At 36.4% G+C, this 135,223-nt stretch overlaps 1 protein-coding gene across 1 annotated transcript; it reads left to right on the top strand.

The window, feature by feature from the left end:
• Nucleotides 1-23,664: 23,664 nt before the first annotated feature.
• Nucleotides 23,665-98,630, top strand: si:ch211-216b21.2 (heparan sulfate glucosamine 3-O-sulfotransferase 3A1). The gene is made up of 2 exons (XM_056470134.1): nt 23,665-24,576; nt 96,453-98,630. The coding sequence occupies exons 1-2, from the start codon at nt 23,999-24,001 to the stop codon at nt 97,072-97,074; spliced, it is 1,200 nt and encodes a 399-aa protein (XP_056326109.1). The 5' UTR covers nt 23,665-23,998; the 3' UTR covers nt 97,075-98,630.
• The last annotated feature ends 36,593 nt before the right edge of the window (nt 98,631-135,223 follow it).

The raw sequence follows: 135,223 nt of genomic DNA, 5'->3' as shown, positions 1-135,223 counted from the left end.
GAGCGCATCACGCTATTGGAAATAACAAACTTGAGCAAGCTAAAAGGGCGCCGTTATTTGCTATCTCCAGCAGTTGATCTTGCACAGACATGGTTTTTCTGACAAATGGGTTGCGGATCTATTCCTTGGCAGTTCGTGGGTCCTTAACTGGGCTTTAACCCCTTTGCAAAGAAACTTTCCAAGATGTCATTTTGCTGCTTGTGGGTTTAAATTTGGGCGCTCAAGTGATCGAGATGTAACTGAAAGAATACACTCATTATTCAATATAAAAGATTTTTCTAAATAAAAGATCGTTCACACTCAGACAACAAATAAACGAAAATATAAATGATTCTTGTGCAGCCCGGTACCAATTGATCCACAGACCGGTACTACACGGACTGGTGGTTAAGGACCACTGCCTTAAAGGTACATAGTAGAACCTTAAAAGTGAAAATTTTTTACCTTTTGTTTCTCTCTTTATTTCTGAAAGTACAAAACTACAAGACGCCGTGTCTTTGGCAGACCAGAACTTCACCTATATAGTATGTGCAATGCATGACTGATAGAAATACTCAAACGGGTCATTTAAGGCCATTTAGATGAACTCTTCCCTTTGCAGTCTGTTTTAACAATTGTAAGAAACCCTTACAATAACCACATATGTCTTTAATATGTATGGCAATCGTAACTTTTCCAAAACCCGCAGAACAAAGTGTCCCTGTCACTATTTGTGCTTTAGTTGGCATTGTTAGGTATGGGTTCTCTAACTTTCCCTTCATACTATGATTTATGCTCTGTTAAATTCACAATTCATCATGGTTTGTGCTTTTCATTATTTCAAATGCCACGTTTGGAACATTGCCAAACATTTCTGTAAAAACCCAAAGCAAGTGCTACACTGCAGTTCAGGCGAGAAACGCGCCACTGGAGGCTTCTGCTAACCAGCAAGGTTTGGCGGGTGGAACAAACAAGCTTTATTAGAAAACTAAAAAAAACAACACAATTACTGCCTTGTCACAGGGAATGACATATCAAACTGTTTATACTGCTTGTATGGTTTGCACAAGGTCAATACAACCGGCGACAAGTAGAGTGTCAAGAAAATTGCAACCCAAACAAAGCATGAATGAGCCGTTCCAACATAAACTCAAAACCCCATAAAAAAAACCAGCATATGATATAGGCAGGCCTTAAAGGCAGTCTTGCATCCACTCCAGCCAACCCAAAATCTAATCATCACTTACTTTATGGACAAGTCAAGCACACTGCAGGTGATGGGCCGTAAGCCACCCTCGCCCCGGCCAGACCCCCCAATATAACACCTCTTCTGTTCCACAATTCCGAGCCAGGCATTATGGCTGCCCTTATTCCTCCAGACAAGGCATTAAATAAAGCTCAGGGCCTGTGACAGCTGGGATGTGGGTGTGTAGAGAGGCTTAGCTGGGCCAGAACATTGTTGAATATGACTGGACTGGTCATTGGAAAGTTTTATCGCATATCTTGAAACGGGTTGTCTGATATGGGCACTATAAAAGTTGAATGCATGCTTGCTGTTTATTTCTCTTTTCAATCTGTATGTCACACAATACAAGACAGAAGTAAAGAAAACAAAAAAACAATGAGAGAATTTTGCAAGACTACTAAATTAGAACCAACACAATACAACTTTAAATAATTGATTTCAAGTTGTATAGGACCTTGTGCATTTCAAATGGAAATAAAAACAACATTAGTCTCATCCATACAGGACAAAGCTTTGTTACAGCACCAAACATTTTTAAGGTGTCCAAATCATCCATGTACTCATTGTAATTAAAATCAGTCAAAACCCTTGCCTGTACCATACTTGAAAAAAACAACCACTTCGTTGTGTAATTAAAATTCTGTGGGGACATATATGCAACACAGACTCATTCTGAACATGTAGCCCTATATACATTTCTAGAGATTGCGAATTATATAGCCAGAAGTACGTATAGCTGCATTAAGTTTTTAAAACTTTTTTTTTTTTCGCTTACAGCTGACCAGGGGCTAAAGCTCACTGAGGCACAGCTCCCCCTCCAAAAAAAGTGATGCTAAGATAATTTAAGAAATCTTTTGCATAAATATTAATTTTATTACAATGAATATTATATAGACAACTCTATAAAATACAAAAAAAAAAAAAGAAGTTTATAGGATTATCAGTTGTGTGTTGTCTTAGACCCAACTCATGGCCGAGAGTTTATTAAGTCTTACCTCCCTGACTAATCATCTCTCCTTTTTGCTTCATACAAAAAAAAAAAAAATCACCATCATATTATTTAAACTTTGTTTTGTCGACTTGCAAACCTCACTGTGTGCCAACACCTTCGTATAAAACACCGGGAGCAGAGCAGCGCGTCAAGCAGGAGCGGAGAATGAGGCGCGCGGGTGTGTTTTTTTTTTTTTTTTCTACGCACATGCTCAGTTCGCTTTTTGATTAAGCTACATTGCTTTAATCAGCGCTGGTTGAGTTGCACATAGAGATAACGTCTTTAATCTGGTATTACCACTTTTAATAAATACACTTGATTTAAAGTAAATCGTGTCTCAAAGCATTTACTGGGGCACTGCCGATTTGGGGTCTAGCGACGCCCCTGCACTTATCAGTACATTTGGGATAAGGTCTTTCAATGTATATCAGAATTTTGTGATGCATTTATTTTTAAATACCATAATATTTGTTACTGAATGATGATTATGATCTTAACTTAAACATTACCAAAGTAGGATATTTCATACTGCACTAACTGCAGCCAAGAAGGTTATAATAAAAAATTTGGCATGAACCCACATTCCCAGCGAACAAAATGTGGCTTATAGAACTAAAAAAATATTGCACTGTTAGAACATTCTACAGCAAGAATTAACAGAGCTAAACCCCAAACAATCAAAGTATGGTCTGAATTTATTGAGAACATTTTTTTATATAATAGCTTGGTAAACTAAAGTGTACGGAAAAAATAAATAGTACATTATTAGAGGTGTATAATGGTCACTTCTCACACTAGAGTTTTTTCTTTTTCTGTTTATTGTTATTTATTTAATTTCTTATGTATTTTCCTTTAATGCATAGACTGGCTTGTATATAGTTGTTGCTAGCTATGTATGCTGGCTTTGTTCTGTAATGAATAAACAATCACAAAAAAAAACCAAACACCACATTATGTAGTGATAGAAAGAAAAAAAAAGGTTTCAACATTGTAATATCTTAATCTGGAATTTTCTATCTGGACTGTTGGTGTATAAACAAGAAAAGTTGGCAAACTTTTATTTAATAGTCTATACTGTATGTGTGCTTTATACTATTATCAAACCCAAAAAGTCACAGATTTATTGTAGTAACCTTATCAGTTTTAACTTCACTGCAATACACTTGTCGTATAAACTGCTTTCAAAATCACTCTTGCATAACCCCAAACTTCTGGATGCTTTAATACGTCATTGGGTTCATACTGCGGACATACATTAGGTTTGCTAGCCTTACCACATTTAACCCTACAGTTTCACAAATGTCTGGTATTTCTGGAATGCTCTCTGTCGAGACTGCACTGTCTGTAAACTGGAATTTTAACTTGCATTCAGGGTGTTAAACCCAACCAGACACAAACACACAGTCTTATCATAAGCCAACAACTCCAGGCTGGGCCATCACTAACGTATGGATGAAGCCTATTGATCAAACAGTCCTAAACAAATCCATTATGCAGAGACAATATACCTCAGTCTGTAGACAAGAAGATCAACTCAATATTCCTAGTGATAATGACTGGAGCCACTCCATCTTATCGTCTTGTCCATCTACTTAACTCTGATTATAAACTCTTTACAGTTTGCTGGATGAAATTTACAGCCTGTTTAAAGAGATAATATTACAGATGAGTCTCTAAGCTAATGATGCTAGTTGGATTCATTCCTGTTGTATGGGAGCTTGACGTTAACCAGTGTAGATCTATCCCAGTTTAGATCAATAGCCAACATACTATGGCGCTTAGAGAGAGAATACTCCACTGGAAGCTGGCAGAGCAGGGTGTGTGGTGGAAAGTTCGCTTGTATGAAGTGAATGTTTTTTTAGCCCAACTGGAGCCTTTACAGCCCAGTCTGACTGCCTCCACATGGCAGGGGGTCTCTGACCCTGTAATGGCAACAATTACAGCTGATTCACACAATCCCGTCCAATGTGCTACAGCTGGCTGAAGTAGCTGTCAAATCCAAGGATGTAAAAGCTGCTATGCTTGGTGACTATATTAGGGCTGGGTACTAAAACCTGGTGCCAACATGACACTGGTATATAAACGGTATGTACTTGGGACCACAATTCTGTGCCTCATTTTGGTGCCACTTAGAACTTTCGAATGAAATCAGGACAAAGGAAACATGTTTCTTTGTATTTGAGAAAATCAAGAGACAATATCTACAACTCCAAATCAGAAAAAGTTTGGGCAGTATGGAAAATGCTAATAAAAGAAAAGTTGATTTCCAAATTTACTTTGATTTGTATTTTATTGCAGACAATATCATCACAAAATATTTCATGTTTTATCTGGTCAACTTAATTTGTAAATATACATTCTTTTCTGTCATTACAAAAAGTTGGGACAGGAGCAATGTAGGGCTAGTAATCAAGTAAACTGGTGAAATAATTATGTGATTTTAAACAAGTGATGCCAATAGGCCATTGTACTTATGATTTGGTACAAAAGCAGCACCCAAGACAGGTCTAGTCCTTTAGGAGCAAAGATAGGCTGAGGATCGCCATGTGAGTTTGCCAACAAACACATGAGAAAATCATTAAAATGTTTAAAAACAATGTTCCTCAAAGAAAATAGGAAGACATTTGGACATTTCACCTTCAATACCCACAATACATAATTACATCCACAAATGAAATAAAATTGTACGGTGCTAAAGGAAGCCCTATGTTAACAGTGTCCAAAAGCACTGTCAACTTCTCTGGGCTCGGATGCATCTGGGTTAGACCATCTACAGAGTGGAAACGTGTACTGTGGTCAGACGAATCAGTATTTCAGTTTTTTTTTTTTGCATAGAAATTTTGGAGCACAATATGCTGCCTTCTTTTCTATGGATGCCTATGCATATTTCAACAAGGCAATGCAAAGCCATATTTTGCCAACATTACAAAGTCCTGGCTGTGGAGGAAGAGGATACAGGTACTTGACTGGCCTGCATGCAGTCCCGACTGTCTCCAATAGAGAATGTCTCCGTATTGTTGACCAACTTAAAAGTTGTTTGCAGGAAGAATGGGGCAAAATTACACCTGAAACACTTCATACTTGGTTTCTTTCAGTCCCTAAATGTCTTCTAAGTGTTGTGAAAAGGAACAACACTACAAAGTGGTTTGTATTATGTTTAATTTAAACAATATAAAATTATCTTCCATTAAAATAAAGCAGTTTTTAAAGTCTATTTTTAAGTGTTGGTTCAGGCCCAGGTGCTTTGTTATAATTATCATTGGCATCTTTATCGTAAAAAATACAAACAATAATCAATATTAAAGCAGATTACAAATGGCTTTTGTCTTAAATTGATAACATTCGTCAATGAAATGCATGTTTAATGCAGTCTGAAGATCAGCAGAGCAGTACTTATCAGCCAGCAGGCAGCATACCAACCAGTACATGTAACCCAGAGTTCAAAAGGCAGGGACATTTATCAGCCTCAACAAATAGGTCATCTCCTGCTACGCCAAGGGCTTTCAGTTAGCACACCTCCATACATCCCATCTAAACACACTGTGACATGAGCACAGAAGATTTCCAGGTGTTCGACACCCATGACATCACCGTTCTCGAAACAAAGGAGAGTAAACAAAAAAAGATAGCAATGAGTAAGTAATGGAAAGTAAAAGCAAGTGGAGGACATAAACATTCCTGGTGATAATGTTTGTTGGAACAATTTTCTGTATAAATATAATAAAATATAAACATATATGAGTCTGAATGATTTCTGAAGGATCGTTCACTCTAATGCAGGGTTCCACACAATTCCTTCATGTAGTTCCAACACAAATTGATTACATTAACCTAATTGGTTAATTGGAAGCTGCTCTGTTGCTGAGCGTAAGGCACTGCAGCGGGTGGTGAAAACTGCCCAACGCATCACAGGGACTACACTGCCAGCCATTGAGGACATCCAGAAGAAACACTGTCTGCGCCGAGCATGCAGTATTCTTAAGGACACCTCTCACCCTGCTCACAGACTGTTTTCTCTCCTGCCTTCCGGCAGGTGCTTCAGGCTCCCCCGGACAAAAACCAGCAGACTGAGGTACAGCCTTTTCCCCAGAGCTGTCTCCCTTTTGAACTCTACCCCTCACTGACTCTTTTGCCCCCTCAATGCACCCCCACTCTCCTCTAACTTAGCACTGTTTAACATTTGCACATTTAAAAATTGCACAGATTAATTGCACTACCTTGCACGGATTCACTTATTTGAACTGTGCATACCCACTGCACATGGACATTTGTAATTATGTACACAGCCACTGTACATATACATTTGTAATTATGTTTATCTATCTGCCCACTTCTGATTATTAATAGCATCTACACACTGGCATGTGCTGCAGCATATGCGCACGTCTGAGCTCCAGCAGTCAGCGGGTGCTTTGAGCACAAAACCCCAGAGTGCAGTGCACGTCGGACAGTTTATTAAGGATGTACCGCTGGATTGTGACTTACTATAGTTGTCAAATGTGATATTTAATTAATCTTGTCTCGATCTAATGACTCTTCGCTCTTTTAAATCTATCAGGTACCGTGTCACAGCGTCAGTACACTGCTTCAATATTTCGCTTTCATGCTTGTACTTTGTAATTTTAGCGAAAACCTCAGATAATGTTGGTTGGTTGCTGTTGGTTGTGCAGCTTTACTACTAAGCAAGTTTGTTGAGCCATTATAACAACACAGATCACTCTGCCTATTCATGCCAGAGTCCAGCGGAAAAAGTGATTGACAGGTGGTAATTTGTGTGTAACTTATCTTTATTTATTTATGATTTAATTATGGGTAAAACAAAAACCATGCAGGTCAGGTAGTTTACTGTAAATAATGTAGTCAGGTAGTTTACTGTATATAATTAATTTGTTATGAATAAATTACTCATACATTACTAATTCGTCGCCTACGACGACAATGCCATTGTCCATCGCGATGTTTAACATTAGACATCGTACAATGCCAAATTGGTTGACATCACCCAAACCTAAACACAAAAATTACAGAATGATAATGTGATGCTGAAAGCAGTTCTTTTACACAATATTACACTTTGTACTGTATTTTTGATCAAATAAATGTATACTTTGTGAGCAAAAGAAACCTAATTTCAAAAAACAAAATCTTACTGATCCATACTTTCAATCACCATATGTGTTTTAATATAGCTGATATTTTAATAATTGCAAGCAAATGCTATTTTAATAAACTAAAATTACTGTATATTCTATTCTATTTGAAGTAAAACTTAAATTCATTAGCATGTAGGAGGAATTAGAGACAAAGCACAATAATGAAACAAATTGCAATGCAAAAAACAATACAATTTCTCCCCAAAGCCACCCTGTGCATACACCTCAACTTTTCCCAACAGCAGCGCTCGATCTGTCAGCCGAAAGCTTATTAAAATGTCATTGACCCTTAAACTGCATATTTATGCCGTGTTAACTGAGCTGATGCCAGCGAACTGCACACAGACTCATTGTCACCGAGCCGGGTTGAGTCAGACAGACTGTGGCAGTCAGAGATAAGCTTTATTGCACAATGTGTGCACAGGGTCCATTTGATTGATGCTTCTCCATTATTATAACGCCAGTGCGAGGTAATACATTCTGGGGTGTCATAAAAGCCTGGGTCTAAATTAGTTGTGTCAAATTGTGGTGGCGGCGGCCCCGTCTCCCCCTATCGCACCATCGAAATGAGGTGGCACTGACACAGCGACGACGGGGGCGAACGAGGCCAGCGTCAAAACAGCAGATTTTTTTCTCATTAAATAATATATACAGCATTTTTCCTCTCTTTCTTTCTGTCTAAGTAGAATGTTTGCTGACAAAAAAAAGTCAGTGAAAGCAATTTGTGGGGGAAACCTAACGATTTCTAATCTCTAAAGACAACAAGGTATCTCAAACTAGTGCCCAAGCTATCCTCCCTTCAAATTCCCAAGCAAACAAATGTGTAAATCATCCTGGATAATTAGTGTGTTCAAAGGGAAGGAGTCCACTCTGCGTCTCCCTTTTTTGTGCTCATTAGAAGAGACGAGCTGGTTGGACAGAGGCCTATTTTATCACCTGCGTTTCAGCACAGTACACTTATATAGAGACGAGGGAGGCTTTTTCAGCGGAAGCAAAGGGAGGAAGGAATGCTCGCTGTTTGGATGTTTAGGGAGGACAGGAGGGAAATAGAGGTGCGTGTATATATGTTTGCGTGTCAGAGTGAAAGAGAGATATGCTAATGTGTGGGAGATGTTTGGCTTTATGCCATATATTCTGATGTTTATGTGTATGTCTGCTTTGTGGGGAGTTTTAGATATAGCGGGGGAGTGAGAAAAGAGATCGCTTAACTGTAGATCCAGATGTGTAGCTTATTTAGTCCTCTGATTCTCAGATTTGGACACTGGGCTGCTCATATACTCATGACCCAGGGAAGACTGTCAGATAGAAGAAGAAGAAATGGTCTATATGTAGTACTTGTCAAATGTTTGGAAACATTGAATTTTTTATATGCTTCTTATAATCACTAAGGCTGCAAATTTAAGTCCATAATAAATTAAATAGAAATGCATGCTTAGTTCTTTCCATGAACCGTTGCCTAAATATATGCATTCATTCATTTATTTTCTTTCGGCTAAGTCGCTTTATTCATCTAGGATAACCACACTGGAGTAAACTGCCAACTTATCCTGCATATGTTTTACACAGCGGATGCCCTTTCAGCTGAAACCCAGTACTGAGAAACACCCATACACTCTCATTCACACACACATACTGTGGCCAATTTTGCTTACCCAATTCACCTATTACGCATGTCTTTGGACTGTGGGGGAAACCGAAGAACCTGGAGGAAACCCACGCCAACATGGGGAGAACATGGAAACTCCACACAGAAATGCCAACTGACCTAGTCAGGGCTCAAAACAGCGACCTTCTCGCTGTGAGACAACAGTGCTAAACACTGAGAAACTGTGTTGCCCTAATATATGAATCAGCAGCACAATTTTTTTAATATGTCCATTATTTTTTTTTCTAATAATAAAAGTGTCCATTCATTGACTAATCTATGATACTGCACTTACAGACGTGACTTCCCTGGTTGGGAAATAGTTTCAATAAGGTGTTGACTTCCTCAGGCAAAAGTCGAGCTCCCTGCCTTCCTTGGTTCTTGCTCTTTACCTTTTCGACACGTCTAAAAAATAAAAAAATTGTGATGCTTGTGATGCAGTTTTTGTGTTATTTTAATATGCATCAGATCACAATTTTTATTTTATTTTAATGTGCAAATATATGTTTTCATTAAATTTATTCTGTGTACTATGAATGTCTGTTTTCAACCATTTGAGATGAGGGAAAAATGCAATTAGAAAACTAAATGTGAGATGAAAATGTGTAATTCTGAGAATGAAAGTTTGAATTGTGGTTTCATTCATTTGGCTTAGTCCCTTTATTCATCAGAGGTCCCAACAGTGGACTGAACTGCCAACTATTCCAGCATATGTTTTCCTCAGCGGAAGCCTTTCCAGCCTCAACCCACTACTGGGAAACACCCATGCACTCTTACATTCACACACACATTCACACAATAAGGCCAATTTAGTTAATCCAATTTACCTATAGTGTATGGCTTTGGACTGTGGGGGAAACCGGAGCACCCGGAGGAAACCTACACGAACACGGGGTGAACATGCAAACTTCACACAGAAACACCAACTGGCCCAGGACTCAAACCAGCAACCTTCTTGCAGTGAGGGCCAGTGCTAACCACTGAGCCATCGTGCCACCCTTTGGATTTTGTTCTTTCTATGAACTGTTCCATTAATATTTGGCTCAGCATCTTGATTTTTATCAAAACATTAAAAATATGGGGAAAAAATGTCTTAAAGCAAACCATGCGCAGATATCTGTTTCTATTCAGATTAATCTGACCTATGAATGCCTGTTTTCAACCATGTGAAATGGGGAAAACGCAATTTGACAAGTACACTGAAAAAATTATTCAAAGATGATTCCATGGATTTAATTTTTTTTTTTAAAGTTAAGTGGTTGCAAACAATTTATTTGTGCTGTATTTAAACAAACAAATTAAGCTAAACATCACTAAATTTGGTTTGTTTTTTTAAATTCAACACATAAATTGTTTACAACAATTTTGCAGACATCATTTTTTCAATGTAAATGTGAGATGTGTGTTATTTTAAGAATAAACATTTGAATTGTGAGATTTGTATTCTCAAAGTTACAAATGTAATGCAGTACAAGGAAGTACAATGATCGACACACTTTCTTCAGATTCTTAAAATGTTCTTCACACTAAGACTTAAAAGAAAGAACTTTACACTAATACTTAAGTGAACTTTAAAAACCACTACTGAAACTTTATTTTAACAGTAAAACAAAAAAAAAGTTCTTAAGGTAACATTAATGGTTGCACAAGAAACCTTTAACAACCTTACCACTTACCAGAAGAAAGTTTATTAAATGTTGTCAAGGGCAGCACGGTGGCTCAGTGGTTAGCACTGTCGCCTCACAGCAAGAAGGTTGCTGGTTCGAGTCTCGGCTGGGCCAGTTGGCATTTCTGTGTGGAGTTTGCATGTTCTCCCACCTAGGTTTCTTTCGGGTGCTCCAGTTTCCCCCACAATACAAAGACATGTGCTATAGGTGAACTTAATAAACAAACTGGCTGTAGTGTGTGTGTGTGTGTGTGTGTGTGTGTGTGTGTGTGTGTGTGTGTGTGTGTGTGTGTGTGTGTGTGTTTCTTAGTACTAGGTTGCGGCTGGAAGGACATCTGCTGTGAAAACATATGCTGGAATAGTTGGCGGTTCATATCTGCTGTGGTGACCCCTGATAAATAAGGGACTGAGCTGAAGGAAAAGGGAAAATGAATGAATGAAAAAATGTTGTCAACACTGAGAGATGTTATTTTCAGAACATTTAAAAAAAAAAAGGTTATTTAGGGATCCAAAAAAGTGTTTTTTTTTTTCAATTATTGTTAAAAAATGAAAGTAAATAAAACAAACATAAATAAATATATATTACATTTATTTTAGTACAGGGTATATGCAGGAATCCTAAAGGTAATTTCCAAACCTTTCTTTAGTATGCAAACTTACATTTTCCTATTTTGCCTTCTGTTTCGCTCTATGGTTTCACCACATGTGGAGATCCCACATCACCTTCCCACGTTTGTTACAAATTACGTGATGTCACCAAGACTGAACCAATCGCGTGGATCGAGCACGCCGTTGTTAACATTAAGAGGACAATGAATAAATATACTTTTTTTTTTTGTTATTTTGGAGTCAAACACCTTGGACAACGCTTGAACAAAAATTAAGGACTAAAAACACGATTAAGACTTTAAATTCTTTCAAGGGCGATAATTTTCTCATAATTGATTTATCAACTTTTAACACTTTTAAGACCCCACGGACACCCTGTAATATATTTTTTTCTTTTCTTTTAGGCTAGCGTTAGGAAAAAACAAATAATTACTTCCACATACCTAAAGTCTAACTGTCATATAAAAAGCTTCACTATGCCATGCTTTTCTTCCTTTCTTTCTTTTCTTTTTTAAGAGCTGTTTGGCTAGGCTGAATAATCACTTAAGCATGCTGACCTAAAAGAAGCAACATAAAAGATTTCTGCTTTAATGATGTTAAGTACACAATGGACGAGTAACAAAATATTTGTCTCCCATTACTAATTTTAAACACTGATATCTTATCAGTCAGACCACGCTCATTCAAACACACAACCATCTCCTTTCTTGTGCAACACGTACACCTTCAAAAGCTTTATCAACCACCTTGGACCCCACCCAGAGTCACTAAGTAGAGTCTGTCGCCTTTAAGTCTTCACCAGACTGTAATTTCTTGCTTAAAAACAATGCTCCAATGCTCCAACAGGTCAGCACAATTTTGCACAGTATCAATTACACTGCTGCACTAAAGCAAACAAAACAGTCTCCATCAGCGCCTCCTTTAACATACCACTTTAGAGACTAGTCGAGCTGTTCAGGCACTTGCAAAAACCCAGAGGCGTCTGATGTCGCACTCAAGAGTGTTTTTAAGTGGAGCCATTCCTTCTGCACTTGGGAACTTTTCTCCAATTATCCTTTTTTACTTGAGGGGTGCTAATTATGTTGACTTGACGGTCGTTTTAGTGCTGGATGATTGGAATGAGCTAAATTTAAAAACAGACGCAAGGTAAAGTAGACAGCCGTGGAAATACGAAATATTCTAAAACAATAAATACTACAGACAACCATAACCAAACACTTTATTTCAGTCTGGTGGCTCTGTTGAGGTTTCTGTTCGAAAGGGAAGCAAAAGAGCAGAAACAAGCGCCATGTTGCCAACCTGCTCAACCTTTTCCCCAGATGCAAATTTGTCATCACTCTTGGATTACGCAGCACAGCTAACAAGGTATCTTTCACGCTCTGCCAAATATTAACAAGTCATGGATGGCAGAAATTTAATTATACAGTTTGGGTCTCGTAAAAAAAAAAGCTAACTGTATAAATGAGAGCTCTGCCTATGTCCTGGTTAATGGCATTAGGCTAGAAGCTGACATTAACAAATAGTGTTCATTACAGTTTCCGTTAGACCGGGTCAGATCTTCCTATATGTAAATATCAGTGGGGGAGGACGTTCACGTTTAAGGATGAAAAAGTACAGTATCTGATTAAATTAAATCTGAAATGATTGTCTATCAGAAATAGTTATAAAACATCAGTGTTAAGCAAGTTCCTTTAAAAGAGTAATTAGTTATAGTTACTAGTTACTTTTCATAAATAGTAACTGAGTTAGTAATAGTGATGTCAAGATTTTTACGCTGTTTCAGACTCGATCGGAGTCAGATGTTACCTTCCTTATATATAGCTAATTATGTAAATAACTGTTATGTTTAGAAATGTGTTGAAAAAAATTCTTGAAATTGGGGAAAAAATAAACATGGCGGCTAATAATTATTATTTATGTATATATATATATATATATATATATATATATATATATATATATATATTTATGTATATATATATATATTTATATATACACACATATACATACATACATACATATACATATATATATATATATATATACATATATATATATATATATATATATATATATATATATATATATATATATGTATATGTATGTATATATATATATATATATATATATATATATATATATATATATATATATATGTATACATATATATACTGTATGCACACACAGTATATATGTATGTATATATATATATATATATATATATATATATATATATTTACACACACACATGTATATATGTAATGTTTACTTAATTACTTACTTATTGATGAAGTATAACGATTTAAAAATGACAGTTAATCAGTATTTTGGGGCAGCACTTTGTTTTTAAACTATAGTCTATAATGTTACCAAATGTTTTTTTGTTGTTGTTCAAATATGCCTGACATGATCTATTTGCTACATAAACTACTGTTACGTGATATTTTAGACAGTGTCTTCTATAAATCATTAATTTTCCTTAAAGCCTATTCATCAGGGGTCGTCACAGCAGAATGAACCATATGAACTTATCCAGCATAGGTTTTACACAGCGCATCCCCTTCCGGCTGCAACCCAGTACTGGGAAACACCCATACACACGCAAACACTACGGCCAATTTAGTTAAGTAAATTCCACCTATATCGCATGTCTTTGGGCTGTGGAGGAAACAAGAGCACCCGGAAGAAACCCACGTGAACACAGGGAGAACATGCAAACTCCTCACAGAAATGCCAGCTGACCCAGCTGACCTTCTTGCTGTGAGGCAACATCACTAGCCATTGAGCCATCGTATCGCCTCTATAAATCATAAAAAGTAATATTTTTTTTAATTTATAAACATTATTAATAGGACACATCCTAATGTACTGCAAAATGAAAGCACTACAACACATTTTATAGTTTTAATGTTTGATATCTCTTTTAGTATTTGCCCCATTTTCATTTGTTTGCTGTGAATCAATCTTGATTGAAGAGCAATCGAGGCTCCTCTTGCTGTTTTTCTCTTTAAGAGTTTTCCCACACTCGTCTTTCCCTCTTTTTGACATTTATCACACCTATTTGGGATACTGTTACAAATAATATTCTCGCAAATACAACAAATAGCACATCTCTTTTTTTAGTCCACTCCAAGTATGTCAAACAGCAGATCAACGAGTCAAAACTATTGCCAAAAAGCAGTTATTTCTACGTCTAGCTGTCTCAACTGTCAAAGGCTCATGCTAAAAAGTTGCTAAACTCAAAGACAGGGTTTCCACACTCGATCAAATTAAGGAAGATAAACTGTTTTTGGAATGGCTGCAGGTTATGTGTACTCAGGTGGCCCAATCAGACGCCAACATTCCCTAAAACAGTTTAAGCGCAAACCCAGAGGTTTTAATGTGATGGGATAAACTGGGTGCAAAACCAAAACTAATTTTATCATGCATCCCTTGAGTGACTCACATGAAACCTTGGACGGACATACTGTAGAGCTAAAAATGAATAAATACCAATGTTACGTAGTGCTCCCCACCTCATCAATAAGCTTTCAGTCGCCTCTTCGTCCAGCTCTTGTTGACAAGTCAAGGATGAGGAGATCTCTTCTGCTTTACCTTGTGAGCAATGCAAACCCTTTGAGAGAAATCAGAGAACATGTCAGTCAAAAGACATTATGGAGTGCTCCTTCATTTGTGGTATTTTCTTTTATATTTAACACATTACCAGAGCAGAAAGACATCTGGTTCAGCTAGAAATAATTATGAGGGAATGTGGTTAATACTAGCTCTGGGGTGGCTGAAACTATGCTTTATAGCTCAAGCATTCTATATTGGCAAATGTAAAACCAAAGCGTAAATTCTATTTACAGTTTTTCTCAGTGTCTTTGGTGCATTTTTCACAACACTATATTACATTTGCACAACAGTTAATGCATTTCTCAAAACAATTATTCATTTGTGCACATCATAGTAGCATTTTCTCATTCCTTCCAACAAATTGCAAATGCTTTTGGACATGCATCAATTGCTTTTATACAACTCTCTGCTGTTTTATAACATTATCATTTGCTTATGTCATGTCAGTCAAAATTAACTAAACTTGTGAATGCTGAATACTCATTCCATATAAAACTAATAGTCTGCATCTCATTACTTGAGACATCACATACAAAAATGTTGAACTAGTTGTCAAAATCTGCATGTCAAGCTAATTTTATAAACAATTTTAAATATTTTTTCCTGAAAATAAAGTAAATAAGGGTTTATTTATTTTTTCACAATACTGTGAATAAATTATAATTGCAAAAGCATTTGCAGTAAATATGTGAAGCGTGCATATTCAGTGTCTTGTACTCAGATACCTCACTAAATGCAGTGATATCTAACTTTACTGTAGTTTTCAAATGGTTGTGCAAATAATATATGGTGCTGTCTTGAGCATTTTCAGGAAGTGTCACCAAAATGAGCTATACATTTTGAGCAAGTGACATGCTTTTGCAGGTTATCAACTAGGTTTTGCAGTTTGTAGTAATTGTTTTGAGAAATGCATTAACTGTTGTGCAAATGTTAATAGTGTTCTGAGAAATGCACCAAAGCTGACTGAGAAAAACTAATAAAAAAGGCAAATTATTAGATAGCTGGATGGATGGATATATGGGCGAATAATTGAATGGATGGATAGATTGATAGAAGGATGAATGGATGGGTGGGTGAATGAATGAATCGATAGAATGATAGTATGATGGATGGATGGATGGATGGATGGGTGGATGGATGGAATGACAGAAGGATGGATGGATGGATGGATGGATGGATGGATAGATAGATAGATCTTGACCTAACCCAGCATTTTCAGAGTGTATTAATAATGTCAACTAAATATTTATACAAAATTATCTATAAATTAAAACGCAAAAATAAAAATATATTTCTTTACATTATTATTATATTTTATATGATACCATTATGACTTTTTAGCTATTACTGGTAGGATAGTATTAGTAATAAAAGTAGTAGACGTAATAGACACCTAATGTATTCTTGTTTAAATGTAAAATAAACAAAATCTATGTTTTTTTTCCATAATATTTTTTATTTTTATTTTCATTTTGTACACTTTGAAGTTCAACACTTTACATACTTTTTTTTACAACAATAACCTGGGAGGTGTCGGCGGTCAGCGGAGGATGATGGGGGCGGTGGGGTGGATGTGGGATTGGGAGACGACCACGAACTGAAGAGCGGGGGCACTTTTTATCCAAGAGAAAAATGGGCATGTGCACTGCACAGGTTGAGCCCTATCTGTGCACGTACCTGCACGAAGCACTTGAACACTATGGCGAATCAGCGGTGTTTAAGAATGTACTCAACAGCGCTTAAATGTTAGCGGAAATAGACATTTTTAAAATCTCAGTACTGATTAGAAGTGACATCGCCAGCAATTTCGGCCTATGCACAAATATTTGAAGAAGGCCTCTCGTAAGTTAAAAGTAAAGAGGCCAGGGGGCGGTGAGAGGTGGGCTTGGGATGTTAGCGATCACGTAAAGGTAGAGTCGCTGGGCCCCTATGCACTCTGCCACCTTTTTGCCTCCATTTTACTATGTCCCTGCCGATTGGTACCAAAATTCAGTATCGTGACAACCACACTAATCTATTTAAAAGTTACAATTACAATCATCCAAGGCACAACAAATGTGTATTGAAGAGTGTATCAATACAGAACCGTGAGACTGGAACTGCATTGTACACACAAAGTATTCATCAACTTCTTCCTCTGTTAATTGTGACCCAGGCTCATTCTGGAAACGTCCCAGGGGCAAGTTTTTTTTTTTGCAGTTTTTGTTTTTGCGAATCCACAAGAGGCTGCTGTGTATGCTTTTTCAGATCTCAAATTTCTCTCGCGAGTGACATTTGCGCCTGCTGTTCTCTTGTAAATGAAGTTATTCACTTGTTTATTTTATTTTTTGGCTTCCGTTTTTGTCCTACTTGTTTCCTGGAACCATTCTTTACCGGACTCGAACCCCGTCATCATGGTCATCTCCTTTCTGCATGTCAAGTCCACCGATGTACATGGTGAGCTAACTGGACAAACTGGTAGCAGCCAGAAAACCGTTCATACGGTGGCAAGCGATCAGCTGGTAAGCACGAAAAGGAACGGCATCATACCGCCCCGTAGCGTTCGTTTAAAAAATTAAATGCCATAAGTACTTCTGGCTACATAATTCACGATCTCCAGAAACATATATAGGGCTACGTTTTCAGAATGAGTCTATGTTTGATCAAAATAAATACAGTATTTAAAATTATAAATTCATTTGATGAGACATTTAACGAAAAATTGTGATTGTATTGCTTTTTAATGAACTTTTGCTCTCTGCCCGGCCTTTAATGAGCTAGCAGAGCTTGTTTAGGTCTATTCACTTCTGATATCACATTCACTTCTGATCCCACAGCGGAGTAACAGGGAGGTCGGGAACATGGCTGACATTTGTTTATGTAAGAAAGCAATCCATCTAATGACTGAGTCATCTTCTCAAAGGGCCTCTGGTGGAGGAGAGTACAGATGAGAGTCACACAGGGAGGTTGCGAGACTCATCTCTAAAGCCAGGCCCATTAGTGTGATCAATGTGTGTGTGTGTGTGTGTGTGTGTGTGTGTGTGTGTGTGAGAGAGAGAGAGAGAGAGAATACAAGAGAGAGAGAGAGACTGGAGCATTGTATTAGTGTGATATACACAGGAAATTTAACAAGCTTCAATATAACATCCATCGGCTGAAATCTATATTTTGCGGACAGGATTTGTTGTAGCCAAGTATTATGTTTCCATGACTCCATTTGAAGCCTTCAAGACACTTCTCATATTTTGTAAATTATATGACTTGTGTTTTACATGTGCTAGTTGTTCTCTTTGGATGACTTTCATCTCTTCTCTCTCACCCAAATCTGTCCATTAAAACTTAAAGGGTTGAGGTTGGTCTGGGTTGAGTCTTGCTGCCTCTTACAGGCTGGAATGTGTCACACATGTATCACAGAAACATGTAGCATGCACACACGCACGCACACACACCACACAACTAATCACATTTGCACTTAATTAGCAATGTAAAATTTGATTCATAAACACTGTCATGCTTTTTCTTGAAATCTATTTTATATTAAGGGCCTATTGTTAGCACTCATAATGCTTTAAAATGTGATGTAAATACGCCTCGGGCAGTTCTTTGCAATCAATCTTGATCTAAACATTTAAGCAGCATTTCAAATCGAGCTCCTAATTTGACTAAGAGCATGATTTATTTGCATTTCCATGACTCTAAATGAAAACCCTTCCTCTACAGTACCGGAAAAACACTTGGCTTGCACGTCTGAAACACAGATGTGTTGATGTATCTAAATACATTTACTAACCATTTGCTTAGAACTTGGGTGTATAAATCACCTCAGTTAATTCTATTACAGGAAAAAACTGTGAGCTGTATTCAAATATATTGTTGAAGGCACTGTGTCTGTACTCTTAAACTCTTATTAAATAAATAAATAAATAAATGTTTAACTCTTAATATAAATGTAAATATATATATATATATATATATATATATATATATATATATATATATATATATATATATATATCTGTCTGTCTATCAATCAATCAATCATTATATCTATCTATCTATCTATCTATCTATCTATCTATCTATCTATCTATCTATCTATCTATCTATCTATCTATCTATCATTATATACATACATACATATATAGATAGATAGATAGATAGATAGATAGATAGATAGATAGATAGATAGATAGATAGTCAGTCTGCCTGTCTGTCTATCTATCTATCATTTCATATCTGTCTATCTATCATTATATCTATCTATCTATCTATCTATCTATCTATCTATCTATCTATCTATCTATCTATCTATCTATCTATCTATCTATCTATCTATCTATCTATCTATCTATCTATCTATCTATCTATCTATCTATCGGTCTGTCATAATATATATATACATACACAGTTGAAGTCAGAATTATTAGCCCCCCTTTGATTTTTTTCTATTTTAAATATTTCCCAAATGATGTTTAACAGCAAGGATATTTTCATTTCATTTTCAAACGTCTGATAATATTTTTTCTTCTGGAGTAAGCCTGATTTGTTTTATTTTGGCTAAAATAAAAGCAGTTTAGGATTTTTTTAAACCATTTTAAGGTCAAAATTAGTAGCCCCTATAAGCTATATATATTTTTTGATATTGTATGACAATGGTTCGTTCTGTAGACTAACATGCCTAATTACCCTAACCTCCCTAGTTAAACTAATTAACCTAGTTATGCCTTTAGATGTCACTTTAAGCTGTATAGAAGTGTCTTGAAAAATATCTAGTAAAATAATATATACTGTCATCTTGGCAAAGATAAAATAAATCAGTTATTAGAGATGAGTTATTAAAACTATTGTTTTTAGAAATGTGTAGAAAAAATATTCTTTGTTAAACAGAAATTGGAGGAAAAATCAACAGGGGGGCTAATAATTCATTGGGGGGTAAATATTCTGACTTCAACTGTATATCCATCCATCCATCCATCCATCCATCCATCCATCCATCCATCCATCTATTTATCTATCTATCTATCTATCTATCTATCTATCTATCTATCTATCTATCTATCTATCTATCTATCTATCTATCTATCTATCTATCTATCTATCTATCTATCTATCTATCTATCTATCTATCTATCTATCTATCTATCTATCTATCTATCTATCTATCTATCTCGACTTGCCTCATGTATAAGCAATCAGAGTTTTACAGTTACCTCTCATGCCCTTCTGAATCTTCAGCAGTTCTATGACTGCATGAGCTACATTACCTGCCCTGTATTTTTCCACCAGCACTGGCCGTAAAGATGTCTCTCTCCTGCTGAGATGTCCCAAATCCACACATAAAGCTGTCCAGAGAAAACTACAGCAAACTCTTCACCGCAGCATGCCGTGGGGGCCCAGGATTCACATTTCTGATGCACAAGTCATCTTGTGTACTTGAGATTGTGCTTGGTGTCCATAAAAACACTGAGATCCTATTAACAAAAACAACGCAAAGACTGATTACAGCTGGTTATCTAATAAAAACTTTACTGCGGTTTCAAGATGCATGTCTGAACTCTCTAAACAACCGACAGCAGATCCTCAAGTCTGTTTTACAATTCAATTCAGTTCAGTTCATTAATCACAATTGAGTTAAACGATTTAATTAATCGAGATTTTGATTTTAGGCCAAATCATCCAGCCCTATTTATGACAGCAGATATTAAAATAGTTATATATTGTATATAGGCTCTTGCATTTTTCATTTAAATCACTGTGTAATTATGTTCTGAGATTTCCTCTTCTGTATAACTCAAGAGAATGATGAAAAAGCGCATGCTTGTACAATTTGCAGTCACAAAATTGCAACTGAGAGAAAGAGAGAAACCAAAAATCCATAAACATTGGCACAATATTGTGCAATGAAAGCCTATTTTTTTTTTTCTTCCAGTGTAATGACCTCTACACTCAGCAAAAGCGTCTCTGCACATTCCTTTATCGTGCAACCGATAATGGTGGTGCAAAAACATTTGACCCAAAGGGCATCACAGTGGGCTGGCCTGGCTATGGTTGTTGCCTCTTCTTTCTCCCGGGATGGCCAGAAAGGGCGAGGGTGTGATTTGTTAAATGCGAGTCAGCCCCTGCATTGTGTCCTCATCACGGGGACATCTGGCACGAACAAGCCGGTGTTTTGACTGAGGTCTCCATCTCCATTCTGAAGCAGTGGGCTGTACTGCATTGAAACACTCCTTTGGCTTTCTCATGGTAATGCTGCAAACTACAGGAGCAGATGTGAAACATTTGGTTCTGTTCTTGTTCACTTGTAAAGAAATAATGCGCTGCTTTTACTTTCATTTCACCATGCTGTGTTTCCCTCCATATTAAAAAAGAAAGACAATACGGCGAAAAGAGGGAAAAAAATGTTAGTCATCCTTGGTGGCCTGAAGTGCGCTGATGAGGTCCGGATGTAATCGGAGTTAGAAGAATGACAGATTAAGGCAAACGCTAATGAGGAGCCAAATGTTTCCGAAATCTGTCAGTGATGTATCTGTAAAGATAAACAGGGGTGAAAACTGTAATGGAGCGAACACTGACATTAGGCTTGGGCGGTAATATGGTTATATGGCAATATGGTAATAGCAACGGTCTCAGTTTTAATACCATTATTAATAATAATGCACTTATATAGGAGACAAGTGTAAAATATTAAATACAATTAATTTAATGCCTAAAACTGCGTATGCGCGATTGTCCTTACGAGACAGTGTGGAGGAGAGAGAGAGGTGAGGTAAGATGGCCAGTCTCGAAAAAGAACACAACCTCTGCAGTTTGGCAGTATATAGGGTTTTGACTAAACGAGAAGGGAGACGTGGTAAATATGAACTAGAGGTCTGCATTCCCGCTGCTGTACCATGGGAGCCGGGGGACTCAACCAGTTTTCTTGCGGAGCGGGAATGAATTTCCAGATAAAACTGGTGTAATTTGAACGGGAGCGGGCGGTCTAACAATATCACTCCTGAACAAGTGAGTACACACGCATCCGTGTGGATGCTGTTTATGTGTATGTGTGTGTGTGTGTGTGTGTGTGTGTGCGCGTGTGCGTGCGTGTGTGTGTGTGTGTTTGTGTAAATGAGAGAGAGCGTGATGCTGTGTGTCGCTTCTTTGGTGCTGTCTATGTGTGTGTGTGTGTGTGTGTGTGAATGAGAGAGAGCGTGATGCTGTGTGTCGCCTGTTTGGTGCTGTTTATGTGTGTATGTATGTGTGTGAATGAGAGAGAGTGTGTGCTGATGTGCGTCACTGTCTTGGTGCTGTCTATGTGTGTATGTATGTGTGTGAATGAGAGAGAGTGTGCTGATGTGTGTCTGTGTGTTTGTGTTTATAGTTTATACAGACAGCATGTTATAGGCTGTCTGGACTCTGTATCATCTAGCTGGGTGGTTTTTGGTTTTACTCTTCTGTTCACGAACAATTTTTTCAAACTGCCAAATTAAGGAAAGTTGAATATGCTGGCCAGTTTGTTTTGGACTACAGTTTTAAATTAAAAAATTTAACAAATTCCTATTTTTTCTAATGATATATGATTTAATAAATATGTATTTTACAAATAAGTATTATTTCACAGTTCTTTATTATAAATCTTTAGGAAAAATTTTTGGTATTTCAAAAAGTGTGGTTATGATGATCATCCGGAAAGCTAATTTAGCTAAAAATAGTGTTTAAAATCTCACTAAAATGCAGTATTTAAATCTCGTAATTGAATAGAAAATGAGGCATATAACTGCAAAAAGGTTCACAAAAAAAGAAACACCCCTTTTAGCTATGGGCCTGTATTTACTGCAAAATATGAGACTACCTATACAGTACTAAAATATATGCACATATACAGTTGAAGTCAGAATTATTAGCCCCCTTGTTTATTTTTTCCCCAATTTCTGTTTAACGGAGAGAAGATTTTTTTCAACACATTTCTGAACATAATAGTTTTAATAACTAATAACTGATTTATTTTATCTTTGCCATGATGACAGTAAATAATATTTTACTAGATATTTTTCAACACACTTCTATACAGCTTAAAGTGACATTTAAAGGCTTAACTGGGTTAATTAGGTTAACTAGGCAGGTTAGGGTAATTAGGCAAGTTATTGTATAAGGATGGTTTATTCTGTAGACAAGCGAAAACAAATATTGCTTAAGGGGACTAATATTTTTTACCTTAAAGTTTTTTTTTTTTAAATTAAAAACTTATTTTATTCTAACCGAAATAAAAAAAAAGAAAAAAAATTATCCAACGTACTGTGGAAATATATATATATATATATATATATATATATATATATATATATATATATATATATATATATAAAGAAAAAAAATTAAAGGGGGGCTAATAGTTTTGACTTCAACTGTACATTATTTTTAGACATTAGACGGTTAAATGTATTAATTCTGTGAACATGCTGATTTTACTCAAGCAATCTCTACAACCACCTTGCATAACCTACAAACCTGCATTTGTTTGCCTGTGGCAGCAAGGGCTGAAAAGTGACATTTGCTTAGAACACGAGCGTGAACGTTGCTCAACTAAACTGACAGGTGGGCGGAGTCTGCCCTGCTTATCTTGCATCTCACTGGTCAATTTCATGCAAATAACATCCACTTGTGAAACCTGATTGGCCCGCGACGTGTCATTCACTTCAAGTGACGTCATTCTGAAGTTAGATACAAGGCACACACGTGTGAGCTCCTAGTGTAATGAAAGTTTATCAGAATTTTGCAAATCACCTAAAGCAATGGATGGATTTTAATGATGCTTTCTTATTTTTCTTTTGGATTTATTAATTATTTTTTTGTATAGCCAAGATGAATTCAGTTTAAAACGAACTTATAAAAAGATATTCAGCAGTGTGACTTAAAACTCGCATTTGTCTAACTTAATTGTTAGTATAATAACAGTTATTTTACTACAGCTATCATCACATGCATGCGCAAGAGTGTTTGGGAGAGCTGCGCGCGCGAACTCTAATCCACCTTTGATGCTCCCGAGCTCCAAACTCTGTCTTATTTTTGATGGCAAGACTGAATAATGCCAGTCTAGCATGGCTGTCTCTCCAACTTATGCCACCCGTGGACCGACATGGCATGTAGCCGCGTCTTTTCGGACCCTCCGTCCAAGAGCATCTTTAAGACCTTCGCGGTCATGTTGCTGTCTATCCTCGCGTCCTTATACTTTCTCCACTGCCTCACGGAGCGATGCGGGACCTGCATGCCCACGGAGAGAAGAGACGCGGGTCCTGCAGAGGGATTTTACGCCTCGAAGCTTACAGACTTTGGGTCTGTGAGGAGAAAAAGACTTCTGCAGAAATGGACTTCCACGAAACCTCTGAATATGAGGCACCACAGCTTGCCCCAAAGTGTCAGCGCGGAGGATTTACCTGAAATTAAGGCAGATAAACGCTTGTTTCTGTCACGCGTAAAGCTGTCGAACTCTTTGGATGTGGATTTAGAGACTGGAGGCTCGTATTTTGATACAGGTAAACTGAGCTCGTTAGGTGAGGGCAGTAAGAAGCTTCCTCAGGCGATCATCATCGGCGTGAAAAAAGGCGGGACGCGCGCGCTGCTGGAGTTTCTGCGCGTGCATCCAGATATACGGGCGGTCGGAGCGGAGCCGCACTTCTTCGACCGGAATTATGATAACGGACTGGACTGGTACAGGTGAGTTAGGTTACCTATCACATGATGATATGCCCAGTCTACACAATACACGCTATATGATCACTATCTATCTATATATGATATCTATCTATCTATCTATCTATCTATCTATCTATCTATCTATCTATCTATCTATCTATCTATCTATCTATCTATCTATCTATCTATACGCGCGCGGACACATACATCACTAGGCTGTATAATATTTAATTATATAGTAACATAATATTAGTATTATGACAATAATAATTTTTTTTGTTTGTTGTAAAGCTGGTGTGAATAATGTAAACACATTTCATCAACAAAAAAGCCAAGCTTAAAAGTGAACTAATCTAAAACTTAATAAAAAAAAACTTATTTACAATCATATAACTGATAATTGATGAATAGTATTTTTAATTTGATGACAAAAGTATAATATATAAATTATAATAAAAAATATGTATGTATATATATATATATATATATATATATATATATATATATATATATATATATATATATATATATATATATATGAATGTAAAAAGCTACACATTCAGTGTAAATGTGTGATTTGTTTTATCAAATAAATCCATCTCTTATCATTAAAATTATGTAACAACTGTTCATTAAAATTATGAATGCCTCACACTAATCACTGCAGCCTTTTCTCAACCAATTGATAGATTAGATTAAAACCATAAAACATTAATCAAATTAACAGCATAAGCTAAAACGCATGCATTATTACATCGTACAAAAATAGCTTTTTGAGGTCAACAATATTTGTTTTACTTAAAAATAAAGATGCAGCAGGGGAAAAAAATGAAAGAAACTATTATTTCACTCAAATAACAGTTTACTGGCTACCATTTCACTTTAAACTTTTTAACTTAGTTACCATAAAACAAGTGCAGGTTTAAGACTCTGAATTAATTATTATAGTTGTAGTTTTGTAGTTATTTTAGGTCTCAAAGTTGCAAAAGAATATATGATAAACAGTTTTTGGTGTATTTTTATATGTACTGTAACTAGTCTTCTCCATCTACATGGTGTGTGTGTGTGTGTGTGTGTATGTGTGTGGTTCACTCGCATATCTTCAAAACGGCTGCTAGAGTTTAACAGCAGCTTGTCGTTTTGCCGTTCTGTGTAATGGGGCATATCAGACATCACAGCTATGTTATTAAGAGGGATTATGGCGGTAATGAAAGGTTACCTGTCTGTCTCTGCAGGTATATTTCACCAGGAGATTTAGCTAACATACCAGGTCATGCAAAAGTACAAAGACAAACTTGCCCTCCTCCAAGGGATTACGCCTTCCTGTACTTCCTTCTGTTGAAAGCACAAATAAAACACAATGAATGAATGCTAAATTTCTGAGCATTTATTCTTCTATTCTTCATCTTTCACACTATTTTCCACTGCTATTCATTTGTTGTGCTTTGTTATATGTCAATGAGGATCCCATTCATCCAGAAGAGTTGCCAGGATTCTTGGGAATGTGACATAAGGCTTGGAAAACAAATCTCGATAATGATTTTCCATATTGAACGATAACGATATACATTTCGATAAAAGTTGTTAACCCATTTGTGCCCAAATTTTTCAAAATGGTTTTATTCATATATCCTTGTTAATAGTGTCCTATAAGAACATGTTATGCATTTATTTTCTCCAAGTTTTTTATTTTTATTTTTTTTTTCAAGAAAATCACATTTGAATATGTGGCAACTACTGTTGCCAGTGGGCAAATATGTTGTAAGCACCGTTGAATGTAAACATTGAATAGTAAGAGAACATTTGGCATCCTAACTTAAACCAACTGCTTTCAACAGATTAATTTATATTCATAAACATATATGTTATGTTAAGAAATTGATTGATATGAAAACCAAAAAAAAAAAAAAAAAGTTAATTATGTTAAAAAAATCGATTGATATATGAAAACCAATTGATATGAACTCCCAAATCACATAGTTTCATGAATATGAAAACACAAAGAACCAATCCATTTGTCTTACAGTGATGAAACACACTAGTTCCCCCAACAGACTATTGTGTGTCTAAAAGATAAATGAAAAAAGTTATAATTATAATTATTTCAATATCTTGGGTTTCAGGGACCTGATACTTTGTTTGTGTGTGGGCGAACAGCCAAACCATGTAGAAAAAGCAGCGATTTAGGCAATACCCATGTCTGTGTGGACAGCAGGGCTTAAGGTTGGGACTGAATTTAGTTGTAGTTTTGAGTTATTCTTCAGTGATTCTGCTTTTTAACAGCAGGAGTTCGTTTTTCCTTTTGTTATTTTAAATTTTTGTGGGAGAGGGACCAGTAGAAGTTCATTTTACTCTGACAGTTTTGCTGTGTGTCAATTTGTGTATAAAAAAAAAAAGTCTACTCTAAAGTAAATATATTAGTTGAAGCGTTATTTTTAAATGGGTTGTTATGAAAGCAAGAAAAAAAACAAAAACATTAGGCCAATAACCTTTATTTATTAACTTCACACATTTTTCCCTAATTCCTATTATTTATGTGCTTACAAAGTATTTGCCCACTGTCAACTATAGTTGCCGCTTGAACATTTGTCAAACTATACACAAAACTATAGATCTCTTGAAAGATTTGTTTTGTTTGGATGAATCTAGAGACCTTTATAAGTATGTTGATACATATTTGTAAACAAAAAATATGTTTATTAACAAGAAAATTGCCTTTATTTGGGAGGATTTGCCTCCATTTTGCATCCTGGAATTAGACGTAGAAAGTTGAAGGCCTCATGTGACTGAAAGTAAATCAATTCCTTTTCTTTTCTTTCCTGAAATATTTTATTTGGTTGTTTGCTTGCATGTCATTGAGAAATTAAACATGGATACCATGTAGAAAATTACTTATAAAAGGAAAATGGCAACTATGAACTGATGCAACTATAGTTGCCGGTGGGGGCTTAAATGGGTTAATGATTCCAGATTTAAAGGAGTACCCCAACAATGACTGAAGCCACAAAAAATTAGAGGGTCCATTAAATAGCATGACATTTTCAGTCAATAAATTTTCAGTGGTCTAAAATTTGGTACATCTCGACTATTAACACACTTTTAGATTCCCATTGTTGCACATTTCTGCTGTATGATTAGCTCTTAGATCAATATAGAGTGAAAAAGTCTAGAGATTATCATTGTTATTGACATAAATTTGGTCACGATGCAATACATAATTTACTGGCCCAACCCTAATGGGAAGGGTTTAAATGACATAATAAATTAACAATAACATTAAAATAATGTTCTCAAAATTACAGCATTTGCTAATTACAAAAACAATACAAATACAGCCAAATGATAAAAGTAAGCAAAATAACTGCTAACAGAAAAGTTAGCAAAACGGATGAGTCAACTTTCTTCTAGACAGGAAAAAATAAAGAAATAAACGGCCAATGTTTTTCTCTCTCACTCTCTTTTTTCGTGAATGAGCTGAAAGACGTTTCCTGAATTTATGCACGAGGCGCGACAGTTTGATGGATCTGTGCAAATGTCTTAAAAAATAAAGAAAACAAACATAAAATTAGTTTTGCGGCATAAATTTTCGCCCTTTGTCAAACCTTCTGGGAATAATTGCGTTTCTCCCGACCGCTGAAGTTATGAATGGGCTCTGTTTTGTTTTTTTTCTTCTCTCCCTGCACTAATCACTGTGTCCAATTTGCTGGAATTATGTGACTCTTTTCAGGCTCGGCTGTGAATGTTTAAACACAGAGACTTCCATCTGCAGGGATGAAGGTCCTTTGTGTGTCGTAATGGCTGATACGGAGACTGTGAAGGAATCACACAAGTTTGCTTCTCTGTGGGAATGTGAGATGTCTGTCTGAGTGTGTGTTTTGTCAATTAAGTCGCTCGTGTCCAGTTGGTGGTGCAAAACATTCACAAGTAGTGTGAGCTTTTTTTAACTAGTGGTTTGAACAAAAACAACATACCGAAAAAGCAACTTGAACATTGTCAGAATGCATTTATGCTACTACAAATAGTGTTGTGGTTGCTTGTCAACACAATACTCACCCATGTGTAGTCAGCATGGCAATAGTAAAATCAGACACGCTGCTAGAACATCTGTGAGCTGTAAAAACATTGAGTATTAGATTATATAATATTGTGAAAGGCAAGTTTCTATTTGGGCTACCAACTTTTTAAAAATTAAGTGTCAGAGTTCATTAGCTCAGCTTACGCAAACACTTCTCTGTCATTTGCTGCAGCAATGGCACTTAAAACCTGAGGCTTTTCTTATGTAAATCAGCGGTAATAGATCATCTGAATGACTCATTGTGATGGGTGGACTTTGGTTTAACAAAAATGTTACAATCAAAGCTTCTAAAATTACTTAGTCAGAAAGCTGTTAATGTCTAGTGGAGAAAAGTAGAGTAGATACTCATTCAATAGATTCAATAGATGTCCCATAATTGCCATAAGTGCTTTTAAAGATAGAAAAATAGTTAATACAGTAAACATGCAGTAAATATAGTAAACGGTCACATGAGTGTATTGTGCCATGAAAAGTTGGGTTCTGTTTAATCCCTATGCAACTTTATGGAAGTTCAATTATTAATAATTTATAATGATTTAACCAAAAAATATGCTTTCATTTTGTCTGCAATACTTCATATATATATATATATATATATATATATATATATATATATATATATATATATATATATATATATATATATATTTCATTTTTATTTTATGTTGCTAATATGTTAGTAAATGTTGAACTATGATTAATAAATGCTGTACAAGCACTGTTCATAATTAGTTCATTAGTAAATACAATAACCAATGAAACATTAATGTAAAGTAAACAAACACGTCAATAAAATGAAACGTTATTAATTTTTCTAAGTTACAAAGTTCTTATGTCTGAATGCTTTTAAAACTCTCACAGTCATAGGCCTAAAAAGACCTAAGAAAGGATAAATTGTAATTCAAACTCAACATTGCATATACTCACATTGCAACTATTGCGATTGATCACATTGCGATATCAATGCTAAAACGATATATTGTGCAGCTCTATTTTGAACTCTAAATTCTTGCCACAATATGGACAAAAACAAATAAATTTACAAGTTGTCATCAAATTATTGTCAAGTTATAAATTGTTTACTGACTTTAATTAACAGAAATCATAGTCTGACCCTGGCACAATATGCTGATTTGGTACTCAAAACATTTCTTAATATCACCAATGCTGAAAACAGAGCAAGTGTCCAAGTCTTTAATATTACTTTGGATTCATTTACTGCATTCTTATTAAATATGCTGTACACTCTAAATGTCCACAAAATTCATTCATGTTGTCCCAACACAAATAAATTAAGTTCACTCATCAAATTTATTGAACATAAACCAATTAAGTTTTCCTACTAACCCCAATTAATTTTTTGTTCTTATCCATGTTAAGCTTTAAGACAACCAAATCAAGGCCCAATTAAGCCAGTTTCCTCCTGGTGCTTTGGTTTCCCCCACAGTCCAAAGACATGCGGTACAGGTGAATTAGGTAGGCTAAATTTTCTGTAGTGAATGAGTGTGGATGAGTATGTATGGATGTTTCCCAGAGATGGGTTGTAGCTGGAAGGACATCCGCTGCGTAAAACATATGCTGGAAAAGTCAGCGGTTCATTCCGCTGTGGCGACCCCAGATTAATAAAGGGACTAAGCCGAAAAGAAAATGAATGAATGAATGAACTTATCTGAAATATGCGTTAGCTTTTGGTACAGCCACATGGACTGAATTAATTTTGTTCATAAATAATTGGGGCTGTATACTTGTGGTATATTTCATACTTGCTTTTAATTACAGCATTGTCTTATATGTGAGGAAATTTAGCAATTACACATCTGGAGAGCTCGTGCACTTCTGTTTCTTTGCACTCTTCCCCCTCGGTAGCCCCTGTGGTGAGGGCTTTCTCTCAAGTGGATTCAAGGAACGCATATCAAAGTCTAGCCATTCAAACTACATTAAAACCTCTTTAAAATTCAGGCTAGAAAAAAGAAAAAAATATATATCTAGGCCACGTGCCTGTAGAAATTCCTTCTTGTTTTTCCTCCTTTAACTATCTTAAGCTGAACTTTGCATTGTGCAAATAAACTAGCTAGCATAATCGCAAGCTCTGAACGTCTCTGAACATTAAGCAACAGGGTTTTGACTTGTAAAGCTTGTTTAAGATTGAGAGGGTCTTTAACAAGTCTCTAGTTTGGAGCAAGTAGACACATCTCTCATCACAGGTGTTGTGGGGAAGGTTTTGGAGAACCTGCAGAGAGGTTGGCAGATCTCTGCTCGCTTCACACTGGCAGACGCAGCCTGTGGTAACTGCTTTATAGTGCAGTGGCAACATTCCTGGGGAAATAAAAGTCCTGTGTTAATGGAAATATGGACAGATTCGCATGAGTTCAGTAAAAACTGACTGTCAGTAACATATACATGTGAATTTAACACACTATTTGACTTTCTGTCTGGGGGAGTTTGTTAAAGTGTTGTCTGAACCCAGCGTGATCTCATTAGTGAAGGTTCTTTATTGGACTCTATGGTTCCAAGTTTCTTTCTTTCTATAGTGAAACTTCTCCGTTGCACAAATGGTTCTTTATAATGGAAAAAGGTGCTTCATATTGAACTTTTTTCTTTATTATACAAGATAGAAATGGTTCTTGGCTTTTTACTGATATTCTTAATCACATATACAGTTGAAGTCAGAATTATTAGCCCCCCTGTTTATTTTTTTAATGACTCATCTCTAATAACTGATTTATTTTATCTTTGCCTTGATGACAGTAAATAATATTTGACTAGATATTTTTCAAGACACTTCTCTACAGCTTAAAGTGACATTTAAAGCATATGTAGGTTAATTAGGTTAACAAGCCAGGTTAGGGTAATTAGGCAAGTTATTGTTTAACAATGGTTTGTTCTGTAGACTATAGAAAAAAAATATAGCTGAAAGGGGCTAATAATATTGACCATAAAATAGTTTAAGAAAAATTAAAAACTGCTTTTATTCTAGCCGTAATAAAAGTAAGACTTTCTCTAGAAGAAAAATTATTATCAGACATACTGTGAACATTTCCTTGCTCTGTTAAACATAATTTGGGAAATATAAAAAAAAATGTAAAGGGGCTTCAACTGTACATATTAGGGAACCCAAATGGTTGTAAATGTACATGATGCAAAATCAAGATATTACATTTTCTGAGGAACTTTATGCTTGAAACAAGAATAAATACTGTTTCTGTCAAATGAAGTATGTTGATTTCCTTTCTTAGCCAACTAGCAGATATTTGTTCTTGTTTTAATCACAAATTCATTTCATTGTAATAATTTTCACAGAAAACAAGGCTTTTTGACTCGTGTTATTTTTTCTTCCCAAGTAAATGTATCTTTAGAATGTGGTGTTAGAAATTTGCAAAGCAAATCAAGACAAAATACTTTTATTGAATAAAATTATCTATCTATCTAACATTTTTTTCATTGTGATTAGAAATACAGTAATATGTGCTTATTAATAAGTTTACATTTCCATATTTTAGTGTTTGGAAACATTTATTTATTTTGTAAAATGTATGTAAAAACTCATGGGGATCAGTACAAAGTTTTTCAAACTTTTAAGTATTGCAAATGCAGTACAAACTCACTGACTATGTTTCCATGGACATCAGTAATCTAGTTATTTGCCTTAATCTGAATACGACAATAATAAAATTAAGGTGTTTACATGAGTTTCTTTTTGAATGTTCCTTTCATGATCCCATTTGACATGCTATAGCACATAGATCGATTAACGTTGTTGCGTCACCACGCTATGCACGTTTTCTCCAGAGTTTCATGTAATCTCTTTTTTATCATTTTAATTTGTCGACTTTAACTGCAGTTCGGCAGTTTCACTTTTCATTCTGAAACATTTCATGCATGCCCAGTGACAAACTGAGGTATTGGATGCATGTACAAATTAAGCACTGCTGGAAGAGTGTTTTAATGGAATTTGATATCGCACGCCGAATGGAAAAAAAACCCTTCCACATTTGGTGATGTCTGTGTTTATGGTCCTTTACTGACTCGGTAGGTGCAGAGAATAATGTCAAACAATCGTATGTGTATTAATATCCTGTTGCAAAACATGGTGAAAAGTACTACACTATGGTTTTAGTTTGATTAAGGTGTTTACATGTCAGTTTACAATCAGATTAAATTAATCAAAAATTGCTGTTTACATGGTAGACTCTTAATCAGAGTATTGTCTTATTCGCATTAAAATCGGATTATTGGTGTCCATGTACTCATTGTCTGCTTTGTATAATTGAAATTTAGAGAACAACTGACATACTATTAATTCTCTAAATTTTTACCTTCAGAAAATCTGTAAAGCCCAAGCATGACAAATCACCTGCAACTGCAACAAAAATACAAGTTAGACATTTCAGAACATACAAGAAGCATTTTCAGGCATATTAGATATCCAGCAGTTCCACTGTTTAACACTTTTCTACACTATGTAAATACAGTAATAAAATAATCAGTTTAACTTCACAAATTCTACAACCCAAACATTACAAAAAAGTTAATGTTGAGTAGAAATACTGTTTGTTTGTATGAAAAATACACTAACAGGACACAGACGTCTGCTAGTGTGCTTTCATACAAATGCTGATATAACTTTAAAACAGTTCTTATTTAAATTTAAACCAGCAATTTCAAATCAACATCTGTTATCTCAATTATTTATGAGGTGAAAAGCAGGGCTGTAATGCTATAATGTTAACAGTTTGTAAACAATACATACAATTAATACACTGAAAAACAAAACTGCTAGCATGCTTTCATACAAAACTTACCATTCATTCATTTTCTTTTTGAGTTAGTCCCTTTATTAGTCAGGGGTCCCCACAGCGAATGAACCGCCAACTTTTCCAGCATATGTTTTACACAGCGGATGCCCTTCCAGCTGCAACCCATCACTGCGAAACACCCACTTATTCACAAACATACACTGTGGACAATTTAGCTTACCCAATTCACCTATAGTGCACTTCTTAAGACTTGTGGGGGAAACCGGAGCACCCGAAGGAAATACATGCGAACACGGGGAGAAAATACACAAAGAAAAGCCAAGTGACCCAGCGGAGGGTCGAACCAGCAACCTTCTTGTTGTGAGGCGACATCATTACCAACTGCGCCACCCCAAAATTTATCATCAAAAACTTATTTTTCTTTTGCCAAACTTTGAGTCCTAAAATAACATATAATTGTTATTAGGAATGATATGCATATCATAATCTAAGCTACATGCTTATAGTCATCCCTCATTCACCTGCTCGTACACACACACACACCTGCATGTGCTTTATTAGATCAGTATATTGTTTTCTACCTGAGCCAGCCTTGGGGCAGGTTGTACAGTAATGTTGTAGGGCTGGGATGACATAAGCCAGCTGGGATATGAGATCACTCTGAACAAAGAGTCTCCTATGAGTGAATGTGTGTGTGTGTAGGCCTTTGATCTGGTTTGGCTGAGGGCACCGCTGTGACATGTTCACTCAAGTTACCACATATACTCTCTTATCACTCTCTGCAAAACATAAGTAGGTCAGTAAACAGCAAAAAAAAAAGCTCAATAATAGTTAAATAACAGTTTTTATTTTTTTATTTTATTTTTTAACTCATTTTGATGTTGATCACATTTACACGATGATGGTTTTCCCTGCTAATGACACTCTGACTTGACTAAAAGCAGACTTAAATTTGTAGAGCCAATTTTGAAAGATGCCAATAGAGATTTTCAATGAGGCCAAGTCAACTTAAATGTGATAGATGTCATATACTAGCAGTATTGGGCAATTCCTTCAAAAGAGTACTTAGTTATAGTTACTAGTTACTTCTCACAAATAGTAACCGAGTTAGAAACTAGGTTACATAATTATAAAAGTATTAATTACCTGGGAAAGTCCCATAAGTTCATTCACAAACTATGCGTAAAGTGAAAGTATCTCTTTGTGTATTTTTTTGTGTGAACTAGTTAATGCATCTGCACAGTTGTCCAAATTAATGTCCTGTGAGTGTTTTATAACGGACACGCACCCATACAGGAGGATCTAGGGAGGCTCAATGCTGTTTCTGTCATAGAATGTAAAATAAACTTGCAAATGAGCTTCAGACGCGCTCTGGCAGGAACGTGCTTTGTTCCTGTCAGCGATCTCCCAATAATATCCAGCTGCAAACTCAACCGCCATCAGATCGATGCGTTTCAACAGATTTAGGGTGTTTTACTGTATTTTACATTTGTCTGGATTTTTGAATAGTAGATATTTAATAGTAAGTATTCAGTCAGTCCAGTTTAAAGCAGAAGCTGGTCTTTTGTAATATCCCTGTTGACCTGTGGTTCTCTTTAAATCAGAGTATGCTTAAAAAAATAATAATTTTAATTATATATAATATAGTTTTCGTTCTTAATATATAAATTTAATTCAATTATTATTTTTTTAATAAAATGCTGATAATTGAAAATAATAGAAGGCACAACAAATGTATAATATTTATTTGTTATAATAATGTAATAAAATAAAATAAAATAAAATATAATATTTGTTAATAAATGAAGGTTTAAATGAGCATTTCATACAAGCATTTTAGTGAAAATGTCAGACAGGTGGGCCTTCAAAAATTGATCGGAGAAAGAAGTGGGCCCCGCAGTGAAAAAGGTTGAGAACCCCTGCACTAATCGACACTATTTTAATATTTTTGTGGGACAATGTGAAAGAAAATGGCAGGATGTCCTCAATTATATATCTAGATATTATTTAGTTTAATTCTGTCCGAGTAATAAGTGTTTGTGGTGAAGGAAAAATTCAGATTTATTTGCTTGACATCGTGGCTTCGTCTCCTTTGGAAGCAGAGCTCACGTTACCACTGGCGTAGCCACTAACCTTTTCCTGGACATAAGTTGCACGATACATAAACATTCTTGCCTTTTACCTCAACGAGGGAAAAGTAGTGCTTATATTTCCAGTTTGCAAACGCTACCTTTGACCTTGTTGAATTTGTCATAGTTCTGACTCCTGGTCATTGGTGTGTGCCACTGAGTAACTATAGTATTTGGAGGAGATTTTTATTTTATTATTTTTATTATTTATTTATTATTTATTTTTTATTAGAATATGCAAAAGCTAAACAAGTTGGGATCATACAATTACAAAGAAAATGACACCAACAAAAACAACAACAATACAGTCAGGTACGATCAACCTCAACCTGAAAACAACTGACTTAAGCATGGCCGTGCATGGCAGGAATGTTAACTTGTGAGAGAGAGCCATTCTCCATTTTGATTGGCTGAGAAAATGTAACGCAAGATGAGATAGAAAACATGTCTAGCTCCACGTTCTCCTCACGACAGTAGAGAGCTAGATCAATAAGTATAGAAGCTCTAAGATTATAATGAAATTCGTTTTTGAATGCTTTAAATTCTGAAATTATCGTACATTATATCATTTATTTCATTATTGATCGTACATCATACAGAGGTCAAAATTACCATATAAATTCGATAATTATCGTACATCTGGCGACACTGGTAAACACCCGTCCTGCTCTGCCTCTGATTAGCAAACAATGGAAATGTACTCTAAGCCAATCATCATGTTCACAGACACACAAACTATCATCACTGGTTGGTTATGTGTCACGCCCCAGCCTCAAACACACACATACACACACACACACACACACCAGAGAAAGAGATCCTATGGCTGAGAGAGACCCTGCTCGCATAAAAACAGCTTCAGTATTCTCAATTATAGTACTGCTCATTTTATTGTCAGTAATGGTAATGGCTTTGTGATGGTGGAAATAGTAATTAATTTGATTACTCGTTACTGAAAAAAAATTATCGCTGTTAGTATCGCTGTTTATTTGTAGCACCGTTATTCCCATCATGGATACTAGACATATGAATAGGTCTTTATGTTTAATAACTGCACTATATATACTATAACATTCTATAATTATATGGTTACTTATATTTTTTGATTTTTAACTCTGTTAAAATAAAAAGTTCTGTTTAAATAAAAAGATTTGCTGTCAACTTAAACATGACTTTTGTTGTCGTAAGTTGTTTATAATGAACACAATTAAATTTTGTGTGGGTTTAAAAACATACAGTTTTGTCCTATAGTTATATAGTTCCTATTTTTATTTTGTTCGGATTGGAATACAGACAACAGGCTGCCAACGTAGGGTGTTTTCACACCTGCCTTATTTAGTTCGGTTGAATCACACTAGAGTTTGTTTTCCTTCTTGGTGCAGTTCCTTTGGGCAGGTATAAATGTAGCAATCGCACTCGAGTTAGTTTTCCCTCTTGGTGTGGTTCCTTTGGGCAGGTATGAATGTAGCAATCGCACTCAAGTGCACACCAAAAGCAGACCAAAAAAGCACTTTTAAACGAACCCAGGAGCGGCTCGTTTGTGGTGAGAACATGATCTGTACTAGAACAGACCCAAATTCGAAAAGTAGTGCGCCTTTTTGGACTAATCCAGCTGCCGTTGGCGGATGCGCTGTGTATTATGGGATGTGGAGAAAAAATATTTGTTGAAAGTGCTTTACCAACAATTTTAAACAGAGGGAGAGAGAGAAAACATTTCCTGATGGACCACTGGAAATATTTCCGGAAGATGACCATGTCGCAGTTTAGCTAAATTAATTCACACCTCCTACTGAAAGGACTTGCTAATCGCCTTTGCAGTTTGCAATGTATCAAAACATTGTTTTCCAGCCGCAGCGCGTCTCATTCTCGAAATGTAGAATTTGTCTAAAGTGATGTATAGAAACTATATAGTATACTATGACCAGGAATACAATCAGCCAGCGCAGTCGTCCTTCCATAGTAAAAAGCGACAATTTGTGTCTGTTGGTTTGTTTACTTGAGGGAGTTCCATTGGCATTTTCCCACACGTTAATTCTGACCAATCGAAAAGCAGTTTAGGAAATAACATTGTTCAATAACATCTGGCTAATGAGTGATGTGGATTATGTCACATGACTGCATTTTGGTTCTTGTTCGGACTAAAGCAATCAGTATGGTGTGAAAAGGACCCAAAACAGCAGAGAAATGCTACGATGTATCATTTGTTGCCCTTGGTCCAGACCAAATGAACCACTGAGCCACAGATGTGAAAGCACCTTTAAATACGATCTTTTCTTTTTTCTCAATGCAATTTAATAGTTGTTTCTAATGATTAACATAATTGAGTAACATTTTTGTTTAAGTACCAATTCCCACTATTAACTACTGGCTTAATAACTGCCTATTATTAAGATATTGGCTGTTTATTAACACTTATAAAGTATGATTATAATTTTACTTCCCTAATCCTACCCAATAAAACTAACTAATATCCTAATAACACTAATAAACAGCAAATTAGTAGTTGGTTATTGAGCTAATAGTGAGAATTGCACCTTAAAAGTACAGTGTGTATTGAGTTTTATTTAGTTTTTGTATACGTTACAGCTTTTTACTATTAATTTAGAACTATTTTAGCTTCTGACATGAGTTTACTGTCATGTAAGTGTGCATGAAGATCATTTCTATAAAAAGAAACACCATAAAAATGCAAACGCAATAGTGTAGACAAGGCCTGAGAGTATAAATGTGCTTGTTTGCGTGTGTACAGATGAGGGTCACAGGAAGGTTCAGACGTTTTATGTAGGTCATGTTTGGAGGTGAGAGGGGTCGGTAATCCAATCTGGAAAGTGAAGGTCTTGGACTTGGCTTCTGGAGGGTGAAAATTTATGTCAGGGGTAAGACTAAAAGAGAGCACTCAAGAGGTCTGTCAAATCTTGTTGAGGGAATGTGTACGCAAGCAATCTGATATGTGTTGCATAGATTATGATAGACATTGCAATATAAGGCACAATTCATCATGATGTCTTAATTGAATTGTGATAAACCCTCGACCGCATGGTGTTGCCATATGGCAACATGTTATTTATGTTCATTTCCCTGCCACTGTTGCTTTAAGACTAATGTTCTCATTTTTTTTTTTGTTGGAAAGAGAAGACCTTAGCTTAGCCAATGATGTGCTTTGGTTTCATTTGCTGAATGCAAATGAAAACGTCAATAAAAACAAAGGATCAAATTATGTCAAATTATGTTCCACAAAAAAAATCTGAAACATCACCTACAGTAAGTTATGATGACATATTTACAACTCTAAAAAGTTATCATCAAATTAGTTTTTTGTAAATGGATCAAATGTATGTGTTGGCAAATGGTAACACTATCCAATAGTGGAACGCGCAATATTGCAATGGCTTAGCTAGCTAGCAAGGACAGCTGTGATCTTTTAAGTTGTAACAATACCAATATAAATGCTATTTAATATTGAAGAGTCATATGTTAATGGAATTTGCATTATGAATAAAAAAAAATGCCATTAGTATATAGTATACTATATAAACTTTGTTAGCTAGTAGCTACATTATTCAGATGCATCTGGATATACAAGACTTGTTATTTATTAGTTATAATATTTACGGAGAAAATATTTATATGTACTGTATGTATACATGATAATATAATATGATGCTTGTTTTTAATAATATTCAGCAAAAAAGGGAATAAATGAAAGCTGTTGCAATATCAGTTGTTGGAAAGTATACATAAGGTGTCATTTATAAGTTCTGTGTTAAAACTTATAATAATGCAACACCAATTAAATCATTTCAAACACCAAAATTTTTAAATATAAGGAAAATTCCAAGTTTGAAATTTCTAAGTTACATCCACTGTTGGACGTGGACATATCATAAAGTACCTAAAAAATATATTTATATTTTTTAGAGCACTTCAAGTTAAGCCATTCTAAGAAAAGAAAATCAGTCAAATATATATATATATATATATATATATATATATATATATATATATATATATATATATATATATATATATATATATATATATATACATATATATATATATATATATATATATATATATATATATAATTTATTTATTTATTTTTTATAGATTTATCATAATGTGTGTAGCAGAGGGTTAAATCTGGAAACAAAACAAAGAGTCGTTTTTGTCTAGAACGCAATATCAAAATGTTTGCTTATTTAGATGGCAGTAAATATTTTCAATTTAACTGCTGCTGGACTGTGGACTGTATTAATGTAACATTATGCAATTTCATTCATTATTAATTTGCTAAAATGAAAAGAGATTTCCGTTGGCATTTCTGTGTGGAGTTTGCATGTTCTCCCTGCGTTCGCGTGGGTTTCCTCTGGGTGCTCCGGTTTCCCCCACAAGTCCAAAAACTTGTGGTACAGGTGAATTGGGTAAGCTAAATTGTCCGTGGTGTATGTGTGTGGATAAGTGTGTATGGGTGTTTCCCAGTAATGGGTTGCAGCTGGAAGGGCATCCTCTGCGTAAAATATATGCTGGATAAGTTGGCTGGTTCATTCCGCTGTGGCGACCCCAGATTAAAGGAACAAAGCCGAAAAGAAAATGAATGAATGAATGAGAAGGGATTTCCACAATAGATTACATTTTTAAAACATTTTTTACGATAGTTGTGAATTATACAAAAATATATATGTATTTTTTAAATATATTAAATATAAATACATAATATTTATATTTGAAAGAAGAATTCAACATGTCTCAATCAAGAAAACGTTTGGAGCACATAAGACTATCGAAAACAAATATTGCTTAAGGGGGCTAATAATATTGACCTTAAATGGTTTTAAAATGTTTTTTTTTTAAATATGAAAACTGCTTTTATTTTAGCTTTAATAAAACAAATAAAACTTTCTCCAGAAGAAACGATATTATAGGAAATACTGTGAAATATTCCTTGCTCTGTTAAACATCATTTGGGAAATATTTGGGGAAAAGAAAAAAATAATTCACAGGAGGGCTAATAATTTTGACTTCAGCTGTACTTAATGGTGTGTTTTGACATTTAAAATCTGCCACAGGGTTGAGTTTAGGGGTAGGGCCACATAATAAGTGTTTTTTACTGTATAAAATACATTACGCCTATGAAGAGTCTCTGTAAACCACCAATAACAACATATACAGTATGTGTGTGTGTGTGTGTGATGGTGTCTGGGGAAAGTCTACACCTGCTCTGTCTCTTCAGTGCCCACTGGGGGCTGGATTTCCAGAATGCCTTTCGGGCAGCTGTTGACAACCAGCACTGTGCTTTGGCCCCCCAAATGGCTCTGGGGATCAGCTGCTTAAGAGACTGTTTGCGTGCATGTTTGAGGGGTTAACACAATGTGTGTTCTGCTGAGAAAGCCAGTAGACACTGTTGTAAGAGTATATGTGTCCTTGTATGATGTGTGTGGTGTGACTCTACAGTGTATGTATAACTTTGGATGGAAAGACAGATTAGAGGCGGATTCATACACAGTATTAAAACATTCGTTCAATCATTTTCCTTCAGCTTATTCCCCTATTTATCAGGGATCGCCACAGTGGAATGAACCACCAACTATTCTGGCATATGTTTTACGCAGCGGATAGCCTTCCAGCTGCAACCCATTACTGGGAAACACCCATACATTCTCTCATTCACACACACACACTCTTACACTTTACACAATTTTAGTTTATTTAATTCACCAATACCTGCATGTCTTTGGACTGTGGGGGGAACCGGAGCACCCGGAGAACATGCAAACTCCACATAGAAATGCCAACTGGCCCAGCCGGAGCTTGAACTAGCGACCTTCTTGCTGTGAAGTGCTAACCACTAAACCACCGTGCCACCCAGTATTGAAACAATATTTATTTATTTAAAAACTTAAAAACAAACAGAAATGCCAGTCTCATAAACACAAAAAATGAATGATAAACAGAATTGTAAAAACTTAAATACACAGATTAATGGAGCAACATGTATCAAAATGCTGAGACAATAATTAAAACTAAAAAGAGGAGTTTGACAATAGGATTTATATTCAAACAGAAATAAACATGCACTCGGGGTGCAGATGTAACAGTATGTGTGACTATCTTGGGCTGATATAATATATTATAAAACATAATATTTTGCATTCTTTTATAAACAATACAGTTTCTTGTTATTTCTGTTAATATATTTATAGTTATTTCTGTCCTAAGTATGGTTTTATTTATGTGTATATTTATAGGATATAATGTTTCTGTATATGATCTGCGCATATATTTAATTTAATTTAAATGTATTTAATTTCATTTAAAATAATTTTTAATTTTCAATTTAATTTAATTTTATACAAAAATATCCAACGATAAATATTATGCATATATTTAATATAAATATTTTAAAACGAGTCTACCGCATATTCATAGTGGCTCGGTGATTCAAAAAATGAGTTAAAATACGGTGAATCAAGGTGACGAGAGTAAAAGAGCAAGAGAACAGATTGCGAGAGGCACAGTGATGTTCTAAGCATTTCTTAGGTTAAATGAATAGAGCAATAACTATATCGCAAGTGCAAATCCTCCTCTTTCTCATTGAGAGATCTGCTGTCAATAGTAGAAGACGAGCAACATATTTGAATGGTCTTGCATGTATTTAGACCTTTTTACATTTAACAACTGAAAGTTCTGTGTTTTTGACAATATTGCAAGTTCATTAAAAGCTGGCTGCACTATTAGATAAATAAAAAAAATCATGAATAGTTAATAATATAACTACTTATAATATACTTATTGCACTAAACAGTAGTTTATAGGCCTACTTTCTTTTAGTAAAAAAGTAATGGATTTATAGGTGTCCATTTTAACTTCTTATGCATCAAATAACAAACCATCGTTATACAATGACCCACCTAATTACCATAACTTGCCCAATTAAGCCTTTAAATTACACTTTAACCTGAATACTAGTATCTTGCAAGATATTATAAAATATATCACAGTAAATTATTAAGTACTGTCATCATGGCAAAGATGAAAAAGTTATTAGAAATGGGTTATTAAAACTTATGTTTAGAAATGTGTTTAGAAAAATCTGTTAAAAAGAAATTTTGGCAAAAAAAATATACAAGGGGGCTAATAATTCAGAAGGGCTAATAATTCTGACTTCAACTGTATGATTTTTAAGTGTTTTGAATTACAAGGACATTCGGTGTGTCCTCATAAACCACCATAATAGAGTACGTCATAACCATGTCATTATTTTAAAAAACTGTCCTTGTTAACCACAAAATCCAGTACACACAAACACACCTGATGCTGTTCTGCAGGACACAAATCAGCAACTGAGATCAGAACAAGAGAACTGCCGATCGACAGGTTACAGGTCATCGGGAGCAAGTCTAAAGGGTGAGAGATGTCTGGCATGAGAGTGACCTGCGTCCAGACACAGATGGGAATGCATGATATCAGTTTCACACAAGTCGGGTGTCAACACTTGTTTATGTTGTTCGGATCGTGGAGGCTTTGATCTCAAGAAAACAGTTAGAGTCTATTTTTAACTGCTGAGAGGGTGTCTGGGGGACTTTTTAAGTCATATGGCAGAGTGCAGAAAGATGCGCTCATGTCTTAAAGATACACTGGCAACAAGTGATTCATGTTTTTTGAAGAAAACTTGGGGGAATAGTTTACTTTGGATTGGAAAAACTGTCATCATTTACTCATCGTCAAGTAATTTCAAACCTGACTGACTTTCATTGTTTTGTCAAGAACAAAAGGTGATTTTTAATTAATATTCTATGAATATTTTTTGTTTATTATGAATATTTTTAATATAATGCATCTTTTTCATTTCAAAGTTGCAAAACTTTAAGGAGAAGTTACCCATCAAGAACTAATGGCTCGCAGGGGTAAAAATGACTCTATATTTTATAATAAAATCTACTATATTCCAATCAGGGCCTTAAACTAACACACTGTAAAAAAAAAAAAAGTGAAATTGTTTAATACATCAAATGAAAATTTCTAGTCATCTCTACTTAGATAAGTTAATCTGACTAAAAATATTAAGTCAAATCTTTTAAAAATAAGTTGAAACCTGATTAACTTATTAAAATTAGTTAAAATAACAAAAACTATTTGTTGTCAGATCATTTGTAACAGTGCAGTTGTCAAGTGGCAAATGCTTGACATACTTTGCGTACTTAAAAGCAAAGGTAGAACAATATTCAATATTCGAATTTTGATTTCACAGCCAAATTATTTAAGGCTGTATTTTCTCAAGTGATGAGCCATGGCAGGTGTGGAAAGATGTTAGGCCTCTGAATCTTCGTAGTCACATGATAACTTTTTGAGACAGGCCAAAAATAGTTATTTTCCTAAAGTTGTAAAGTTTTAAAAGAACATGACAGCAGAATTGTACAAATTTGTTAAGCCATCTCTTCAAAGTGTCTGTATTCAAGAGTCTGCAATTTTATATAAATGATAATACATTTTATTTATGATGCATTTTTCTCAAACTCAAAGCGCTACAAGATATACAACAAACAAAAATACAATAAATTCCCTGTAACAAGCTAAAAGTCACACCGCAATAATCAATAAAAAAATTTAAAAGTTTAAAAATTGATCTCAAGAGGAAACGTAAGTATTTTATGTTTGGTCAGTTTAGTGGCTAATTCAAACAAGTTCAGTCGTACGAAAATGTATGATTTTAAAAAAGGAGGCAAGGCACCCAAACCTGCCTCTAAACACAACCGTCATTTGGGGAAAGCAAATTGTACTAAATTGTACAAATGAGATCGTAAGAATTCATATGAATTAGCCACTAAATCAAAAAGTTACGAACTGCTGTGAGATTGTGTTGGATAATCATGAATTAAATGCTTTGGTAAAAAGATGTGTATCAAGAAGCTACTTAAAACAATCCAGAGAAACAGCGTTTCTGATCATTCCTGGTAATGCATTCCATAATTTAGGCACACATTAAGGAAAAGCCCTACCTCCCATGGTTTTAACCAACAGCACAGCTGATACAAGCCGAACAAAGAGACTGAGAAGGAGTGGAAAAGGTTACCAGATCACAAATTCAATCTGGAGCTAACCCTGTACTGCTTTGTAGGTTAAAATCAGTCTCAGGGTACTTTACACCTAGATGTTTGTTTCGGAAGCTGGGTTGATTACATTTACCGCACTTCATTTGGCATATGTGAATGCTACAATCGTCAAACGATCAGTCTGAGATCACCTGAATGAGGTGGTCTCGGCTCGATTCAAATGAACTCTGAACTGTAGTGAGAAAGCAAAACGATCCAACGAACTAATGAACCAGGCTGTATTACAGTGTATTATGGTTATGTAATAGCCACATATACGGCTATATGAAGAGAGAATTAGGGTGGGATGTCATTCCTACCGGTAAATGTGTATTTCATGTCAGATACGAAAGTGAAAGCATGCTGAAATATTACTGACTGCTGTTTGTGCATTAGGAAAATTGACCAAAATTATCATCTGATCATTTTTCCATATTTTAATCTTATAATATTTTGTATTAGGCATATTGTTTTGTTCATTTCTGCACTAACGAAAGATCAACATCTGCTTTATGATCCAACTGCAGTCTCAGTTCATCTGTTATTTCTCTCTACAATTTAAGCTTATAATGCAGAATTCTAGCCAACCTTTTTAATACATTGATTGATTCATTTTTACAAAACTTGACAACTGAAATGAGGCTGTGTATGAGAAAGTTTTACCTCTCTGATTTATAATTAGTGATGATGTCCATGGGTGTCAAATTGAAGAGCACCTTTTTGCTTATAATGTCTTATTGCTTATCATTATAAATTAAAATAATGAAGTATGACAGCTGAGCGGAATTTGTGGGACTCCTGGAAATAATAAAATAAACCCCGAAACTCTAACCAATGTGAGGAGAGTTTACTCGTACATGACTTGCTTGAACTATTTTGGTCCTTTTAGAAACTTTGCCATGTGAAAGCGAACCGCACCAAGAACAAAAACAAACATTGTAACAATTTTAATCTCTGTTTCAAAACAAAAGAATCGTTCTACAGGTGTGAAACTATGCTTAAAATCAATATGTGACTTAACAGGGAGCCAATAGAGTTGCTGAAGGACATAAAGATGTGTCAAAACACGTAACAAAACACATGCCAAAACGCAATTTTAGCTAACATAAAGAACAGGCCTTGCTTCTGAAACCGCTGTAAACCTGTAGCCAACAGCACCACGATATGCCAACCTCCAGCAATTGAATATGCTGATGAATTTAATCCCTGATTTTTTCAACACATCGAAAATCCAAGAAAAGCTAGGAAGCAATGAGTCTCGATATCATGCACAACCAGCAGCTGCGCTTTGCTCAATCTTGTATTGCCAATGAAGACATCTCTTGCATTCTTTCATCAAAGTGGAGGCGTTTTATTGCCACAACATTGTGAAACTCAGCAGATAAACCGACCAATTTATTCAACATGCTCTCAAGGGCATGTCTGTGAATGTCAATTTCTGTTTATTCTCTCAGAGCTGCATTGGTTCGTGTTTTTAGTATATTTTCAAGCAATGTAACAACCGAAGCAGCACAAAACAAACACTCCCAGCAATTTGGTGTCATTACACCTTCCCGCACACAGATTCCTCCTAGAAAAAACCTGGAAAGTGGTAGCGAAGTGTTCTCCTGTCATAAAGAAGCTAAAATAGTACACCAAACACTTGGCAGTAGATGCACATGTGGGTTTATGTCCGTGCCGAGCCTGCAGGAACAATGCAAAGGGAGTCTGACAATATAAAGAAGCCGCTGATGTCTGTGAACTCGACCCAACAGCGCTGAACAGAACTACCCACAAGAAAACAACAACTACAATAGATCAATCCTGCACAAAACTGCACGCGAGCAAAGCTGTCGCTACATTGAGCCAATAGATGGTACCAGGAGCAGACACAGAGACAGGGAGAGAAAGAGAGAGAGAGAGGGGTGTTGTGGGTAAATGATGCATGGCAAGAGCACATACGTGTTACGGGCCTCAATGGGGCGGAATGGAGGAATAAACCTTCTCTGTCGCATGATGGATTTCACTTTCCCTACGCACAGGCAACAGCTTTATCACAGGAAAGCCAGAGAGCAATTTTCCACCCTAAGACAGACGTGAGAGAGAGAAACCTTGGGTAAAGCGTAAAACAGAGCAATGCAGGTTCCTTTTGCATCATTAAATAAGTGTTAGAATGGTTCAAATAATCCGTTTTCTGGCAAGACTGGTTAAATCAGAAACATGCAATAGTAGTTAATGGTATTTAATATCTTAATTATGAATTGGAATTAAATGCAGATACGTTTTAAATGCAATAATTCTATTCACAGATGTTTTTTATGTATGAATTATTAATTAATACTTCACTCTGATTATTTTAGTATGGAAGTTTATTTTGGAGGTACACAATTGTTCTCATAAAAAAAGGCAGATAAGTGTTGGACAACTCCTTTATTACAGTATCTATGAAAATAAATATTACTGGAAAGGCAAAGTGATTTTATGAATAATTTCCATATTAAAACATGAATCATCATTTAAAAGTGTATAATACACTAATTATTAAGTTCTATAATACAAAACAACTGGTAAAACCAAACTATCGGTATTGTAAACTAAACATTTAATCTGCACCTTTTGACGTTTGCTTTCCACTACGCACGTGAGCTGGGAAAAGTCCTGCATATACAAAGTGTTGAAGCAGACATTTTAGTATTGTAAAACTAATCAAACATTGTGCAAATCTCACTACAATACTTTTGCATATTTCTATTTCTATTTTAAAATGAAATAAATGAACTTTTAAGTGATTACAAAGGTATTGTGGGAAAATTGGAGAAATAAAACGTTTTATATTGTACATGGGAGAATGTGTTTTTTTTTTTGAAACATTTTTGTGAAAAGTGTTGTGAAACGTTTAGCAAAAAATAGATCTTTTGATTGATGTTAGAGTATTTTTATTCTTTATTGTAAAAGGAAAAGGTGCATTTACACAAAGAGGAACTTAAAAAAACATTGTTTCAAAATTTATGTTATGTTTTATATTTACTGAAAATAAATTGAAGCATTTTAGATATAGAAAAATGCCTTTAATCAGTTCTTGAAGGAACACATTTGACACAGTTAAGGTTCAAAGTGTCTTGTCACTGTAGTCTTACCTTCATGGATCAGATTTGTACCTGCAGGTTTTAAAACCCAAAAGTACATTTTGGTTTCCCATGGTACAAATCATGTCCTTAAAGGTACAAACTGCAATGGGACACATTTGTTTCTTTGTCTTAAGGTACAACTCTTCAACGAATAGCTTTATAAACTTTACAGAGGGCCTTAATGTAAAGTGCTACATTAATAAAATTCATTCATTCAGTCATTTTCCTTTGGCTAAGTCCCTGATTTTTCTGGAACAGCCAACTATTCCAGCATATGCTTTACACAGCGGATGCCTTTCCAGCCGCAATCCAGTACTAGGAAACACCCATACACTCTCATCACAGATTCAGCATATATGTCTTTGGACTTATGACCTGAGCACTCTGAGAAAACCCACGCTAACATGGGGAGAACATGCAAACTCCACACAGAAATGCCAACCAGTCCAACCGAGACGCGAACCAACAACCTTCTTGCTGTGAGGCGATAATGCTAACCACTAAGCCACCCTATTAATAAAATTATATGTCTTAATATTTTTAATCTAACTGAGCTAATAGTAATAAAGATATCACTATACTAAGATATTAGATACTCTAACACATATTTTGCTGGATATTTTTGCTATATCAGCCACATTGTAAACTAAAGAAGTGTGGTCGAGCTTTTTCGTACAGCGCACCTAAGCTATGGAATGGTCTACCCATCAGCATCAGGAATGCCACTTCTCTGTTTTAAGAGACTTCTCAAGACTCACCTTTTTACCATTACTTTTAACTTAGATTGATTATTTTTGTCAATTTAATCATTCAATTTTATTGTTCATATTATATCGTCTTATTGTGGTGTGCTTTTTTTTAACGTTTTTTTTATTGTTCAACTTTAGCGCACTATAAGTAAAATGTATTATTATTATTATTATTATTATTATTATTAGCTTTTTAAGTTAATATAAATTAATGCATTAACCAAGTGTATCCATATTTTTTGATTAGCAAACCCTTACATTTTTCCAAAGCAACAAACTATTCTGAAGCAATCAGTAGTATAACACACTACCAGCTAAAGTACTAAGTCGGAGGAGCACCAAATTCCAATTTTAAGTAATAAATTCTTGCTTGTACAGGAAAAATGTATTTTAAAAATGTTAAATGAAGGGATATCTACCAATCCAGCCAATCTTTTATAATCTTTCTAATGTTTAGACCAAGCAAAAAATAGCAAGTTATACTTTTTTAAAGACTGAGATGTGAAAAGGGTGGGGGGGAGGGGGGAATCAGTGGAATTATTTACCAAATTATAATTAGTTGAAGCTGCTTCCAATTATTTACAGTGCATGGATGCCAGATTTAGCAAACATAAGCCGAATCTTGTCATAATTATGCTGTAATTCCCAATCACAGGCAGCGTAATCCACAATATGCGCACATACTGGTTTTATTCTTAGGAACTGATGTGTTGGTGTTTAAAGCATATTGTTATGACTTTAGAAACGAATTTGGAAAATGTATCATGGCAGTTGCAGGCTAATCCAGCATTACAGAAACATGCAAGAAAACTTACGAACACCACAACTCCAGGAACACACTTGAGGGTTGGCAGTCTCAACACAGCTGGGCTGATCTCCCAAACAAACACGCAAAACAGACAGAAAGAGAGACATCTGTGGTAAAGAAAGACATCGTACCTCATATATGAATGCTAGAGTCTGCGTATCAATTCTTATTCTTGCGGTCAGCTCTCTCAGGTGGTCAGCATTTCTGTAAACATACACTTACTGTGAAAAGTCTGCAGACGGTGCAATAAAGCATGTTTCTGTGTTCAAGGTGTTAGTCTGAATATCATATAATCCCTACCACAATACCCGTGGATTTATGATGCATAATTAGCAGGTTGGGATGTTCCAAGATTCTTTGCTTTGTTCTTACACATTCCGCATATGTTTAAAGCGGTGATCCCTGTCATGATAAAGAGTCTCGTAATTCCCTGCTCAGTTTTTACTGGACTTGTTTCAGAATCCATTGGATCTGGGTTCCTTTCTGGACTTCAAGACCCCACATGTTCAAGAAATTATTCAAAGGCTAAATGATTTTTCATGTTACTGGGAAGAATTGGGATTTTTCACTCTAAATTGTTATATTTTTGTTGTTGTTGTTTATAGTTTGCTATAACCAGAAAAATGTTTAAATAATATATAATTTTATATATTTTAAAAATGTTTACCAGTTTTTTTTGTTTGTTTTTTGCAAGAATATTAAAAATTTTAGAGGACTAAGGACCCTTTGACCCTGTTTGCACCTGCTATTAAGATGGATTTTAATCAATCCAATCACAATATAGTGACTATAATTACTATAAATGACTATAAAGTGCAAATGGGGTGCAAAACTTTTGAGCTTGTAACCTTTAAACCACTAAGATAATAATTAGTAAAACTGCATCAGATCAGGTTGCTTTCATAGTTTAAACATTCATAAATGCATTGTTTTTATAGGATACATAATAATAAATTAATTAATTAATTAAATAAAAGTGCAATATAAAGTAAATATGTTAAATAAACAGTACAAAAACTATATACAATTGTGATCCATAAATATTATATACAGACATATACAAAAGCTGGAGGGAGAGATCTGAAATTTGAAAAACGGCTGTCATTTCCAGTGGTCGTTTTGTAGGCAAACATCAGTGCTTTCTACTCGATGCAATAATTGTGACTACAACTGTATATATATATATATATATATATATATATATATATATATATATATATATATATATATATATATATATATATATATATATATATATATATAGAATAGTCCAGCATGACATATCACATGAACAGCGGATGTGTGTAGCATAGATTTGCAGAATTCATTCATCGTCTTTATGAATATACATACAGTACATCCAGACGTAAGTTCCCCCTTGTAGTCGGTAGGGCTCACAGACAGATCAGTCATCAGAAGAGAGTGACCCACTCTGGCACCGCAACACTGACGAATGAGGCCCGCTGGCAGAGCTCCACTCTTTTGCATAAAGATAGAGTGTAGGCCTCAGAACAGCACGTGATGGATACAGTAACCACAGACTCCTCAGACGAGCTCCAGTAATTTAATGAGTCCCAAACTGAACACTTCTAATTGCTAATGGAACCAGGCTTGACTCGCCATTAAACAGTCTGGAGGAACTTTGACAGAGCGCCGTGTCTGAGTGATGGAGGAGAAGCACTTCTTTTGCTTGTTTTGCTTTCTTGTTGGTGAAAAATGAAGCATTTATGGGGCATCAATTACTTCAGACTTGGGATGAAGTGAAAAAAGGTGTTGCATTTGCTGAAAAACAGAGCAAGACCAAAGGGAAGGATTAAACACTAAGGTACAGAATCACTTTGCCAGAGCAAACACTGCTTGCTGCTAAAAAAACACCTTGAAGATTTGCTAAAGACATGCAGTGATATATGGACAGTTATTTTTGTTGCACATGCATTCATGGGGGGATGGGGGTTCTGAAGAAAATTATATGGAAGGAGAATATCCATAGTGCCATTTAATTATGTTTACTGCTATTTCTACTATTGTTTAACCCATACAATGATATCCATTCAATAATATTCAATACAAAATGTCTTGGAGGATTGTGTTAGAAAATAAGTTGGTTTTGAAATGGTCATTTGATCACTTCCTGAACTTTTTACTTCCTCCAGCCACAACCCAGTATTGGGAAACACCCATACACACAAAACGGACCATTTAGTTTATTCAATTCACCTGTACCACATGTCTTTGGACTGTGGGGGAAACCAGAGGACCCGAAAGAAACCCACTGCAACACAGGAAAAACATGCAAACTCCACACAGAAATGCCACCTGGCCCAGCTGAGACTTGAATGAACAACCTTCTTGCATTTTCTGACTAGCAGGGATTTCTAAGTCAATGGTTTTTTAATACATTTTCAGGCATCACTCATTAAAATGTCTATAAAAGAGCTAGAAAAAAATGTATACTGTACTATAAACATTTCAATGACATTTCCAGTCATTTGGATTTCTATAAAAAGTTGTTGTAAAATAAATATTTATATTAAAATATCAATCTTTTTATAGATTGTCACATAAAGAGTCATTTTGCCTAGGCAGTAATTTAGTCTATTATTCATTCATTCATTTTTCTTTTCGGCTTAGTCCCTTTATTCATTAGGGGTCGCCACAGCGGAATGAACAGCCAACGTGCCCAGCATATGTTTTCACGCAGCACATGCCCTTCCAACCGCAACCCAACACTGGGAAACACCCATACACACTCTTTCACACCATGGCCAAATTTAGCTTATTCAATTCACCTATAGCACATGTCTTTGGGCTGTGGGGGAAACCGGAGCACCCATGAAAAATTTATATGCAGAAACAGACTTTTTCAAAACCCTTTTAAGAATTTTATTTATTCCAATATTTTTTCCAGTCTCATTTTTTTAACAAGGACCAAAATAAAATAGCTATTTTTTTCATTTCAATAATATCCAAACATGAAATGGAAGATGATTATTGTTTTTTCTTTCTGTCTTTTTTGTCAGGAAGAAAGTCAGGATAATGCATAAAATAAAAAGAACTAATGATAATAATAACAGTAACACGGTGGCTCAGTGGTTAGCACTGTCGCCTCACAGCAAGAAGGTCGTTGGATCGCATCTTAGATGGACCAGTTGGCATTTCTCTGTGGAGTTTACAGTACATGTTCTCCCCGTCTTAGCGTGGGTTTCCTGTGGGTGCTTCGGTTTCCCCCATAGTCCAAAGACATGTGGTATAAGGGAATTAAATTAATTCATTTGCCCGTAGTGTATGTGTGTGATTGTGAGTGTCTATGGGTGTTTCTCGGTACTGGGTTACAGCTGGAAAGGCATCCGCTGTGTAAAACATATGCTGGATAAATTGGCGGTTCATTCCGCTGTGGCAATCCCTGATGAATGAAGGGACTATGCCGATATATATATATATTATATATATATTACATTAAAATTAAAATTATATAACAGAAATATTACCCGACATATGTAATCATGTGTACACTTCAAATCCTTGGCACCAACAAGTTTATTATTATTATTATTATTATTATTATTACTACTGAAATGTGTCTCTTATGCTTACCAAGGCTGTACTTAAAGTATAGTAAAACAGTGACATTGCCAGCATTATTACAATGTAAAATAATTTTCTATTTTTAATTTATTTAACATAATTTATTCCTGTTATGGCAAAGCTGAATTTTCCTCCAGTCAAAACTCAAATCCTCAATGTCAAAATCTTTCAGAAATCCTAAAATACTAAAAAACTTTTTCATTCTCAATGTTGTTTAATATTTGTGTTAAAACCAAGACAATACAAGCACAGATTCACTGAGTTTTCAAAAAAAACAGTAGTGTATTGCAATTGTCTTTTCTGTTAAATCAAACGTGTCCATTTTCTAATCAACAAATGTATTATTTTTAAAGTTGAATTGTAACAGTCAATGTTTAAAATAGCCAAATAAATAAAACTACATTCAAATCTACATGCATTAAATTATTAAAAAAAGCTTGTGCGACCTCTTCACGACCTGGCCTATAAGCCTTGGACATTTAATAACATTCAAACCGAGCACCAGTATTGTATCTGTGTCATTCTTTGAGAGAGAGTGTGACAGCGTATTTAAAGAGCTTGGAGAGATGAGACAGGAAGACAGTGTTTTTAATGGCATCCTCCCGAAACGAGACACCCTGAGAACTGTGATGCCTCTGAGATCCTTCAAATCTCTCATTCCTTCAGCCTCTTGAGAGACACGCCCTTCAGCTACTGTCTCAAGTACTGACACTTACACTGGATACTCTTAATACAAGAAGTTAATACCTGTAAAACATCTAGCTCTTTGACTGCAATTCACTGTAAACAGCGCAGATCTCAGGAAAGTATTTGGACTTGCATGCACTGAAGAGTAACACTTGTAAAACAAAACTTCAAACAAACTTCTTCATATAATTCTGATGTTTTATTTCTCGCAGTTCTAATTTTTTTAACCCTTTTAAAGTCAAGTGCTATTTTGGTGTTTCCGCCTGGATTTTGCCTAATTCAAAAATTCAAAAGCTTCCCAAATCCACATGTAGAGGTGTAAATGCAAAAGTTTGGTATCATTTTAAAGAATACCTTTAGAATGTTCATAAAACCCTGATGAAAGTGATTAAAATAATTGTATATTTTGTCTGTGTTATAACAAATCGCTCCAAAAAAAGATGCTTTTTTTGTAAACTCAAATTAGGAAGTGTACCTTTTAGGTTCTGTGTGGTCTAGGTTGCTGTAATTAATTTTGGTGGTTCCTGCACATGTCAGTAATCATAGGAAAAAAGAAAAATGTCTCTATCATAATCTATGCAAAAGTTATTCTATTCCAACTGATGAGGGAACTGAACCACTTACAGCCAGTACAGACCTTTAAAATTGAAAGAATTCAGAAGTAAATGACATCACAGATCCGGTTCAGAGTACGCAGACATTAGCAAAACATAAACCACAGAAATAGCACCTTAACAAGTTAATATCTTGCAGCTCTGAGAAAGACTGACTATTTTGTTTCTACAAGTTTCTTTTTTTTTCTTCCTGCACCTGAATTGAGAGGTTTTAGAGGTTTTTTATATTCTTTTCATAAAAAATAATACAAATTTCTTACTTTTTTGATTATTTTACAATTATTTATCACTGTGATTAAGAAAGTACAGGGCCGGATTAAGAATTCAGAGGCCCCTGGGCACAATGTCTTGTAGGCCCCTACCTGGCCGCACCCCTATAGTTGAATTAAAAAATATTTTTTAAATAAAAATTAATCTATAACATATTGCCCGCATTTTTAAAGTAAATGATATACAGTACATTTCTAGTCTACAAAGATTTAACTTATTTTTAAAGCATTTAAAGCATACTTTGAAAAAAAAAATTACTAATACAACTAGTGAAAATTAATGGATTTTAATATACTTGTTCAAATTCACTAAAGCAGTACTAAAAATTCATATTTTAGGGTATTTTTAATGTATAACTTCTACAAACTTATAATGCACATGATTTGGACATAACACCTCTCCAATCCAGTTCTATGAATCTGAGTCTTCCATAATACACACACTTATTAATGATTCCTACTTGTCTTCCTCGTGATGAAGAGTAGGCAAAATCTGATATGTAGTGGGGAAAAAATAAACATATTCATCAGACGCTAGATTCGAACCGAGTTCATGATCGATCGCGTCGAAACATGTTCCCATGCGCTCTTTAGTAATGTTGACTCTGTCAATCAAACGCTGATGGGCGCCATTTGCATGTAGCCTAAACAGACACTCCAAAACGTCCATAATGCCTATTGGTTAATCCGGCCCTGACAAAATAACATTATAAACGAACAAACCAAGTTATACTTTTATTTCAAGCTAAAAGTTTAAAAAAAAAAAAATCAAGTGCACTAGGTTTAAAATGAAAATAATCAAAGTAATAATAAAATGTATATTTTCACAATTTTCATTTTTCAATTTTTTTATTTTTAATTAGCTTGATTAAACATTAAACAAAAAAAATGTCTTAGCACTGTTCACTTGGAAATATTTGACAGGGTGTCCACAAAGTCTTAAATATCTAAAACAAATTTTAGGCCTTAAAAAGTCTTAAATGCAATAAAATATTGCCTTGTTGGTCTTAAATCATTTTAACAGATCTTAATTTTCTTATATTAATGTAAAGCTGCCCAGTCGTGCAAACACCCATCCAATCATCAATAATCCATCGCAATAAAACTTTTAAAAATGCTGTATTCATTACTCTATTTACCAATGTCCCTATTTATATGGTGAGGACACTGACCTGGGAAATTTGCATATATTTAGTTCATATACTTTTTTAAGCTTTTTTTAAATGTTGTTTAAAAAAGCTGTATGTATACAACTAGGGTTTGCTCGTTTTTGACACATTATTTAAAAATATGTGGCTAAAAATAAATAATTTGACATTTTTTATAAATATCTAATTATTGTAATAAAATTATTATTAATAATATATTTATTGGGGCCACATGGTGGCTCAGTGGTTAGCACTGTCACCTCACAGCAAGAAGGTCGCTGGTTCTATTCCTGGCTGGGTCAGTTGGCATTTCTGTGTGGAGTTTGCATGTTCTCCCGTGTCCACTCTGGTTTCCCCCTTAGTCATGCGGTATAGGTGAATTGAATAAACTAAATTGGCCGTATAGTGTATGTGTGTGAATGAGTGTATTTGGATGTATCCCAGTACTGGGTTGCAGCTGAAAGGGCATCCGCTCTGTGTCAAACTTATGCTGGATAAGTTGGCGGTTCGTTCTACAGTGGGGACCCTTGATGAATAAAGGGACTAAGCTGAAGGAAAATAAATGAATATATTTTTTGATGGGGCAAGAAAAAAATCTTTACCACTTGCCTTACCAGGGCCATTACAAAACAATCCTTAGCATTTTGTCCAAAATTTCATTAATAATAATAATAATAATAAACATATTTTTATATAGCGCTTTTTAAAAGTAGCATTTCAAGGCACATATAAAATGTGCAGCAGTAAAAGATGAGTGCCAAAAAAGCAATAATAAAAATAATTAACACACATAATAATAATAATAATAATAATAATAATATTTATAATAATAATAACAATAATAATAATAACAAAAATAACAATAATAACAATAATAATAATAATAATAATAAAATTAAAAAAGGTCATAAAAAGTCTTAAATTTGACCTAGTGAAACCCTGATTTGATAAATAAATTTAAATTTCACTGGTGGGCTAATACTTTTGTCTTCATATAAAATAACTTTTAATAAATAATTTACAGCTGAAGAAAATCTTTGGATTCTTATTTGGGATGCGCTGTTCCTTTAAGTCAGAAGAGGTTGTGGAAACTCAAGTCAAAACTGAACGTCACTTTACTGCAGTAAATCATCATGCTCTGCAGAGCTGAGAATGATCAACTGGAGAGGCAACAGCCTTATCTTTTCCACATCGGTTTATCAAACTCTCATAGCTCAAGCTATATTTAGCCGCGGTCTTCTGGAAGTATACATTACTCCTCATTTTATCTCTGAAGAGGAAGTTTCAAATCCTCCTTGTTTTGTTCATTGCAAGAGACCTTTGGGAAAACAGAGCGGAAAAAAACTCTTTACAATAATACAGAGGTTTGTGCCCTCCTTAAAAAAATCTCTGTCAGATCACTTCCTATTTCCTCTCGCTGTTTACTGTATGCATTGTGGGTGATTTGCTTATCATCGTAATTGAGGACTCATAGAGTTTCTGCAAGCACCATAATGTCCATTACATAAACTATTTTGAGAGATATTAGGAACACAAAATGAAGCTCCCACAGATGCATAACATGACGTCCGGCCAGACCAGCTCCTTAATGACTTCCTCTGCTGGAATAAAGGCAGAATTGTGTTTTTTAGGATGTTATGAGTGTTCTTGGATTTTCAAGTAAAGATTCACTGTATTTTCCATCCGTTTTATTGACTGAAATGCTTAAAACTACACTGTAAAAAGTGCGAGGTTCCACACAATTCATTCATGCTGTCCCAACACAAATCAATTAAGTTAATGTAACAAATTTCAGTGGATGGAATAAAGGCTGCTTCCAAAACCGCCTACTACTCAGTAGGTACTGCATTTGAATTTAAACGTACTACTCCACCGTTGGAAAAGTATATGTTCTATACAGTATGAATGGAATTCGGACGTACTACATTTGTCATTTTGTCATGGTCACGAGACCTGCGTCAGTTGTGTCGCCACATATCCATTCATGAATTCTCTCGCAGGGCATCATGGGATAGCGGGCATGAGATACGCACTTCAGAATCTCGCTGGAAGTAGCAAGTTATCCAAGTAGTTCTGGCATACTGTTTTTCAAATTCTAAGAATTTGGACATACTACTCGGCTCGCATACTGATTTTAGCATACTAAATAGTATGGAAGTATGCGGTTTCGGACGCAGCCAAAACAATTAAGTTGTCCAAAGAAAATCTCCAGAGTTGTGTTGTTTTCGCTCATTTTAAAGAAGTACTGCAGTTTGAACAAGCAGCAAAACTGTTTTTTGAGTGTATGGAAGGCCATTTTTGGCACAAAAAAAAAAAATCTGACTTAAAATCTAACAATTCAGGGTTTTATTCACAATTTAATTTCTTAGAATTATGAATTCATATCTTGCAATTCTAAGTTCATTTCACACAATTCTGATTTTTATTTTTTAGCAGAACTGCTAGATATAAACTCCATATTTTGTCTTTTTTCTCAAATCCAAGTCTCTTGTAATTTGGAATTTACTGTATGGTTTTCTGTATATAATTTTGACTTATTCTCCCACATAAATTGTCCCAGTTGATTTGTAATTTGTGAACAATACCTCAAATCATACAAAAACTGGCAAAAACTCAAAAACTGGCTTCATCCAGCGATTCATAAAAATAAACAAAGTTTATTTCTTAAAATTCTGGAAAATAATGGCAGAATTGCTAAATATAAACTCCATATTTTGTCTTTTTTCTCAAATCCAACTCTCTTGTGATTTTTTACGGTATAGTTTTCTGTATATAAATCTGACGTTTTAAGTCTCGCAATTCCTATTTTTTTAAACAAGGTTGAAAAGTATAAACTACAGTAGAAAACACAAAAATCACAGTTCTTGTTTTTTTTCTTAAAAATAACAATTAAGTTAATGCCTTGCAGCTCTAAGAAAGTTTTTTTTTTGTTTTTTTATAGTCTTTTCTTTGAAAACAATTAAAATATCTTTAAAAATTATTTATATCTTGCAATTTTGACTTAACTTCACATAATTATAAGAAATAATCTGATTATTTATTCTCAGTATTGTTTAAACATCAAATTTACACAAAATAAACGTAGAATAGCAAGAAATGAATTCATAATTCTAAGAAACAGAATCGTGAAAAAAGATGAATTATTTGATTTAAAAGTCATATTGTTTTTGACAAAATTGGCCTCCCATACACTTTAAAAAGTGATTAGATACTTAAAGCGAGTAAACCAATTGCCTTAAAAGCAACAAGTTGACTTTACAAAATAAATGTAAGTAAAACCATTATAACTTGGAACTGTTAAGTTGACTTAATTTTTATAATTATGCTAATTGTACTCACTTTTTAAAAATAAAATAAACTAATCACTTTTTTAAAATACACTTTTATAATACAGTATTTGGGTTTTCCCCCCAGCTTTTCTGTATCTAAGTAACTAAAATAAATCTGACTCCAATGTGTCTTCTAAATTCAATACGGGCTTTAAGTGTAGATTTTATAGACTTCATGAAGCACCAAATAAGTAATATTGTGATAATTACAGTAATTATTTGAAAGCAGACCTGCCAAATAGTCTGACACTGTAAAAAGGATTAGTTGACTTTAAAAAAGTGAGTACAATTAGCATAATTATAAAAAATATGTTCCAAGTTACAATGGGTTTACTTACATTATATTTTGTAAAGTCAACTTGTTGCTTTTAAGGCAATTGGTTTACTCGCTTTAAGTAACTAATCACTTTTTAAAGTGTAATCACTACACTCAAAAAAATATGGGTTTTTTTACTTGTTCAAACTACCTAATTAAAATGAGCTGAAACAACACAATTCTAGAGATTTCATTGGGAAAACTTAATTTTTTATGTTCAATCCACATACATTTGTTAAAAGTGTTAAGTTTACTTCAATTTGTGTTGGGACAATGAATTAAAATCCTGCATTTTTTATATATATAAACTACTTATGTAAAATGAGCTGAAACAACATAATTTGTGCTATCTTTTATGGACAACTTAATTGTTTTATGTTCTATCCACTAAAATTTGTTAAGTTAACTTAAACTATTTGTGTTGGGACAACATGAATGAATTGTGGAATGCTGCATGTTTACAGTGTAGATTTAAGCATTTCAGTCAATAAAACGAGTGAAAAATATAGAAAAAGGAACATACTGTCAGTGAAATATAGAATCTTTACTTTAATAAAAAAATCCAAAAACACTCATAACATCCTAAAACCACATACAGTATCAACATGTCAGCAACCACACATATCACACATCATTCTGAGTATTGCAAAGATAAGTACATATAAAGAAAAAAACAGTAATACAGAATCTTTCATACCTGCTTTTAACATCTGGTGAAACCCAATCCTCCCTTGGGTGGGTGAAGGTAAAAAGCTGCTCCAAGCGTATTATTGGAAAATCTCAAAATGTGCTTAGCCTACACAACAGAAAGACATGAAATGACATATTGTTAATACTGCAATGTAGCTCATTGAAGAGATAAGTGAAATATGTGCTGGGACAGCTGTATTTTTCTGGGCTGATCCCAGAGACGACACACTTGTTTTCATCAGAGATTCATGCAAAAATCATTGAGATCTGTTTAATCTAATTCTTCTTAATAGTTTGGACTGCATAGCCGAGCGATGAATTTCATTTTAAACAGGGATTGGAGAGATTCAATATCACAGAGGATTAACTGTGGGATTCTTTGATGGAAACGTTTTATGAAATATATATATATAAACTAGGGGGGGAAATAGCAAAGCTAACCTAATCCATTTTGTGATCAGGCCACTTATGATGAATATGTAAAATCATTTAAAGGGTTAGTTCACCCAAAACTAAAAATTCTGTTATTAATTACTCCCCTCTTGACATTCCAATACCCTGAGAACACAAATTAAAATATTTTAGATGAACTCTGAGAGCTCTCTGACCCTCCATAGACAGCAAGAGTTAAAAGACATTCACAGTTAAAAAAAATGAACAAAATATTATCAAAACATTCCATGTGACTTTAGGGGTCTAACTGCAATCATATGAAGATCCAAAAACAGGGTTTCAGCAGGTTTCCTCAAATCAAATTTAAGACTTTTAAGACCCTTTTAAGACTATTATGTAAGAAATTTTAGACTTATACACAGGCCTGGAATAAAAGTTCAGAGCCCCCCAACCTAACTATAGGACCCCTATAGTTGAATTAAAAAATAAGATTAATATAATATTTTTTAAATAAAAATAAATCTATAACATATTGCCCGCATTTTTAAAGTAAATGATATACAGTACATTTCTAGTCTACAAAGATTTAACTTATTTTTACAGCATTTAAAGCATACTTTGTAAATAAAATACGAACGCAATTAGTGAATATTAATAGATTTTAATATACTTGTTCAAACCCACTAAAGCAGTACTAAAAATACATATTTTAGGGTATTTTAAATGTATAACTTCTACAAACTTATAATGCATATGATTTGGACATAACACCTCTCCAATCCAGTTCTATGAATCTGAGTCTTCCATATTACACACACTTATTAATGATTCCTACTTGTCTTCCTCGTGATGAAGAGTAGGCAAATACTGATATGTAGTGTGGAAAAAAAAGAAGAACGTGTTCATCAGATGCTGGATTCGAACTGGGTTCATGATCGATTGCGTCAAAACATATTGCCACGCGCTTTACGAGCTACGCCATTCAGTCTGTCGCGCTCTTTAGTTATGTTGTCTCTGTCAATCAAATGGTGATGGGCGGGAATCGTTAGCTTATTCCAAGGAGGTGCACTATTAACACTTAGCCTAAATAGACACTCTAATATCTGCATTTTTTCCCCCTAGCAGGGGCCTCAAGTGCACATGGGCCCCTGGGCCTGTGCTCATAATGCCCGTTGGTTAATCCGACCCTGTTTATACAGGACTAAACACTAAGGATTTTTTCTAAAGGCCCGGTTACTTCTGTAAATAGTTTTTGTATTAATGGAAGATCATGTAATGGGATGTGTTGCTTTAGTTTTCTTTCCTTGATTAGGGAATTTAATTTGATGAATTTGCTGTGAAAATATCCAACAGCTGTTGTGAATTGTATCTCATCGCAATAAATAAGTTAAATATATAAAAAAAGTTTTGAGATGGTTTATGGGTGATTGCGTATCGGCCACACTGGGTAGCTTTACTTGGACATAGGGAAATTAAGACCTGTTTAAAATGATACCTACAGCACAATATTTCACTGAATTTAAGACTTTTTAAGGCCTAAAATTTTGTTTTTGAGACGTAAGACATTTGAAGACTTTTTAAGACCCTGCAGACATCAGTCAAAATGTAATTTCTATGTGGGTGAATAGATCATTTAAGCAATAGGTCTCAAACTCAATTCCTGGAGGGCTGCAACTCTGCACAGTTTTGCTCCAACGCTAACCAAACACAGCTGATCCAAATAATCATGGTGTGCAAGACACTTTTGAACACCTTGATTATTTGGATCAGCTGTGTTTGATTAGTGTTGGAGCAAAACTGTGCAGAGCAGTGGCCCTCCAGGAACTGAGTTTGAGACCTATGATTTAAGCATTATGTTGCACATTAATTGTGTTACATATACATTGTAAAAAAAAACTGTAAATTTACAAGCACGCTGTAAATTAATAACCACAACTGTGCTGTATTTTTTTTTAAATTACACTTGTAATTTTTGTGCTTGTGAATTTACTGGCAACCAAAAAATGCAAGTGAGTTACTGTAAATTTTACAGTTAATGGTAAGTGTTAATTTACAGTGTGCTTGTAAATTTACAGTCTTACTGGCAAACAAAATTGCCAGTAAGTTAATGTAATTTCTACATTTTTTTTACAGTGTAGGGCATTTATATAAGTATTAGAAAAATCTATGTTTTTTAAATTAAATATTAAAAATGTTAGTAAAATTGTCTTTGTTAAAGTATATTTATGTAAATATGTTAGGTGCTCTTTCCCCCTCAACAAGCATCTGATCATAACAATGTTTTACAAGTCAAAACAATGTAGACAAATCAAATATAGAATAAATTTCTGTCCATTGCATTCATAAATACTGTAATGTAAATAACAGAAAAATACCACTAGAGAAAAGTCTACATTTATGCACATTCATGTTTTTTTTCCAAACCCGATTGGTTTCTTCTGGAAAATACAAAAGGAGTAATCAAGAGAAACCAATGATAAATGAAGTGAGGACATCATAAATAATAATACATTATATTATTAGTCGAACACCTTTGTCTAACACCTTTGTCTGTACTTTAGTCACCAATGCATTTGCTCTTCAGTGTTTGGACTTTCAGCAGTGAAAATTAAACCACACTGAACTGAACTAAACTGAACTTTAACTCTGAAAACTGGACTGACACAGTTTCAAGTGCAATTTACTAGAACTTCAATATTAGGCTGCTTTGACACAATCTTGTGAAAGCGCTATAGCAATAAATATAAATATGAGTTCAGTAGTCTCAAAACTCATTCAAAATTGCATATCCTAACACACTCACGACCATTTAATAAGCAATGATGACATTTTTGGGCTATTCATACATTGTAAAAAGTGATTAGTTACTTAAAACAGTGAATAAAAGTGTTGTAATTTGGAACTACTCAACAAATTTTTATAATTATGCAAATACTTCATTTTAGGCAGCTCACGGTTTGCTCACTTTAAGTAAAATCAACTAATCCCTTTAAAAGCAACGGGTTTACTCACATATTTTAAGTCAACTAATCACTTTTTATAATTTAAAGTGTAATTCAAGCATGAATTCATACAAAATGGCTACCTCATAAAATAATTATGCTTCCTCCTCAGATCGGAGCGACACGGTGCACCAGATTTGACACGACCAATTTAAATATGTGCAAATGTGTTAATGATGTGGAGGATGTGTAAATGTCAATGTCATTTTTGGCTGCTCATTTACCTGTAAAGTCACTGACACAACTACTGACGGGATCTGCTTTAAACCACAACACTGAGCTGCTGAGAATGTTGCAATCTGCATAATTGCTAAAAAAAAAAAAAATAAAAGAATTAAAAGAATCATTATTTTCTCTCTACACACACGCATACACACTGATGTTTTTAATTTACTGATTTCTGCTGCAAAAAATGACCAACTGCCTTCTCTGCAATTTCCACACATCGCACTCCTCTTGAGAGCTAATGTATATGCAAATCAGATGGCATTATATATCAGATGTTAAATCACCGAGAATATGAATGCAGCTAATACGCATTTTATTCACTATATTTTGTTTTTTTTTTTCTCTTGAGCGATGCTCATACAGTGATCCCGTCCTCATTATAATCCATTTCAATCTCTAATCGTTCTTTTCACGCCCCGTTTTTATTCATAGACTCTGTTTGGTATGTGCGGGGCATTTGTCTTTCAAGCATGGCCTCCTCGCTCAATCTCCCTCTCTCTCGACTTTCCAAAAATTCACACATTATCTTCCTTCACCACTCTCCCATTATGCTAATGCATTTTCAGAAGCGATTGCATCAGTATATAAAAAAAAAATAGAGTAAAATCTCTCTGATTGATTAGACGAGTTATCATATCGGGACGGCCCACTCTAACACCCCCATATGCCATTATGGGGCGACAAATAGACAACTGTTCATTTATAATCACTGCCATGAAAAGTGTTGAATGTAACTGTGTTTAGCTGGAGTTCTGTTCAGAAATGAGCACATTATTTATAAGACGTATAACTCGGAGAAGCACCATCGCTCACGTAGATGTCAGTTTGTGTTCAAATTACCAGTCCTTTGTTTCCAGGACAGGCTTCATAATTCTTAAGTTTGCCAACATTCAAAACTAAAAACCCTTCCATTGTTTTTCCTATTTGCAAAAGTGGCTTATTTTCCAAACAGTCGTTCTATCAAAACCCAATCTTTCCATTTGGTTCCAACACAAAGGCCGAGTTCTCAATGGGTCTTTTGTTAAAGTCTTACAACAGCACCCTTCTGTAATCCTCTCCTCTTCATTTAAATAACAGTGTCGTACCAAAACCTAACCATTGTTGACAGCTTTTCACAACACCGTCCTAGACCGTTTTCTACACTGCGCAATGGATTTAACTTCACTATAGGAAAAAAGGAAGAGGTATTTCTACATGTTTCTACTCTCCGAGGACAGATATTTCTTTTTATCGGGGTTCACCGCATATTTTTCGGTTCTGTTGAATCTGGGTTTGAGCCCAGTTCAACCGCAGCTCAGTTCAGACACTGTTACAAACCACAAAGGGCTTTCTTCATCGTCCTGCTCATCTCTTCCCCTCTATTTCAATTTTCCTGCATATTAAACATACTAATACAAGCACGGTGAATAGCTATATTCTCTCATTTTGCCGTCACGGTCACCTGTACCGCATGATTCAGCCGCAGTTGGATGTGAACGAGGTGTACGCAGCGACATTTTTTTTCTTGGGCTATTTACTTAATGGGTAATGCAAAAAAAAGGCCTCCAAAATGGAAATGGCACATTAACCCAGTCCTTTTTCCCATTTTCTAGCCCTCCTGCCTTCTTTCGTACTCCTCGTTGGGATATATTACCGTGCTAACACATTATTACGAGGCACATTACTTGTTCCGCCCAATATGTAAAAGGAAAGGGGGACAAAATCCCATTAAATATTTAAAGCAACAGACTACTAAATGCCTTTGTGACAGGCAGCACACACCCACACACTGCCGGATCTGTTTCAGAACATGGTGGTGCTTAAATGTGTAAATATTACAAACAAATTAGTAAAAACATTATATATCTATATATTTGGATATATGGAGATAATGTAAAATGTGCTTGAATTTTAATGTATACATGTTTCTATTTGCTTTAAACAGACTGTATTAAAGGTTAGGTTTAAACTAGTTGTTACACAAATGAATCAATTAATCAAATTAATTAATTAAATGAATCATTTTATGACTAGACCTGGCCCGACACTGTCAGATGATTAAAGAGAAGTAAAAGAATGATCCCAATTTAATATGCAAATACATGCAGAAATGAAGACCAGTGGTGATTTGGTAAGCTAATTTTCCCAGTTACCAGATTACTGACGTTTAGCTGCAATGTACTTCAGAATAAAATATGTTATTGGAAATATGCCTCCCAATCTGCATCACAGGAAATATTTGCATTCTCAAACACAAAATCAACATATTTATGTACGCCTATATCTAAATTGAAAACATATTAATAAATACACTTGAAATAAGCATGTACACTCACCGGCCACTTTTTAGTTACACCTTACTAGTACCGAATTGGACCCCCTTTTGCTTTTTAGAACTGCCTTATCCTTTGTGGCATAGATTCAACAAGGTACTGGAAATATTCCTTAGATATTTGGGGATATATAAACATGATAGCATCACGCAGTTGCTGCACATTTGTCAGCTGCACATACATGATGCGAATCTCCTGTTTCACAATAATCCAAAGGTGCTCTATTGGATTGAGACCTGGTGACTGTGGAGGCCATTTAAGTACAGTGAACTCATTATCATGTTCAAAAAACCAGTCTGAGATGATTTGCTCTTTATGACATGGTGCGTTATCCTGCTGGAAGTAGCCATCAGAAGATGGGTAAACTGTGGTCATAAAGGGATGGACATGGTCAGCAACAATACTCACGTAGGCTGTGGCATTGACACAATGCTCAATTGGTACTAATGGGCCCAAAGTGTGCCAAGAAAATATCCCCCACACCATTACACCACCAGCCTGCACCCTTGATACAAGACAGGATGGATCCATGCTTTCATGTTGTTGATGCCAGATTCTGACCCTACTATCCGAATGTTCCAGCAGAAATCGAGACTCATCAGATCAGGCAACGTTTTTACAATCTTCTATTGTCCAATTTTGGTGAGCCTGTGTGAATTGTTTCCTGTTCTTAGCTAACAGTAGTGGCACCCGGTGTGGTCTTCTGCTGCTGTAACCCATCCGCCTCAAGGTTGGACGTGTTGTGCGTTCAGAGATGCTCTTCTGCATACCTCGGTTGTAACGAGTGGTTTTTTGAGTTACTGTTGCCTTTGTATCACCTCGAACCAGTCTGGCCATTTTCCTCTGACCTCCGGCATCAACAAGGCATTTGCACCCACAAAATTGTCGCTCACTGAATATCTTCTTTTTTAGACCGTTCTCTGTAAACCCTAGAGATGGTTGTGCGTGAAAATCCCAGTAGCTCAGCAGTTTCTGAAATACTCAGACCAGCCCGTCTGGCACCAACAACCGGGCCATGTTCAAAGTCACCTAAATCACCTTTCTTCCCTATTCTGATGCTCAGTTTAAACTGCAGCAGATCATCTTGACCATGTATACATGCCTAAATGCATTGAGTTGCTGCAATGTAATTGGCTGATAAGAAAATTGCATTAACGAGCAGTTAGACAGGTGTACCTAATAAAGTGGCCGGTTAGTGTAAATACTAATTCTTATTTGATTTTTTTTTAATTCTTACAAAGATTCAAATATATACAACATGTATATTATTTCCGTTTTTGTAAAACTAGTGTTCTTTTTGCTAAATAATACGGTTGCTGCATTTCTTTCAGCAGTTAAATGGAGTCTAAAACAAACCCCTAACTCAAATGTTTAAGGAATATCAATCCAGCGTTGCCTTGCGAGCACTGTAATGAGTTTATATGAAGCGAGGGATAAAACAGCATTTTTAAACATGCTAATCTGAGCTGTAAAGTCTGTATGATGGCAGGCTGTAGCAGAGCAGGGAAGAGTTGCGACTGCTGCTGTGTCTCTCAGCTTGGCATCATGACAGGCATTGCAGGATGGGAGTCTTTTGTAGCAAAGCTCAAAGTATAAGAGTCTTACGGAGAGAGAGAGAGAGAGAGAGAGAGAGAGAGAGAGAGAGAGAGAGAGAGAGAGAGAGAGAGAGCTGATGAGGAACAGGGACTGAGGGAAGAACAGACTCAAATACAATCACATGGAAAACACCCAGAAAGAGAAAGGAGAGAGAGAAAGAGAGTGACAGTGAAGTGCAAGTGAGGCTGATGAAAGAGTAGAAATTAAACGAGGAAGAAATAAAGATTATAGCTTACAGTAAGAGAAGAAAAGTTTAAGACAACCAGAGAGAGACTTAGCGAGAGAGCAGACTCTGTGTAATCAGCTTTGCTCCTCACTCTTCCATAAAGTGCTTGATGGTTCATCCCTAAGCCTTCATTTTTTTTCTCTTTATCATCTTCCCTTTTTCCTTACTTTCATCCCTTCCCAAACCGCACTACTTGGTCTCTGCTTCCTTCTAGCTCGTAGTTATTGGCCAAAATAGGTCAATAAAAGTGGTGCAGACACCAAAATGTCTGTATTCGAACATTGTAAGGACTCAATCCTCTGGCTCCTGTGGAAATGCCATGACCAGGTCGACCCGGCACAGCTTCAGATGCTTTAAACAGATTTCTATAAGCCTGTTCTCTCCAAATGGGGCTAGATGAATATATTACACAAAGCATGACATGTAAACTTGGGGTTAGTGCATTTAACACTATAGTATGTTAAGAGCATCACATTTCAGGTGGGTTTATATTCATACACAGTGGAGATCTAATTAGAGAACAAACTACAATGATGAAGCCAATTAAAAAGATTTGAAAAAGATTTGATCCGTTCATCTCTCAAGTCCTTGGTTTGAGTCTTCTCTCTTCGCATGCTGTCAAGATGAACGAACGACTCAAAAACCAGAAGACTCGAAAGGTGATCTAATCATGGCTTCTTTTGGCTCAGACTGTGTGATTTGGTTAAGCTTATATGGGGCTGTCAGCGTGATGTGTACGAACCACTGAAATTTGAAGACCTGTCAGAAGAAGTGAGCTGATATAATCATAGACAAAAGACAAGGTAAACAATAAATAATTATTTTCACTTTCTTACAGCATTCGAGTTATGACTTGTCTGTAGAGTGATCAACATTTGGTGTAGCTGTAGATGACTTTGGAAGCAACTCGTATCATTTAAATAATATTTTGGCAAATTGAACGAAACGACTCTAAAGAAGATTCGTTCATCTCACAGAACGAGACTCAAAGGTCAAAGTCAGTAAAATGATCCGAACTTCCCATCACTAATGAGCATATTAAGAGATTCCGGCACAAGAAATTGTACCATTTGTAACTTACAAATAAAAAATATTTTATTTAAAGGATTATTTATACAATGAAGACTACAGTGCTATTTTACATTTGATTATTCAACTTCTGTACCTGAATTCATTCCAAACAGAGCTATTTAAGTCATCTGGTGAAATTTAATTCATATCGAAATTATCAGAGAAAAACAAAACATGGCAATGTCAGATCTTTCCAATATCATGCAGCCCCTTTAACCTCCTAGGGCTGGAGTGTTCACATACGTGGACTGCACATCTTAGCTCTTAAATGGCTATTTAAAATACTTTAAATGTTTTATATTTTGTTACAGACATACAGTGTCATCCTGCCACTGTTTTGCAGCATATGAAATGTCCCAAACACTATTTTTAACAGTCCAAAATGGGGGGAAATGTTGTTTTTACTCTCTGATAGTCAAAGCAAGTTAAAAAAAAATTATATATTAAATATGCATTAAAACAATCTGGAAAAAGTGTTTTATGTAAATTCGAACCACGAATCCACATAAATGGACATACGTTTTCTCTAAAAGGACATCATATCAAAAGATGTTTATTCTAATTAGGTTCCAATAAGCCCAAATAGCAAAGAGAGATAAAAAATGCATGTAAAAAAACACCTTGTGCCTTAAGAGGTTAAGCATATTTCATGAGTTACATATAATCTGAAGTTTATATGTAAATCTGAAGTGAAGTTTTTTTTCCCTCTCCGCTGTCGCCACTGGCTTGCATGTTTCGGGATCTATAGAGCTGCGCATCGTTGGATTTGCTCTTCAGTATTTGGACTCTCAGTAGTGATTATTAAACCACACTGATCTGAGCTAAACTGCACTGAACTCAACACTATAAACTGAACTACACTGTTCCTATTTACTGTGACCTTTTATGTGAAGCTGCTTTGACACAATCTACATTGTATAAGCGCTATACAAATAAAGGTGAATTGAATTGAATTGAAGGACAATATTACAAACTTAAATGAGATATTTAAGTTTAAACACACTGATTTTACTAAACCTTTAGAAAGACTGATTTGCTATATCCTATACTCTAATGTTTCCCAACCCTGTTGCTAAAGGCACACCAACAGTACACATTTCCAACTTCTTCCTAATCAAACACACCTGACTCATCAGAACATTAGAAGAGTCTTCAAAACCTGAAACAAATAGGTCAGATAAGGGAGACATCCAAAATATGTACTGTTGGTGTGCCTCCAGGAACAGGGTTGGGAAACGCTACTGTAATATACCCCATTTCAACCTTTATCATATGAATAAAGGTATTTTCAGGTATTTACAAACGTTTACTAGAAGTGTATTTAAAATATGCTGTTTTTTAAGAGACATATCCTTAAAGAGTCCTGGAAAAGTTTTATAATATTGTAACTATTGTATTTCTAATCAAATAAATGCAGCCTTGGCAAGCACACAAGGCTTCTTTCAAACACATTTACACAATCTTACTGACCTCAAAATTCAAATGCACTTTGTTACAGTACATTAACTCATCTTAAAGACCAGTCATTGTCCCTATCCTTATTTCAACACAACCTGACAGGTTTTTACCTCTTTAGAGCAGAACAATGGCTGCCTTCATACAGCTGCTGTTCTATGGGATTTTAAATTGTGGAAGGACCAGGTGCCAGGAATGGAGTTGGGATTTCCCTTCTGAACGGCACTGCTTGTGTGTGAATATGCACCCGTGTGCCATATGCCCGTCCTGTTTACACTCACACAAATGTAGCCCACATTATTAGTTATTAAGTCACAATTACATCAGCTTTTATAACTTTGGTTTCTCCAAAGCAGCAGATCCAAGTGATCCGAGAGTGAACCTACTGTATAAGCAAACGGTGACATCAGTCTCTCGATTTCAACGGATTAAAAAAAATCCAATGATAAACGAGCCGCATGCACTGATTTCACAGCCATAGGGCATTGGTTTCAGAACCACTGGTCCATATTAGACAAGCAATGAGAGCACGATGTCTAATTTATAGCCCTGTTACCAGAGCCACACACAATAGAGGAGAGTTTGAGCACAGAGCAGCTTGTTGGTGTCATCTTCACCCAGTTTGATTTATAGTGGCCCTGATGATTTCCTCTCTATGGAAGAACGCAGCTCACCCTCTTCTGCTTTTCCTCACAGAATGGAGACTAGAAATGGTGAATAACCTTTATGCAAGTTTCGATCTCAGTGCTTCAGCTGTCGCTGTTCTGTTTTATATTGGTCACTGCACTGATAGCTATTTTCTACAATGACTTAAAATATAGTTCAACCAAAACTGAAAATTCTGTTAACATTTACACACCCTCATTCTTCTTTGTCTTCTTCTTCTTATTTTCATTATTATTATTCTTTTTCTTCTCTTCTTATTTTTCTTTCCTTTTCTTCTTTTGTTTTTTTTCTTCCTCTTTTTTTCCTTATTATTCTTTTTATTCTTTTCTGCTTTTTCTTTTCTTCTTTCATTTTTTTCTCTTTTCTTGTCTTCTTTTTCTTCTTTTCTTTTTCCCTTCTTTTTCTTCTTATTTTCTTCTCTTCTGTTTCCCTTTCTTCTTTTGTCTTTTCTTCTTTTTTCTTATCTTTCTTCTTATAATTCTTTATTCTCATCTATTTTTTCTTTTCCTCTGCTTTTTTTCATTCTTTGTCTTATTTTTTATTTTTTTATTATTATTTTTCTTCTCTTCTGCTTTTTTCTTCCTTTTTTCATTTCTGTTTTTTCTTCTTTTTTCCTTTTTCTCTTCTGCTTTTTTCTTTTCTTTTTCTTCAATCTTATTCTTCTTTTTTCTTATTCTTCTTTGTCTTCTTTTCTTTTTCCCTTCTTTTTTTCTTTTTCCTCTTATTTTTTTTCCTTCTTTTTCTTTTTATTGTTCTTTTTCTTCTCTTTTGCTTTTTCTATTTTCTTTTCCCTTTTCTGTCTTTTTCTTCTGATTTTATAACTCTTTTTATTCTCTTCAGCATTTTATCTCTTCTGCTTTTTCTATTTTCTTTCTTTTCTTCTTATTCTTCTTTTTCTTCTTATTCTTCTTTTTCTTCACTTCCGTTTTGTTTCTTTTTTCATTCTTTTTCTTATTTTTATTCATTTTTATTAGCTTCTGCTTTTTATTGTCTTCTGCTTTTTCTTTTCCTTCCTTCTTTTTTCTTTGTCTTCTTTTTTCTGCTTTTTTTTTCCCCATCTTTTTCTTATTTTTTATTATTTTTCTTCTCTTCTGTTTTTCTTTTCTTTTATTTCTTTTTTCTTATCATTTTTTCCCTTCTTTTTCTTCTCTTGACAAAACAATGGAGAAACATTTGAGAGCATTTAAGATCCAATTAGAATTTACAATTTATTTGAATTTAGAGTCAGATTTTTTACTTTGCATGCTGTATCTACAGATAGAGAGGTCAAAACCTGCCGGCAATGATATTAGAGTCCTTGTGGAGAACACAGAAGGGGTAAAAACACAGAGCAAAACATCACAGTAGTGCCTAAAGCACAACATGAACCAGCAGTCAGTACAGGTCTCTCACCCACAGCGTCACAACAACAGGAAAAAACTCTGACATGTGCAGCGAATCCACTGAGCCTCGGTTATAATAGAGACCAGATGCAGGTCTGAAAGTCATTGAGAAAGAAGCAAATACCTGCAGATTTCACTGTAGGAAAGCCAGACTAATGATACTTCGAGCATCACCACAGCATGGCCGCCCATATGTGTTGGGTTTTGATCACCTCAGCTGTGGAAGATACAGAAGAACATAATGTGGTCACAGCGTGTGTGTTTCTGGTTCGGCACGGTTTTGGTACAAGGCTAAATTGAAAAGAAGCGTGTATGTGGGGGATTTGAGAATTTTTTTTTGGTGGGGGGGGTTGGGGGGGTATTTGAGTCAAAGTAATGTCAACAGCACAATGATCATGTAGAGCCAGATCAGTCTAAAAAATAATACATTCATAAAATGTAATTCACAAATTCTAAACGCAATTTGTAAATACGCAAATCCAATCAGTAAATTCAAAGCAAAATTCATAAATGCACAAATTCAATTCGTAAATTCAGAACACAATTCATAAATGCACAAATCATTCATTCATTCATTTTCTTTTCAGCTTAGTCCCATTATCAATCCGGAGTTGCCACAGCGGAATGAACCGGCAACTTATCCAGCATATGTTTTACACAGCAGATGCCCTTCCAGCTGCAACCCATCTCTGAAAACATCCATACACACTCATTTACACACATACACTATGCCTTCCCATTTCACCTGTACCACATGTCTTTGGGGGAAACCCGACCACCCGGAGGAAACCCACTTGAATTGGAAACCAAATTCAACTCAATTCGAGAACATGCAAACTCCACACAGAAATGCCAACTGACCCAGCTGAGGCTCGAACCAGCGACCTTCTTGCTGTGAGGCGACAGCACTACCTACTGCGCCACTGCGTCGCCCAAATGCTCAAATTCAATTCGTAAATTCAAAACACAATTCATAAATGCACAAATTCAATTCATTTAGGGAATAAATTTATAATTTTTACTTGTGAATTCAGAAATTGCCTTTTGAATTTACTAATTGGATTTGCGCATTCATGAATTGTGTTTTGAATTGTGAATGTGAATTATGTGGTGCATGTTTGAGTTTTATTTTTGCAAATGTATTATTTTTGAGACTAATCTGGCTCCATATGTTCACAGTAGAAAAAAATACTATTCTATAGCATGTAATATAATGAAGCACTTCAAAACTTCATAAGTAATTGCTATATTAACACATTGATTGTTTGGAAACAGTATTAAGTAATTGTTAAACTGATTGGATTTATTAAATTAAATACATATTGATAAACAATAACTAAAATAAGTAAAAAAATACATTTAAAAAAAAACTATGTACAAAAAGCACAATTATAACATTAAAATGATTAAAATTGAAAAGAAGCGTGTATGTGGGGATTTTTATTGTATATATATTTAATTCAAAGTCATGTCAAAAGCACAATATTCTAAATAGAAAAATTCCCATTCTACAGCATGTACTGTAAACTTCAAAATAATTACAATAATACAACAGTAATTGTTTGGAAACAGTATTAGTTTTGTTAAAAAGTTCAATTAAATTAATGATATTTCTATTCATCTAAAAACTAAAAGTTTTGTTAAAACTATGTAAAAAAAAAAAGAAATTGGATTTAAGTAACAACATTTTTAGTTTGAGATTAAGTCAACTATAATCATCTTACAGCGTATTTGAGATCAATAGGTATTCAGTTCTATATATGAAGCAATCACTCAATAAAAGTGGTGAATCTAAACCTTTATTATGAGCCCAAATGAACAATCCTTAAAAGTAATGTTCGACATTTACAGCAAATCAAGTAGAACATGGATTGACCTTTCAATCCAAGATTCTGCTTTAGCTCTCTCAAATTAATCCAGGGTTCTAAAATGTGCTTAATGTGGCAGAAAAAAATTCCCAGAACTATTAAAGTCACTTGAAGGTGTTTGTTTTTCCAAGCACAATCCTCTTATACAGTTACTCTTATACCAGTCCGGATTTGATTTGATCTGTATCATTTGTGTAGTAGTAGTTTTACTTATTGATATGACACAGTGTTGCCCAAAGTTCTAAACACATGCTATACTAACCTGTAACTACAATGACTAATCACACAGCATTAGGTACACCTGTTACTTATTAATGCAAATTTCTAATCAGCTAACCACATGGCAGCAACTCAATGCATTTCGGCATGTAGACATGATCAAGACAATTTGCTGCTGCAGTTCAAACAGAGCATCAGAATGGGGAAGAAAGGTCATTTAAGTGACTTTGAACATGGCATGGTTGTTGGTGTCAGACAGGCTGGTCTGAGTATTTCAGAAACTGCTGATCTACTGGGATTTTCACGCACAACCATCTCCAGCGTTTACAGAGAAAGGTCCAATAAAGATAAAATATCCAATGAGGCTACTTCCAGCAGGATAACGCATCAGGTCATAAAACTGGTTTCTTGAACATGACAATGAGTTCACTATACTCAAATGGCCTCCACAGTCACCAGAGCTCAATCCAATAGAGCACCTTTGGGATGTGGTGGAACGGGAAATTCGCATCATGGATGTGCAGCTGATAAATCTGCAGCAATCATATTAATATGGACCAAAATCTCTGAGGAATATTTCCAGTACCTTGTTGAATCTGTGCCACGAAGAATTAAGGCAGGACTGAAGGCAAAATGGGGTCCAGCTAAGTACTAGTAAAATGTACCTAATAAAGTGGCCGGTGAGTGTAAATAACAACTTAAAAATAAGAACAAACAAGCAACATTCAAAAGGCTCAAATGCTAAAGAACTCTTCAAAGGCCTTTGCCTGTGATCTGATGGATCATGAGTAAACAGGGCATCTTTCTCTATACATTAATAAAATAAAGAGTTAAAGATCTAAGACATTACTTTAAAGCACTGTAGCACTTTCTATGTGGTGATGGAGCAATAGCTCTTTTGCAGAGGTCAAGTTTCTTTGTTATTTCTTCCTCATGTGGATCTTGCTGAGGGATTTTTAATAGGTCTAGAGTAACAGACGTCTAATCGTCCCCAGCTTCCTCACGAGGAATCGTATCCACGGCTGGCAGAAAGAATGAACCTGGCACAAAATCACTCCCTCTTAGCGCAGAGCTTAAATGGAAGAGGATATACTAAAGAATAGGCCGTTTAAAGCTAACTAATCTCTGCACAGCTCAGCAATCGAACACATTATTTTTTATAAACTACTCTATGCTGACTCCTAATAAACATCCCTTAGTGAGAGTTAAATAGCATGTTTACTTGACCAATAACTTGACTTGAATATTAAGTACTTCTCAGATGAACTGGTTATGATGTGCAGCCACAACTTGAGAATTATGATGATCTTCAGGTAATACGAAACCCTAAAAAAGTGAGCTCGGCATTAAGTTTGGGTGTCTTATCAGTCTTAAGCTCTTGATATCCACTTGAATTTGCTGCAAAAGAAGAGAGAATGTGTATAAGACTGAGAGAGAATGATATAAGCTGAGAAGACTCAGAATGCAGAAACAAGTGGGTCAGAAAGACATGAAAAAGTAATGCGGATGCCATTCTGAAGTGTACTTTTAAATCAGCTACATGCACTTTATTTGGCCTCTTATTAGGCACAGCTTGCTCCTTGGACACTGGGTTGGATCTTGTTTGATTTTGTGACTGTAAATTCACCAAGGTGTTTGAAATCATTGCTCTATACAAGATGTGGCTCCATATTGGCTTGATAGTATCATTCAGTCAGTGGCACATCCATGATTCAAATCTCCTGTTCTAGCATATCTCAAAGGCGCTCTACTGTATTGAGATCTGATAACTGCGGATAACTGAGGAAATGACATCATCTTTCACTCTATTGATCAAGTGTGTTCTAAATGGCTTAATTATAATAAACAAGTGCCTTGCTCCCTCTAAAATCCCTCCTTTTGGCCTTCAGAGTCAGTAGCATATGAAGAGCTCAAGTACATTTGGAATTTGCCCTATATATGCATACACCCGGTAACCAAAGCCACACCTGGTTACACATACGCAAAGGTTCATTTTGCATTTCAATGTGACCAGGGGTGAAAAGTCCATTACAAAACACACAAAAGTAGGCATTTTGCAACAATAAAATTAGTGCAGTTTAACGATTAATGATGAGTAATCGCATATTAAAAAAAAGTTTGTATTTATATAATATATGTGTGTGTGCTGTGTATATTTACCAGTGTATATATGCAGATTTATTTACGAATAGTCAGGCAGGCAGGGTTAATTCTGAAGCAAGTGGTAGCATAAGGGGAATTCAAAGAGTAATCCTAGTAACAGGCGATGAGTTCAAGGCAAGTGGCAAAACAACATAAGCCATAAACAAACGCAAGGTTAAAAAGACAGCAAAGGAAAACGCTTTGTAATGTACACTAGAGGAACAAAACTCAGCAACAAATATGTGTGTGATGTATAGATAATCCAAGGAATCGTGATGATCTTCAGCTGTTTGTGTAATCAAGAGATAACATGGAACTGGTGTGTGACTGCAGTGCATGATGGGGTATGTAGTTCATGAGAATGACGAGGAGTTTTCTCCAGCGATCCATGAGGGCTACATCACTAGTGATCCTGACATACATGTATACATGGATGTATTTATATACATAATAAAGAATAATAATATAACTATAATCTATGCAAAATAATAATAATAATAATAACAATAACAATAAATAATAATAAACACAGTTCACATACATTTTATTCAACATAGGCTCACTACGAAAACGTAGCCCTATTTACATTTATGGAGATCACTGGAGAATTATGTAGCCAGAGTTACTTACGGCTGAATTTTGACTTTATAACGAACACTACGGGGCAGTATGACGCCATTTCTTTTCGCACTAGCAGCTGACTGCTTACCTCTGTATGGTCGGCTTTCCCATTGTTACCAGTTTGTCAAGTAGCTAGTACGTCAGCGGACTTGAGATGCAGAGAAGAGTGGACCTTGACGACAAGATTCGAGTCAGGCTAAGAACGGTTCCAGAAAGCGGGTAAGACAAGAAAAAAGCCAAAAAATAAACAAGTAAATAACAATAAAACAAGTAATTACAGGGTGAGAACTTTGGATAAAAGCATCTGCTAAATGACTAATTGTAAATGTAAAACACTGTTAGGTGGGTTTAGGGAAGTGAGTGGGCATTGGTCAATCGGTGCTAGGGAAGGGAGTTGCTGGGGGTATCGGTCAGTTGGTCAGTCAGTCGACATCGGCCTCTGGTGGATTTACGCAGGTGCGAATAGCACTTGTGAGAGAAATTTGAGATCTGAAAGAGCATACACAGCGGCCTCTGGTGGATTCGTGAAAACAAAAACTGCAAAAAAAACAAAACGTACCCCCCAGAGGATGTATTTGACACTCTCCAGAAATGTATATAGGGGAACGTTTTCAGAATGAGCCTGGGTTGATTTTTTTTATGTAAATTAATGTAAAACTTTTATTTTGCACGCAATTAGTCACAATTAATGTTTACTAAATAAAAGAGTAATACTTATAAAAAATGGACAGCATTTCATATTTAATATATACTACAGCAATATTAAGAGCAGTATGTTAGTATGCAATCCTGAATGTAACAACACACATACACACTAACATGTGAACTGCCTCTATAGTAACCCATGCTGTTTTTGGGACGGCAGCAGGGTGGGGGATCAAGACTATAAATCCACAAATGTCTTCAGCCACACTCAGCTCATTTCAAGCATTCACTTTTCAATCCACAGCCCAGTTTAGCTGCCAAGAGGATCAGAGGAGCGGTCAGGGTTTCCCTCAAAGCAAATGCAACATTAAAGTTTCCCATCTCGTAACGGAAGGCCGTAAGAAGGAGAAGACGAGGTTCTGCAAGTATGTGTGTGTGGTGGAACGTAAAAGTATGTTCATCCTCTGATGGCACCGAGTGTATTTTCTCTCTGTCTTTCATTCCAGCCCATCGTTCTCTTCAGTTAGAGAGGCTGAATTATTCACAAGACGGATGCCACAGAGATACTGCTTATTTTTTCTTCTCTTACACAATAAACTTGGGATTTACTCGAGGCACAGAGAGACGGAGACTGAGAGAGCGACAGAGAAAGCTTAAAATGCTGCTGATATATTTATAAGAACAGACTGTAAAGCTAACTCTATTAAATTTTTACTAAATTGTGCAAAGGCAGTTGGTATAGAAAGGGGAGGGGGGGGGAAAGAAAACACATGCAACACACTACAATAACACTCTACCATACTTTCTGTGGAAAGATTTATTTGCCCAAAATGAGGCTGAAATAAATAGCATTCAATATTGTGATTTTTGTAGAAAAACTAAGCAAATTTCCGGCCTCATCACTCATGTTAAAGTAAAAGCGGAGCGGAAACTTTTTCTTTTTTATCGGTGTACATTTTCCCTTGTACTGGCCTAGTTTGATTGTGGTTTGAATAAAGTTCAGTGTGTGTGCATGTGTGTGTGTATCAGGTCTGGAAACTTTGCTTGAATGCCTAAATTAGATTTTATTGGATTATGGCAGGAGTTTAAATCACTGACTGAATTAATACCATAAGGTACCGGTGAAAATCTCTCTCTCTCTTTGTGTGTGTGTGTGTGTGTGTGTGTGTGCATAGATTCTTGAAAATGTCATGAAATGAACCATTTGTTTAAAGTTTCAGCTCCCATATTTAGTCTCCATGAGAAATATGTCCCATCAGTTTTGTCCAATTTGTGCGCTTTATTAATTATAGCACATCTTTTTGCAGATTTCCATGCATAACCTGCAGCTATAAACCCCAGAGCTGAAATTCCAGAGCTTTTTCTGCTAATTTTGTAGTTTCTAAAACTCAGCTTGAATAACTGTATGTTTGAATGGCCATGGTATAAGGAATTTTAGTTGTAATATAATATAATATAATATAATATAATATAATATAATATAATATAATATAATATAATATAATATAATATAATATAATATAATATAATATAATATAATATAATATATAATATATAATATAACATAATATAACATAACATTTTCTTTTCGGCTTAGTCCCTTTATTAATCTGGGGTCGCCACAGCAGAATGAACCGTCAACTTATCCAGCATATGTTTTACGCAACAGATGCCCTTCCAGCTGCAACCCATCACTGGGAAACACCCATACACACTCATTCACACACATACACTGCGAACAATATTAGCTAACCTAATTCACCTATACCACTTATCTTTGGACTGTGGGGGAAACTGGAGCACCCAGAGGAAACCCACGCGATCGATAATATGATATATGATATGATAAGATATGATATGATATATGATTATAATATGATATGATATGATATAATATAATATAACCTTTCGCGTTGTGTTCTGCGTCCTGATTGGCTGTAGACTATTGTCAATCAATCTCCTCCGTGTCTCTTGTATAGTACAGAATGCGTTCAGCTTGCTAAATTCACACAAATCTTCGATCTCTAGCAGTGTATGTTCCAATAAGGATTTAAAAAACAGTTGTAACTGTCGGCAGCAAGACCATCGTAAAGGGGATAACACACTGGATGCGCCACAGCACAACACATCACGCAGCGCCACACATTTTAGAATTGTAAACATAGGTTTATATTAGGCTACGCACACCAGCGCCGCAAGTCAGCAGCTGTCTACGGTGCCCAGCTACAACCCAGGACGCTGTCCATATTTCTGCCGCGCCATCTGAATAGTTATATTTTAAATAACCTGCGAATATGCGCATCCAGTGTGTGTTACTTCCAACTGTCCTGTGTGCAGCACATTCGGTATGCGACCCCCTAAAGGATGGAGTCTGCTTTAGCTTTGTGGATCAGTAACTGCAGGAAAAAGAACATTACGCTGGATGCCAACATTATCCTACATTATATTAGCATATAAGCTTTATGAACTTTTTGCTGACAGGAATGAATGCTTGCGCCTGACAACAGGTTTTGATCTTTGGATTCATTCAATAATACTGGATTTTTCTATGAAACTTTGAACTTTCAGGGTATTTAAGAGAGAGTGGTTAAGAGAGAAAAGTGTGAAAATGTTAATGCCTGTCTGAGAAAAGTGTGTAAAGTGTGTAGTGAGGGGTTTTACAGCCTTAAAACATCTATAATAACTGTAAAAAAATAAAGCTGACTACTTCGCGGAAATCGCCTATTGAGGTTCCTATGTTACGCCTATCTTGTGTTATATTATATTATATTATATTATATTATGTTATTATCTTGTGTTATATTATATTATATTATGTTATATTATATTATATTATATTATATTATATGTTATTATCTTGTGTTATATTATATTATATTATATTATATTATATTATATTATATTATATTATATTATATTATATTATATTATATTATGTTATTATCTTGTGTTATATTATATTATGTTATGTTATATTATATTATATTATATTATATTATATTATATTATATTATATGTTATTATCTTGTGTTATATTATATTATATTATATTATATTATATTATATTATATTATATTATATTATATTATATTATATTATGTTATTATCTTGTGTTATATTATATTATGTTATATTATATTATATTATATTATATTATATTATATTATATTATATTATATTATATTATATTATATTATATTATATTATATTATATTATGTTATTATCTTGTGTTATATTATATTATATTATATTATATTATATTATATTATATTATATTATATTATATTATATTATATTATGTTATTATCTTGTGTTATATTATATTATGTTATATTATATTATATTATATTATATTATATTATATTATATTATGTTATTATCTTGTGTTATATTATATTATGTTATGTTATATTATATTATATTATATTATATTATATTACATTATATTATATTATATGTTATTATCTTGTGTTATATTATATTATATTATATTATATTATATTATATTATATTATATTATATTATATTATATTATATTATATTATATTATATTATATTATATTATATTATGTTATGTTATGTTATGTTATATTATATTATAATACAATATAACACAAGATAATATAATATCCATAGCTGTATACAAATTCTTGACTGCAGAAGGCTGTGAAGTACAATGTGAAGTCAATCAAGTACAAAACGACTATGCAATAGGAATTACAACAACTCTATCCCTCTAGTACAACCCAAAGTGCTTCAACAATCACTCAATGTCAGTCTTTGCATTAAGTACAATAAACATTTTTGCTCAAAGGTGAGGTTAGAATGCACACTGCTCAAAAAATAAAGGGAACACTAAAATATCACATCCTAGTTCTGAATGAATTAAATATTCTCATTAAATACTTTGTTCTTTACATAGTGGAATGTGCTGACAACAAAATCACACAAAAAATATCAATGGAAATCAAATTTATTAACCCATGAAAGTCTGCATTTGGAGTGTTGCTTCTTAAGTGGGCAGTTTGATTTCACAGAAGTGTGATTGACTTGCGTGTAGATAACGAAAGACAAACTACACTTAAAAAAAAACTGTGAGAATTTTAAATAACAAAAACTACCTTCAGATGTCACACACAATAACAGCTTTCAATGCTTTTGCCATTTAAGTTTTCAACAGCAAGAGCCTTCTTGATGGTTGACTGGTCTCTGAGTGGAAACGCATATCATTTCCAGCATTCACCTGCTCTGCTGTTCTTCAACACTGATTAGCTTCTGCAAACACATATTCGAATATCCCTCATCTACATTTTAAATCACTTCCAGTTTGGGGAACTTTCATTTAAAAGAACTGAAACGTATCATTTTGAATAATAAAGATGAGTCAAAAAAAATAAATAATAATAATAATTAGGGCTTGACATTCACTTTTTTGATCACCAGCCATGGTGGCCAGTAGTTTTCCACCATTACTAGCCACTCGCCATTTTCACTAGCCACAATTTTGTTGTTGGAAAAATATATTTTATATTCAGAAATTGGATGTTGGCATGGGTTGTGGCATGCTAAAATGACTTCCTTTAGATTTTGTGTTTTTTCCACTTGCCTCCTCATTCATTTAACTGTTTTTTGTTTATGAGCTTACTCAATGAGCATGAGCAAATGGGTTGTGCATTCATAAAAAAAGTGTCGCATTGCAATTAGTTTTCTTTCACAGGACTTTTCAAGGCTCAACACAATAAGGATTTACCTTTTTTCTCTAGCCACGCCAAACTAATTATTATTGCCACAAATTAAAAAAAATTATGTCAAAACAAGCAAAATACTGCTGTATACATCTTTTCAACAAAACAGCTGACATTTAAAAAATATATATTCCCACACATCTAAAACTATGCACAGTGGTCTGTTCTGGCTCAAGATCCCAGATCACTAGTTAATTATGCATACAACAACATATTAAAGCAATATTATTGTAAAGGATGATTATTAAACTATTATAACAAAAATAACAGCAGGCAAAAGAAAGCGGGTAAATAAACATTCTGTGCGCGATAATGAAAGGATGATGATTAATAATTGGTTGCTTCGAGTCAGGAAACTGCACAGGAGCTTTTACACTCGTTCGCATCAAATCATCTGTGCACGTGACACTAAAGTCCTCGTCAGTGAGTGAGGAAAGCCTGTCTCACCGTGCACGTGATCCTCTCATTCGTTATTCACCTGTTTTCTTTTGTTCGCGCTAAAAGCTGTTTTTGTTAGTCGTGCTTCTTTTTGATTCTAAGATCACATTTGTACACATATAGACAAACGGTCATAAACTAACACTCTAATCTGTAGTGACGACGGGCCAGCACTGGCAATTTAAAAATGAGTTTCAGCCAGCCAAAGTGGCTAGTGGTAGTGGCTGTCTAACCCGCCACAACCTCATTTCTAATAACGGATTTATTTGATCTTTGCCATGATGACAGTACATTATATTTTACTAGATATTTTTCAAGACACTTCAATACAGCTTAAAGTGTAATTAGGCAAGTTATTGTATAACGATGGTTTGCTCTGTAGACCAGTGTTTCCCAACCCTGTTCCTGGTGGCATACCAACAGTACATATTTTGGATGTCTCCGTTATCTGACCCATTAACTTCAGGTTTTGGAGTCTCTTCTGATGTTATGATAAGATGATTCAGGTGTGTTTGATTAGGGAGAGGTTGAAAATGTGGACTGTTGGTGTGCCTTCAGGAACAGGGTTGGGAAACACTGCTGTAGACTATCGAAAAAAAAAAAAAAAAAAGCTTAAAGGGGCTAATAATTTTGACCTAAAAATGTTTTTTTAAAAATGTAAAAACTGCTTTTATTCTAGCCGAAATAAAACAAATAAGACTTCCTCCAGAAGAAAAAATATTATCAAGCATACTGTGAAAATTTCCTTGCCCTGTTAAACATCATTTGGGAAATATATTTAAAAAAGGAAAAAAATTGCAAAGGGGGCTTATAATTCTGACTTCAACTGTATATATATATATATATATATATATATATATATATATATATATATATATATATATATATATATATATATATATATATATATATATATATATATATTGAAAACTGAGTGAGAGGTAACTTTGGCTCTCCGCTTTATATTTATCTATCATGAAAATAACTTTACAATTATTGTTTTAATGTGACATTACCCAGCAAGAACGTCAACATGACATCAGATTGTCGTTATACCCCAACGTTGCATTTTGAGCGTTGCATTTCGTTTGGAAATGAAAATCGGGTTGACATTAGAACACAACGTCAGGCAGACGTTAATGTACTACCTCCAACCTAAAATCAACCAAATACCAACATCTAATGTTGTTACAGCTTGACATTGTGTGGATGTTACCACTATGATATCTATCAATCGTGGGATTTTGGTTGCCATACCTGATGAATAAACATCAGTATTTGATGTTAACATGACATTGGCTTAAGATATTGGCTCGACGTTGGATTTGTCACTTTCTAACACAACCTAAAATCAACCAAATATCAACGTCGTTTTTGGATGTTATTTAAGATTTTAGTCACCTGACATCATGACCTAAATCTAACCAATATTAATATCTTATGATGTTGTGTGCCTGCTGGGTAGTTTCTCAAGCATATCTGTGGTCAACATTCACTGTGTTTTGTTCTTTCAGATTGTTTTATCTTTGTATTCCCATCAGTACAGCAATAATCAATGTATGTCTGTATTATTGGTGTGGAAAGACTCAAGCATGCTGAAATTAATTTGTTAATTTTAATCAACTGACTTAATATTCTATGGATAAATTGTGAGGAGAATAGAACATTGTACTGTTTTTTTCCATTGAGCATGTTTACATACTTAACCCAATTATGATTAATCAGCCAACAACGCATGTCATCATCCAAACATGAATCCATTTTCTTGTATCAAAGTCATAAATGATTTAAGCATAAGTCAATCTTTACACCTAGGATTTTGATGCTTATTCTGATTTCGTCCATGATACATACAGATTAATCTGCTTTCTGTAGGTTTATTGACGTGGATATTTAATATATGACAGTAATGAGTCTTTACTTCAGATTCAAGCATAAAACTTTGACGTAAGGGAGTAGGAAATATATTGCAAACTCTGACCCAGAATCAGCAGTGCTACAATCAAAATGCTCCATCTTGAGGCACTAATATAGGAGCTGTAAGATACCAAAATGCTGTAATACTCTTCTTCGCTTTTTATGAATTTGACTAACAAAACAAATGAAAAACTTAATAAAAACTTAAAAACAGAAATTATTAGATATTGACGTCAATATGGGAAAATGGTAACACTTCACAATAAGGATCCATTAGTTACTAACATGAACAAATAATAATAAATTCTGTAAGAGTCGTAATTTGATTTAATATAATTTATTAATAGTGCTCAAATACACATACAGTTTACATTTGTTGATATGTTGTGCGCATTTGCTGATTTTACCCCTACTCCTTTGTTTGTGATGGTTTGCTCCACCTTTATTGGACTGTTTTCAGTCATATTACGATATACGAAAGTAGATCTGAGAAAGCAAGACGGAGCAACACCATTTATTGTTATACTGCGTGGCAATTTAGGAAACATCTTTAATTGGAACAAAACCCGAGTCCATTTACTCCCCGACTGATTTCCTGAAAATTCTGATAGTACAAATTGATTTATTGCTGTATTTATTAATCTTTGTCAACATTAGTTAATGAAAATAAAGCCAATCATTGTTTGTTATCATTAACTCTCTCTGTATTAACTACTAACAACAAGCACGACTTCAGATGTTAATAATGCATTAGTAAATAGTACAAGTTAATAAATGCTGTACAAATATAGTTCAATCTTATTTCATGTTAGTAAACACATTAACTAATGGAACCTTATTGTGAAGTGTGATCAATAAAATCATTTATTAGTAAAGTCTTGTAAATGTTGTTTACTTGTAATGCGGAGTTATTGATATGCAGGTAAACCATGGCAACAGGTTATTTCAAGCTTATATAAATTGTATCTATTATAATAAACCAAAGTTTCCCCGTAATTTGTGCAAAAGCATCATGGGCCGTAGGAAAAAGGTGCATTCTCGCAGTTACTTAAACTAGCTGATGGGGTCACAAAGTCAGACAGTGGTGGTTAAATGTGTATTATTTGAAAACACACAGACCCGCGCAGACTGTAAATCTCACACACACTCCTTTGACCTCTTCTGAGGGAAAAAGAGAAAGAAGAAGAGAAAGAGACTGTCTGGCCAAAGGCTAGAAATATTGAGCCAATTAGATGACAATTATCTGCTCTGCTTGCCAGCGTGGAGTTGTGTGTGATATTTATGGGTGCTTTACCTCTCTGTGGGGAGACATGAATCTGCTGCTCTGTGGCCTCTGTACCCTTGTGCTTTTGGCGATTAGCGGCCGTTTGACTCGTCATGCCCTCCGTCAGACCCTGAACACCGCACTTGTGCTACAGCGAGGAAGACGTAAATCTGCTCTGATATGAAGCGAGTTGCTTGGCAGCAGTTCGTTTGCATTAAACACAAATGGAGCAGAATGCTTTAAGAAAAGGTTGAACGGATTTGGATAATCTGCCTCAGTGGTAAAATATTTTTTTCTTCATAAATTCCACATAAAGATACTATGTATACACCCATTTTTTTTCTTTTGCTTAAAGGTATGGGTCACATAAAAAAATAAACAATAAATAAATTGGCATCCTTTACTTACCCTCATGTCATCACAACTCATACGACTCTTTTCTGTGGAGCACAAAAGCACAACCTTAAACAGACATACGTTTTCAAGCTTCAAAACATTTATAAAAGCATAATAAAATAGTTTAAAAATAAATATTTATATTAATTAAGATTTTTATACGTTTTGGTAAAATATCAATCTAAAAATAAAAAAATAATATATACAGTTGAAGTCAAAATTATTAGCCCTCCTGTGATTATTTTAGCAAATATTTCCCAAATGATGTTTAACAGAGCAAGGAATTTTTCACAGTATTTCTTATAATATTTTTTCCTCTGGACAAAGACTTGTTTGTTTTATTTTGACTTGAATAGTTGAATAGCAGTTTTTAGCTCAATATTTGTAGCCCCCTTAAGCAATATATATATATATATATATATATATATATATATATATATATATATATATATTTAGATTGTCTACAGAACAAGCCACTGTTATACAATGATTTGCCTGATAACCCTTTAAATTGTAATTTTACCATATACACTCACCGGCCAATTTATTAGGTACACCTTACTAGTCCTAGTAGGTTGGACCTCCTTTGTGCCTTCTGCACTGCCTTAATCCTTCGTAGAATAGATTAAACAAGATACTGGGAAAATTTCTCAAAGATTTTGGTCCATATTGACATGATAGCATCACAGAGTTGCTGCAGATTTGTCGGCTGCACATCCATGATGCGGATCTCCCGTTCCACCACATCCCAAAGGTGCTTTATTGGATTGAAACCTGGTGACTGTGGAGGCCATTTGAGTACAGTGAACATATTGTCATGTTCAAGAAACCAGTCTGAGATGATTCGTGCTTTATGACATGGTGTGTTATCCTGCTGAAAGTAACCATCAGAAGATGAGTATCTGTGGTCATAAAGAGACGGACATGGTCAGCAGCAAAAGTCAAGTAGGCGGTGGTGTTGACAGGATGCTCAATTGGTACTAATGGGCTCAAAGTGTTCCAAGAAAATATGCCCCACACCATTACACCACCACCACCACCAGTCTAAACTCCTGATACAAGGCAGGATGGATCCATGCTTTCATGTTGTTGACGCCAAATTCTGACCCTACCATCTGAAAGTTGCAGCAGAAATCGAGACTCATCAGACCAGGCAACGTTTTTCCAATCTTCTATTGTTCAATTGGTGAGCCTGTGTGAATTGAGGCACCCGGTGTGGCTTTCTGCTGCAGTAGCTTATCCACCTGAAGGTTTGACGTGTTGTGCATTCAGAGATGCTCTTCTGCATACCTCGGTTGTAAGAAGTAGTTAAGTTAATGTTACCTTTCTATCAGCTCGAACCAGTCTAACCATTCTCATCAGACCTCTGGCATCAACAAGGCATTTGCGCCCACAGAACTGCCATTCACTGGATATTTTCTCTTTTTCAGGCTGTTCTCTGTAAACCCTAGAGATGGTTGTGCGTGGCCCATGCCAAGTTCAACAACCATGCCAAGTTCAAAGTCACTTAAATCACCTTTCTTCCCCATTCTAATGCTCACTTTGCACTGCAGTAGATCATCTTGACCATGTCTCCATGCTTAAATGCATTGAGTTGCTGCCATGTATTTGGCTGATTAGAAATTTCCATTAATGAGCAGGTGTACCTAATAAAATGGCCAGTGAGTGTATATTTAAACTTTTGTGTATGTTTAACAGCAGAAAATCAAGCAGCTCACTGAATGATGACAGAGTTTAAAATTTCTGGTCAACCCGTCACTGTAAAGGTGATTGTCTGAATAAGAGACAAGGCATTGGGCCGATATTCTTCAGCTGGATCTCTACGTGTCGGACCCTGCAATGAACCGGATGTGTTTAATGGCTGAGGCTTTCAGTGTGTATGAAACGGCCCAATGTGTGCACCGGGAGTCATATTCTTACAGCGTGAAGAAGACATCAAACACTGCTCTGAAAGGACTGTAAATCATTTGTGCTTAGAGGCAAAGCTACTTCAAGTGTTACATCATTTGCGCCACCAATAAACATCTGTTAGAAAAAGCCTCACATTCTCCTGCCAGGGAAATGGGGGGAAATATTCTTTCAGTCGCACCCTCCCTTTTATACTGTCCCTCAGAGAACGGTAAAGCTGTGAAAGCTGTCAGTCATGTTTTTTTCGCTCTTGTCTTCCCAGATCTTCCCGTTCCCTCTTTCTTGTGCTTTTATCATTCGAGACTTATAAGCACACAAGAGTTTGTTTAACTTTTAAACTCTCTGCGGGCTCTAATGTCTGAGAAATGGCCTTGTGCTGTGACAGAACAAAGATTTATCCTGCCTGCTGGTTTATTTCAAACAATCGCATCCCAAAAGAGGATTCCGACGTTTTACTCATTTCTTAGCTTCATAAAGGGCTTGTGCACCCGAAAAGGGAATATTTTGACATTGTGTTCCTTTCTTTTTGGAACACATTTACAATTGAAGTCAAAAATGTTCACCATTACTGTGAAGTTTTTTTTTCTTTTTTAAATATTTCCAAAATTCTGATTAAGAGAGAAAGGAATTTTTCACAGTATTTCCTATAATCTTTTTTCTTCTGAAGAAAGTCTTATTTGTTTTATTTCGCATGGAATAAAAGCAGTTTTTGATTTAAAAAAACAAATCTTGTCGTCATATGTTTCTCTTTCTCCAGAGCTTGCAATCACTCGCGTGCTCATCGATATTTAAAACAACGAACTTCTTGAGCTGATGATAATAACGTGCATATGATTATTGAAGTGCTTCTGACATTCAATCCTTTCAGAAATGGACAAACGCGAGAGTGAAGTGTGAAAAAACAAAGGAGAAGCCTGACAAAACAAAGGAGCAAATGATTCTTTCAGCAACCTAAAATATGAACAAACTGCCATGTTTGACTTTTCTCATCACCTTTTGGACTATTATGAACTCAGAATGACGGAATTACTTTCTAACAAGAGGTTACATGTGCTGGTGAGAGGTGCAGATGAGAGGTTACTGTGGGCTATATGTTGCATGCTGTTTTTGAACTCAAATAAGGACTAAATGTATGTTGTGTGTAGTTTTTCTGTTATTGGTAACATTTCAGGGACTGTAAGGGTTTGTATGTGTTCATATGCGTTGCATTTATTTTTTTTATATAATTGCAGACATTACAGTAGGCTATTTCGCAGCTATTGATCTGCAGTTATAATCAAATTAGGTTCATAGAAAGGTTAGTAATGAACATTTATACACAATTATTTATGTATATAAAGCATCTGTTTTGTGAGAAGTGCTTCTCATATGATATGTGAACGACCTGTACTGCTTTACTTTGACATTTACTTGAGCTAGAATGACGTCGACAGAAATTTTTTGTCGTACACTGCGCCCATTTGTACCTTTTAGGCAGTGAAACGCAAGCCTGATAGAGGTGACCTGTACTGACCCGTACCGTACTGTACAACTCAGTGGAAACGGGCCATGAAGGTCACTTTAAGCTGAATACTAGCATCTTGAAAAATATCTAGTAAAATAGCACTGTCATCCTGACGAAGACGAAATAAACAGCTATAAGCCTTTAGTTACAATATAAAAACTATTATGTTTACAAAAAAATGTCTCTCCTTTAAACAGAAATTTGGGGGGGAAATAACCAGGGGGGGGGTTAATTATGAATTCAACTGCACAGAATAAATAAATTAAACAAATTCATAAATTAACTATAATTTAAAACGTAAAGTTTTGTCTAAAGTTGACATTATTCAGACTATGCAGTTCTACAGAGTAGTTTCTTTCAGGTCTTTTTATTTACCTTGACAACAAGACGGTTGCAACTTATTAAATATAAATGCCACCATTGGCCCAAGCTCATGTCTATTTCATTAAAGAGGCAATGTTGTTCACTTTGGCTTGTATGAAGGTTGTCCCAGATGGCCTCGTGACCTGCACTATATAGTGCGACATCAGCATCACCTGGTCACCAGGTATCTAAACATCAATAATTAGTCACATCACCACAGGTGGAAGTCACTTGGCTTTTGTTTTTAATTGTTTACATGGTTAAATCACCCTGTGAATTATGCATCTCATACGTGTCATTTTTTGCAAGATGTACTGATGCAATGTTTAGAAACACAGCGTTGTGAATTCATGAAGTTCAACAAATTTGGTCAAACAAAATATGCACAGGCATAGAAGCAAAAAGATTCACAGTTTCACTGGGTCTATTTAAACTGCACAAAAAATGCTTATAAAAAAATCTAACTTTGACAGTTTGCTAACATATTTGCACACAAGACATGCTCATTTAAAATTACCAAAGTATAGGAAAGTGGGAAGGATGTGGCTTTTTAAATGTTAAGCCTGTTTAACAGGGCACTCATTGAAATCCAGAAATCAGCGGACAAGCTTTGGAGTGTTAAGCTGCGCTCACACTGGACTTTTCTCCCCATAGACTTCCATTCATACGCACGCAAATGCGTCAGAGCGGAAACACAAGCTCGTGCGACAAGTTTGTAGTTCGCTTTGTTGGAAAGTTCAAGCTTTGAACTCTGAACTGCGAAATCGCATCACACGATTGCGTGACACCAATAGAACATCAAAACATGACCTCTCTGGACAGGAAATTAAAACACTCGCTTTTTTTAATGTCTAATCAATTTGTTTAATTCCACCCCTTTTCGCAGCACCATAGAACAGAATTTTGCACGTACAATCTCTAGTGTGACCGCAGCATAACTGTTATTACTTAATTATTAATATTACTTAATACATTTGAATTGAAAATTATATTGTGATCAGTGTTAATTAAGTTACCTGATAAAGGGTAAAGGATCACCGCTACATAAACAAAACAGCAATGCAAAATAACTCTCTCTTGTCCTTCACTATTGTCTCCAGAGGTTATTCTTCTGCAGCTCCTCAGTGGAACTCAAGTCCGGAGTGGCTGAAGGTGAAGCTCTGTATGTAGGCATACTTCTGCTTGTTCCTCAAGCAGGTTCTGGTCCCAAGCTAATGGCAACAAGTCCATCTATCCTAACTGGCATACTCTTTCAGCACTAGCAGCCTCAAGCATCTATGATGGCAGACTCGTCTCCATCATTCTAAGTCTGTAACAAAAATATTCCTAATCGGCAAGAGTTTGCCAACAAAATGTCCCTCCATCCCTGGTTTCAGCATCAATGTAATGTGATTCAAGGTATAGGGAAGAAGGAATTGAAAAATAGTAAATCAATACATTTTTATTTGATCAAAATAATTTTTAACACCTACAACTGCTCAATCCTTTTCCAGGAGATCCACCTTCCTGCAGAGTTTAGCTCCAACCCTGATTAAACACAACTAAAGTCAAGGTCACGCTAGAGTTTGAGCTTGGTAAATTCTGTCGTATGGTGCTGTGAAAAGGTGTGGAATTAAACAAGATGATTAGAGGTAAAAAAAGTGAACATTTGCTTCGAATTTTACATTTCCGTACAGACAGGTCATGATTAGATCTTCTATTGGTCTCCCGCAATCACCTTATGCAACACTTCACCGAGCTTGAACTTTCCTACGCAGCAACATGGAAAACTTGTCATACGAGCTTGCGTTTCGGGTTTGCCGCATTTGCATGAGTATGAATTGAAGTCTATGGGGCAGTGTGACCGCGGCTTAAACCAACAAAGTAGGAAAAAGAGCACTTTTTTCATTAAAGACTGGTGTGTCTGATTAAGGTTGCAGCTGAACTCTGCAGGAAGATAGATCTCCAGGGCTGAACATCCCTGACCTACAGCATAAACAAAACATTCAATTCAATTCACCATTATTTGTATGGTACTTTTACAATGTAGATTGTGTCAAAGCAGCTTCATATAAAAGATCATAGTAAATTGAAATAATGTAGTTCAGTTTTTAAAGTTTAAGTTCAGTTCAGCTTAGCTCAGTTCAGTGTGGTTTAATAATCACTACTGAGAGTCCAAACACTGGAGAGCAAATCCATCGATGCGCAGCTCTACATATCCCGAACCATGCAAGCTAGTGATGACAGCGGCGAAGAAAAAAAACCTCGAGAGAACAAGGCTCAGATGGGTACGACCATTTCTCCACTGGCCAAACGTCTTGTGCAGAGCTGCAGTCTAAGCACCGGAGGCTGGAAGCTGGGCCTCAGCGAAGACTCGTCTGTCCCTGGAGCTTTACAGGAAACATGCTCTCCAATCCTCCATGACCACCACAGCAGCTGCTCAGGATACGGCCTAGTCCAGGATTATGAAAACCTTGGGATCATCTCGTCGCTGGTCTAGGACTGAATCAGTGGCGCTACATGGTCTGAGGGCCTCGGGAAGAGTATCCCCAGGTGGAAATAGAGAATAATTAGCGTAGCTGCTGTTCATAGTGTATATAAGTGAGATGAAGAAACCTGTGCGGAGCACATTCATGTATCATACCACTAAGTGATGCACTGAGTGTATGCTTTACTAAAAAGATCTTAAAGAGCGGGTTGGATTGTAGCAAGACAGAAGGTTGCTTAGATAGACAGGAGCTAGATTATTTAAAGCTTTATATGTAAGAAGAAATATTTTAAATTCAATACGAAATTAACAGAAAGCCAGTGTAAGGAGGATACAATTGGGGTGATATGATCATATTTTCTATACTTGGTAAGAACTCAGCTGTATTTTGTACTAGCTGAAGTTTAGAGGATGCTGGGCAGCCAGCAAACAGCATTACAGTAATCCAACCTTGAAGTCATAAAATCATGGACTAGCTTTTCTGCATCTGAGATGGATAGCATACTTTGTAACGTAGCAATGTTTCTCAGATGAAAGAAAACTGTTTTCGTGACATGGGATATATGATGTTCAAAAGTTAAACTGCTGTCTAATATGACACCCAGATCTTTTATAGTAGAGCTAATGCTAACACTTTGTATCATCAACATAAAATCTCCCAGGCCTGGTCCTATCATGTCTTTCCCTTTATCTTTTCGAGACTAGTGTGGTACTCACATCAACAGCCACAGGTATTACCTGGGACTTAAGTTTTTCTGTCTGATAATTGTTGCAAGATGGAACCTCACTAGATTCAAACTATCAACAGTTGTGATGATCAAGACACTTTACACCAGCTAACTTTTGGAAGGCTTGCTCTCCTATAAGCATAAGCAAAGTCACTTAAAACACCAGCTAAAATAGAAAACAAGTAATTAATATGCAAAAAGTTTTGCTGCGTGTTACATCACAACCTTAATTTGTGCTCCAGAAACTTCTTCCATCTGTGGGAGTGCTGCAAAAACGGACTCAATCAGCAACCTGTGGTGTTCAGTTGAGCGAAACAGACCAGCTGCACTGCACATAAACACTCACTGCCACATGCTGGAAAGCCACCGGGCTCTTATTTTTTTATCTGGAGGCATGAATTTGTGGTGGCATGTGACATGAAAAAACAATTGGCAATGAAAAATAGTGACCTGAAGGGCTATCTAAAGCTGCTGACCCCCAGCCCACTAATGCCATTACGGGCCATAAACCACCATCGGGGGTTGAGGGAGGCCATTTTGTCAGGGCCTAAACCCCCCCCGGTGGAGGGAGATAAATAATTGAAGGCTGCACACTGCACTTGGGCTGAATCTGAAGCGAACGAGGCTTATGAGGCTCTAAATGGTGGAGTGGAGTGCTGTAAATCATTAATCCACTGCTTTTATCCTCTTTGGTTCAGGTCAGTGTCCTGAAGGCACTAGAGAGTGGTGGGAAGAGAGAGTGAGAGTGGCGCGGACAAACAAATTACACTCTATTCTTCCTCTTTAAGATATGACAGAGCTAGAATGTAAAGCACAGGACAAAAACCACAAGAAAAATACTGTTAAATACTGCCCTCACTGACTTGTAATGGACACAAATTAAAGCCTATTTTGCCTAAAGCAGAACTAAGATAAAAGACAACATATTTTGCTTCAGCCTTTTTGAAGTTTTGGATATTAATTTGCCTTATCAATAACTCTACAAGGGAAGAAACCTAATAAAATAGCAAACGTATCTGATGTCTAGTGATGTTGGGGTCACTGCTTGATGGTCTAATGGAGCCTTGATTGGCACTAAGAGCTTCTGAGAAAAGCATTCATCCTCTCAGAGATGAACAGAGGTCAACTGCACAAAAAAAAGAAAAGCACAAAGCTTCAGATACAGACAAAATGCTGTAAAATTACAAAAAAAGACAATATGACATCTGTTCAAAGGAGGTTTGCAGCAATTTTAAATAAGAACCATTTTAGATTGCCCAAATAATATTGTAATGGAAAAGTTCTAAAGGCTCGTACACATCAGGACGCTTTTCGTTTGCGTTTATCGTCAGCGGTTTTCGAGATGTTTTTCCGGATTCAAACCCAAGCGATTTTCACTGGCATCGAGCAGAAGAGTATGCAAAATCACTCTTTGACGATAGATGGCGCTACTTAACTTTAAGCTTCTGACACAGAATTAGAACACAGAAAGTTGACACGCTTGTTGTTAAAGTTACTGGCGATTCGAAAAAGCTCCAGCTCTAGCGATGAAGAAATTATTATTGTTCACCAGTGCAATAAGCAGCTCTACGTTCATATCGCCTCTGGGTATCATCTCCAATGTGCGCTCGCATTGACAGTTTTACGCTTGAGCGCCTCCAAGTGCTGTTTTCTGTAACTTCAGCAGCTACGTGCACGTGAACAAAACCAATCTGATTGGTGGATGAACAGTGCATTAAAACAAAAAAATGAGCATGAGTTGCTTCTTAAAAGATTATCCTTTCCGGCTGACGTTTTGTGCATTGGTGTGTACGATCACATTGGCGCCCTTTATTTAGTCACGAGGCATTAAATGTCAACAGAAAACACAAGCAAAAAGCGGTGTGTACGGGCATTAACGATGTTAAAAATTCTACTATGAAAACATTTACTTAATGTTCCGTTTTTCACTGAGTGGCACAGTACGGTATGATACGGGTCAGTATGGGTCACCCTTATCAGGCTTGTATTTCCACTGCCAAAACGGTACCAATGTACAATCACAGGAAAACTAACACACAGCATACATTTAGTCATTATGTGGGTTCAAAATCAACCAAAATATAGCCTACAGTCAGTGCAAACCTCTCATCTGTATCTTTACTCTTCACCAGCACATGTAACCTCTTGTTAGAAGGTAATTCCGTCATTCTGAGTTCATAATAGTCCAAAAGGTGATGATAATAGTTGATGAAAATAAAATGATGATAATAGATGATAATAAAACATTGTTCATGTTTTAGGTTGCTTAAAGAATCACTTGCTCCTTTGTTTTTCTGGGTTCTCCTTTGTTTTTTTGTGCATCACTCTCACGTTTGTCGGTTTCACAAATGATCGAACGTCAGAAGCACAAGTTCTTTCGAGAAAAGGAAACAGCTCGCGCTTTAAACGTCTTTGTAAACAACTACGAGGTACATGGTAATTCTGCTCTTCTTCTTGGCTTTGTGGCTGCTTATCAAGACGACGACAAGGTTTGTTTGAGCTCAGGTCGACCATGGCTCGTTATTATATGTATATATTATTACGGTTTAATGTCTCAGCTTTGTATTTAAAAATGGCGCTTCTTTTGTTTTCATTCTTCTGCTTGTGCAAGAGCCAGTGATGTATCTATGTAAACCAATAAGTGTTTGCTTCGCGTCTCGCTCTGCCTTTTGGTACCCTTTTGTTGTGCTAGGTACCCTTTTGAAAGAGTACCAAAAAAGTGGTACGGTACCTTTTGACAGTGGAAACAGCCATAAAAGCGTACCGAACCATACCCTACCACTCAGTGGAAACAGGCCATTAAAGATGTTAAATGTTCTACATGGAATCATTTATAGCAATAAAAAAACATTTGTTTTCTAAAAAATATGAAGTATATTTTCAATAGTTCAATAGGTAGGTTTCAATGAGTCATATATTTTAACTCTTCATGAAACCAGAATGTAGCAAATACCTGCTCCTATAATTATTCTCTCTCTTTCTGTACAGGGACCTGATGCCGAAGACCCTGGAGGGCCAAATCACCATGGAGAAAACACCAAGCTACTTTGTAACTCGCGAAGCTCCGTCCCGGATCTACACCATGTCCCGTGACACCAAGCTGATAGTGGTGGTCCGGGACCCCGTCACAAGAGCCATCTCTGACTACACACAAACTCTGTCCAAGAAGCCTGACATTCCTACTTTTGAGAGCCTGACCTTCAAAAACAGGACTACAGGGTTGATCGACATCTCGTGGAGCGCCATTCAGATCGGCATCTACGCCAAACACCTAGACAACTGGCTGCAGTTCTTTCCCATGAGCCAGATCCTGTTCGTGAGCGGAGAGAGGCTGATCAGCGACCCAGCCGGAGAGCTGGGCCGCGTGCAGGACTTTTTAGGCCTGAAGAGGATCATCACAGACAAACACTTCTACTTCAACCAGACCAAGGGCTTCCCTTGCCTCAAAAAGGCAGAGGGCAGCAGCAAACCCCATTGCCTGGGTAAAACCAAAGGGCGAACCCATCCAAACATTGACCCGGAGATCGTGCAAAGACTTCGAGACTTCTACAGGCCTTTCAACATGAAGTTCTACCAGATGACAGGCAGGAAATTTGGTTGGGATGACTAACAGTAGACTACGAGATAGACCCTAGAATGTCGGAAAAAGAGAAAAACAACCTTACTGTGACCTCACCAGCAACAACTTGATAGCAGTTCTTGTCTCCAAGAAAAAAGTGGTCCAATCTGACTGTGGAAAATTACAAAAACAGCCACATTCAACTCAAGTTAGGTACAGAACACAATGAGCAGATGTAGAAATCAAAAGTAAATGTGTACACACTGCCATTACTGTTCCAGAATTTATTAAGATTCCTGATTTAAAGGTGCCATTGTATCTCCTTACGTCTTGATAATGCAGATGAAAAGGAGGTCAGATGTTACCTTTGTTGATATTAACTCTTGTGTTCCCCAATCAGGCATTGGCCATTTTTTGATATTTAAACAGCAATACCACAAAAGGACCTGTAAGAGACAGCTGATTTGATTGTTATCACTCGATTGAAGAGGCGTTATCATTGGTTATCAGCTGACAGATATGGGCCAGTAGGGGCCTTCTGCACCTACTAGTAGGCTCTGAAGGCTGTTATCATCCACCCACAAGGGTAATCAGCTATAGATCACATATGGCTGTGCCTGGAAATTAACAAGAATTATTTATATTATTTATTACATTTTCCATTAATTGTATTTTATTTACATCTACCCCTACCCCAACCCTAAACCCAACCATCATAGTGATGCAAAAACAGATCTGGAGTCTTCTCTATTAGTATAGCTGATTAACCATGTGCATGGATTATAATAGTAGGGTCAGAAGGTCCCTACTGGCCCATATCTATCAGTTGATAACCACTGAAAACGCCCATTCAATCAAATGATAACATTCGAATCGGTTGGAAGAGACACCTGAAAGGTAAAGAGATCTCTAGAACTATGCATTTGGATGAACTGTCCATTGTGTCTTGAGTTGGAGATCAGTTTAGTCCTTCTGCCATATTTAATGTAGTTAAACTAGCTGCTTATATACCTTTGAAATTATTTGAAAGATATTATCAAAACAATATAAATAAGTGTATTTTTTAAAAAGATTATTTATTTTAGAATAATTAAGTACATATATACAGTTTACCTATTTTTTAATAATTTTCACTAAACGCCTCCCTTTACCTTTTCTTTTTGCTTGTGGAGGGCGGGTCATTTCCTTTGTATTTTACCACGATGTCTTTTCTGAAATCTTTAATGTGGTCTGAAGTTGAGATGTGCACATTTAAATGTTTACCATTCAGTTCACAGAAAGTGTTTTTTATAATGAAATTTAGAAGTTCGGAAACAATATATGACTTTGATCTCAATAACAACATAACAACAGGGCTGATATTGTGGAAATGTGCAGAATATGATTAAATTGGATTTTTGGTTTTACAGAACAATCAAATAAATGTCTAACTGAGAGTTAATGGCACGCTTCTAAAAGTCTACAACTTTTATGATGAAAGTTACAGTTAAAGGGTGTATAATGAGAGTATGAGAGAAAGACACAATTACAACGCAAAATAAACAATGATCAGATTTCCTTAATTTAAAGGAGATTTGTGTAATTTCTCATTGTTTTATTGCTTTAAAATGTCCATCATTATTTAATGCATAATGCCGAAATTACACAAAAAGCCTTTAAGTATAAAGAGTAAATTTGTTTTTGCATTATTATCTGTGACATTATGCTTTTTAGCTGTTTTTATTTAATTTGAATCATGGATTTTATAAAGCACACTTTTAATAATAAACTTTTTTTTTTAAATAGCATTTCCCAGACTGTGATTCTATTTGTAATCCTACAAAGCATAGTAGTCTAGAATTACTCGGCTGTTAGTTAATGCTACATAAATGACTTTATGAGAAATATTCAAATTGTTCAATTATTAAAATTAAATTGTTAAGTGCTTTAAAATCTGCATCATTATTTTATGCAACAGGTTCATTCTGAAAATGTAGCCCTATATACATTTCTGGAGATTGCAAATTATGTAGCCAGAGGTACGTATAGTTGCAATTGGTCTTTAAAACGAATGCCACAGGGCGATATGATGCAGTTCCTTTTCATGCTTACCAGTTGACCCCTTACCTCCGTATGGACGGCTTTCCCGCTGTTACCAGTTTGTTACCAGTGGGTAAGACAAAAACAGAAGCCAAAAAATAAAATAAGTAAATAACAGGGTGAGAATGTGGTAAAATCTGAAAACGTGGTAAAAATCAGGCGAGGGCTTTTCTTTTTCTGGATTGCTTTTGAAAACTGTTGGTTAGGTTTAAGGAAGTGGATGATTGGGTCAATCTATGCTTTTGATAACACTATTGGTTGGGTTTAAGGAAGGAGGAGGGTGGGTCAGTCAGTCAACAGCGGCCTCTGGTGGATTTATACGAGAACAGCAGGCATGAATGACACTCGCAAGACAAATTTGAGATCTAAAAAAGCATACACAGCGGCCTCTGCAGGATTCCTGAAAACAAAACTGCAAAAAAAGTAGCTCCTGGGACATATTTGGCGCTCTCCAGAAATGTATATACGGGTATGTTTTCAGAATGAGCCTGGGGTGATTTTATGCAAAATGCCTGAAAATACACAAATGGCCTTTAAGTATAAAGACACTGAATTTGTTTTTACATTATTATCGTTGACATTATGGTTTTATAGTTATTTAATTTGAATAATGGATTTTATAAAGCACACTTTTAATAAACATTTATTTTTTACATAGCATTTCCCAGACTGTGAGTCTATTTGCAATCCTCCAATGCAATACAAAGCGTATTAGTCTAGAATTATGACACTCAGTTGTTGGTTAATGCTCCATAAATGACTTTATGAGGAATAATCAAAATGCAAAGTGTTTAGTGGCTCCAGAAAGGCTAAAGACTGTGGCAGCAGACAGCAGTCCTCATCCTCTGCTGGCCGCAGTCCTATCGGTGCCACTCCATCCAGCCTTATTGTCTTAGCTTATCTGTGTCTGGTCCAGGATGCTCCGAGGCCCTCAGAAAATGCTCCTCATTGTGGGTTTATTATTTTCTGGATTGTGCAAAAGCCTGTCGGGAGTTTGCTTTTCTAATTTGGCTGGTTAACGAGCATTTGCTGAGCACTGCTGGAAAGAGAATCAGCAATACATGGATGAAATGGATATATTGGATGGTCCGTGTGCAAAAAAAAAAACCTCTTGAGCAAGAATTGGATTTTTAACCCAACCTTTATCTCTCGCCTTCTCTTGCTTTATCACTTGCAAATGTATCACGGCTTTAGGGCTCTTGACAACCACCGGCAATCCTTCTTTCCTTGGCTTTGGTTTGTTTTCGTTTTCATCTGCGTTCCCTTGAGTCCCGTCGATCCACTCGCTGTGTTTGTTTAAAAAAAGCCTCCGCAGTCAGGCTGGAATCTGACAGTGTTCGTTATGAACTTAAACAGCGTGTTAACCTGACTCGCACCAAAATTAAATTCCACAGGTTGGGTTTCGCACAGGCTCCGTTACAGCTGTTCAGCTCAAACGCATTACAATCTTAATCAACGACATCTATATAAAGCTGTCCAGTTTAAGGATTGAGAATGTACTAATGAGCCCACAAGTGTGTAAACACGTGCAATAATCCATGTGTCAAAATAAACATCTATCATTGGAAATCGGCAATGATCTGCGTGATGTACAATTTTCTCGAATAACTTGGTGATATGCAAATAAACGGTTTTCAGTATCGCATTTAACCAGTGGACATTTGTGTAATTTAGCCCAAATGATTCGTACACTGTTTTTTCGCAGCTTCAGTTCATAGTTTTTATAGCAGATTTCACATTTATAAAATAAAAAAGTCATTAAAATGTTTATTACACGGAGCAGAAATTGAAAACTGGCAATGGAAGGAAGCACAAGAACAAGTTCATTCTAGTTCTGTGTGTATCAGGCATGGTTTCATACAATTTAGGATCCTGCACCGACTACACTTGTCTAAATTAAAGCTCTCTAAGATGTTCCCTTCCGTAGACCTACTATGTGATAGATGCAGTCAAACTCTGGCATCACTTGGACACTTTTTTTGGAGTTGTCCTAAAATAGTTCATTATTAGATTTTGGTGGTGGGAAAACAAGTATACCCTGGGCCTATTTTAGATGCTCTTGGTGTCAGTGATGATGCAGAATTATCAACATACAGTGATTAGATTAGATAGGACCTAGACTGATTTAACTGAATTGGAAATGAAAAGTTCCTCCCCATTGCTCCACATTAATTAAAATGTCATGTCTTGTCTGCAACTTGAGAAGATCAGACTTTCGCTTAAAAATAAAACTAAGAACTACCATGTAATATGGAATGTTACACTTTTTGTTTAAAAGAAAAAGGTATAGATACATAAAAGTTATAATTTGTACAAATACAATAAAGAGAATGTTTTAAAAAAATGTATTACAAAATCATAAACTCATCTGTTGTATGCGGTTTAAATGCGGCCTTTGTTTGACAGGTTCGGTTCATGGAGCTTTGCTAAATTACAAGCTATTGATCTGAATCAGGTGTGTTGAAAAAGAGAGCTCTACAAAATGTGCAGGGAGAGGGCCATGAGGCTTTGCAAATGGCACAATTCAATTAAAAACAGATAAGGCTATTCATTTAAAGCTGTTGTTTCTATATACAGTAGTGCCAAACTGAGGGAAAACCTGACTCACAAACACACACACACACTGACAAGAAAAATTTTACCTGTGCCCAGCTGTCAGTGAGGGTCTGGCAGGGTGAAGACACCTGTGTGGGGTCACGTGTAAACAATTAGCCACCCCCTCAGTCTCCTGTTAGTCCTGATAACACATTCATCCTGCTTTAACAGAGCGAAAGAGATAGAGAGATAGAGAGAGAGAGAGAGAGAGAGAGAGAGAGAGAGAACAACTTTAAAAATGACATTTTTAGGAGCAATATTTGAATATATATGAACAATATATGAACAATTAAAAGGTATTTTTAATCAAGATATTGAACACAGTAAAAATGCCTAGAAGACATGGTCGCTCAATGGTTAGCACTGTCACCTCAGTAAGAAGGTCATTGTTTTGAGTTTCCCCCCACAGTCCAAAACAAAGTCTACTTTTACAACTTTTACACATCCAAGCCACTGCAGAAATGTTCTAACCAACAGGCCTCTGTCACATACAGTATACATTTTTAAATAAATAACCTACTATAAATTAAAACCATTTACTTATGCTATATATTTGTTTTCACAAGTTTGGAGAGGTAACGTAAATTCTACTTTTATATAATAGATCATATATAGCTTTCATCATGAGCCACGGCTGAATTCAAAATGGCATAAATGTTTTCAAAGTGTACTACAAAGGGAACGTAATTGTCAATATATTAGATTGCTAAAACTGAACTGTAAAAATACTTTGAAAGCAAATTACACCTAAGGGTGATGACTTTAATGCTTTTTTTTTTTTTATCATTACACGTTTAAATTTTGGAACGTTTGAAAGAAATAGGGCTTAGAGGGAATAACTGGGAATAGAAAGCAACAAGGAACTTTGCTTCTAATACAGCTCAAGGGAAGTAGTTGGAAACGTATAAGTTTGCGATGCCGTTTGCAAATGTTCATTGGAACGATGGATTTGGGAAATGCTAAATCAACAAACTATGCTTGTAACGACAGAACTTGCGACCTTAGTTGGCTTACGATGGTTTTTGTAAATGCACCCCAGGTCGATAAAGTAGCAAAAGTCTTTCAGTAAAGATGTTGCGTGCGCGGTTAATTCAAAAGATCATGCAATGTAAATGAGAAAGTGGAGGGAATCAATGGGCCCAAAAAGTGACTGTGGTCTCTACAACTCACTCATGCGACTTTTCTGCCATTATATCATGCCTGTGGTTGGTCATCAAACGGATCTGCACTTTGTTTTCCCTGGATGTCTGAAAACCTGCTTAATCTTCAAAATCATCAGAGAAAACAGGACTCAAAAGCTCAGCCTAAAGCCTGTATTAATAAAAGAGCTTTTCAACCCCACATCTCAGATGGGTTCTGTTTCATCTTCGTGTGCATGTATACAGTCCAGACAAAGAACAAGTGATTTTTAAAGCGAGGCAGAGCTCAAGGCCAAACGCCCTGGGTAAACATATCAAAATCTGCGCTTAATAGACTCATTTGTCCCTGTCATGAAACAGACCGCTTCTTTTAAGATCTGATTAAGAGGTATTTTATGAACAGCTGTCACTCTGACTGGAAGTATGTTGTTTACGGAGCCATTCCTTTTCAAGTGCCAGACTGGAAAGACAAAATTGGCCAATTTGAGAACAGGCAACTGTCCCATTCATGACACTTGGGATACTGACACAACTGTTCTGAAGGAAAAAAGCAACAGCAGCTCTTCAAAAAGACTATGTTTGCTCTCAAAGAACGTTACAGCTTTCATTTGAAATTAATAATAAAGATTTTCACCCAGTCCAAAAAACAAGGTATGCACAGTGTCAAAAAGAGCCTGGAAGCCTGCAGTTTCTGTATGTTCATCAACATCCTTATACATTGTCAAATTATTTACAGCTTATTTTATTTTCGAATATATTCGTGGGTTATATATATTTTCCTATATATGCGTGGGTTTCCTCCGGGTGCTTCGGTTTCCCCCACAGTCCAAAGACATGTGCTATAGGTGAATTGGATGAACTAAATTGACTGTAGTGTATGAGTGTGTGTGTGTGAATGTGAGAGTGTATGGGTGTTTCCCAGTATTGAGTTGCAGCAGCATCTGCTGCGTAAAACATATGCCCGTATAATTGGGGGTTAATTCCACTGTGGCGACCCATGATAAATAAGAGACTAGCCGATAGAAAATGAATGAATGGATGAATTAATATAAAACACATTTCAGCTTTTTTTTAATTCACTGTCTGTTTAGTAGAGTATATTAGTGGAATGCACAACACTGGGTGTATTAAAATAAGTGATGAGAATCTGATTTAGGGGATAATTTAATCTTTAAATGTACTCAACAAGTACATGTCACCCAGCAGGAGGAAGCTGAACTGCCGCTCTAGGCAAAGGACGATCATGCCACCCTCAACCCGAAAGTGAAAACAAAAGTGAAAACGAAAGTGACCCGTTGACAAAGTGAGAACAGGGGAGGGGGGTCGCGGATATAACTGAGTATACGGGAGGTGAGGGAGGTGTCACGGATGCCGCCCTCTCTATTCTGCTGCCCTAGGCGCGAATATATCTACATTTTTGTGAATATAAAATATGTTACTTGTATGTTTCAGATACACATACTTCGGAAACACATTCACAAGAACATGGCACTTGTTGTACAGGTCCCTGATGTAGATGTAGTTTTACCTTAATTTTACATAGCTTTTACCTCTGTACAAGGTGAGCTACCAAGCAAATTGACCAACGGCAGAGATGTTGTCCATACAGAGGTATATAAACAGGTGAGGCAAACATATTGGATAACAAAAAAAACACACACATTTAAGTTGTTTCATGGTATTTATTTGATGTTGTTGATAATATGTAATCATAATCATTTATTTGTTAATAATATGTCACTATAAATATAATTAGTCTGAAAAGAAACAAAAGTTGTTGTCGTCATTGTGCCATAGCATTTGTTTTACCTAGAAAATGCTGTCAGATAAATATGTACAGTTTTCAGTTGCACACATATATAGGCTGAAGTAGGGCTGAGCCGATAAAACGGTATCAGTATTTATTGACCGAACACCATTGTCAATCACAATTAAAAAAAAGTTTGGTATGAAGCGCTTCAGTTTTATTAAAATGTGTCTGCTGAGTGTGCGCCTTGGAAGGAATGGCAAATACGGAGCGTCGCATGCACCTAATGAACGAGCATTTTCCAGGCACACCAGATAAAAACATCACAATTTTCTAGAATGCCGCAAGCACAACGCAATTAAACTAGAACTAACCAAACTGCTTCACACTTTGTATGGAATATACACATTACAGTAAGAATCATAAACTAATTAGCTCAGACAAACACAGAGCACACAAACACTGCAGCGCTTTTTCATTTTCACCATAAATAAAACTTGCATTGGAACCGCAGCAATGATGTGTCTGTTTGTCATCCTCTGAGAAATGGTCGATGGTCGGCTAGTTAAGAGAGATGCGGGGGGAGCGCGAGCGCAAAGCATATTGAAATGTTGAATGAACGCAATATGTTAACAGACTAGGGTTGGGTTTTGTCATCGCCACCTCAGGTCAGAGTAACATCACACGTGAAAATGAGTGCCTTGACAAGTAGCAGTAAGGTGATTGTAAATAAAAAAGGATGTCACCGGAGTGGCTTTTTGGTTTCATGTGCATCCCAGCCACTAGCACTAGCTTTTTAGCATGGGATAATGCAGTCATTCAACTTCACAGTTTGTAATGTTGCAATATGAATTTGAATAATAACGATTGGTTCCTTTACTTGAAAGCTCAGATTTGATTATCACAATTTGTTTTGTTTAAAGAGTTTGAGGTTTACTGTTTATCATTATTATTCACACCTTACAGATGTTGATCTACCTTATAGTTGCTTTAATTGTTCAGCGTTTACACTTTACCATTGCACACAAATTTACTTTGTAACATTTTATTTATCAAGTTTAAGAGTCTATTTAACCCTTATATTTATTTTATTATAAGACAGATGAGACAAGATTTATTTATTTTTTGACTATAAAAACTATTTGCCTTGGTGATGTTGGTAAATTAAAATAAAGTGGTCAAATAAATAAAAAAAATAATAATATTCCTAAATGGATTGTAAAAAAATATTATATTTATAAAAAATATATAATTTTCAATACCGAATGATTTGAAACATTATATGGTGATTTTTTATTTATTTATTTATTTTTTGCTGTATCACACAGGCCTAGGCTGAAGCACATATTTTCAATGAGCCTGTGTGGGAGACTTTAGAAACTTATCATTTAAGTTTTATCCATTTTATCTGGTAAAAAAAAAAGCAAAACACGTGCACTCTTAACTAAATTCCAGTTCAAACTCTGACACTGATTTAATACAATAATAGACTTTTATCTCATTTAGCTAGCGCTCCTCTTTCAGTACACTTGTGAACATGATGAAACCATATCAACCTATCGAAACTGACGAAGACGAAATGCATTCGGATACTCCATCAAATATAAATGCTGATAAATGGCTCGTCCTTGTGATCGCGACAGTAAGGAAGCGCAGCGTGAGACTGTCTTGTTTCTCGGTGGCCCACAACAAACGGCTCTAAATAAGTAATAAACGAGTTTGTCCATTCAGTACGTTGATAAATTAATGAAAAGCTCCTCGTTATAAAGAAAAGAAGCTGCAAACACCATCGCGCAATATATTCTCACACGACCACAGACGAAACTTAAAAATGCACACTCACACACACACACACACACACTCGAACAGCACAGCTCAGTCAAGCAAAGCAGGCGATGATGAAGATCATAAATAATTAACGCCGTCCGAGTGCCAAAGTGCCATGCTAAGAGATGACATGCAAACAGACGGGGGGCAAAGTCAGCGACTTGAGCAGGGAATTATTCATGACCCCAGCACACCATGCGGCCCGCTGGATCAAGAAGCTACAGCGGTGATGGACAGGGTGCCACCTAAATAGCGTGCTTGTTTGCCATCCCAGTCAACATTACAACGCAGCACACTTACTGAAGAGCGGTCTGGAAATGCAGTCTGGATTTCTTGGCTTCTACGTGCCAACACATTGTGCTGCTGGATAAATCAGGAAGGTTGCATGTGGTTAGGATGGAAATTGTGGAGAGCAAACCAATCCTGCTCATGCAAGAAAAGGTCAAAGGTCAGCGATTAACCTCCCAAAGAAAGGTGAAATGTTCTGAATGTTGGAAAGAATGAAATGGAGAAAGAACAATGTCTCTGATGGATGCATAAGGAAATCGGGAGGACGAGCCAACAAGCTATATTTACTTGCCACCCTACTCTTATCACAGCATGGGTTTCCTACTCCTACTTCCACACAAAAGGAAAAGAAAAACACAAATGAGATCTTTTAAATGACTATGGAGGACGACCCAACAAAAGAAACATACCTAATTTTAAACAATAGGGGATACAGTGGTAATAACAAGAAGTGCCCAACCACTATGTTGTTTAGAATTTTTCAACAATGTGCTGCAATGTTACAGTAGCATGATGTATATAGTACAGTATAGGTTAACATTATATACAGTGTGGGATACAAGTATTCAACATGTTACAATTTTTCTCAGAAAACATATTTCCAAAGGTGCTATTGACTTGAAATAGTTACCAGATGTCAGTAACAACCAAAGAACTACATACTGTATATAGCATGATAAGGATGAAAAGGAAACAAACATATTTGGTTTACAAATGAAGATATGTGTAGTAAAATGAAATGGCACAGGAAAAAATTTGAACACATGAAGGGAGGTGTAGAAAGGCAGTGAAAGCTCAGACAGCAGCTGTTGAACACTTATTTCCTTCACTGCGTGTTATATATATATATATATATATATATATATATATATATATATATATATATATATATATAGATATAGATAGATAGATAGATAGATAGATAGATAGATAGATAGATAGATAGATAGATAGATAGATAGATAGATAGATAGATAGATAGATAGATAGATAGATAGATATTTTAAATAACTACAATAATCTTAAATTGCTTGGTTATATTTGTGGGAAAACACAAAAATTTCAAATTTCTAGATTTTTATTTTATGATTTATCGTTAGTAATGATCAGTTTCCATGAAGCAATACTGTAGATTTCTATCTGTAAATATAACAAAACTTCATTTATTTAGTAATATGCATTGCTAGTAAGTACTGTTTCAACCATTGAGATTTTATTGAACTCTCATATTCCAGATATTCAAATAGTTGCATCTCGATCAAACATTCTGCTATCACAACAAACTAAAAAACCAATGGAAACCTTATTTATTCATGTTTCACATGATGTATATATTTCACTTAAATAGGCCTGAATTCACAGACTTAAATTCACATATAGGCTCAGATCTAATGGATATTGCTTGGTATTATGTTGGTTAATATCAGACATTGTGCACATTTACTTTAAACCTCTATTAAAATGACTTAACAGGAATTTACAAGAACATTACCTGAACAATCAAAAAGTCAAGAGAGACAGACAGACAGACAGATAATAGACACACGAAAACCTTGATACTTTATTGAAAACATAACTAAATCTCCAAGGAAATCTTTTGCTATATAACACGTCATGCAATAACTTCCTCATTTATGATATTTTTTTTGTTTCTGCAGCCATGACAAATGTGCTGCTATGAAGTGCACCGACTCTATAAGACCCAGTTACAGCCTTATAAATATGGAAGTTTGTTATTTCTCTGCAGGAGTGGGCTTTCTCAAGGTCTCACTGTATGATTAATGTATCTAAAACCTGACGACAGCGTAAACAGGTTATGTTACGTCTGAGCCAGCGCTTGAGCCAGACAAATTCACGCAGACATCCCATGTTTGGCTTTCGCGTGACATGAAATGTGCCATTGTTTTGCTTTAGGCACCTTTTCCTGAGACATATACACGAGTTACATGACATACTGTACTTTTCGGAATTTATTATGGAATAGGGCCTACAATTACAGACTGGCTGGCAATTTGAAAAATCAAAGAAACACATCAATTACACTGATGCATTGGCTGCACTCTTCATAAACAACAGCCATGCTGTAGCGCTTAACTAACCTAATGTATTTAAAAGTGGCACGTCAGGTGAATTTTTACAGGTCTGCTTCATCATTACACGAGTGCTGCATGATTAATTATGCACATATAAAATCAAACAAAACAAATCCAATTTAGGCCCAATCCCAATTCTACCCCTTAGCCCTACCCCTCATTTTGTGAGTTCATGTGAAGGGGAGCAGCAGAAGCATGCGTTCCATGTATTGGTCCGTTGTGGTAAAGAAGGAGCTGAGCCGGAAAGCAAAGCTCTAGATTTCCCAGTCAATCTACCTTCCTACTCTCACCTATGTTCATGAGCTTTGGGTCATGACTGAAAGGACAAGATCTCATATACAACTGGCCGAAATGAGTTTCCTTCTCATGGTGGCAGGACGCACCCTTATAGATAGGGTGAAGAGCTCTGTCACCCGGGGAGGAGCTCCGAGTAGAGTTGGTGCTCCTCCACATCGAGAAAAGTTAGCAGAGGAGGCTCGGGTATCTGTTTTTGGTGCCTCCTGACGCCTACCTAGGGAGATGTTCCAGGCATGTTCTAATGGGAGGAGGCTTTAGGGAAGACCCACATGAGCTCTACTGGTGCTCCTATTGGCTGTCACTTGCATAAAGTTGAAGGATTCTCAGCTTTTTTTGTGTCGCTCGACATGCATACCTTTTTGCAAACGGTCGCTGTCGCTCGCATAGACAGAGATCGCCGGAGGTCACTCACTCTCCATTGAAATGAACAATTGTTTGTCGATTTGCTGCTGCGAGATAAGTTAATGAGGCTTAAGAGGAAGGGCTACATAGCCCTTGAAATGCAGATTTTCCAGGACCACATTCATACCAAGGGGTATGAAAATTTCAGATAATACTGCAGCTACAATGGCAACATAGCTGCACACGCAAGTTAAGAGATGCACAAATGTAAGTCATTTTTGGCATTATTAAGAGTTTTTACAACAAACAAGCATATGTTTTAATACTATCATAACAGTGTTTATATTTTGCGGTCATGCTTTAAAAAAAAAAAAAAAAAAAAAGATTTTGCTATCTATAATCCATAATATTAACTCCTGCATTGTATTCACACAACATACTTATAGTAGTCCCAAGTTTGATAGTCAAACCTTGGCTGGTTTGTGTTCACACCGTTTTTTTTCCTTCTTATCCCTGGTATGCTTGCATCATCAAGCTGCTGTTTTGTGTACAGCTCTTGTGCCAAAATGAAGATGTACACATATCATGGTCATTCTGCTTTTACTGAATCTTTTGGTTTTGTTACCAAAACCAAAATACAGAGAGTCACTTGCGTCTATCTGCCTCAAAAAAATATAAAGAAATGTTCAGAACATCACGCGATGTCTGCAGAAGTCGTTTTTGGTGGAGACAAGCAGACATTATCACTGTTTGCACTGGGACAGCCCTGCTTGCCACCAAGGTAGGTGATGCAAAGACACAGACACGAATGAACGTTATAAAAACTAAAGTATTTTGTACAGTTGGTTATTCACTTCTGTTATTTGGTACAATTCATATCAGAAGTGAACCGTACCAGAGTTCACACGAACCGCACCCCAGACCACCTCTTTCAGGCGGACTCGAGTACGGTTGACGGGTGCGCACCCGAGTTTAGAAGACAGAGTTCACACTACACTGTAAAAATAAATCTGTTATTTTACTTTTTTCCAGCAGCTGTGCCATTAAATTACAGACATTTACCGTAAAATAACAGATGTTAAATGACAGAAATTTACCGTAAGTTGATTTAAGGAAATTTCTGTAATTTAACATCCATTACTTTATGGTAAATTTCTGTAGTTAATGGCCACTATTTCATGTTTTTTTCCAGCACTCCAGTTGCCAAAAAAAAAAAAAGTAAAATGACAGATTTTTTTTACAGTGTAGCTAAACGTACCATACACTGATGTACACTTACTGCAGCCCCTATTTAGCTGAAGGTGAGCCGGTGAATATGATCCAGGTTAGTGTGTTGGCATCTACTGTATGCACGTCTTCTAGGGTCAGATAACAGAGTCCAGGTGGCGAACCAGGAGCACACTGAGGACACGCTACAGAGCTTTGTTTTGCATTGCTAATCCCTCGATCCCTTTCTCTCTTGTTGGCGTCACCTGATCCAAGGTGAGGTGAAAAGGGGGATCGGATCAACACAATGAAGCCCTTTTAATTAGCAGCAACGCTGGGATTCGCTCGAGAGGAGCTGATGAAAGACGAGCATCACCAGCACAGGCTGTACTGTAATTGCTCTGTGCTTCACATTTATCAGCTGATATCACTTGAGAATCTGGATTCAAGCCATCAGTATCTGTTTCTAAAGTCTATTTGAAATCAGAACTGAACGAATTTACTTATTGCACAATTATGGTCTTATATGATTCCGCTGTGCAAATTATTCCAAGATAATAATTAATAAATAATTATAATAGTACAAATAATAGTTATTATTATTGCTATTTTTATTGTTATTACTATTATAGGGACAACAAATATATGGTTCTTCCCCCTAAAGTACAAGCATATTTTCTTTTTATTGATAAAAAACTATTGTATTAAATTAATTGAATTTTAATTGAAAATTAAATGAAACACTGATAAAGGCAGTTAGCATGTTGTCTGGGTGTGCTCTTTTTTTAAAGAAGACAAATGTTTTAAAATCAATTACTTCAGTTTGACGTTTAGCACAGCGCAGGCACGCCGTTGCTTCTAACCTCCAGGTTACAGAAAGCCTGTATTTGTTTAGGCCCCTCTCTATCCCACATTACTGAAATACGGCTTCTCATAATGAGCAACACACCATGGCTTCTTTCAACAGCGGAAGTCTGACACGCCTGCTGGGCCTTTGGCTCTCCATCTCTCGAGTTCAGCAGTCTGACCACACTTACATCCCCAAATCCTGCCCCCACTACAGTACAAGGGACCACCATGACAAATGAGTCACTGGAGCAGAAACAAACGCCAACAACATACAAATGAGGTCCCACTTGAGATTTAGAGGTAAGGTGAACTCACATATCATCATACGGATACAGTAGTCCAGAGTGACTTTCTCCTGCAGGCATTAGGTCACTGAACAAACGTGCAGGTTTTTACAGAAGAAACAAAGGTGAGAGGTCAAGTTTGTGTTTTTACAGAGTCCTCTCTCTGGACTTTTTCAGGCTGTTACGGATCAGAATAAGCGTTTGACTTTTGAAAACGAAGGAATGGCAATCTGGAATGAAGGCCAATCGAAACATTGATAAGAATCATGGCAGAAACAAGGGTGTTTGAGTAGGTTTTAATGACGAATTACAGCCAAGCATACGCAACACATCACCATGATTCTGGATTTGTTTAAAATAATTTAACCCAGTAGAAAAACATAGCAACACCACTGAACATTCTTTGGTTCTTATAAAGGGCAGATGGGCAGAGGGACATTGGATTAATGGATGGACGGCAGGCTGGACGGATGGACAGATGGATGGATAGAAAAATGGATGGATAGACGGATGGATGGATAGATAGATGGATGATGGATAGACGGAGGGATGGATAGAGGGATAATGGATAGACGGATGATGGATAGACGGATGGGTGGATGAATGGATGGATAGATGAATGAATGAATAAACAAATGGATAAATGGATGGATGGATAAACGGACGGACAGAACACACACATCTGTTTAGTACAATGGATGGATGGATGAATGGATGGATAAATTCACTGACAGACAGAAGGACAGACGAACGGATGGATGAACAGATGGATTAATATATGGAGCAATTGGATAAATGGATGGATGTATGGACTGATGGATGGATGAACGGATGGACAGACAGGCTGACAGATAAATGGATGGACAGATGGATCAATGGATGGATCGATGGACATATGGAACGATGGATGGATGGACATTTGGAACGATGGACGGACGGACGGATCAATGGAAGTATGGATGGATATACAGAACAATGGATGGTTGGATAAATGGACTGATGGAAGGACGGATGGATGGGTGGACGGACAAATGGATGGATGGACAGACAGATAAATGGACGAATGGATGAATAAATAAATGGATGGATAGATGGATAGACTGATGGATAGATAGATGGAAAGATAGATAGATGAATGGACTGATGGTTGGATAGATAGATGGATGGATGTATAGAAAAATGGGTGGATAAATGGACGGATAGACAATGGATAAATGGATTAATGGATGGATGGACTGATGTATGGATGGATGGATATATAAAACAATGGATGGATGGATGGACTGACGTACAGACAGATAGACAGAATGACAAATATATAGAATGATGGATGGAAAAAAGGATAGAAGGAAGGACGGATGAACAGAATGGTTGACATCAAAATACAAACATAGAGGCAAAATATTAAAGTAGTTTATAAGTGTAACTGTAAAATAAAATAAAATAGTTCATCACTCAACGTGTTTCAAATAATTTGAATAACGCAATAAAATGTATATAAAAAAATTAAAATATATTAACCATTTATTGAGTAAATCAGAAGGTCATTTAGGGTATATTTTAACAATGAGTAAGGCACAGGCAATTCATCATCGCCACATTTCTAAATTTGCTAAAAGAATTAACCCATTAGAATACAACAGTAACACTGGACTATTCTTTGTTCTTGTGGACGCTGTGGGATGTCTATTTAAATGTCTATCTAAATGATGGCTATTTCAATCGCTTTATGCCAGAGCAGGTTATATGGGCCATATTAAAAGATCTTTATTTCCTACTTTCAAATGGTGTCCTCTCCAGCACACCATGGAAATCGAGTTTCAGGCCAGCAGAGGAAGCAAGCAGTTAAAATCTCTACCCAGCCTCCACTGACATGCAGACTTCCCTTTGAGGACTAACCAGGGCAAAATGAGGGAGGATTGGCTCTTGGTAAGAGTTATGGAAGCCCTGATCCCATTACTCGCCTCTTGAAGAATGCATCTGTGTGGCTCGGGCGCTTTTAACCTTTCGCTGCTCCTGGCTCTGGATCACCAGGGCAGTCCAGCCGCTTTTTAAAGAGTTGCTTTTTGTCAACCTGATGGGCCTTCCTCCTAAAGAGCATCTGTATTTCAAGCTGGGAAGTAGTATATCCTCATTTCAAGAGCACTTGCCTCTGGACACAATCACAATCTGGGCAATCTTCAAGCTGAAGAGCAGTGGAAATGGTGTAAGTGCTGCCAGCCAGTTTGGAGTAATGCAAAGATGTCAGAAATCATATAAGATGTGGGAGAGAAGAAAGAGAAAGACACAGGGTTTATCAGCAGTCTGTTTTAGACAACTAGCTTGTGGGAAAAAAAGTGCTCCACAGTGCTGTTGAGTTACATTAAGGGCTGCATTTGGTTGCGGTGTACAAAGAAGATTGTTTTACTTGCAAATAGTTTGTATGCAAAATGAACAAGGTGAGGAAGAATGGAAAGTGGACACTCCTAGGCTTGTTTATGCTGGGTAGTGCAAGTTAAAGGGACAGTTCATCAAAACTTTCACTGACTATTTACTCATACCTCGAATGGTTTCAAACCTGTTTAAGTTTTTGTGTTGAACACAAAAGGCATCTTGAAAAATGTTAAGTTGCATACACTATATACTTACACAATTCGCTTATGCACTTATACACTCAACCATGTAGCATAGAATTTAGTGTCATCCCAAATGGAACACTTTTTTAGTTAATGGAAATTCAAACCTTTCCCAAGTGACGTTTAATGATTACCAAATCAGGGATATAAACTACTAAACCACCAAATAGTATAGCTAGGATAAGGCATAATCATGCATGTGGGAGAATTTTGTGTTGAACACAAAAACAATTAAAAAAAAAAGGTTAAGTTGCGTACACTATACACTTCTATACTTTACGATTATGCAGTTATATACTCAAACAGGTAGTGTAGAGTTTACTGTCATCCCAAACGGAACCCAATTTTTTTTTTAATGAATGGAAAGTGGACACTCCTAGGCTTGTATATGCTGCGTACACTATGCACCTATACACTGCGTAGAGTCTAGTGTCATTCCAAATAGAACACAGTTTTGTTTTGGGGTGAGGGGGGGGGGGGGAGATAATGGGAATTCAAAACTTTCTCAAGGGACGTCTAATGGTTGCCAAATTGGGGTAATAAATGACCAAACTACTAGTACCTAGGATAAGACAATCACTTTTGTGGGAGAATTTAGCTTTTAACAATAGAAAATAAATCCAAACCAATGCTCAATAGCTGCTCCCCTTCCGCTATGTGATCAAAACTGCAAGTGTTGCGTGCATGAAGTGTTCAAAATTCCACACTTTAACTGTTGAATAAGTGCATCATCTGGGTATTTAAAGTCCACTTATTATTATTATTAATGTTTTAATTTTTAGAAATTTCAATGTGAATGAATGCGCAAAATGGCATCAAATAGTGCACAAGTATGCGATTTGGGACGCACCTTTGGAAACCTGCTAACATTGGAAAAACAAATACACTATAAAAAATGCTAGGCTCCACACAATTTCTTCATGTTAATTTTTACAAATTTAAGTGGATTGAACATAAAACAATTAAGTTGTCCCAAAAACACCTTAAGAATTGTGTTGTTTCAACTCTTTTTAAATTTGCAGTTTAAACAAGCAGCAAAAGTTATTTTTTGAGTGTTTGGTTACAGGGTTTGAGCATTTAAAAAAATGAAATTTAAACAGATTTGTTACAATGAATTTTGTGACAATGTTTAAATGATGACAAAACGTTAAATTTTGTGTGAACTATCCCTTTAAGAAGTGTGATGGAAACAGTTTGTACAGTATTACCAATAGATATCAGATGCCTTATTCTCTACTACAAACACGCAAACTCAAAAAAAAGTGACTTCTTAGCAAGAACATAAAAATGCAACCTCAAGATCAAACAGTTCCAGTTTTTAGGATCAATAAAGGGGGCAAAGACCTCATGTGAGGCTCTGTTGTAAAAGTTAAAGCTATCAAAGCCTTGAGGCTTTAAACTAGAACCAAATTTGGACTATTCTTCATAATGTATCTTTATCCTTCTTTTGATGAGACAGGTGCAAGAGTGATGCGAATGTAAAATGCATTCGGAAAGGCATGTGCAAATGCTAAAAGTGCTTGACAGATGCGAGTGGATTCCTGCAGCATGTGAACAACAGATGCTGGTCAAGCACTTTCAATAAGGTGTGCGTGTGTGCTTGCGTGCGTGTGTTTTCCAAAAGTTTATAAGCCCCTTTTTACACTTGGTATAAAGATGCATCATGTCAATCCGATCACAAGCAATCTAAATTGTGTAAATGAGGTTTAAAATGTTTTGAGCTTGTACACTGAACTTTTAACCATTCCAAAGGTAGTAAGAATCCCATTCAATTGTATTGCATTTGTGGTGGAGATACTAATGTTGTTAAATATGTTTAAACAGCCAAAAAAGAGTGAACTTCTCCAAAGTTCAGGAGGGAAAAATATGTCTTGACACAATCTACAATGTGTTATATTTGGTATGTTTTTCCATCAGTATAGTGACAGAGTTTGTGGTTCTGTTTCACAGGCATCAGCCACTTCATTCATGAAAATTGGTTCAGTTAATCCCTTTTGTTCCGTTGTTTTTCCAGTCTTGAAATGTCATTATTTCATCAGGTGAGACTAAAGCTCCTGACCAATGTCTGGCCAGTTTTTGAAGACAAAAATCAGCAGATTTCTAAGGATTTTGTGAACTAGCAAGTTATTGACTACCTCACAAAACACATATTATTTTATTTAGATACAAAAAATGCAACTCTCTAGATAGCAATAAAGTGCTATATATCACCAGCAAAACTGCATCTTTTTAAAATATAGATCTTAACTAATGACTTCCAGAAAAACAGAGTGTGAAAACCCATGGAACATAGTATTTAGATACATGCATTCTCGCACTGCTGTGGTAACGTACGGAAAAATGTCATAAATTTGTCTCTATAGTTCATGCTCTTGGGGCTCCAAGGCCCAGAACATTTCATGCAGTTCTAGATTGTTAATTTTAATACAGGGAGGTAAAAGTCTGAGGGTAAAGTGTGGAACGCTATCAAATCTCGTTCAACGAACCATCGAAATGGATTTTTAAGGAGGCCATTCTAGTGCTCGTTTTATAGGTACAAAATGCCTGCCAAAGAGAAAGCGAAAAGTAACCAAAATCTGTTAAACCCACTATGATAAAGTTTGGCTGCTCCGAATGCCAAATATACGGTACAGAAGAATCTTTTCAGTTGCATCTGTTACGGTTCTTTAAAGTTTAGGTCTAGGATTAAAGAAGCAACATTTAGTTTGTAACTTTTTTGTGGTGGTGGGAAAAGAGCAGGAAAAAAACAAATATGCCAAAAATAAATGTGAATTTATTTACAAGGTGAATAAAGTACCGCGGGGAAAATAGTATTGAACATGTCGTCTTTTACTGGGAAAATTTGTTGTGTAATAACAATGAATTTTTACAATACTTTATACAATACTTTATATAAAAGGCTTTTATAATGATGGCAGCTTAAAAACGCCTCTCATATGGAGAATGAAGTCACATGAATTGCTCAGGTGTGATTTTTTCCACAGACTTTAATAGAGAGTAAAGATCTTGATGATTCTGTGGGTCTCGTCTATCAAATCTGACCTTTATTTTGTATTTTCTATGGGATTCAAGTCAGGTGATTGGCTGGGCTAATCTACAGCTTGATTTTCTTTGTCTGAAAGCATTTGAGTATTTCCTTGGATATGATCATTATCTTGCTGAAATGTCCACTCTGGTTTCATCTTCATCATCCTGATAATGTAGATGAGACTGAAGTAGCTGATATTAATTTACAATGACGAAGGGCAGAGGGTTACTGAAGAACTACTGAGAGACTTCAGCTGCTGTCTGGGCTTTCACTGCCTTTCTACACCTCCCTTTCCTCGTATTCAATACTTTTTACCTGCGTCATTTCATTTTATTACACAACTTCATTTGTAAACTAATTCGATTTGCTTTCTTTGCATACAGTATGTGGATTTCTGGTTGAAAATTTCAAGTCAACAGAACATGACGATTTCAATACATATTTTCCCAACTGTATAACAAATCACAACATATATACAAGATAAAGATTGCAATAAAAAAAGAAAGATAAAAATAAATGGTTGTAATGACGGGGAAGAGGAACTAAAGCGGCACCAAAGAAAAGCAAAACACAACACTAACTTGGACCAACAATCTCTAAACTATCTAAAAAAAAAAGAAAAGAAAAAGTCTTCAGAGTTTTCATGCCCTAACAAAACTATTCTACTAATCAAAAAGACTTGTACAACAAATTATGTAGTGAGTGGCGCACACTTCTAAACTACAGTATCTAATAATGCAAAATCCTACATGTGGCATCATGTAGGTCACATGACATCTACCCTTTCCTCGAATCCCAGAGAGCCTTGGATCTGGCAATCAGAGCATGATTAACACATTCACTGTAAAACAACTTGCATAGTAAGTGTGTCAATTAATCTTTGCCCAGCACTAATAATAATAATAATAATTTAATAACAATAATAATGATAATAGCAAACACGTCACAGTGGCGTAGTGGGTAGCCTCACAGCAAGAATGTTGCTGGTTCGAGCCCTGGCTGGGTCAGCTGACATTTCTGTATGGAGTTCGCATGTTTCCCCCACAGTCCAAAAACAAGCGCTATGGGTGAATTGAATAAGCTAAATTGGCCATAATGTATGAGTGTGAAAGAGTGTGTATGGCTGTTTCCCAGTGTTGGGTTGTGGTTGGAAGGGCATCCGCTGCGTAAAACATATGCTGTATAAGTTGGCGGTTCATTCTGCTGTGGCGACCCCTGATTAATAAAGAGTCTAAGCCGAAAAGAAAATGAATGAATGAACTTGCACAGTAAAGTGTATCAAAATGTTAAAGAACACATTCGTTTTACATAAAAAAATGAAAAAAACAAAGCATTCAAGCTATTCTATTTTCATTTGAGTGCCGATGTTGTGATACATTCCAACAACTTGCATTCTCAGCTCGTAAATTGCAAAGTGTCGACTGGTTTACTGGTAAGGTTTCTGTGGCGACAAGTTTCTCAGTGATGGTTTGGTGCTCCTGGGGTATACAGTGCGTTTTATGAATGACCGTGGCTGTTGAGAGTTGATCCAGTGGCTTAGAAAAAGGTCCAGCGCACACCAACAGCACAGCTTGGGAACAGCTGTAGAAACATTTTCTCAGCCTGTTTTTTTCGGCAGCCGATTCAAAGACTTATTAGCAGCTCTGAGAAGAAACTTCAACAGGCGCGGTGAAATGGATTCCTGACGAAAAAAAAAAAGAGAGAAATATCTGGAATATAATGAATAGGACTCACAGTAAGAAGCACATATTCAATCTGCACCAGGAGTTCGGTCGCTCTTCTGATCTCCCCTCCAATCCCATTCCCTAGTATCATCATAATGGATTTATGAGCGATAATCTCATCAATCTGTTAAATATCAGTTGCAGTCGTGTCTGTGTTTCTAAATGTCTCAGATGCAAGGTCAGCGGAGAGACACTGTCATGACACGCTCAGGACATACTGTTGAAAGAATACAGATGTTAGTGAATGAATGTTTAACACTGCCAAAATTCAAAAAGACAAATCTGGGGATGTTCAGACTTTTAGCAGACAAATAAGACAAGCTATTCCCTTGAAGCGTATTAGTGAATGGCGCAGATGATGTAGGAAGAGACAGACCCTTAGCGGAGATAAGATTGAGAAAGGGTCTAATAGTCCATGCACAATTCTGTAAGTAAATGATTTTTCCAAGATTTTTCCAAGAATTTCAATTAAATTTTTATAACCTAACATTTATGCAATGTCTACATTTACGTTCATTCATTCATTCATTCATTCATTTTCTTTTCGGCTTAGTCTCTTTATTAATCAGGGGTTACCACAGCGGAATGAACCGCCAACTCATCCAGCATATGTTTTACGCAGCGGATACCCTTCCAGCTGCAACCCATCATTGGGAAACATCCATACACTCTTGCATTCACACACACACACACACTACGGAAAATTCAGCTTACCCAATTCACCTATAGCGCATGTCTTTGGACTGTGGGGGAAACCGAAGCACCGGGAGGAAACACATGTGAACACGGGGAGAACATGCAAACTCCACACAAAATGCGAAACTCCACACAAAAATGCCAAACTCCACACAAAAATGCCAACTGGCCCAGCCGGGGTTCGAGTCAGCGACCTTCTTACTGTAAGGCGATCGTGCTACTCATTGCGCCACCATGATGCCCTACATATACGTGGTAAAAGAAAAAAAAAATGCGTGTTAAAACTTATAAAACAGCTTGTAAAACACGCAACGATTCAACTTAAATTATTTTTATATCTATGTAAAATTGATTTAGATTATACTTACACCGCACTAATAATGTGAGAGTATGTGTTTGGCCAAGGACAGAAAAGAAGACAACTAACCTATATTTTAGAATACAGATATCTGTTTTCAATGACTTTTCCAAGCCTGGAAAATGCCATGTCAAAATTCCAGGACTTTTCCTGGTTTTCCATGACCTTATGTACTGTATATAATACATACCCTGTATATAAATATCCGGTTGCAACAATATTGAAAGACTTTTCAATTTAAACACTGAACTATACTTTTTTTTAGTAATGTACTGTTTAACAAAGAAATTATGTTGTATATTTACCCTGCTGTACCAAAAGTATACAGAATGTGATGCTAAAATCAAGGCACAGAAATGGCTACATAATAGTAAAAAAATTAATCTAGACAATTTAACATGTAAAAAGAACTAATAATAAATAATGCTGGCCAAAGATTAATGGCATCCAAAATAAAAGTTTGTTTTGACATAATATTTATATGGTTGTGCTGTGTCTATTTAATGTAATGTATATATAAAATACACACATGCATGCAAATATTTGAGAAATTGTTTGTTTATATGTAAATATGAAATATATATGTGTATATGATACGAATTAAAATAAAATATCTATGTAACTAAATTGTTTTGTATAGTTTTGTTTTTATGTACGTGTGTGTGTGTGTCACATATACACAACAAATATATATATATATATATATATATATATATATATATATATATATATATATATATATATATATATATATATATATATATATATATATATATATATATATATATATATAATACACTTAAACTCTTATTTTGGATGCGATTATTCACAATTAATCTTTGGCCAACACTAATAATAATAATAATAATAATAATAATAATAATAATAATAGCAAAAAGGGCGTTACGGTGGCGCAGTGGGTAGCACGATCGCCTCAAAGCAAGAAGGTCGCTGGGTCAGTTGGCATTTCTGTGTGGAGTTTGCATGTTCTCCCTGTGTTTGTGTGGGTTTCTCCACAGTCCAAAGACATAAGGTACAGGTGACTTGAATAAGCTAAATTGGCCGTAGAGTATGAGTGTTAATGCAAGAGTGTATGGGTGTTTCCCACTGTTGGTTTGCTGCTGAAAGGGCAGCCACGATCCACTGCATAACGTGCTGGATAAGTTGGCAGTTCATTCTGCTGTGGCGACCCCTAATGAATAAAGGTACTAAGCCGAAAAGAAAATGAATGAATGAATAAAAGCAAAATGTTTTTTCAATAAATTTATTTGAATGAATCATTATTTGATTATATTTCACTTCATTATAATAATAATAATAATAATAATCATTATTCTGTTATATTTCACTAAAATCCCTATTCTGTTGTATTTAATAAAATTTTTATTCAGCTCTAATAATTTTGTTTCACAATAAAATAATAAAAAAAACAAGTGGCAAAAGAGCCACATCCCAAAGGTGCTCAATTGGATTGTGTTCTGGAGACTGTGGAGGCCATTTGAGTACAGTGAACTCATTGTCATGTTCAAGAAACCAGTCTGAGATGATTCACGCGTTATGACATGGCACCAGAATCAGAAGATGGGTACACTGTGGTCATAAAGGGAAGAACATCAGCAACAATACTCAGGTAGGCTGTGTCATTCACACAAACTCAAAGATTACTAATGGGCCCAAAGTGTGCCAAGTAAATATCCCCCACACCATTACATCACCACCACCAGCCTGAACCGTTGATAAAAGGGAGGATGTATCTATGCTTTCATGTTGTTGACACCAAATTCTGACCCTACCATCCAAATGTCGCAGCAGAAATTGAGACTCATCAGACTAGGCAACGTTTTCCAATCTTCTATTGTCCAAATTTGATGAGCCTGTGTGAATTGTAGCCTCAGTTTCCTGCATACCTCGGTTGTAACGAGTGGTTATTTGAGTTACTGTTGCCTTTCTATCAGCTCGAACCAGTCTGGCCATTCTCCTCTGACTTCTGGTATCAACAAGACATTTGTACCCACAGAACTGCCGCTCACTGGATATTTTCTCTTTTTCGAGCCATTCTCTGTAAACCCTAGAGATGATTGTGTGTGAAAATTGTCGTAGATCAGCACTTTCTGAAATACTCAGAGCAGCCCATCTGGCACTAACAACCCTGGTATTCTGATGCTCAGTTTGGCCTGCAGCAGATTGTCTTGACCATGTCTACATGCCTAAAGGCATTTAGTTGCTCCCATGTGATTGGCTGATTAGAAATTTGTGTTAACATGCAGTTGGATGGGTGTACCTAATAAAGTAGCCAGTGAGTGAATATAATTTAATATATTTCAGCTTGATGTAGTTTCAGTCAACTATAATATCCTTGGTAAATAACCACAAATCATTGTTTTCAATCAGACGAGTGGTTCAAAATGTGGTGCAACATTTACATTTTAACATGCAACCAGATATCACAAGTTATCTGTCTCTCTGTTGTTTCATAAACAGCTCAAACATACTGAAAAACATTGTGAAAAGGCGACACATCCTTACATAGTTTCACATTTACACACATTCTCTCTCTCTCTGCTTCTGGAAGCTTCAGATGCAGCCGCGGTTTCTTTCTGGCAGCATTCATGTTCTCCACAGCAACACTACAACAGATGTGTTAATGCTGATGCTCTCATTCTCAGTCGCTGTTGTTTCAGCGACGGAACAAATACCCTCTTGAACAGGCCAAGCGACAGGGGGTCTGTGTGCAAATATGATAAGAGTAAGTAGAGACTGCCAAACAACAAACAAAGAAAGAGCGAGACAGAAAGAGAATCAAGGGAAAACAAAAGCAAGGGAAAAAAGTTGAATGAAAAGGCAGATTAAGAGGGAGCAGAGGACGAAAAGGCCAAGCAGCAGCAGTCAGTCTCTCCAGGATTTAATGATCTCCGAATTTAACGTAAAAATCAAGCAAATTCTGCAAAATTTTAAATCACTTTAAATAATCATTTGCCGCAGATTAGGGCTGCACAATTCTAACTAAATGAGAATCAATATTTTTATTTATTTTTTTGCTTAAAATCAAGATCACAATTTTCTCATTATTCTGTATATGTAATATAAAGGTTAATATGAGTAGCCTATTGTTTGGTTATTCTCAAACATACTGTAAAACAACAATAATATTAGGCCTATGTGTAGGTCTACTGTTGGTTAAAATGCTACATTTTCTATAGACATTGACTTTAAATTCCTGGTTGTTAATGTGCAGTAAAGTGATGACATCAGAATGCAACTATTAATAGTTCTGATGTTGAATTATTGTTTGAGACATATGCTCGCAATTTGTCATTGACATTATTAGCCCACTTTTTCACTGGTAAAATCAGACGTTTGTCATTATCAGATTCGCTCTTGCATTATATCTAACATTATTTAGGCTAGAGTAGTTATACTGACACTGTTAAACATCTATTGAAACTATTAAAACTATACAATCATAGAAAAACATATCACATGCTGGTCGCAATCATAACACTAAATGTTAAATGATGTGCACACTTTGTTTCACTTTCACTGCCGAGTGCGGTTCATGTAATGGCTGCCATCACTTTGAGGAAAAAAAAAAACATACATGCAAATCATACTTCCTGCGTGGCTCCAATACGATCGCTCTATACAACAAACTGAAGGTCCATTGCTTTTGAAAACACTGTCAGTTGGGTTAATGAAAATGGGTAATGGGATCTTGATGGTCAATTCTGATTTTGTGAATGTATCCGATTGTTTTGATGACCTGCTTACATCATCTTTAAAAAGTGACTCGTATTTGATCATCTGCATTTACACAGCACACGACAAAGGCGCAATGACCAGGAAAAAACAAAAGAGCGGGCGCTGACTAACAGCTGATAATTAAAGAACGCTCTTTTCTCTATTCCTGTATGTAATCTGTTCATTTTGACAAGCTGTTTTACTATAGTTTATGACAGAAAGGTTCTCATTTGTCCATCTTCTTTTGATATATAGGCTTTTTTAAACCTTTAGGCATCTTAATGTAATGTCCATGGCGTGATATTTGCATGTGATGTATGCACTAGTTTTATATTAGTTTATATTGGTTACGTGGTGGACATGCACTCTCTCGCTCTCGTTAACATGCTTAAATACCTGTGCTATATGACAATAAGAAAGCTGTTTTAGTCCTCGTGTATGAGAATTAAGGTTTGGGACTCTGCTGAAGTCTGTTCTGAAAAGAAAGTGTTAGACTTGACATAATTCGCTACGGTTTTTAATGCCGCGCGACTCGCATTGACAGGTGAAAATCCGATCTACCTGCTTACACTGCAGACACGAGAACACAGATCCGATTCATATCGGATAAATTTCCACATATGAGCAAGGCCTGAATCTGATTTGAATAAATCGGAATCCATGTGATTTGTTCCTGCTTACAGGTACATGGGCCATATCCGATCTGTGCCACATGGGAGGAAAAAAAAGAAAAGAAAAAAAGATCGGAATTGGGTCACTTGAACAGTGCAGTGTAAATGCGGCCTTTGTTTCTTTGTGTTTTTTTAAATATAAAATTACTCCAATAGATTAATATAAATATGTAAATATTACAATATAAAGTAGTCCAAGGATTCTTAAAGTCAAAAATGTAATAAAATTTCATAAAACTGATGAGTGTATATGTTAAGTGCAAAAGAATTGGTGTAAATTTTGTTTACATTTTTGAGAAAATCTACCACCAAAATCAATAATCTGCAAATGTGGAATGCAAAATCAGTAATCACAAAAAATGAGAAAAGTGCCCCACAAAACCCTGGAGGGACTGAGGAGTGATGGATGAATGCGTCTGGCTGTGTGGATGAGTGGAAGGAGGTCTGGATATTGGGATGGCACGAGAGCATGCAGTGGATTTTCAAGCAGGTTGCGGGGCTGATCCTGGCAGCCGAATACAAGCCGTTTGTTAACAGCAGAGCATTAACGACCTCCACGGCCCGCGCCAAAAACATGGAGGGGTTTTAATCAAGCCATGCCTGCGCTACAGCTGTGGGAGAGCTCCAGAAAAGCAGGAGGAAGGGGCACAGGTTTGGGTCTGGCCAACTGTGGTTCCTGGGATGCAGAGGTGGGAAAACAATTTGGGCATCTGTGTGTGGAGCACATGTGGAGGAAATGGGAGAACATGCTGCTTATTTGAAGCATGGGGAGAGACGGAGAGAGCATGAAGAACAAACACAGACCTGGAATTAAATTTTTGGCTGGTACCGAGAGGAGAGCATGTGTTTGGACAGTCATGACATTGGGGGAAATTTCAGAGTCTGGACAACAGCAATGCTAATAATTAGTCAACAGTGATTTGTTTAATGGTATGCTACTTTTATGTAAACTATATTATGAAATATAAAATAAATGTATTTAGTTTAAAACCATAAGAAAATGATTATACATCATTATTATTAATATATGATTAAAATATTACCAGCACTAATTCACTTTTTATTTATTATTATTGTTAATAATAATAATAATAATAATAATGATAATAATAATAATAATAATAATAATAATAATAATAATAATAATAATAATAATATTTCAACATAAAAAATGAAATAACCACAGAAAATGAATTTTTTAGCTAGTGTTTTCAACAAAAAAAGGAAAAAAATATGTTAATTAATTTTTATTATACACACTGTAAAAGCAAAAAGTTACGATAACTCAAACCATTTGAGGAAACCAATTGCAACAAACCATTTAAGTTTAAAAACTAACCCTAATGAGTACTGCAAACTTAATCCATTTGAGTAAACGAAGCAAATTGAGCACAGTAAAACCCAATAAATGAAGAGAATTCAAACTATCTGAGTACTGTAAAACTCAATAGGTTAAGGCAACTCAAACCGTTTGAGGAAACCGATTGCTACAAACCATTTGAGTTTTAAAAAATTATCTTATTTGAGTACTGTGAAATTACTCCATTTAAGTTGAAGTAATGAGGTATTTAATTAACTCATGACCTCCAACACTCTTTACTCTACAGTTCAAAACTCTTCTCAACTCTTTTCAGGTTTTACAGATATATACATATATATTTACGTATATAGTAATGTGTTCTTGCCTTGCCTTGAAGCCTAAAGTATTAAACTGAACTGAAATAAACAAAATAATGAAATAAAAATAGAACTGAACTTTGTGTGATCCTGCTGAATCTCATTTAGTGTCACGTCCCTCAGCAGTGCATTGAGATTAAAAGAAGGTCTAAGCTGGTTTTAATTGTTGATTAATGAGAACGGCCCACCGGCTACATCTGTGTCGCTGTCACGGATTGGTCAGGCTCTCACGATCCCCACTCACGAAGATCACCATCACCTGACTTCTAATGAGCACACAGCTGCATCACATTCACGAGCACCAGATAAAAGCACAGCACTCCAGTCGCTCATTGTCCGGGCTCGTCTCGACGAAAGCGGACAACTGAGCGACCACTCAGCGTAGTCATCCTCAGCTAAAACAAACGATTTACTTACCTGTTCTCTTTGTATTCCTCCTAGTCTTCCTGGTCCTCCCGAATCGTCCTGTCTTCCAGTCCTTCCAAGTCTGTGTCATCCTCTGTCAGCTGTATCTGGTGTGTGCTGTCCATCCTCGTGTATTCCTATTACCCAGCCACGGAGGAAAAGACCCCAACATCATTCCTGATCCTCCTGGCTATCCTTCATGTGCTCCTTGTTGTCATTTAATAAACACCCTAACGTTTCCTTACCTCTGTCTCCTGTCCGCTTCATAACAGAAGCCCGGACCTTTAACGACGACAACATGAGCACCCCCGATCACTTTCAAGAGCTGGTGGACCAGTTGAAGCGGATTCTACAGCCACCAGCTCCACTTTCCAACGCACCACCAGCACCGAGCACTTCCGCCTCCACAGTTTCTTCTTCGGCCCTTCCTTCCAGTCCCATGGCCCGACCAGCGCCCTACTCAGGCGGAGCGGGGGAGTGCAATGGTTTTCTGTTACAATGTTCCCTCATATTCGAAATGCAACCTTCTCTATATCCCACAGATAAGTCAAAGATCGCCTACATCGTATCATTACTCTCTGGACCTGCACTTAAATGGGCTGAGACGATCTGGAACCAAGCCGGGCCGGTCATGAATTCCATCACTACCTTCACGGAGTATTTCAAAGAGGTGTTTGGACGTTCTGATGGGGAAGTAGCCGCTGGAGAGCAGCTGTATCATCTAAAGCAAGGTACTCTATCTACACAGGAATATGCTCTCCGGTTTCGCACTCTAGCAGCTGCAAGTGGATGGAATGAGAGATCGTTGTTGACCACGTACCGGCTCGGCTTGGAACCCACTCTCCGAATCCAGCTGGCCACATTAGATGATACTATGGGTCTGGAGAGATTCATCCAACATTCTCTCCGATGTTCCGATCGTCTCCGTTCCTATCAACAGGACACCATCACCCCCTCGTCTGCACTCCTCCAATCGCCTGAGTCAACAGCCTCTCCAGAACCAGAACCCATGATAATAGAGTCTGGAAGACTGACATCCGCGGAACAACAGAGGAGGCTGACCCGGGGTCTGTGTCTATACTGCGGTGTCAGTGGACACACCCGTATGGAGTGTCCCCTTCGTCCCATTCGGACTTCAGTGAGTGTATTCAGTACGAATATTGAACAATGTAAACCACTTACTACCACCGTACAAATAACTACTGCCTCTATTTCTCTCCTTGTCACAGCCCTCATCGACTCCGGGTCAGCAGGGAACTTCATCTCCCAATCCCTCTGTCGTCAACTCCACCTACGTACTGAGGCGTCCTCGCATATATACCAGATACAACCGATAACCCAGTGCACTCGATCTTCGACCCGTATCCATCGACAATGCGAAGACATCCTTCTTCAAGTGGGGTTGTTACATCAAGAGAGGATTCAATTTCTGGTTCTGGAGGGTGCAAATATGGACATCATTCTAGGGCGCCCGTGGCTGGTGAAGCACGATCCCATCATCTCTTGGGGCACAGGAGAGATAAAGAAATGGGGATCTGGATGTACACCTACCTGTTTTCCAAATCTCCCTCTTCAAGGTCGGAACCCCATTTCTTTGTTTACAACATCGGTCGAGAGTCCTCCTGAGAAGCAGTCTATCCACATTCCTAAGGAGTACAGCTCCTTTCATGATGTCTTCTGCCCCAAGAGAGCTTCCCAGCTACCGCCGCATCGGCCATGGGACTGCGCGATCGACCTAGTTCCAGATGCCCAGTTGCCAAGAGGTAGGATCTACCCGCTCTCGCTTCCAGAGAATCAGGCAATGGAAGATTACATAAGGGAGGCTCTGAGTCAGGGGTACATACGTCACTCAAAATCACCAGCCGCCTCAAGCTTCTTCTTTGTGGCCAAGAAGGACGGAGGGCTGCGTCCATGCATCGACTACAGGGTCCTAAATAACGGTACAGTAAAATACCGATATCCCCTTCCTCTGGTACCAGCCGCTTTGGAACAGCTCCGAGAAGCTAAAGTCTTCACTAAATTGGACCTCCGCAGCGCGTATAATCTGATAAGAATACGTGAGGGGGACCAATGGAAGACAGCATTCGTGACCCCTACTGGCCACTATGAATATGAGGTCATGCCTTACGGTCTGGTCAACGCCCCCCTCCGTATTCCAAAACTTCATTCATGAAGTCCTCCGGGAGTTTCTTCACCACTTTGTAATAGTGTACATAGATGACATCCTCATTTACTCCCGGAGTGAGGCCGAACATCGCCAACACGTTGCGGAGGTCCTACACACATTGAGAGAACATCACCTCTACCTCAAAGCGGAGAAATGCTCATTCCACCAGAAGTCGATTCATTTCTTGGGATACATCATTGACCAAACCGGTATACGTATGGATGGGAAGAAAATTGAGGCTGTTCTATCCTGGTCAGAACCCACTTCCATTAAGGAGCTCCAGAGGTTTCTTGGGTTTGCTAACTTTTATAGACGGTTTATCAAGGACTACAGCAGGATTACATCACCTCTCACTAATCTCCTCAAGGGTAAACCCAAAGGACTGGAGTGGACCAAAGAAGCAGCCGCAGCCTTCCGCCTTCTTAAGAAGGAGTTCACAAGGGCCCCACTCCTGACTCATCCTGACCCAAATCTTCCTTTCGTGGTGGAAGTGGACGCATCCACCACCGGCGTCGGGGCAGTATTATCCCAACATCATGATACACCGCCCCGACTGCATCCCTGTGCCTATTTCTCTCGGAAGTTGAGCCCGGCGGAGCAGAATTACAGCATAGGAGACAGGGAGCTTCTAGCAATCAAGCTAGCCTTGGAGGAGTGGCGTCACTGGTTGGAGGGAGCCAAACATCCGTTCCAGGTGATCACAGATCACAAAAACCTCCAATATATCAAAGAGGCCAAGAGACTATGTCCACGTCAAGCCAGATGGTCACTTTTCTTCTCACGTTTTGATTTCTCCATTTCCTATCGTCCAGGACCCAAGAATCTAAGAGCAGACGCTCTCTCTCGTTTACACGAGCATCACGATCATGAAGAACTCCCAACGAAGATTCTTCCCGAACACATCTCCATTTGTCCGATCACCTGGAACGCTCCTCCAGTCGTTGCCACTCCGGAAGCCCCTGCTCCGCCGGGATGCCCTCCTCATCGGCAGTTCATACCACCTGAACACCGGGTAGATCTGATCCACTCCTTACATACCTCGCTAGGCACTGGACATCCAGGGATCAACAATACTCTCTCGCTAGTATCCCAACGATTCTGGTGGCCAAACATGGCAAGGGATGTGAGGCAATATGTTCAGGGCTGTAAGGACTGTGCCCAATCCAAGAGCCCACGTCATCTACCCGCTGGAAAGCTCCATCCCTTGCCGATTCCGAACCGTCCCTGGTCACACCTAGGAGTGGACTTTATCACTGACCTCCCTTCGTCAGAAGGTAATACCTGTATTCTAGTCATCGTAGATAGATTCTCAAAGTTTGTCAAACTAATCCCTCTGAAAGGTCTTCCCACAGCCTTTGAAACAGCCGACAATATCTTTAATCAAGTCTTCAGGTCATTTGGTATTCCAGAAGATATTGTGTCGGACAGAGGTCCACAGTTCATCTCACGTCTATGGAAAGCCTTCTTCAAGCTCCTAGGTGTGGCCGTCAGCCTCTCTTCTGGATATCATCCCCAAACCAACGGGCAGACAGAGAGGAAGATTCAGGAGGTGGGACGGTTCCTGAGGACCTTCTGCAGTGGTCACCAGAGCTCCTGGAGCCAGTATTTGGGCTGGGCAGAATATGCCCAAAATTCACTGCGGCAACCCTCCACCGGACTCACGCCATTCCAGTGCGTCCTGGGCTTCCAACCACCGCTCTTTCCCTGGGATGGCGAACCATCTGATGTCCCCGCAGTGGATCACTGGTTCCGGGAGAGCGAGAGAGTCTGGGACGAGGCTCATCAACATCTGCAGAGGGCAGTCCGTCGAAGCAAGGTAACCGCCGATAGAAGAAGGTCTGAAGAACCCAGATACACACCCGGACAAAAGGTGTGGCTATCCACCCGGGACATACGCATGCGACTGCCCTCTCGCAAGTTAAGTCCCCGATTTGTTGGTCCCTTCACCATCGTGGAACAGGTTAACCCCGTCACCTACAAACTACAATTACCCTCTCACTACCGTATTCACCCTACATTCCACGTATCACTCCTGAAACCCTATCACGATCCTGTTCTTCCCTCCACAGAGCCTGACCACGAAGAGGAACCCCCTCCTCCACTGCTCCTAGAAGAAGGAGCCGTCTACGCAGTGAAGGAGATCTTGCGTTCCCGACGTCGTGGTGGCCAGTTGGAGTACCTGGTGGACTGGGAAGGGTACGGCCCCGAAGAAAGGACATGGGTTCCCAGAGCTGATATTCTCGATCCTAGTCTCATGGTGGAGTTTCATGAGAGCCACCCTGAGTTCCCAGCGCCTAGAGGCAGAGGGAGACCACCACGGCGTCGGAGGTGTCGGCCCTCAGGAGCGGGCCCTGGGGAGGGGGGTACTGTCACGGATTGGTCAGGCTCTCACGATCCCCACTCACGAAGATCACCATCACCTGACTTCTAATGAGCACACAGCTGCATCACATTCACGAGCACCAGATAAAAGCACAGCACTCCAGTCGCTCATTGTCCGGGCTCGTCTCGACGAAAGCGGACAACTGAGCGACCACTCAGCGTAGTCATCCTCAGCTAAAACAAACGATTTACTTACCTGTTCTCTTTGTATTCCTCCTAGTCTTCCTGGTCCTCCCGAATCGTCCTGTCTTCCAGTCCTTCCAAGTCTGTGTCATCCTCTGTCAGCTGTATCTGGTGTGTGCTGTCCATCCTCGTGTATTCCTATTACCCAGCCACGGAGGAAAAGACCCCAACATCATTCCTGATCCTCCTGGCTATCCTTCATGTGCTCCTTGTTGTCATTTAATAAACACCCTAACGTTTCCTTACCTCTGTCTCCTGTCCGCTTCATAACAGTCGCATTAGCCCGGTTTGCTGAATCATACCGGTTCCTGTTTATAGGGACTTGTCTAAATAAACCAGGCAGTGCAGCTAATGAAATCACTGCTCTTCCGCGCCTCTGCGACATCCAGCACAGCTGTTACCCCCACACCACAGCTATCTCTGCGCTACACCTGTTAGTTTAACCTGGATACACATTTCTGGGGCACAGAGGTTTAGTTCTTCTGAAAGAGGCCCACTACAGTCTAACTCTTTTAAGAGGATTCAGGTTTAAAGTCACTGCACAAAAACAGTATAGGTATAGTTAACCTAAAAATTTTTATTGTGTCATCATTTCCTCATCTTCCACTTGTTCCAAACATATTTCAATTTCTTTTTTCTGTTGAAACACAACAGGAACTATCATACACCCAGTACAATAAGAGGCAGGGCATGGTTTCCGCTACATTCATTCTTCCATGGCGGGGCGCCATGCCAAAATTCATCCCGCCACGGCTACATTATAACATTAAATTATTAGTGCAAACTTTTCTGTAACTGTAGTAGTGCTGTGCATCATTTGTTTAACCCTTTAAGGTGACGTGCTGACTGACTGACTGACAAACATGACATATAGCCGTTTCATTTTACTTCAGGACGCATTAATACCGCTCTGCAGGTCTATTGGAGACATTCATAAATATTCCTAGCAAATCTAATAAATGCTGGAGACATACTCGTTACATAAACGAACTAAATCGCACTTCAGCAGCGTTTATTTGAGAGCGCTCGTTTATTTCTGCGCGCTCTTGAAGGGGCTTATATTTGAGGGGGCGTGCAAGAAGTTTTGTGCACGAGCAGAGGAAATCGGCGCGCAATCAAAGAGATTATGTAGGCTATTACATAAACGCGATATCGACTTCTAATACTGTGCTCACGACATTTGTCATTGAAATAACGCCACAGGTAGTTGGTAGATCTGTGTAAAATAAGGCCTGCCGCCACAGCTTGAAAAAATCCTAGAGGAAACACTGAAGGGTGTTTATTTGTTATTTAAAGAGTGCGTTAGAGTTATGCGCCTATGTGGGTCTAAAACACACTTACAGATTGCTTAATACAAAGGGATGTGCAGCAGTGCACAAATGTCTTAATTAAAGGGTTAAAGTATTTATTATATGCATATTTAAATTTGTTTTGCATATTTTTTGTTAGATGTGTGTACCTGCAGGGTTTTGTACATGTATGCCTCACCATATACTACATAGAAATAAGTGCATTTGGATATAACTCTGAATTGAATTTAGAAATAGTTTTAAAACAAATCTTTGCGCATAAACGGAATTGCAGAAATAAATATGAAATGGATGCCTTCGGTGAAGTGTGTCCATCACCTTTTCCTGAATTCAAGGTCGAAAGGAAGTAGGCAAATGGAAGAGATTCATTCTGTAGATAGTCTTTAAATGTTACGTTGCTAGTGAAGTGTTCAGTTTTTCCACTTACAAACTTCACCACGTAAATAGCGAATGTGCTGTGGTACAATGCAATTGATTCTTAAAGGGAATGGAAGATGATACTGGTGATGATTGGTCTATGGACATTATTCCCAAAACCCAATCATAATTCATTATGAGAATGAGGACAACCCTTTTAGACCATGCACCTGGTGCACAGACCATCTTAACATACTTAAAATAGCAGAAATGGGCTGATATGCTTATTAGTGACTTTCCGTTTTCAATATTATTCGATACAACTTATTTCATGTTCAACAACAACAACAACAAAAAAGAAAATCATACGTTTTTGGAAGAAATTTAGGGTACATTTTCATTTTTAGGTGAACTATCCCCTTTACAAGGTGAGTGAATCTGACGTAGAGTGGTAAATCCTAAAAGAAAATAACTAAAATGTGTGGTCTTGTTTTGCGGTCCTTCTTAAAAATATTTATCTATTCGCAGCTCAAGCAAATTCCTTGACTTTGTTCCTGTTTGGATTATAGGTTGTGCATCTTTCTATTCCTAGCTGTAACTTATGAAATGCATACTTGGCATCTGCTAACCAAGGCAGTCTAAAACATGAAACATTTGGCTAAGATTTGAATAGGAGTAAAAAAAAAAGAGAGAATTTAGTCAAAATGGCACATTCTGTGATCACTTACTTGTGACTTTGTATACATTACTGAATTAAAATCTAATTTAAGCTATAAATACATACTACAATAATCCAGATAATAGGACAAGTGGGCAGTAAGTATCCAAGGCCTTCATGTTCCGAGTGTATACAACAATAACAATGCAAACCAAAAAAATTCAAAATTGACTTTGAAAGGTGTCATTGCACCACAACACCCACTGAGGAGACAAATTAGACTCAAAAGAGAAAACAAAATGCATTAAAAGGAGACAAAAGGGTGAACTTACATTACCACAAGGGGAAAACAATGCTGAAAACAAAGACATCAAGAGGATAAAAAAACAATGTCTGCTTAGCTGCCTGCCATCAGCTATTTCAACAATAACTCTATATTTCTCTCTGGATGCTAGACCACTCACAATTCATTAGTAATGCTCACACTGATCCAGATCCAGGCATGAATGTCACATGATTGAGGTTAATCTACTGGCCCATGTTTTTCTGCCTAACAATAGATTTGCAGTACACCGAGTGGCACTTGCCCACTCAGATTGACGGTTGCAGTTTGAAATGAAAATTGAAAACTATAGGGCAGTATCCAACCAACAACTTTTGTTCGTTTTAACACAAAATTTTTACAGGAACATATTACTGACAGATAAAGGATTATTTTTTGAGCAGTTCTTTGCACAACACCAAAAAAATAACACAAACTATTTAAATTTGCCCATAATTTGTATACAAACCTGTTCGCCTCAATCATCTACTATACCACCATTGGGACTTTTCTGTCATGGTCAGTTTGCTTAGTGGTTTACAATGTACAGTGTTGTACTTGTGATGCAGAGCACTCATCACAGTCCAGTGAAATGTCAAATCAAGGAAAATATATGTGGTCACACTCCTCTTTTCTCCTATGTTTGCTTTTGAAAACACAATTAGTTGGGTTTCTACTGTGTTTTCGGACATAATGCATTAGAATTTATTGTTTTTTTTAAATGTTCTGTGCAGATTTGGGTCAATCGGCATTGATATGAAAACAGGAAAATGAGTAAATTAATTTGATGACTTTCTAGACTCATCTGGACACGACTCGAATTCAGATGTTAAGGACTGGGACTTGAGTCCGACTCGACCCTTTTGGACTCCACTGGTAAAGGACTTGGTCTTGACTTGGAATCGACAAAGGTGGACTCGACCCCAACACTATTATATACATCCCAAAACCATTAGAACATCCTTAATGGTTTCTATTGTTTTCTTTTGTTTGTTTACTATCAGAGCTGTCATGTGATGTAAAATTATATACACTGTACAAAGCAAGTAGCTGATTTCATTTTAAACAGTGAGTAACATTTGCACAATTATAAAAATTAAGTCAACTTAACAAGTAAAGTCAACGTCTTGCTTTTAAGGCGATTTGTTTACTCACTTTAAATA

Source organism: Danio aesculapii, chromosome 12, assembly GCF_903798145.1.
Source record: "Danio aesculapii chromosome 12, fDanAes4.1, whole genome shotgun sequence".
Taxonomy (NCBI): Eukaryota; Metazoa; Chordata; class Actinopteri; order Cypriniformes; family Danionidae; genus Danio; species Danio aesculapii.
The sequence above is the reverse complement of the archived record's forward strand: the minus strand, read 5'-3'. Positions and strand labels throughout refer to the sequence as shown.

Bases quoted from the DNA above. Each gene is read 5' to 3' on its own strand.
- si:ch211-216b21.2 (XM_056470134.1), top strand. From the start codon at position 23,999: ATGGCATGTAGCCGCGTCTTTTCGGACCCTCCGTCCAAGAGCATCTTT. The intron at 24,577-96,452 runs GTGAGTTAGGTT...CTTTCTGTACAG, and splicing joins AACGGACTGGACTGGTACAG to GGACCTGATGCCGAAGACCC.